This window comes from Neoarius graeffei, chromosome 13 (assembly GCF_027579695.1).
Source record: "Neoarius graeffei isolate fNeoGra1 chromosome 13, fNeoGra1.pri, whole genome shotgun sequence".
Taxonomy (NCBI): Eukaryota; Metazoa; Chordata; class Actinopteri; order Siluriformes; family Ariidae; genus Neoarius; species Neoarius graeffei.
Window position 1 is genome coordinate 43690638 of NC_083581.1, and position 144179 is coordinate 43834816.

Genomic DNA, 144179 nt, shown 5'->3' on the forward strand with positions numbered 1-144179 from the left:
CAGAATTATGGGTTATCTTGTGTTGGTTCATGAACTAAAGTCTTAATCAAGTATCTTCCAATTTCAGTACAAAATGTGGAAAAGTTCAAGGGAGTGAAAACTTATGCAACACACAGTACACAGAGACTTTACAAGTGTAAACATGTCTATATCAGGAATACCAGAAGTAACCTGGTAGGTACACCATTGTTATGTAAGGCTGTTTCTATTCAGCATGCGCATGCGCACGCACGTACACACACACACACACACACACGCACGCACGTACACACACACACACACGGTTCTCTTGAATGAAAGAAAATGTTCCAAAAATGATTTCATGGAGCATGAGCAAAAAAGAAAGAAAAAAGAAACAGAAACTGACCGTTATAATCATCTTCATTGGGTCCTTTATCATCAGGAGTACGTTCCCCGCGAAGGGCAGTGGTCTGGGTCCAGGAGGATTGTGGCTCCTTGAGGAACTCAATCTGAAGATCTCAAACAGAACCAGAGAGATGAGGCCAAGCAACACGGCCAGGGCTGCAGAACCCAGGTCCAAATATCTCAGTACAGACTGCATGCTGAAAGAGTGCAGAACGCCCACACAGAGGTCTCTTTATAGAGGAAAAACAGGAAAGGGAGGGAGAATGATAAAGCAGTACAGGAATGATGTAACATGAAGTTACAGTCTCACATTATACACTTCACCTCTGTACACAGATTAGTATATCAGATCTGAAAGGGACAGGGTGTGACAAGTGCAGTAAACCCAGGGTTTGAACCAACAGTAGACATTCAGAGCTATTAACTGTTTAAACGACCAATTTAACAGGACATCCCTTTTCGTCACATGTTCCAATATTTTTTTTCCCTTGAAAAATGAATGGCTTCAAACAAAAGGTGCCATGTTATTAAACACATCTATATGTAAATATCAAGAAATGAAGGTTGAAAGTATTATCCTCTCGTATTCATCTTTGATCTCAAATCCAAAGGTCCGTTTCAATTCCTCTACACATTTCAGAAGACTTCTACTGTAACAGGGATCATAATAAATAACATCTTATTGTATTTCTTTAATTAATTTATGCCTGATATATGAAATAGGCATCCTTTTGAATTCATTGTCGGGTCTATCGTAACAGCTTATTCACAGGGACTTGTACAGAGGACTTAACTTTAAAAGTTAAATGTGTTAGGGTTTTGCTGGGATTCGAACCTGGTTCACTGGTGTGATAATCCAGCAAACCCCCACTAGGCCACCAGGGGGATGACTCAAATGCAGAGGCGTGAGGCAGAAGTAGAAAAAGTATCAAAAGGTTTATTTACAATATTTACACTATTAACAATCCAAGGCAAAAACAAAAGTATAATCCAAACGCTCAGAAGATAACCAGGAAAAAAACAAAAGTTCAAAGAAACAAGGAGCCAAAAAACCAGAAAAGAAGAGGCAAAAATACAAACGCTCAGAGGATCCAAAATGGTAAACAAAAAGTCCAAAAGAAAGCAAAGTACAAAAACCACAAAGACACAGGCGAGGAAATCGGAACAGAGGTTACTGGAGCTAAACATAACAGCACAAAGACTCCGTGACAAGAGGACTGAACTCAGGGGTATAAATACACAAACTAATTAAGGACAGGGCAGGGCAGGAAACAGGCAATAAGACAAAAACAAAACACAGAACACAGTGGTGACCTCTAGAGGCCCAAAACAAACATGGCCAGAAAAGGAAATAACAGTGGCCTCTAGAGGCCAAAACAGTCCCAGTCCTAACAAAATGGTGGTGTAGTGGTTAGCGCTGTCGCCTTACAGCAAGAAGGTCCAGGTTTGAGCCCCATGGCCGGCGAGGGCCTTTCTGTGTGGAGTTTGCATGTTCTCCCCGTGTCCGTGTGGGTTTCCTCCGGGTGCTCCGGTTTCCCCCACAGTCCAAAGACATGCAGGTTAGGTTAACTGGTGACTCTAAATTGACCGTAGGTGTGAATGTGAGTGTGAATGGTTGTCTGTGTCTATGTGTCAGCCCTGTGATGACCTGGCGACTTGTCCAGGGTGTACCCCGCCTTTCGCCCGCAGTCAGCTGGGATAGGCTCCAGCTTGCCTGCGACCCTGTAGAACAGGATAAAGCGGCTACAGATAATGGATGGATGGAAGGAGTCTTCAGTGTCAGTGCATTGTAACAGTCAGAAGTAAAAGCTGTAACTCATGTTTTCTGAAATCATCAGAATAGAGGACTTTATGCTTTGTGGTCTATTTATAACATTACAAGCTTCATTATCTGCATTTCGTTGCCTTGTATCTGTGACGTGCAATGACAAAGTTTAATCTAATCTAATCTAATCTAGGTTTATGAGCTTAAAGAGAGAGTGGTGCGGAAACAACTATTTATAGCTGCTTTTATCGTCAGTGAGAACTGGAACTGCAAAGACATAAATAGTACAGTACATCATCATACATGTCAAGTTATATGGTTTCCCCATATTTTGTACCGGAAAATGCAATTTTTTGGCTAATACAGCGTACACTGATTTTCATATGGGAAAATTACATTTTGTATCAGAGATTTTTTCCGTGACTCTGAGAAAATTTTCTTAGCATCCACCGTTTGTTTTCAAACACGAATGCGCAATGAAACAGAACTATTTTCGATTTATGTGGTTTTATAGTTGCACGTGGTTTTCTCGGTCATTTAAGTCCATCAGTCGGACTGCCCAGACTTCTGTGACGGCTGCAGAAGTTATGTTCTGCCAATTTCTCGTGAAACACAACATCCCCCCAACTGTGGCAGACCATTTTTTGCAGCTAGTGAAAAAAAAAGTTTCCCGATTCAAAGACTGCACAGGTAAGCATTTTGATTTTTTTTTTAAGCTTTTACTGGGGTGGCATGGTGGTGTAGTGGTTAGTGCTGTTACCTCACAGCAAGAAGATCCAGGTTCAAGCCCCGTGGCTGGTGAAGGCCTTTCTGTGTGGAGTTTGCATGTTGTCTGTGTGGGTTTGCTCTGGTTTCCCCCAAAGACATGCAGGTTAGGTTAACTGGTGACTCTAAATTGACTGTAGGTGTGAATGGTTGTCTGTGTCTATGTGTCAGCCCTGTGATGACCTGGTGACTTGTCCAGGGTGTACCCTGCCTTTTGCCCGTAGTCAGCTGGGATAGGCTCCAGCTTGCCTGCGACCCTGTAGAACAGAATAAAGTGGCTACAGATAACGAGATTTATTAATATTTTCACTTATCCTTGTTTACATAATATACTTGATGTGGTTCAGTCATCTTTAGTTGGATCGAACACTGCTTGCGGTGTCAACACTTTTTTTTTCTCAAAAGGAACTTTTACTAACCTTCATTTACTGTGTGGGTGCATTTGGGTAATTGAGTGATCAATCTCATTAAATCAGTCTCATTTGAATCTGAAGGTTAATAATTAAATTAAATCAGTCTCATTATCATTACATCATTCATGGAATCAGTCTCATTTGAATCGTTTAAATTGAATCATTTAAAGTGAATCATTCAAGTGAATCATTCAAAGTGAATCACTTAAAGTGAATCATACCGTTAATTTTGGTGCTTAATAATAAATTACCAAACAGCCAAATTATGGTATATTCCAAATTATTATGATCACTTACCATATTACATAACTTATATGCACCTTTTTGAATTCTTTGGGAGATTGGGGACTTTGAGTATATTGTAACACAAATAAAACACACAGTTTCAATAATAAATAAATTTATTATAACAAAGATAAAAATGGATAATAGCAGATGGAATATATACAAACAGTGAGGTGTGTGTGTGTGTATGTGTGAGAGAGAGACCTTGTGTGGGTGTGGCCTGTGAAAGGCCCTATGGCCTAGCTAAGGAGGGTGTTTGTGTCCCCACGTGGTGTAGGCCTTGTGGCTTAAGCAAAGGTTAGCCTAGCTTGCTAACGAGACAAAGGAATTAGCCATGTGGCTAGCTAAAGCCCAAGGACCCTACCTCGTGGAGTTAAACAAAGGAAAGGTGTGTGAGAAGGACCGCCACGTGTTGGAGACAAAAGGCTAGCTCTGTGTAGCTAACCAAAGGTGTGTTTGTGCACGTGGTAAGGCCTAGATTAGCTTCGTGTGGCTAAGCTCAGACAAAAGGGAAGCTAGCTCATCACACTACTAAATCCCCTGAAATCTTGATGCGGTCAAGATGTATAATAAGAGAACTAAATATGTTAGTAGGAGTAAAGAGAAGCATGCACAGCCTATCTATTAAACAATTGAGAGAACATAGAACAAAATAAATCAACAAGCTGCATGTTTAACAGTGTAACAAATAAACCTGGGTTTAAATTCACACTATTTCAATAAAAGCAAATTCCTAAGACTAGCTATAATTATGCCCAAAAATGCCAGTCTTACTTAATATCCTGCTTCTACGCGAGATTATGAAGAGATTTTCGAGACTTTGGAGTTTTTCACCGTTGTGAAACACGTGAGTCACAGGGAAGTACTTGGAGAAGTTGAGTTTCACAGAGGCCCGTGGAGCACGTCTGTGGAAAGCAGAGAATTCTTGATCCGGCGCTTCGTGGCTCGTGGGAAGAAAAACTCTGATTAACAATGTGCACAGCGCTTCAATCAGGAGGAATTCTGGTCGTTCCTAATTAAAAATTAACTGCTTTGAGCTGCAGTCGTACGTACTTAATGAATGAAACCGGTTGTAACTCACTGAGTTTAAAATCGCGCGATCTTAGAGTCTACCGTGGCCAAAGGTAAACAAAGAAAAGCGCGAAACTCTGATTCTTGCAAGAAAGAAAAAAAAAAGAAAAGACGTCTTTATCTGGTTGGCTCGCGGAGCGAGCCTTCCTCTCTGTGTCCGTGTGGAATCACGGTGCCGAAAGAGAAAGATATGGCGGATTTCCAGGTCCTTTACGGAATCATGGAGGATGTGATGAAAGTGATCCCGCCCAGGCGTGACGTAGGTCAACGCGGAAGTTGGCTGATGGGAAATGTAGTTTCTTAAAAAGGGACTGTACCTACAACTGTTTGACATGATTTATATATAATTTATTACATGTAACCTACTATTTTAATTAACATACCTACTTAGTACTGCTGTTATATTTCAAGTAATTTTCTTTGGTGGAGTGTAATATTGTAGGTGATGTCAACACTTATCAAAGAGAACTTTGTGTAATTTTTATGAACTATTTAATATTAATACATTTTATTTGCAAAATTTACATCAATAATTCTGGTATTACTGATACAATGTATATTAAATAATTAAGTTTAGAGTTCAGTCATTCTCTTTAGTAGATAATTGTTTACTTGACTGTACATATAGTCCTTTTTAATTCAGTTGCTTTCTCCGGGATCTAAAATTTATTTTTATTCAGTCCATGCTTATTTGATCCCTTTAACTTGATGCAGTGTGATAAATATGCCTATTACAGTAGGAGTGTAGAATGTGGAATGAAACAATCGGTGCTTTGGATTATATATTGGAATTTTTTCTCGTGTATAAGGGCTCATGGGTGTACGTAAGGGAAAAGTACAGATTTTGTAAGGGCATGGGTAACTAAAGGTTGACATGTATGCATCATTCTTCATCAATAAACAATTACAATCATTGGGAGATGGGTATTCTGCCCATGGAAGTAACAATCACTTCAAATAACATATGCATCATTCGAGAAGAGAAATGTGGAAGCTACATGTTCTTCGCCATGAAATAAGGGTTGAAATGAGGAACGGCATGGCACAGAGAGAAAGAGAAAAAAGTTTCAATCATCTACATATTCATCTTCACAAACACCTCTACACAGTTACTACAGTAAAGAGTTAAGTGTCTGATGCAATGTCTTGTCACATGCTCGCGTTTCAGTGCTGTTGTGCCATGATATAATAAGGTGAACAGGATGTATAGATAAAAGCAGGACTTTGTCAGTCTGTTTATCCTTTCTTTAGTGTTTTATTCCTCTCATATCAGCAGTTAACCAATGACGTCAATATTTTATTTATTAAGAATAATGCACTGAACTAATTCTCTCTTTATAGTTAGATTTAATGTCAAAGAAACAAGTTCATTCCTCTTCTCACTTGCATTAAAAGCAGCTGTAAACAGTCATTCCTGCACCACTCTCTCTCTCAGTTAATAATGCTGTATTTAAGTGTGTGTGGGGGGTGTACCTCTAGTTCAGAAAAAAAATATATTCAAATAAAAGTTGTAACTGCAGAAGTATTCACTCCTTAAACTAGTTCAGATTCAACCAGTCACCATCGGAAGTCTCAGAATCACTAAGGAGTAAATCTCAGGTTTCCACATGATGCAATATAATTGTTATTTTCAGGCCCTGCGAGTTTGGCAACCTGCCCAGGGTCTACCCTGCCTCTTACATGAAGTCAGGTGGGATTAGATCCAATAACTCTAACGAATAAGCGGTATAGAAAATGAATGGATGGATGGATTTTATTTCCATGCTAACTATTAGGGGAGTAAACTTCAGGCTTCACAGATAATTTCAATGATCATTCTTAAGGCAGAGACTCGATATTTGACGTTATCATTAAATCTACATTACAATATGATTTGTATTTGTAACCAAGGATCAAAGTGTTACAAACTTTAAGAATACAGGGTAAGCTTACCATTAATTCACAAATGATGACATTGGTGAATACAGGGTGTTTTAAAAAATTTGATATTTCATAATCTCATAACTTTGCCAATTCTCATTCAGTTGACCTCAGATTTTAACAGCATGTGTGGAAACAGGTCAAATTTTTGTTTTTTTGTTAAATCTTTTTAGGTATAGAAATGCCATTCACTGGAAAAGAAAAGGCGTTTTGAGTGTTAGAGTACGCTCGAATGCAGTCGAACAACACTGTGCAGCGTACATTTATGAGAGAATTCTCTAAAAATGCACTGTTACCAGAAAAGACTGTTACCAAAGACATGCTGCAGCGTGTTTGGCAGGAACTGGACTACCAACTTGGCGTGTGTCTGTGTCTCAGGCGGCCCCATATTGAAAATTTATGAAATCGTTCATGGAATCCACATGCCTTTGAATTTCTCAAATTTTGGGGAATAAAGCTTATATTGCTCAACATTAAGCCTGTTCAGTTTCATTCACCTAGACTATGTACAATCCCAATTCCAAAAAAGTTGGGACAAAGTACAAATTGTAAATGAAAATGGAATGCAATGATGTGGAAGTTTCAAAATTCCATATTTTATTCAGAATAGAACATAGATGACATATCAAATGTTTAAACTGAGAAAATGTATAATTTAAAGAGAAAAATTAGGTGATTTTAAATTTCATGACAACACCACATCTCAAAAAAGTTGGGACAAGGCCATGTTTACCACTGTGAGACATCCCCTTTTCTCTTTACAACAGTCTGTAAACGCCTGGGGACTGAGGAGACAAGTTGCTCAAGTTTAGGGATAGGAATGTTAACCCATTCTTGTCTAATGTAGGATTCTAGTTGCTCAACTGTCTTAGGTCTTTTTTGTCGTCTCTTCCATTTTATGATGCGCCAAATGTTTTCTATGGGTGAAAGATCTGGACTGCAGGCTGGCCAGTTCAGTACCCGGACCCTTCTTCTACGCAGCCATGATGCTGTAATTGATGCAGTATGTGGTTTGGCATTGTCATGTTGGAAAATGCAAGGTCTTCCCTGAAAGAGACGTCGTCTGGATGGGAGCATATGTTGCTCTAGAACCTGGATATACCTTTCAGCATTGATGGTGTCTTTCCAGATGTGTAAGCTGCCCATGCCACACGCACTAATGCAATCCCATACCATCAGAGATGCAGGCTTCTGAACTGAGCGCTGATAACAACTTGGGTCATCCTTCTCCTCTTTAGTCCGAATGACACGGCATCCCTGATTTCCATAAAGAACTTCACATTTTGATTCGTCTGACCACAGAACAGTTTTCCACTTTGCCACAGTCCATTTTAAATGAGCCTTGGCCCAGAGAAGATGTCTGCGCTTCTGGATCATGTTTAGATACGGCTTCTTCTTTGAACTATAGAGTTTTAGCTGGCAACGGCGGATGGCACGGTGAATTGTGTTCACAGATAATGTTTTCTGGAAATATTCCTGAGCCCATTTTGTGATTTCCAATACAGAAGCATGCCTGTATGTGACGCAGTGCCGTCTAAGGGCCCGAAGATCACGGGCACCCAGTATGGTTTTCCGGCCTTGACCCTTACGCACAGAGATTCTTCCAGATTCTCTGAATCTTTTGATGATATTATGCACTGTAGATGATGATATGTTCAAACTCTTTGCAATTTTACACTGTCGAACTCCTTTCTGATATTGCTCCACTATTTGTTGGCGCAGAATTAGGGGGATTGGTGATCCTCTTCCCATCTTTACTTCTGAGAGCCGCTGCCACTCCAAGATGCTCTTTTTATACCCAGTCATGTTAATGACCTATTGCCAATTGACCTAATGAGTTGCAATTTGGTCCTCCAGCTGTTCCTTTTTTGTACCTTTAACTTTTCCAGCCTCTTATTGCCCCTGTCCCAACTTTTTTGAGATGTGTTGCTGTCATGAAATTTCAAATTAAATTTCAAAATGTCTCACTTTCGACATCTGATATGTTGTCCATGTTCTATTGTGAATACAATATCAGTTTTTGAGATTTGTAAATGATTGCATTCCGTTTTTATTTACAATTTGTACTTTGTCCCAACTTTTTTGGAATCAGGGTTGTAGTTTCTGGGATATTTACAACTCAATATCAAATTTTTTGAAAAGCCCTGTATTTTAAATGAATTAGACTTGGATAAATCACCATACCAGCCTGTTTACACATCAGCTTAAAATATATGAATCTTTTTTTTTTAATATAAACACCACCTGTCCTTTTTTGATAACTGATTTATAATTTAAAACCAGCACATTGATACCATTCAGAGTCATTTTTGGCTTGACTACAAGTTTAAAATTTGAAACCTGATTAGTTTCTCACAAGTCACTAACTTTCTCAGAAAGGTGTGTTTAATTTTATACCCAACAGACTGTTATAAAACCATAGTCTAAGAAAAACCACAATAAAGAACAACCACATCAGCATGTTGGTTTGCGTTGTTTCTTTATTTTTTTTTAATCCTTGGTCTTTTTTCTTGATTTTTTAAATACTTTATCTTTTTTGTTTACTGAAGAGACTGAGGAAAGAGATACTTTTTTTTTGTTTGTTTTTTGGCACTACATAGTTATCTTATGGAGCTGTATGCTGATTTTTCATAAAACAAAATCCTATCCAAAGCCTTTGTCCTTATGCAAGCAAAAATATGAATACACCAATAAAAATAAACAGGATTAACTTTAAATCCATACTTTACACAACAAATAAAAACGCTTCCTTTTTGGGACCCCTTTAAAAATAGGGGTATTAAAATATTTGACATTTCTTATCACAAATCAATGTGATGAGACAAAAAATTAATGTAAAAACTGTACAAAAAATGATAAAATTCATTTTAAAAAGTCTTGTGACCAAATGCCAAGTTAGACTTCTGTAATTGTTTTTTTTCCCCTCTTCATTGTTGGTTAATAAGGACCTTGGGCGTTGGTTTGAAATTAAAAGAATCCTCGCTTGTTATTTCTTCTGCTGGATGTAGCTGAGGTTGACGGGACGGCCGGACTGCAGCAAGGGGAAGTGCTGATTAGCCACTGCACCTGAGAACATCATCAAAATGTCCTGTTAAAAAAAAAACCTCAGCGATGGACCATTTATGATATAAAGATATAATACTAAATCTAACAGTTTGAGACCAGAAGTTTACAGACCTTGGCTAAAAGCATTCATTCAAACAACTTTTCACAACTCCACACATTTCCTGTATCAATTTTGTTATGGTGTTTACTTTTATATTCATAAGAGTTCATTTAAAAAAAAAAAAGCCCACCCCAGCAGCAAAGAGACAGATTTATTGCCAGCTTTTATTTCCTGCATCAGATTTTCAGTGGGTCAAAATTTATATACAATACCAGTCAAAAGTTTGGACACGCCTACTCAATCAGGTGTTTCTGTATTTTGACCATTTTCCACATTGTAGAACAATACTGAAGACATCAAAATTATGAAATAACATATGGAACATATAGATATTACACGGTGGCATGAAGATATGAAGTTTATGTTTGAGTGGTGAATACATTAATTCATAAGTGACCAAGGCAAACGAGTGAAAATGTTTTCAACACGAGAAGATAAACTTCATATCTTCATGCCACTGTGTAATTTCATCTCATTATCTGTAGCCGCTTTATCCTGTTCTACAGGGTCACAGGCAAGCTGGAGCCTATCCCAGCTGACTACGGGCGAAAGGCGGGGTACACCCTGGACAAGTCGCCAGGTCATCACAGGGCTGACACATAGACACAGACAACCATTCACACTCACACCTACGGTCAATTTAGAGTCACCAGTGAACCTAACCTGCATGTCTTTGGACTGTGGGGGAAACCGGAGCACCCGGAGGAAACCCACGCGGACACGGGGAGAACATGCAAACTCCACACAGAAAGGCCCTCGCCGGCCACGGGGCTCGAACCCAGGACCTTCTTGCTGTGAGGCGACAGCGCTAACCACTACACCACCATGCCGCCCTAATATTGGATCATTTTCCTCAATAAATAAATGACCAAGTATAGTATTTTTGTCTCATTTGTTTAACTGGGTTCTCTTTATCTACTTTTAGGACTTGTGTGAAAATCTAATGTTTTAGGTCATATTTATGCAGAAATATAGAAAATTCTAAAAAGGTTCACAAACTTTCAAGCACCACTGTATAATATTTGAAATGCTGATGTGTTTAGGTCTTCTCTGAAGGACTAGAAGGCCCTGACGGCTCCCCTCTGTTTACAAGAGAAAAACAGACCAACGGACATCGAAAAACTGGAAAAGAGGGTTTGTATGTATAATAATAATAATAATAATAGATTTTTTGTGGTATATCAGATATTCCATTCAGGTAGCATGATATTGAACTCGTCTTTGACTCATTCAATATCATGCTAGCTGAATGAAATATACCTGATATACCAGCCAATATTATTTAAATGTCACTCAGATGCACAATGTATTTGGTATGAAAAATACGGGTTTTTCAACACGAGAAGATGAACTTCAAGCCAAGGTGCAATTTTCTTTTTATTATATAGACACGTTCACAAACAAAATACTCAAATTTATCAAAACAATTCACTGATTTCCTCACGAGTGACATTTTGAGATTTGTGTCATGGTTTTGGTTCTCCATGTCCTGGATGTAGCTCGTATGAAAAATATGAGTGGCGTATTACCCAGTAAAACACTAGTGTCCATATATGGAATTATGTGGTAAACAAAAAAAGTTTCATATCTGAGATTCTTCAAAAGTAGCCTGTGTTTACCTTGATGATGCTTTGCACACTACTGGTAGGCATATCAAGTGAAAATTAAAATTCAGTCCAAGTTGCTTGAAACTGCTCTCATGGAATTCAGAATTGAACACTAAACAGCGTGCTTTTTACAGAATTAAAATGTTTATCTGTTCTTGAGATATTATAAATCAAAAGATTGAAAAAGCGGCTTAATTTTTAGAAAATTGCTGTAATATTATGTAGGAGGATAAATATGGTCCAAAATGGGCCTCATTAACGAATTCAATCAAATGTTTATTTTTCTTTATAACTTTATTTTTCAAGATATTTACATGGAAATTGATAGGCTGTATCCTGAATAAAGTTTGAAAAATTAGTAAAAAATTATGCAAATTAGTATTTAATTATTAGTTATGCTAATTAGGCAAAACATTAAATTGGTAAACTCAGTAAAAAAGTAAAAAAAAAAAAAGATTTCTAATACCCTCTTTGTGCTCTTGTAGGCCTTTGTATTTCTCAAAAGTAGGGCCTACTGGTGTTTATATTATAGAATATAAATGATAGTATTCACACCTTTCAAGGCGAACCTCGAAAAAAAGTGTGAGCCACATCCAATAAACAATTCCAATTAACTGAATTGAAATTGACACTCTCGTTTCTGACTTCCGTTTTTATCTCATGCTGACCACTAAGATCTCTCTATTTTTCATCAAAACTAGTTATATTCTAAAACATTTATTTATTTACATGAATCAGTTTGATTTGAAGAAAAAAAAAAAGTCGGTAAAGCTATGGCAACTCACTTTGAAATCTCCCGTGAAGCATAACATCAAAACTAGCAGATGAAAAATTTTGCTTTATACTTCATCAGAAACAGTGAGAGAACATCCCTGTAAAAGTTCTCTGATTGATATTCACGAGGAATCCAGTCGGAAACCAATCAGAAGCGAGAGAGCCTGCCTGCTTCCCCGTGACTCATAAAGCACCGGCAGTTTCCCGACGTCACACGAGCAGAGAGTGAACTCTGTTGCACCAACTTCAACCTGCTGTTATTGCCAAAGCACGAAACAGATCTTAACGAGATAAATTTCTTTGGAAAGCAGAGATAAGCTTTTTCACGGTAGTATTCATGACAGAAAATATTTAAGGAGTTAAGCAATGACAGGTTTATAAACTTAGATGAGCGTCTGCATGCACAATTTTCACACCATGGCCAGCGAGCGTCTGATATGCCTACGATTGGCATCATCTTAACCAACTTCATGAGGTAGTCACCTGGAATGCTTTTCTATTAACAGGTGTGTCTCGTCAAAGGTTAATTAGTGCACAATTTCTTGCCTGCTTAATGTGTTTGAGATCAAACAGTAAATAATACAAATGCAGTAAATAGCCCTATTCCACAACTGTAGTAATCCATATTATGTCAAGAACCGCTCAACTAAGTAAAGAGAAACGACATCCATCATTACTTTAAGACAGTGTTTCGCAAAGTGTGGTCCGCGAGAGACCTCAAGTAGTCCGCGAGGTGATCTACAAATGTAGTCAGCGTTTTCAAGATAAGCTAGCGTATGCTTTGTAACATTATTAGAAAGTTAAATTTATCCAATCTTGTTTTTAACGGCAATCAAACGGGCCGGTAATTTCATCATTATTATTTAAAAAGCGATCTGAATTTGCACCACATAAAACTTGTAGTGTGCACGTGCTCTTATTCCGCCTCTCATCTCTAGGCAACAGTCACCATACCTGTCAATCCTCCCCTTTTTCCCAGGAAATCCCTTATTTTGACTTATTTCCTGCTGTCTTCCCGTTTTTTTATTTTCCCGAAAATATCCCGTATTTTCACAATATAAAAAAGTCGGTAGGTCCAGAATTCATGACGCGCCTCTGACAGGAGTTTACAGCAGGAAGTCGGGCCATGAATTCACGTCCCCGCCCTCTCAGGCATCAGTAATTACAGAACTCCGTCCGGAGGCGAGGCTGAGCAAGTGATTAGGTCCAGTGTTGCCAGATTGGGCGGTTTCAAGTGCATTTTGGTGGGTTTTGAACATATTTTGGGCCGGAAAACGTCAGCAGTATCTGGCAACACTGATTAGGTCTGAGGTGAAGATGGCAATGCTAATAGCTAAGAAAAACATTAGCCTCTCTTTCTTTGATGATTTCAACAAGTGCGTGGCTGGAATGTTCCCAGACTCTTCCATCGCAAAGAAATTTTCCATGGGGAAAACGAAAGCCTCCCAAATAATCAAAAGGTAAGCTACACATGTTTACATTAAGTATGTCCTGGCTAAGACCTCATAAATAGCCTAGTGTAAACTAATTGGTGTATTAACTGTTTTATCCACTCATTGTCTATTTTATTTTCTATCCGAAACTTACCCATTTTAACTCACTCTTGGTTTAATATCTTATATTACTCTTTATCTATCTATCTATCTATCTATCTATCTATCTATCTATCTATCTATCTATCTATCTATCTATCTATCTATCTATCTATCTATCTATCTATCTATCTATCTATCTATCTATCTATCTAGTGTTCCAAGGCCATGACTATGGTAAAACCATAATAAATTGCAATGGAATTGAATTTATTGACTGGTTATATAATGACCTTTCTTATTTTAACATAAGATACGTATTTTAGCCCTTAATTTGGGAAATAACTGGCACCACTGAAAGCAAATAAAAATAAATGTATAGTTTATTCACAAATGCACTCTATAAACCATAAGCATATTGAGTTTGGGTCTTGGCTATCACCAACATGCACCAGAGTACAGGAAATCACAAATACTAGATAGAAAATTGCCCCCCATTCAACTACACACCCACTTTTGGTGAAGGGTACGACTTTCCGAAATTTTCCCTTATTTTGAGTTAAAAATCTGGGAAATATCCCTTTTTTTCAAACCTCAAAGTTGACAGGTATGACAGTCACCTCACAAATCTCTGCCTCACAGGCAAACAGGCAGGCAGACCTGAAAACAAGCAAACGAAAATTCTGAACATATAATAGGCTAATCCTAACTAGCTCGTGTTCGTGGCGATTTTTTTAATGTGCTGAAAGTGAAACAACAAGGATGGAGAAGTGGCTGACAGGTTCAGTTAAGAGGAAAAAACCTGACACTACCAACACAAGCATCAATAAGGAGAAAATGCATTAAAAACACTCCTGCCATTTTCATCCACATACAGATGCGAGGTTGGGTTTTCAGCACTGGTTGGGTTGAAAACTAAAAAGCGAAACCGAGTCAATGTGGCCCCCAATCTCAGATTAAAGCTGTCCAGCTTGGAACCAGATATTAAATCATTGATGCTTAGTATGCATCAGCACCACTCCTCCCATTAAGAAAAAAGAGTCAGTTTTGAGCAGAAGACAAGCAAATGTAATCTGTTAAATCTAAAATTTGTTTTGTTCATTTCAGTTCATTCAAGTTCCTCCTAATTTTGAACAATTTTGAACTATTGATATGAAATGTTCTGATTAACTGTTTGCTGAATTTTAAACCTCCATACTTTTGCCTTTAAAAACCACGGAGGATATGGAATGGATAGGCCTTCAATGTATTTAGTTAACCATAATTTTTTCAATTAAGAACACCTAATAGTACACATCTCTGTATGGTCTGTGTGTGTGTGTTGTGTGGGGCGGGGGGGGTGGACAGGTGGTCCCTGAATTTTTTTTTTGGGACAAAGTGGTCCTTGGTCTGAAAAAGTTTGAGAAACACTGCTTTAAAATATAACTATCTTAATTAATACAAGTAAAGAGAAACCATTGAATTAGGTACATTCGAACTTTGACCGGTTGTGTACATTTTGTTAGTATTTGGTGGTGGTAGAAGAATGGTGAAGAGGGTTTCATTAGAGCTTCATTATTTTAGACCTGGTATTATTAATCTACCTGATGGAAAAAGTGTTCCTGAACCAACAACTTGTGTTAAAACCAGAGTCCTAAGACAGGTATTTCCGAGCTCAGGTCACAGATAAGGGGTAAAACCTATAGCATAGAACAGACAGGTTGGTATGTGTTGTAAAACATGGTGTGTGTGTATGTATATATGTATGTGGTTGAGGCTTCAAAGGCACACGGTAATTATCCTTATCTTTGTTCCAACTTTGGAGTGAAGAACTTTAGTATAAAGGGTTTTGTACTTTTTGTGTGTGTTTGTTTTGTAAAAGTGCAGCCTGGAACTAGGGGGAGAGAGTATGAGCACTGAGAAGGGTATGACTGAGATCCAGTGAGTGAGTGCGTTTACATGCACATAGAGAAAATCGAATTTCTGCCGTTGCTCGACTGAAATCGAAGTTCTAAATGGCATGGAAACACCTTAGCTCGGCTGAAATCGAACCGAACTTGATTTCTCGTAATCGAGCTACGCGACCTAGATTATGCGATTTTTGCCGAGCTACTTAGTGCATGTAAACCCTATCGAGCTACGTAGTCGAGCTACTTACTTCAGCACTGCCCCTTCCGGGAGTGACGAGACCACAAGCGGGAAACATGACAGCCTCGGTCGGCACGACACTTCACCTTAGCCGCCCACTTTATTAGGAACACTTGTGTCTGGGCATGTACGCACCCATTTCCAATTAGTTGGTAAGTTATTAGCATGTTAGCAGGCTAACAGTTAATATGAAGTTGAAGTTCATGACGACAACCATTACAGATCAACTTCAACTTAGTGGCCATTTTATTAGGAACACTTCTGTTCGTACATACAAACTACAAACACTTCTTGTGAACACGGAACTGATAACTTTGTTTATACTCTTGAACAGTGTTGCCAGATTGGGCAGTTTCCTGCTCAGTTGGGCCTTTTCAAGTGTATTTTGGCAGGTTTTGAACATATTTTGGGCTGGAAAACGTCAGCAATGTCGAGCAACACTGCTCTTAAATAGCTCTTCTTCATGACGACAACCGGAAGTGTACCAACATGATGGGGCGTGTAGCGCCACCTGTGGCTCGGGTGCACAATGTACCTCACACAATAGCTCGATTTCCTTGTGTGCATGTAGGATTGGATTTCTCTGGCACCCCTGCTGGGACCCTTTGCTCGATTACCGACAGCAGCTCGATTTGGATGTGCATGTAAACGTACTGAGTGTTTTTCAACAGGAAAAAAAAGAAAGCGCTTGCATCACGGAGGTAAGATGTTAGTCAGTCTTCCTTATTTCCTGCTGTGTAAAATGTAATGCCTCAGGCCACACCAAAAGTAACCTGCGAAGTGAAGTAGGGCTAAATAAAGTGTGCAAGCAAATTTTGGGTGGATGTTATACTGCATGCATAAGAGGAAAATCTTAAGTTTAAGTGGGAACGCTTGCTCGTGAAGATTCTGTGTGAATCTGGATTCGGCAGTGTTGAATGTGCATGATTAAATGCTGAAGTGTTGTGTTTGGATGTGACACTGCAAAAGGCATATACTGGATTATATATGCATGAGCAGTTGAGTAATGATACTACTCTGAATGGAAGCCGGTGTGTGAAGAGCTCTGAAGCAAAGAAAAATGCCTTCACGTGAATTCCTGCAGAAGTATTTAAGCGTGTCGACACATGTTTTTGCCTGGTTTATGCCCTGTTCCGTTCTACTGTACGCTTCCTGTGTGTGAGTGAAGACGTCTAAAGTGCTTTGTGAATGGATTAAAAGAGCTATGGTGGAAGAAAGAGTTAATGTTGAGCTCAACAGCACAATCAACAAGGCTGATGTGTCAGATGAACTCTGACATTACTAAGAAAATCACAGGGTAAATTCAAGTGGAAGAGGAGTTAGCTCCTAAGTGCGGCAGAGCTCACAAATCATGCACGGAAGAAATTTTAAAAAAAGCCTATGGCAAAACACAAGCAACTCGTAACAAGCAGAATGAGCTTTGATGACTTCGACGCATATTCAAAGGTCCGAGGGTATTCAGATGAAATCTGAAACGGATAGAAAATTTAAAGACTACGAGAGCTGTTTGTCTGCTATAAATGAAGTTGCTCAGAGAGAGAAAGAAATGTAAGAGAGCATGAGGAGAACTATATCTGCAGAAGTTGAGCAGAATGCAAATTTCAAACAACAAACTGTTGGAGTCTAAAGCCAATTTAGAGCAGCTTGAAATGTAAAGCTGATTTGGAGCAAAATCTTTATTGGTCTAAAGTTAGAGTGGATGAGCTGGAATGGAAATTATCCCCCCCCAAAAAAAACCCCAAAGAAAAATCTAAGAAATGCTTCTGCCACTCCTTTGGGATGCCACCACTCCAACTCTGAATGTCCCTTCTCATGCACCACCCAGTGCACTACCTTACTCTGAGATGAACTCGGACCATAGTCTCCCCCTAGAGGTGAAAAAGCAAACTACAGTGGAGAAAAACAAACTGATGAATGAAATGAATGGAGTGAAATGGAGTGAAAACGTCAAATGTTTTTACAAGAAATTTTGGTACTCTGGCCCCCTTTTTTAAACCATTCGTACAAAATCTTGGGGTAACGTTTGACAGTGGGCTTAAATTTGATAAACAGATTAGTTCTGTTGTTACAACGAGTTTTTTTCAACTTCGTCTCTTGGCCAAAGCGAAGGCGTTTCTCAGTCGGCAGGATCTCGAGAAGGCAATTCATGCATTTATCAGTTCGAGACTGGACTACTGTAATGCCCTGTATGTTGGCCTCAGCCAATCTTCAATTTTACGTCTTCAACTTGTACAGAACGCTGCGGCCCAATTTTTAACAAGCACATCTAGACGTGAACACATTACTCCTGTGTTGTCGTCACTCCATTGGCTTCCAGTCCGTTTTAGAATTGATTTTAAACTTCTGTTTGTTTTTAACGCCATCAATGGCCTGGCTCCCTCTTACTTGTCTGAGATTTTAACTATTCGTGATCATGGTAGGGTCCTGCGTTCTTCGGGTCAGCTTCTGTTAGAAGTTCCAAGGTCGAGATATAAACAGTGGGGTGATTGTTCTTTTGCTGTCGCTGCTCCCAGACTGTGGAACAATCTGCCCCCCGACATTCGCACCACTATTGATCCCGGCCTTTTTAAATCAAAAGTTGAAGACCTACTTTTTTAAATTGCCGTTCAATCCTGACTATGGGAGTCTTGTTTTTGAGGGGTGCTTCGTTTCGTCTGTTTTATTTCATGTACTTCTGAAAGGCTTTTGGTAATCTGCAGCACGGTGGCACCTTCCGCAGTCAAAATCTGTGTTTTTATGTGTTTTGGTGTTCTGTTTTATGGCTTCGATGTAAAGCACTTTGGGTACCTTTTGGTTATTGTAAAGGGCTATATAAATAAAATTTGATTGATTGATTGATTGATTGAAAGCTCCAGTGATTCAGAAAGTGAAGAGATAACCCAGCTAAGACCATTAAAGAGAAGAGGAAGAGCTGGAGTATTGATTAATCAGCATTAGGGACATGCTCCCTGCGATATTGACAAATGGAGTAAAAATATGAAACATCCTAAAGAAGATGGGATGAAAACCTGGTATGAACTTTGTCACCTCAAAAGGTATTTATAACCTGCATCCATATGATGGAGTAATGATTTTGAATGCCTTACTGACTCCACGTGAGCAAGCCATACTCACAAGAGCCTTGGACGAAGCCATAGACAAAGACAAAAAAAATTGCACGTGTGTGCCTGAGGAAAAATCCTCAGCTGCATTCAAAGTGCATACCAACCATTTGCAATGTATGAAGCCCATTTCAGAGAGGCCTGGTGTAATTATTCCGGCAGTGATATCAGAAACGACAATATGGATAACAGCAATCATGGAGCATTGAAACAAGCTCTCTTGAATGGACCAACAACAGAATTATCAAATGCATACAAGCTCACAAATCCTGGAATGGGATACAGTGGGAACATCTAGTGACATGTCACTGGACTGGTTCACCTTGAGCAAGACTTGGAACCAGGGTCTAAGCCAAAGATGCGAGAAATTGAAATGACTGATTCTGATGTCACTCAATAAGTCACCATGAAGAAAAAGAAGGATTACAAGTGTTATCAGTGTAGAAAAATGAGCCACATTGCAAAATACTACAGATCAGGAAAGAAAGATTCCAGGAAGACTAAGAAAACAAGAGTGCTCTGAGAGCACAATATCCCCTGCTGGCAACTGTGCCATAACTCTGGTAAAATGCGACTGAATTGAATGAAATTGCAATATGTGTATTATCGACATATGACAAAGAATCCTGCCAAGTTTCATGAAATTTCTACAAAAATTGTGAGAGGAGTTGATTTCAGAAGGTGAGTACCCTTCCCGGGACGGACAGACATCGCCACGACATAATCCCCCTTCAGGCCTTTCGGCCAGTGGGGATAAAAATTGTGAGGGAAGTTGATTTCAGAAAGCAAGCACACCTTGATGAAACTGCCAAAGCTTGTTAATAATCAAGGGCATAACTCTGGTAAAATTTGGCCAAATTAAACGAAATTTCAATATGCGTATAACTGTCATATAACAAAGCCTCTTACCAAGTTTGGTGAAATTCCTCCACAAATTGTGAAAGGAGTTGATTTCAGAAGGAAAACACACACTCATGAAATTGTCAAAGTATAATTTTGTTAAATCAAGGGCTGTAACTCTGGTAAAATGTGACTGAATTTAATGAAATTACAATATGCGTACTACGGACATATAACAATGCCTCTTGTTAAGTTTCGTGAAATTCCTCCAAAAATTGTGAGAGGAATTGATTTCAGAAGGCGAGTACCCTTTCCTAGGACGGACGGACGGACAGACATCACCAAGACATAATCCCCCTTCGGGCCTTTTGGCCAGCGGGGGATAAAAACCTGAAGAGAACTCAAACTCTGAACACTGTGGATGTGAATGCCTTCATGCAGGCCATGAAACAACTGCATCAGTTGATAGGTATGTTACAGTATGTGTCACCAAGGAACACAGGAGATTTTTAGAGGCCCCTTCCCTCAGGCCCCTGCTAGCGCTAATTCAACATCAAGCAGATGGTCTGTGTGCACACGCGATATTCAGCGATGAATGGACAAAAAGAACTTTACTTTTTCTTGGACATGGGAGCAGAACTCGCATGTATTCCAGCCAGGTATGCAAAGAAATTTGGAATCTCCCTTACACCAAGAACAAAATAAGCTGCTAGGGCAGGAGGAGAAAACATCCTTTTACAAGAAAGTGGGCCAGTGAGCTTGTCATTTGGGCTAAAGTCTATTGATGCTCCATTTGGGTGGACAGTGTTACAGACCCACCTTTAGGTCTGGATATTCTGTTGGAGCCTGAAGAAAGCCTTAACCTCACAAATGGCAAAGTCATCTGGAAACACTGGAAAAACCTCAGTCAGAAAATCATCTGATTTGGTTTCTGGTCAGTGCCACTGGCTGAATGAGTTAGGCCATGGCTAGCATTCACAGTGAATGGAACATGGTACACCTGGACCAAATTACCTCAAGGTCTTCACAACAGCCCTACAGTGAAGACCAACCAGCATATAAATGGTACACTGCTCATGTGTGGTAGCCACAGCCATCATCTGCTACCCGCTAACTGGACAAGATCATGTTATGATGGCACTCTGCCATCAACTCAGAGAAGCTCCAGAAACAATCTCTCATCATTAATTATGTAGATGACGTATTGATTGCATCTAAAACAGAACACCACGAACAGGACATACATTTCTAGCGTGTTATAACCAAAGTTACTCTGAGGTGTACGATGAACACACTGAATTGGCCACAGACAATACCTTTCTGAGAGTCACACATGGCTTTGCACAAGCCCTGAACAAGGGCCAGTGCTGGATCTGTGGCCTTCTACCTAGAAGTGCAAAGATTTACCCACAGATAGTTGTCCCTTTCTCTTTAAGAGAGCATGTTACCATCCTACAGGGAAGAGCATGCTCATATTTCCAACTGGGTTTCATATTCCATCTCAAACCATTAACAGCTGATAGAGAACCCATTCCACTCTCCTATGTGCTCAAAGGCTTGCGTTGTTTTCAAAATACAGGTAATGGCCCACAGGCGGGTCACAATTACTGTTCTTACTATTTGGGTAATGGCATCGAACATGCTAAAATTCTTACAGAGGGACACGCGGACACCTTTACATTACCTGCATCCAAAGCCACCATATAACCAGCATATAATGGTACATTGCTCATGTGTGGTAGCCACAGTCATCATGTGCTACCCGCTAACTGGACAAGATCATGTTATGATGGTTATATAGCACTTTAAGACGTACCCTAGATCCCAAAAATTCTAGAAACATACATGACCCTGTTTGGTAATGCTGAAGTCACAGCCAGTCCAACTCAGCACTTCTTTCCGGTCTTAATCCCACAGTATGATACAACTGTAGCCCTAGATGAGATTAGTGTTATCGTACATACCATGGAACACACTGGTAATGACACGGCCAAGGCCCTTAACTCAAATATCTTCATAATTAGGAGCAGGCCGTAAAATGTCTCTCCAAAATCAAATGGCCTTAGATATTTTGTGAGCAGAAAAGGGGGTATCTGTGCAGTTACTGACAAGGAATGTTGTACATTCATTCCACAGACATTGGCAAGTGTGTCCTCCCTAGTCACAGATATTCACAAACTTCCCTGAAGAAAGGCGATTGGGCTTTGAATTCATGGCTGTCATCTTGGGGTGGACCATGGTTTTCCATGATAGTTCAAACTGCCATGCTAATTATTATTCTTTTGTTGTTTTTCACAGTTGCTGCTGCTTTCACAAAGACCTGCATCTCTGGCTGCTTCCAGACGGACAGAGCTCAGGCTCTTCTTTCATAAACAACCTCAATTCACAGTCAGACAGATCATTATTATGATTTGTAGACCCTAACATTCCTACACACAAGTTGAGTATTAAACTCAGCCTCACCATTCATCTCAGTAATTTTAGTTGCTTGTTGTTTTCACGTGTATCCATTTATTTTAGATTCATAATCCATCATTCATTATAAATATAAAAACCATTTATCTACTTGTTCTTTTGTTTTGATTATTCATAATTAATCAAAAAAGGTGGGAGAAAAGAATGGTTCAGAGGGTTTCATTAGATCGTCATTATTTTAGACCTGGTATAATTCTCTGCCTGATGGAAAAAGTGTGTTTTTGGACCAACGTTAAAACCACAGGACTCAAAACAGGCATTTATGAGCTCAGGACACAGATAAGGGGTAAAACCTATAGCATAGAACAGACAGGTTGGTATGTGTTGTAATAGAAGGTGTGTGTGCGTATATATGTGTTAGTTGAGACTTCAAAAGGGCCATAGTAACATCCTTATCTTTGTTCCAACTTTGGGGTGAAGAACTTTTGTATAAAGGGTTTTTTGTCCGTTTTTCATAAGTTTTTTGTAAGAAAGAAGCCTGGAAGTAGGGAGAGTGTGTGAGCACTGAACAAGTGCTCATAGGGGCAACACCTGGGTATGAACCTGAAGTTTCAATGAAACCTTCTCTTCTCCAGGTTTGTGCCTGCTTGCATCATTATGCAAAGGGAAAACAGAACATTTACTTCCCAATCCAACATGGGGTTGCTTTTTAATTGCTTGAACTTGAATCAAGCTCCAGCTGATGAACTTGAACCAAGCTGACTAATGTAACTCCGTCAGGTTTGTGAGCCGTTTCACTCCCGCAAGCTTTTTCAAATCATTCCACAAATTTTCTATCGTTTTCAGGTCACCGCTTTGTGATGGCCACTCCACAACTTTCACTTTCTTGCCTTTAAGCAATTTTCGTACAACTTTGGGGCTTAGGATCATTGCCCAGCTGTTACCACAAAGTTTTAACTTTCTGGCTGCTGTCTTGAGATGCTGCTTCAGTATTGCTAAATATATTCCTCCTTCCTCAAGATACTATCTTTAGTTTCTGAAGCGCTTCAGACCCTTTTCCAACACCCCCCCCCACACGCTTCACAGCTGGGATGGTGTTCTTCAGATTAAAAGCCTCATCTTTTTTCCTACATACATAGCGCTGATCTTAATGGTCAAACAGTTCAGCTTTATACAGCTGGTGTATGTGTTCACCTATGAGATTTCCACTTAGCTACAATTTGGTACTACTTTTACAGAAAAAGGCAGAATGGCTAACTGTTTTAAAACAAGAGTTTTAAACATCCTCATGTTTCAGGATAACAGCCTCATGTTTCAGGATGTTTCTCCTCACCACTGGCTTCCTTTGTGACAATGTCGACTGCTAAAAGCACTGTACAAAAAGGTTACACTTCACGTATAGAGAGGAAACACAAGACACTCGAGATTAGCGTTGCTTCCAAGCATTGCTCTCGTACCCTGGGAGATGAAGGGCTTGTTGGACTGCTGCATGTACGTCTGCGGCATACGGAAACCCCAGGAGGACGAGACAGATATCGAACCAGCACCGCTGTGGCCCAGCGAGCGAGAGACCTGACCTACAGAACCAAATGGAGCCTGGAAACTTGCTTCTGAGAGACAGACAGAGAGAAAACCAGAATAAATATAAACAAACAAATCTGGTACTCCACTGGTCTTCTCATCAATTTAGGAGGCAAAGCTGTTTAAACAACAGCATACGGCTGAAAATATATCAGATTATAAAGGAAGACAGAGAGGGAGGGAGGGTGTGAAATGAAAAGAAATAATATTCTCAACCAGCACACCAGTGTTACAAGGGTTTGTACAGCATTACTAAACTGAAAACTTTATCATTTCTATAGTAACAGCTCATTCACAGAGTGGTACAGTGAATGACGCTCCACATAACTTTTTTTTTTTTTTTTTAAATCGTCTAATTGTTGACAGGGTGATATTTTCTAAATGTACCATTTATGGAAGGTGGCTCCGGTGTAGCGGCAAAGCTGTAAATTTACCTTTTTATTTTAATGACATCTTCAGGCCAGAGGACATTATACTTTACCATTTCTCAGTAACATGACAAGCTGTCTTTTTTTGGGGGGGAGGGGCGCACACAACACGACACCCGTTTATAGCTGCTATATCAGAAGTGAGAACAGGAACCAAATTGTTTTCTGAACATTAAACATAATTCTAAACTGATACAATATATGAAGAAGTTCTCTAATAAAAGCTAGAGACTTGTGCAGGTCTGAGCTTAGCCTTTTAAGTTGTCGCCAGGATTCGAACCGACATTGCAACATCTCTTCCTTTCTTTGACAGCGCTCTAGACCGCTCGGCCACGGAGGATTACATCGTGAACTGGGGTTATGTAACGTGCCACTTAGATGGTCAGTATGCAGTGGCACCACACGGTGACTGTGGAATCGCTACCTGAGGCTGGGACGCCAATGACCCTAACCCATAACTACGTCTTCGCTTGTTTACCACAATGCATTATGGGTGATACTCGGGGTCAGCTCCGCTATATTGTTTACTTTCGCCTTTGTTAAACACGGCATTGTTCTGTCTAACCGGGTTTAACCATGCCTAAAGTGAATTGCTGTGTCTCCAAAATAGAGAGAACACCTAATTTGAGCTTTTATCAGCTGCCAGTTGAGGAGAAGAAAGAAATGAATAAATTTAATCCTCAACGTAAACCTTCGAACTGAATCGAAATGGACAAGTGTTTGTACAGTGGGGCAAAAAAGTATTTAGTCAGCCACCAATTGTGCAAGTTTTCCCACTTAAAAAGATGAGAGAAGCCTGTAATTTTCATCATAGGTACACTTCAACGATGAGAGACAGAATGGGGGGGGGGAAAGAATCCAGGAAATCACACTGTAGGATTTTTAATAAATTAATTGGTAAATTCCTCGGTAAAATAAGTATTTGGTCACCTACAAACAAGCAAGATTTCTGGCTCTCACAGACCTGTAACAACTTCTTTAAGAGGCTCCTCTGTCCTCCACTCGTTACCTGTATTAATGGCACCTGTTTGAACTCGTTATCAGTATAAAAGACACCTGTCCTCAACCTCAAACAGTCACACTCCAAACTCCACGATGGCCAAGACCAAAGAGCTGTCAAAGGACACCAGAAACAAAAATGTAGACCTGCACCAGGCTGGGAAGACTGAATCTGCAATAGGTAAGCAGCTTCGTGTGAAGAAATCAACTGTGGGAGCAATTATTAGAAAATGGAAGACATACAAGACCACTGATAATCTCCCTCGATCTGGGGCTCCACGCAAGATCTCACCCCGTGGGGTCAAAATGATCACAAGAACGGTGAGCAAAAATCCCAGAACCACACGGGGGGACCTAGTGAATGACCTGCAGAGAGCTGGGACCAAAGTAACACAGGCTACCATCAGTAACACACTACGCCGCCAGGGACTCAAATCCTGCAGTGCCAGACGTGTCCCCCTGCTTAAGCCAGTACATGTCCAGGCCCGTCTGAAGTTTGCTAGAGAGCATTTGGATGATCCAGAAGAGGATTGGGAGAATGTCATATGGTCAGATGAAACCAACTTTTTGGTAAAAACTCAACTTGTCGTGTTTGGAGGAGAAAGAATGCTGAGTTGCATCCAAAGAACACCATACCTACTGTGAAGCATGGGGGTGGAAACATCATGCTTTGGGGCTGTTTTTCTGCAAAGGGACCAGGACGACTGATCCGTGTAAAGGAAAGAATGAATGGGGCCATGTATCGTGAGATTTTGAGTGAAAACCTCCTTCCATCAGCAAGGGCATTGAAGATGAAACGTGGCTGGGTCTTTCAGCATGACAATCCCAAACACACTGCCCGGGCAACGAAGGAGTGGCTTCGTAAGAAGCATTTCAAGGTCCTGGAGTGGCCTAGCCAGTCTCCAGATCTCAACCCCATAGAAAATCTTTGGAGGGAGTTGAAAGTCCGTGTTGCCCAGCGACAGCCCCAAAACATCACTGCTCTAGAGGAGATCTGCATGGAGGAATGGGCCAAAATACCAGCAACAGTGTGTGAAAACCTTGTGAAGACTTACAGAAAACGTTTGACCCCTGTCATTGCCAACAAAGGGTATATAACAAAGTATTGAGATGAACTTTTGTTACTGACCAAATACTTATTTTCCACCATAATTTGCAAATAAATTCTTTAAAAATCAGACAATGTGATTTTCTGGATTTTTTTTCCTCCTCATTCTGTCTCTCATAGTTGAGGTATACCTATGATGAAAATTACAGGCCTCTCTCATCTTTTTAAGTGGGAGAACTTGCACAATTGGTGGCTGACTAAATACTTTTTTGCCCCACTGTAGCTTACATTTGTCTGGTGGGAAAAAGACGTACTTAAACTGTGAGCCAGCAATATTTCCATGGGCTGCGGAATGGCATTCGGTTATAGAAGATTATAACAATCAACACTGTTCATCGTCTGAAACCAGTGATATTCCAAAACCTGGTAAACGCAGAAGCATTCTTCAGCCTTTGCCTCTCAACGTGCCGAAGCACTCGGCAGCCAAACGAGCCTTTCAGACTGATAAAACTCTCAAACCATGAAGGGCTCTCTTTGGGGTATGTATAATGTTCGGTGTACCTCACTAGCAGCATTTATTGAAGAAAATGCATTTATACTGAACATCACACGGCAGATCAGCAGGTTTCCAAAGGTTTTTTTTTTTGGTTGTGTTTCCTGATATCAAGTTTTATTTAACTAAATCACTCATTTATAAATGTTTTGATGCTGTTCATCTGGGCCTGGGGTCATGAAGTAATATTGGACTTAAGTCAACAGTTGATTTTTCATAATAGTTTTCCTTACTGCATCTGTAACTTTCATTGTGCTGGATCAAGATTAAGTATAAGGCGAAGATTTCATTAGAACAAAGCTTCTTAGAAAATGGTAAGGAATAACTGAAGATTAAAAGAAACAAATTTAGACTTAAGTCTAAGATTGTTTCGTGATCCCGGGGCCTGTAGTCTGGGGGTACATTTAAAAAAAAAAATTTAACAAAAAAAAAAAACCTTCTTACCTTCTCACGAAGCTTGATTTGGATTCCGATTTTCCTGCTGTAAACCCTTGGCGTTATCCAACTCTAAATCAACAATTTCATTGTCTTCCACGACAGAGCACGGCAAAATCGCTCCTCTCACACCGCTCAAGTAAAATTAATCTGATATCCGCTATATCGCTCAACTACCGACCCCGGCTATCCCCCATAATGCACTGCGGTAAACAAATGATGACAGTTATGCTTGGAGGCTATTACATTCTTAAACACGCTTGAACTCGGCGCCTCTATAGGCTTCAGCCAAAGGCTGAATCAAAAAGAATTTTGCAGTTGGTGGTAAATTGTTGTATTATAAGAGGAATAAAACACTTGGTGACATGCTACTATAAGAAAACGATCAACTTTAGGGTGGTAACAGTAACTCTGCTTCATCACACCACACCGTCGTTGATTATTTTCCTAAACAGCACGACTCTGTACAAACCCTGTGTTTAAAACCCATGCTAAAGAGTGTGATGGGTGAAGGGAGGTGTTCGCCCAATTAATCACGTCATATCTGTGAGACTTACCTGAGCTCAATAGAGCACATCTGCGCGCGCGCACACACACACTACCCATAAGAATTTATTGAAAATTCATTAAAATATACTCATACTTTCTGCTCATGTCTCTACAGCTGTGTCGTCATCGTCTTCTTCTTTCGACTGTTCCTGTTAGGGGTCGCCATAGTGGAGAATGTCCCTCCAGCTCCTCCTGTCCTCTGTATCTTTTTCTGTAGCACCAACCGTCCTCATGCCCTCCTTCACCACATCCATAAATCTCATCTTTGCTCTTCCTCTTTTCCTTCTACCTGGCAACTCTATCTCCAGCATTCTTTTCCCAATATACCCTGGATCTCTCCTCTGTACGTGTCCAAACCATCTCGATCTCGCCTCTCTCACTTTGTCTCCAAGCCGTCCTACATGTGCTGTCCCTCTAATATTCTCATTTCTAATCCTGTCTAACTCTGTCACTCCCAGTGAGAATCTCAACATCTTCAGCTCCGCTACCTCCAGTTCGGCCTCCTGTCTTTTTGTCAGCGCCACCGTCTCCAAACCGCACATCGCCGCTGCTCTTACTACTGTCTTGTACACGTTCCCTTTTACTCTTGCTGGTAACCTTCTGTCACAAATCACTCCTGACCTTCTCCTCCATCCATTCCAACCTGCTTGCACTCTCTTCTTCACTTCTCTTCTTCACTCGCCATTACTTTGTACAGTTGACCCCAGATATTTGAGCTCCTCTGCTTTGACCACCTCTATTCCTTGTAGCTGTACCATTCCACTGTCCTCGACCTCATTCACGCACAAGTACTCCATCATTCTCCTACTGACTTTCATTCCCCTTCTCTCTAGTGCACACCTCCAGGTCTTCAAGTTTTCTTCCCTGTTCTCACTACAGATCACAATATCATCTGCAAACATCATAGTGTCCATGGGGCCTCTTGTCTGTCAACCTGTCCATTATCATTGCAAACAAGAAAGGGCTTAGGGCCGAGCCCTGGTGCAATTCAACATCCATCTTAAATGCCTCCGTCATTCCCACAGCCTTCACACTGTCCTCATACATATTCTGCACCAATTTCACTTACTTCTCCACCATTCCTGATTTCCTCATACAGTACCACAACTCCTTTTTCGGCATCTGAGGTATGAACTCCTCAAGTTCTTTATAACGCACACATGCTATATTAGACACACGCATACGCACACGGTCTTTCTCATCCACACCATTCGCACAGTGCTCACCCCCACCAGTGTGTGCACGAGTGTGTGTACCTGACTTCCCCACCGTGCCGTTGGCCACCATTGCCCCAGGGTTGTTCAGATGGTGATTGTGCCAGTGTGGCCCTCCGTCCCGCCCCGCTGGCTGGGCAAAGATGATGCTGGGGTCGTTGAGGTTAACGGGGGTGGGGTTTGGTGTGTGCCCCGCCCCTCCGTTCCCCTGCCCCTTCCTCAGAGGGTACTTTACCCCCGGGGAGGGCGGATGGGAGGGCCAGGTGCCTGGCGAGAGCATGCCCATGTACTGAGAGGGGGTGAAACCAAAGAGAGACAGATGAACCTGCTGTTGCTGAGGAGGAGTGGCAGGAGGAGGGAGAGAGGGATGATGGGAGGATTTGGACGGAGCAGAGGAGGATGAGGAGCCTGATGAAGGTTTGCCGCTCTGAGATGACTGAGGAGAGACGGAGGGCTGGATGAATGTCGATGGCTGGGGGGAGTACGGAGGAGTCTGACGTGTGTCTGACTGGAGAGACAGAAATAAAACCGGATACTATTAATGCATTATATATTAAATAACACAGGAGTGTCATAAATAAGACATGAAGAAAGAACACAGAAAAGGCAGACAGGTGGGCAATAACGAGACTGAATGATAGACAGAGACATTGAAGACAGACAAACAAAAGGAAGTGAACAGTCATACAGACAGAGAAAGAGAATAAAGACAAACAGACAAATCAAAAAGAAGAAGTAGACAGAAAACAAACAAACAAAAAACACCAGTCAGTTGTTTAGTTCTTACACATTCTGATGGCTGCCTGGTTCGGCCGGGTCGATCCTGGGACGTACCACTCTGAGGAATGGGGATGGCTGGAGAGCTCACCATCCCACGGACCATCTGAGGAACTGGGGGGGGGGGGGGGGGGGGGGGGGAGTGGGTTAGCTCACCTAAATGTCACTGAAACAAACAGTGTCCTACTGAACATGTAAACACACGTGTGTACCCTGTGTAGGTTGGGCGTGCGTGCGTGTGTGTGTGTACCCTGTGAAGGAGCTCCTCTCTGTCGGAGGTGTCTGTAATCAGGACATTCTCTCCGGACGTGTCCTACATATCCACACTGGAAACAGCGTCTCTCTCTCGGCTCTCTGTCCTCCTCACGCACCTCGTCATCCTTATCGCTCTCCTTCTTCTTCATCCTACACAAACACACACACACACACACTCTTAGCCACATGCTGAATACAAAGACACACACACACACACCAGGGTGCAAGTGTCTGACCTGCGCCTCTTCGGGCAGTCCTTCATGTAATGTCCGATTTTGCCGCAGACGCGACAGCAGCGGTCATTTGGAGCGAGCTCGCCGTCAGTCAACACCTTCGAGTCGAAGAAGTAATCCTGACACACACACACGCTTGGACTTTGATTTCAATGCATTTGTGTGTTTTATATGAAATGCTGCTCTCTCTCTGTGTGTGTGTGTGTGTGTGTGTGTGTGTGTCTCACCGCTTCCATCCCCTGCTTTGGATAAAACGGCGTTCCAAACAACTTCCTGCCATTAATAAATGCCTTCATGATGAAATTTGTCACTGAGCGAGAGAGAGAGAGAAAAAACGGTTGAATACAACATGAGAAACTTTGCTGAGACTCTTTTACAAGGCTAATGTTGCTAACAAGTAATGGAAGTCTATTGCCTCCAGTTTAGCATGGGGTGTGTGTGTGTGTGTGTGTGTGTGTGTGTGTGCGCGCGTGTGTGTCCCCTTACTTTTCCGTGAGACTCCAGCACCAAGATTGTGATTCAAGTCAAAAGGATCTATTAAAATTAAATAAAGACTGCATTACCCCAACGAAACTTTTGTTCCATCATCACTTAGCAAACACCTTTAACCTGATCATAATGTGTGTTTAAAACTGTTTAAATACAGGTTTAAATACTCTGGGATACAGGCTGTTCTAGGGTTCTTGGAGAACAAGAAGCAGAAGAACTTCAGAGTGATTACTTAACAACGGACAGATTATTTTGGAAATAAAAGATAATAGTAGGCAGCCTTGAGGAGTGGTAAAGATGCAGGTTGAGGCTTGTACCTTCGATGGCGATGCACTTGGATGTCCACTGTTTCTCGAAAGTGGTGAGGCGTTTACGCTGCCGGATGGAGATCACATGCTCTTTAAAGTCGAACTCCTCGGTATAGAAGCGCAGCAGGCCGAGCCACAGCTCCCCTACTGTCTCACGGTTCTGCTGGAACTCGGGCCAGCGCCACTGCTGAGGAACACACACACACACACACACACTTAGCTGGAAGATATCTATTGCAAACTCGTCTGCACATACAGTATACAGATGTTTCCAAAAACTCAATTTCCCTTGTTTTCACATGGATAGGAGAAAACATACTTTGTTTTGTGAATGGACAGAGATATTTTTGAAAACGTTGTTCATGTGGACAGAGATTTAAAAAAAAAAATAAATTCTGTTGATGTGGTTCATATCACAAACTCGCTCACCAGTTCGTCCAGATTGTCGAAGAAGAACGCGTTCCAGCCGTCCACCATCCTCTGAGGAACAGAGCTCCCATCATAGATCTGCACCACACACAGTTAACCTTTACATAACCTCCTGTTCTTTACTCCACTCCATTTCACTGTCTGTGTGTGCGTTTACCTCCTGAAGGACAGGGATGACGGGAGGCTGTCTCTGCTGCAGGAAGTAGAGCACCATGAGGATGTAGGCGTAAGATGAGAGACTTCCCCTCGACGCATCACCAATGTCACACCTCTGCAACACACATGCACATCAACACTTTACTCTTGTAAATACAAGACAGACACACACACAGCTTTCTGCCATTACCTTTGCAAACACTTTCATGGTATAGCCCAAATACTGCACACGTGGGTCCAGGGCTGCATACGTGGCCAACATACGTGTGTTGTGCTGAGCCTGGAGACAGAACAAAGAGGAAATTATCTCTCTCTTGCCCTCACACACACACACAATCCTGTTTTAAAGATGATGCACGGTGAGCAGGGTGTATGGTTTGGGACACGCCCACAGCAGATTGTGGATGGTGACATATGCGACCGCATCCAATCCCAAATCCTGTTCCCGACATTACTGCCCTTCAGTGTAGAAGATATGGAGTAGGGTGTAGGGACAGAGATCGGCAGAAGACGATGTGAGCTCACCAGGGTGTTATAAAGGCTGATGTCTCCTTCCAGACTGCTCTGCTTGTGTTCAAACTTGACAATAGGCACTTTGGCGGTTGTTATAGGCAAGATGTTCCTCAGGCCTGAAAAACACACACATACACACAAACTAAGACAGCATTCACAATGAATAGAGCTGGTGACTGGAAAGGAGTATGCAAATGGAAACAATCTAAGCACTTCAATAGCACAAAAATAAATGTACAAGTTATAAAATTAAAAATAAGTAAATAAAAACGTCCTTGCTCTGGTACACAAATTATATCAGAAAGTAGCTCATTCTTTCAAATATTTAAATGCAAATAAAGAAAGAAATTAAATAAAATCCCGACGTAAATGCAAACAAACAGGTGCCTAGTTCCATATTTTCTTAATTAAATTAAAATTTCAATTAGATCATAAATGATTTAACAATTATTTGCCGAAGGTGAAGTGAATATCGGTGAATAATAATGGAGACAAAGTCGAGCTGATTATTTATTGATACTCACTGAGCCTGAGGCAGATAATTGTTTTAGTATCAGTACACAGGTGATTATTTTAACAAAAGTGCTCTGAGAGCACAAGATCCCCTTCTGGCAACTGTGCCATAACTCTGGTAAAATGTGACCGAATTGAACGAAATTGCAACATGCGTATTACCAACATACACGGCGGCACGGTGGTGTAGTGGTTAGCGCTGTCGCCTCACAGCAAGAAGGTCCGGGTTCGAGCCCCGTGCCCGGCGAGGGCCTTTCTGTGCGGAGTTCTCCCCGTGTCCGCGTGGGTTTCCTCCGGGTGCTCCGGTTTCCCCCACAGTCCAAAGACATGCAGGTTAGGTTAACTGGTGACTCTAAATTGACCGTAGGTGTGAATGTGAGTGTGAATGGTTGTCTGTGTCTATGCGTCAGCCCTGTGATGACCTGGCGACTTGTCCAGGGTGTACCCCGCCTTTCGCCCGTAGTCAGCTGGGATAGGCTCCAGCTTGCCTGCGACCCTGTAGAACAGGATAAAGCGGCTAGAGATGATGAGGTGAGATGAGACCAACATACACCAAAAATAAATAAATAAGTTTGGTGAAATTCCTCCACAAATTGAGAGAGGAGTTGATTTCAGAACGTTCATCCTCATGAAATGGTCAAAGTTTAATCAAGGGTCAAAACTCTGGGAAAATTTTTACAAACAAAATTAAATTGCAATATGCATATTACCGTCATATAACAAGGCCTTTTACCAAGCTTCAAGAAATTTGTCCAAAATTTAAGAGAGGAGTTGATGTCAGAAGGCAAGCACACCTTCATGAAATTGTGAAAGTACAAGGTTAATCAAGGGCCACAACTCTGGTAAAATGTGACCGAATTGAACAAAATAAGATGTGTACTACTGACATATAAAGCCTTTTGCCAAGTTTGGTGAAATTCCTCCACAAATTGTGAGAGGAGTTAATTTCAGAAGGAAAAAACACACTCACGAAATTGTCAAAAATATAATTTTGTTAATCAAGGGCTGTAACTCTGGTAAAATGTGACCACATTTAACAAAATTACAATATGCATATGACCAACATATAAAAATGCCTCTTGTCAAGTTTGGTGAAATTCCTCCAAAAATTGTGAGAGGAGTTGATTTCAGAAGGTGAGCACCCTTCCCGGGATGGACAGACAGAAATCGCGATGACAATCCCGTCGGGCCTTTTGGCCAGCGGGGGATAAAAAATTATCTGAAAAATATATATATATTTCAAACTTATAAAGCTGCATGCAAATGTAATAAAGACGCGTGCAGACTCGTGTCACTGATCTATGCTGACTCCCATAAAATACTGTTTTGAAAAGGATAAAATAAATCACAACTCCACCTTACCTTTGGATAGTTTTAGACCAAACTTCATAGCATATTTAGTTCTTTCAGGAACAGCATTTTCTTTCCTAATTCTTTCATAACTCCTCACTTATGGTGACAAAGCGATTGGCCGCCATTTTGCAGAGTCACTCAAGGCGATTATCGAGAAACAGTCTGAATCGCTCAACAAATCAGCGCGTGATTTCCTATAATCAGGGCTGTCGACAGGGGGGGACAACCGGGTATTTTGTCCCGGGCCCAGGCATGAGGGGGGGCCCAGAACTGGTCCCTCATGAAGATGCCATTAATCATTCTGTTTCATTTCAAAATGTGTTGATTTGGGGGAGAAAAATGTGCTATATTTGCATTCAATGAATGACTTCTGGTTCTTTTGCCTTTATTGTCTTCGAAAATAGATTCAAGAACCCACCTACCACCCCTAATGCAGAAATGGTTTGGTCTTTGATTAAGGCGCCAAATAACACGGCACTATTCCATCATAACGCTTCGACAATAAGCGTGCGAGCCCATTTGCCAACATGCACAAGTCAGGAGCAAAGAAAAGAAAAGAAGAGATGAAGAAGCCAAGAGCCTCAGGGGCTCACTGCATAGTAGGGGTGTGCAAAAATATCGATACGGCGATATATCGCGATACTTTGTCTTCTGATTCAATATCGATACTCAAAATTTGAATATCGATATTTTTTCAAATAATAAATCATGTTTCAGACGGGTTGTAAATCCAGTACGACTTCCGCACCTCCGCTCCGCGAGGTGTCGCTGTGCCGCTCCCTCACTGCAAGGCACTCTTCGTCTTCTCTTTTTTCCCCGGCGGTTGCAGTGAGGAAAAAAAACAAGCAAGCATGGCTGTTAACGTAAACCTAGAGACGCCGCCGAACTTTAAGGCAGATGTTTGGAGGCACTTTGGATTCCAAAGGAAAGGAGAAAAAAACAGTGAGCCAGTGTTCTGTAAAGTTATCCTACCTCTTGGATTTGTCCTACCAAGCCTACTGCGCATGCGCGAAATCCAGGAGGGTAGGAAAATTCAACAGTAGTTTTGTCCTACCGATCAGCTAGGCTGATAGAAAATCGGTGAGTATTTCACGCATTTGCCGATTTTTATGTTTTGTGCATATTGGTCGAGTCTTTGGCCGAGTCAAATAATTTGTAATGCCTTGTTTTGAATAATAAACCGGTCTGTATGAGAACTTCCTAATTCATGTGTTCTGCGCATGCGCAGTAGGAGACTAAGCTGCACACTGCACTTTTCAATGTGTTTCAGACAGTGTGTTGTTCCTGCAAAATAAGCACAAGTTAAATGTTCTCCGGTACATGTTCTCAAGTTTACAAAGAACAAATTGATATTAGTGTGAGCTGCACTGAAATGTATGTGCAGTCTGCAGTACAAGTTTTAAGTTTTCATAAAACAATTTGATTCTGCTTGTTAAGCAGCACTGATGTGTCCATGCTTACAGAAAAGTTGATAATACTAGCACAGAAATGGGAATTTTCTGTATGTTGTAGTGAAGCAACTCTTGGTTTTGCCAGCAGTGGAATAGAGACAAATATATGTCTGGCAAGAGTGTGTAGTTATGTATGTGAAATGTAATTTTACAGTGGTCAATAAATTCTGATTTTCTTCAGTGACACAGATATCGTGATGTGGTTGAAATTTCTTGCAATATATCGATTATCGCAGAATCGCTGTACCGTGATATCATTATCGTGGGCAAAATATCGCCATAGTATTGTATCGTGAGGTATCTGGTGATACCCAGCCCTACTGCATAGATATTTTAGAAAAGATTCAGATGATGCAGCAGGTGGTGAAGGCAGTGGGGCAGCTGAGCCAGGTAAGACACATAACTTTTTTCCAGCCCCGTAATGTAACCGCAGCACGCGCGACGCGCCATTCATAATTATAAAGTAGGGGATAGCAGGGTACACTGAGTGAACACTGAAATGCACAGGGCATTGAATTATTTCATAAACATATCGGTTTAATAACACTGTGTTGCATATATCTCAATGAAGCAAAGAATAGCACATTGGCCCGCAATCATATCCAAATGTTTTAGGCACGCTTGCTGAGCTGCGCTGAGCTGGACTCCGGTTAGCTGAAAGCCCGTGGAACGCTGCCTCTTGTTAATTAAACCTTATTTTGTTGGAAATCATCCCGTGTAGATACGACGGCATGTGAAATTGCCAGCTAGATAGAGTTTAATGTAACGAATGGGCTATAAATGGGGTGTTTTGAGGTTAGTCTGTTGCAAAACATTAAACTTTTGCTTAGACTGGATACTCTTCAAACAATTCCCTTGCTCAAGTGAAAAATGATAGGCCTGTATGAAAAGCGCAATTAATGAAAGTAGCCTAATAAGCCCTAAATGAATAAAACAACCTCTGTTTTATTGTTGTTGCTTACACGTTAAGATTTTGAAATCTTCTCGGTCCAGTTCTATATCCAGGGAACGTTGTAATCCTTTTGGTTTATCCGTAATAAACGTGTCAGCCCCCAGGTCAGATAGGCTAATGTTACGTGGTTGGGAGGGTGTCAATTTTTTTTTAACATTCTAAATCGAGTACGGAAAGGACGTTTATGAAAAACAAGACAAAAAAATACACTGAAAAACTCACTGTACACATCACTAGTGGTGATGCTTCTATGTTCAGATTTTGGGAAAGCCATAACTCCGTTCTCATTGAGGCCCAGTTCCATCCCGTAAACAATCATTTTGGTTTATCAACTACCTGCATTCAAACATGTCACAGGAGAGGCTCAATGGGCTGGCTATGCTCTCTATAGAGCGCAAACTTGCAAAGAAGCTGGACTTCAATGACCTTATTGACGACTTTGCCACAGCAAAAGTCCGGCACATTGCATTTCGCACCTGAATAGTTGCAGACTAAGGAAATGTTCAAACTGTAAATATGTTGAAATAAAATGGTTGACTGTTATAATGGGCTTGGAATACCTGTTATTTAAGGGTTGGAGTGAATGGAGACTGTGAAAAGAGGGGTTGGGTGTGGGTGGTTGCTGTGTGGCGATGTGCGTGCGCGCGTATGTGTGTGTGTGTGTGGGGGGGGACTCAGATTATTTGGGGGGGGGGGCCCCACTCAGATTATTTTGTCCCGGGCCCAGCCAAAGCTGTCAACGGCCCTGCCTATAATCACTTGTGTATTTATACAAATAGAATTTATTAAAACTATATTTAAGTCTAGCTCCTTGATGCCTGAAGAGCAGTGTGTGTAAACACGTTACAGGTGTGTAAAGTGTGGCTGTATTTGGTAAAAGTAGAGGTGAACAGTTCACAGCGCTATAAAAGCCTTAAAGTGCATGTCCTAGACCAAATTTGTTTTTTTTTTTTTTTTTTATATGAAAGTATGTCCCTTTACACACTCATCCAGAAGGGTAATTTTGCACAAGGCCATCTGTCGACAGCAGAAAAAAATTAAACAAAACACGTCTGGAGCCAGATTCGTGACGTCTCGCAGCAGGCTGCGAGAGCTTGCACGGTTTCAGTGCACAGCCTGTGTAGACCACGTTTAGCAGCGAGCGATTTTGCATTGAAATATGCAGGGGTGATAGCGTTCCGGCGCCGCGCCGGATTTCCGGCGTACCGTGGCTGGGGGAAAAAAAAAAAAATGACGGCACTTTTTTCCCACTAGTTCCATATCATGCGAATTCCCTTTACTGTCTATCTGCGCATCTCAGAATGACACAGGACAATGGGCGAACTAGATTTTTTTTTTTTCCCCAGCCACGGTACGCCGGAAATCCGGCGCGGCGCCGGAATGCTATCACCCCTGAATATGGAATTGTCACCTGAGCGCAATGTTACTTCACCTTTGGATGAAGAATGTCATGTTGCTACGTCCTCCTACGATACATCTGTTAACCATTTTAATAATTACGCGATAACGTTGAAGAAATTTGCAGAAAACCACCAGGTCGTTTTCTCATAAACAAACCAGCGCTGACATAGGATTCAGAGGGAGGCGTCCCACACGCTATGTCACGAAAATCAATGTTTGCCGGGAGATCCAAATGCCAAGTTTTTTCAGAGGCGGACCAATTCGCCTCAAATGGCTTGATTTCAACTGAATTTTTCTGGTATTGTGCAAGGTAAAAAAAAAAAAAAAAAAAAAAATGCACAAAATGCAAAATGTGACAGATATTTGACCAAAGTTTAATATAAAATAGGAGAATTACATTGATCTTGCTCCTGAATTTACCCGTGATATGCACTTTAACCTGGAAATAGTGAAGTCAAGTAGTGTCTTCCCCTTACCTGTGTGTTTCTTCAACACCTTGGCTAATCCCTCAATGATCTCTTTACAGTTCAGTTTCTGAAGAGAGAGAAAGATAGTGTATGTGTGTGTGAGAGAGAGAGAGAGAGAGAGAGAGAGAGAGAGAGAGAGAGAAAGAGAGAGAGAAACATGGTTCATCTGCCTTGGGAGACTTACAGTAGCTGAATAAAAATCTATCACGCTTGTAGAAATAGAGAAGGTAACCCGTCGGCTAACGAAGTAGCCTCGCTCACTCGCTACATTACATTTAGTTTTAATCAGCAGTGCAGAGGAAATAAAGATTGGTGCTAAAAAAAAAAAAAAAGAGAATTTCTAAAAAACAAACAAACCACATTCTTAATTTAGTAGTTTTTGTTTGTTTGTTTTATAATTGTAACCTGATTGGTCAGAAGTAAAAATGTGCTTTTCTGAAAACTTGAGGGGGAGACGGACTACAGATGTCAGCATTTTTTAATACATGTCCACAGGAGTGCATGTAAAATGGCAGCTTCCTGTAGGGTTATGCATTGAATGGTGAATTTGTATACAACCACAAATCAGAAAAAGTTGGGACGGTATGGAAAACGCAAATTAAAAAAGAAAGCAGTGCCTTCTAAATTTACTTTGACCTGCATTTCATTGCAGACAGTATGAACCCAAGATACATTTTGTCCGGTCAACTTCATTTCATTTGTTTACATCCATGCCTGCATTTCAGGCCTGCAAAACATTCCAAAAAAATTGGGACAGGCGTTTTAGGGCTAGTAATGAGGTAAAACAATTAACTAATGATGCGATTTGAAACAGGTGATGTCAGCAGGTGATTGTAATCATGATTTGGTACAGAATCAGTATCCAGGAAAGGCCTAGTCTTTGAGGAGCAAAGACGGGCCGAGGATCTCCAGTTTATCAACAAATGCGTGAGAAAATTCTCGAAAATGTTTAAACACAATGTTAAACAAAGAAAGATCCAAAGGGATTTGGATATTTGATCCTCTACGGTGCAGATCATCATTAAATGATTCAAGGAATCTGGAGGAATTTTGGTGCGTAAAGGGCAAGGGCGCAAGCCTAAGCTGAACACCCGTGATCTCTGATCCCTCAGATGGTTCTTGATGCAGTGCCGTCATTCATCTATCGCTGATATAACCACATGGGCTCGGGATTACTTTGGCAAACCTTTGTCAAGCTACAATACAGAGTTACATCCACAAATACCAGTTAAAACTTTACTATGCAAAAAGGAAGCCTTATGTTAACTGTGTCCAGAAGCGCTGCTGACTCCTCTGGGCTCGGAGGCTTCTAAGATGGACCATCACACAGTGGAAATGTGCATTGTGGTCAGATTAATCTATGTTCCAGGTCTTTTTTGGAAGAAATGGACTCCATGTGCTCTGAGCCAAAGACAAAAAAAGACCATCTAGACATATCAGCAACAAGTCCAAAAGCCAGGGTCTGTCATGGTACGGGGTTGTGTCAGTTTTAGGGTTGATTCAGTCGCAACATTTTGGGTTTGGTATTGTACCTGGCATGGTAGAATAGTACGAGTTTGGTACCAATGCATGCATGCACGTACTAACCAACTAACTATTCATAGAAACTGATGAAATTAAAAAACAACATCAAACGTGCCTGTCCCCTCTGTCCCTAATAGAGAATGTGTGGTGAATTTTGGAACCAAAAAAAAAAAATTATATATGACGATGATGGCACGGTGGTGTAGCGGTTAGCGCTGTCGCCTCACAGCAAGAAGGTCTGGGTTCGAGCCCCGTGGCCGGCGAGGGCCTTTCTGTGTGGAGTTTGCATGTTCTCCCCGTGTCTGCGTGGGTTTCCTCCGGGTGCTCCGGTTTCCCCCACAGTCCAAAGACATGCAGGTTAGGTTCACTGGTGACTCTAAATTGACCGTAGGTGTGAATGTGAGTGTGAATGGTTGTCTGTGTCTGTGTCAGCCCTGTGATGACCTGGCGACTTGTCCAGGGTGTACCCCGCCTTTCGCCTGTAGTCAGCTGGGATAGGCTCCAGCTCGCCTGCGACCCTGTAGAAGGATAAAGCGGCTAGAGATAATGAGATGAGACAATGACGACTCTGTACTGTTGCAGACCTTAAGATCTGTTTGCAGGAAGAATGGGACAAAACACCCGAAACGCTTCATCACTTGGGTGTCTTCAGTCGCTAACCATCTTTTAAGTGTTGTGTGAAGGAATGGCAACAGGAGTGGTAAATGCTTTACTGTCCCAAATTTTTTGAAATGTGTGGCAAGGATCAAAATTGTAATATGTTTATTTTGAAGGGAAAAAAAAAAAAAAAAGATGAAATGTCAAATAATGTACTGATGTATTGTTTAGACTGCAATACAAGTCAAAGATTATTTACAAATCATTGTTTTCAGTTTTAATTTCAACATACTATGGCAACTTTTTTGATTTGGAGTTGTAGGATTACGATTAAAATGGCAGCTTGGTTTAGGACGACATGTAAAACAGCATCAGCGATTCTGTACCTCTGCTGTGTCGTGACCTTCTAGTGTCATACAGATGTCCAGATCGCTGTCACGGAAACCAAAACCGTTCTTGGAGGAACCAAACAGACACAGCTGGGCTTTATCTGTGTATAAAAACACACAGTTTACACCTTCAAGCCCATACATCACATCCTTATCATGCAATATTAAACTGATCACACATTAAATAAAAAGTGGAACTGCAAAGACAATTCCAGTAGCAATGCTCTGGAGCGTCATGTGGAACTGTTCAGAAGAGAAGCGTGACTGTGATTGAAGTGTGTGTGTGTGGGGTGAAATTTAGGCTGACACTAACACCTCGCAAGTTCTCTGTGTGTGTACCATTATACTCCTTCCGAATGAAGCGCTCCAGACTGGCGAGAATTGATTCCCTCCTCTGCTGCTCTCCCCCAGACGGCGACAGTTCATCTGCGCATGCATGCGCACACACACAGTTAGAGGGGAAAGCACATTTGTCCAACAAGGTTTTCGCTATTTGGCAAACAGACCTTTTTTCAGACCATTCGCCAGAATTCAGCCAAAGCAACTATTACACTTTCTATTCATTGTCAGCTATCTGGTTATTTATTTGGTAAAATTATAAACTCACACCACTATCTTGAAAAGCTCACTGAAAACGGTAGCTCTATATTCATTAACTGGCTACATAGCAGTGCCCCATTCTGCAGAACCAAAAGTCCACAGGGTGGAGTCTGGACCTCATCCTGTGCCTCCTAACTTGGCAGAGTCAAGCCAAAAGTCCAAGAAGTGGAGACAACCCAGTGTGTTTCAGGCTGGATGTGCGTGTTGTGGGTTAGGTCCAGCTCCTCCTCCTGGACTTCTAACGCTAGTTCTGCAGTGAGGACCGACATCACATTTCAAGGATTCCTCTAATTCCCCAGCATCTAAACTTTAACGTGATTAGCTTGCTGGCATGTTGTTAACGTCGCGATGTTTCAGTGCTCACCGTAACAGCGTTTGCACAAGTTGTCAAGGATTTCTCTGAAGCGCTCCATCATGGGAGGCAGAGGCGTCAGCTCCATCTTCTTAAAGTCTTCAGGACAGTCATCTTTCAGATGGCCGTCTCGCTTACAGATACTGCACACCACCGTTGGGGGCTGGACGGACGGACGGGGACAAACACACAGTTACTACGTGATTAAATCCTGGTCTTCGCAATTATAAATAATATACTCAAAGTGGACCTAGGAATTTGTCTGAAGTTGGAAGAGCATTATCGCCAGGCAGCTGTGAAAACACAGATGCCAAGCAAAAGCTAGCTAACAATTATGACTGATGATTTAGTTAGATATGGTGTGGCTTCACATACAGTGGTGCTTGAAAGTTTGTGAACCCTTTAGAATGTTCTATATTTCTGCATAAATATGACCTAAAACATCATCAGATTTTCACACAAGTCCTAAAAGTAGATAAAGAGAACCCAGTTAAACAAATGAGACAAAAATATTATACTTGGTCATTTATTTCTTGAGGAAAATGATCCAATATTACATATCTGTGAGTGGCAAAAGTATATGAACCTCTAGGATTAGCAGTTAATTTGAAGGTGAAATTAGAGTCGGGTGTTTTCAATCAGTGGGATGACAATCAGGTGTGAGTGGGCACCCTGTTTTATTTAAAGAACAGGGATCTATCAAAGTCTGATCTTCACAACACGTTTGTGGAAGTGCATCATGGCACGAACAAAGGAGATTTCTGAGGGCCTCAGAAAAAGCGTTGTTGATGCTCATTAGGCTGGAAAAGGTTACAAAACGATCTCTAAAGAGTTTGGACTCCACCAAGCCACAGTCAGACAGATTGTGTACAAATGGAGGAAATTCAGGAGTGGTCAACCAACAAAGATCACTCCAAGAGCAAGGCGTGTAATAGTCGGCGAGGTCACAAAGGACCCCAGGGTAACTTCTAAGCAACTGAAGGCCTCTCTCACATTGGCTAATGTTAATGTTCATGAGTCCACCATCAGGAGAACACTGAACAACAAATGGTGTGCATGGCAGGGTTGCAAGGAGAAAGCCACTGCTCTCCAAAAAGAACATTGCTGCTCATCTGCAGTTTGCTAAAGATCACGTGGACAAGCCAGGCGGCTATTGGAAAAATGTTTTGTGGATGGATGAGACTAAAACAGAACTTTTTGGTTTAAATGAGAAGCATTATGTTTGGAGAAAGGAAAACACTGCATTCCAGCATAAGAACTTTATCCCATCTGTGAAACATGGTATTGGTAGTATCATGGTTTGGGCCTGTTTTGCTGCATCTGGGCCAGGACGGCTTGCCATCATTGATGGAACAATGAATTCTGAATTATACCAGCGGATTCTAAAGGAAAACGTCAGGACATCTGTCCATGAACTGAATCTCAAGAGAAGGTGGGTCATGCAGCAAGACAACGACCCTAAGCACACAAGTGGTTCTACCAAAGAATGGTTAAAGAAGAATAAAGTGAATGTTTTGGAATGGCCAAGTCAAAGTGCTGACCTTAATCCAATCGAAATGTTGTGGAAGGACCTGAAGCGAGCAGTTCATGTGAGGAAACCCACCAACATCCCAGAGTTGAAGCTGTTCTGTATGGAGGAATGGGCTAAAATTCCTCCAAGCCGGTGTGCAGGACTGATCAACAGTTACCGGAAATGTTTAGTTGCAGTTATTGCTGCACAAGGGGGTCGCACCAGATACTGAAAGCAAAGGTTCACATACTTTTGCCAGTCACAGATATGTAGTAATGGATCATTTTCCTCAATAAATAAATGATATTTTGTCTAATTTGTTTAACTGGGTTCTCTTTACCTACTTTTAGGACTTGTGTGAAAATCTGATGATGTTTTAGTCATATTTATGCGGAAATATAGAAAATTCTAACGGGTTCACAGACTTTCAAACACCACTGCATCTGGACAAAGTAAGGGAACAGTGATGATGAAAATGCATCAAGTCTGTCTGGAATGTCAACATTTCCCTCAGATGTGTCGCTAGATTACTAAATTAGAAACCTGTGTAGGTCTGAGCTCAGCCTTTTATGTCGACGGCAGGATTCGAACTGACGTTGCAAAAATCTGTTCCTTTCCTGGACAGCGCTCTAGACCACTTGGCTATGGAGTACTACATCACGAACTGAGGTTATGTAACGTGGCACTTACATAGTCAGTACATGGTGGCACCACACTGCAACTGTGGAATCGCTACCTGAGGCTGGCACGCCAATTACATTCTGAAACACGCTCAAACTCAGTTCAACATACACATACAGACAGGCGCCTCAGTCAAAGGCTGAGCCAAAAAATGCTCAAGTTACAACTTAAATAAGGAAAAAAGTCAACATACCATAAGCTCACACCATCTGACCAATCAGAATTCAACACTGTTGTGGTATAAAAATCTTTAAAAACTATCAATAAAAATTACCCATAACAAAATAATTATTTCTGGTACCTTTCCTCCAGTGAAGATCATCCTGTCAAAAGTATAGTGCAGATCCTCCGGGGCAATGCTGTCCTGTTCCAGACCTTTCCGCCCCCCTCCACCCCGCTCATCTTCGTCACTGTCTGGGAACAGGCCGTTGGGAGAGGACAGGGTCGGGGAAGAGGAGTGATGTACACTGTCTTCGCCCTCATCCTCAACAAGTAGTCTGGCTAAGTCTCGGCTCACACACCGTTCTTCATCTCCAGCTTCATCTTCCTCATCGTCGTCCTCTTCTTCATCTTCATCATCGTCAGTGCTGTTTGCACCATCCTCTTCCTCTCCTCTCTTGGTTTCGATGGCGCGTGTTCTAGTTGACCGGCTTGTGCGCCGTCGTGGCTTGTCTCGTTCGGGGGCGTGTCTGTTACGGCTCTGAGGACAGGCAAAGTATCGGTACGCAGTGCGGAATCGCTCCTGGATGTACTCGAACACCATCTGACTATTCAGACTTCGTGCTACGTTCCTCTTCAGGGCAAATGGGTCTGAAAAACAAGACGACATGATCCATTTAAGTCGCAAATGTTAGCAAAAAGCAAACTGTATGGAAGCCGCGAGAGGCCCTTCATATCATCTTTTTTTATTCACCCTGTTATCCCGAGATAACGACATAATTAATTCAGGATGTCGAGAAAACAACACAACTAATTCGAGATCTCGAGAAAACAAAACAATTATTTCATGATCTCGAGAAAACAGCTGAGATTTCTAGCAGAGCTGCGCCCCCTGTGGGTCAGACAACGAAGACTTAGAAATTGGCGGACATGTAACAGAGCAGAAATGGCTTTTTACGATGCCTTGAGAGAGAGGGGGGGGCCAGTCTTCTGCGGAGGTGCAGCGGACTAATTTTGAAATTATCCCTTATTAAAAGACTTAAAGGAACAGTCCACCGTACTTCCATAATGAATATATGCTCTTATCTGAATTGAGACGAGCTGCTCCATACCTCTCCGAGCTTTGCGCGACCTCCCAGTCAGTCAGACGCGCTGTCACTCCTGTTAGCAATGTAGCTAGGCTCAGCATGGCCAATGGTATTTTTTGGGGCTGTAGTTAGATGCGACCAAACTCTTCCATGTTTTTCCTGTTTACATAGGTTTATATGACCAGTGATATGAAACAAGTTCGGTTACACAAATTGAAACGTGGCGATTTTCTATGCTGTGGAAAGTCCGCACTATAATGACAGGCGTACTAACACCTTCTGCGCGCTTCGGCAGCGCATTGATATCTGAGCTCCGTATCAATGCGCTGCCGAAGCGCGCAGAAGGTGTTAGTACGCCTGTCATTATAGTGCGGACTTTCCATAGCATAGAAAATCGATACGTTTCAATTTGTGTAACCGAACTTGTATTATATCACTGGTCATATAAACCTATGTAAACAGGAAAAACGCGGAAGTGTTTGGTCGCATCTAACTACAGCCCCAAAAGATACCATTGGCCATACTGAGCCTAGCTACATTGCTAACAGGAGTGACAGCGCGTCTGACTGCGTCTGACTGACTGGGAGGTCGCGCAAAGCTCGGATAGGTACGGAGCAGCTCGTCTCAATTCAGATAAGAGCATATTTCACTATGGAAGTACGGTGGACTGTTCCTTTAATGCAATCTCTCCCTGTGTCAACCCCTGATTAAAATATTGCCTTATTAGGTGATCGATTATTCCAGACATTCTAATGACCAAAGTTGCGTCTATACAGAATGAGAAATAGCCCCAAAGTCAGCATATCACAAGTCTCTTGGCGCACCTGAATGAACCATTTCTCAGCTGTTTATTCGAGATCATGAAATAATTGTTTTGTTTTCTCGAGATCTCGAATTAGTTGTGTTGTTTTCTCGAGATCCTGAATTAATTATGTCGTTATCTCGGGATAACAAGGTGAATAAAAAAAAAAGGATTATATGAAGGGCCTCTCGCGGCTTCCGTAGAATTGCTTGGAGTTTGTCGATATTTAGTGTGGCCTATCAAGAAACATTTGTAGCTAAAATGCAAACGCTTCTAAAGATAACTAGAAATGCAAACTAAATAACTTGCCAGTGTGAAAAATCAAATTAGTTGTTTGATTTACATGCTGCATGCTCGGCTTTGTACCAGCCTTGTTCTCATATTAGATTAGGAAAGTGAGCCAACTGTGCTAGCTACATCCACTCGGAGATACCAATCATCTTTTGCTACTTCCTTCTGAACTGTATTTTTGCATGACATGAAAAACTGTTTTATAAAATTTTATTCCACTTTTGTGCACCAAATTAATTGCAGGTAGGAAATAAAGTTGCAAGCGGAACCCACACACACCATAGGATAGGTCTGAGGAATCATTCGGGCCAATTGTTTAGATTAGTTGCTTCACCTAATTTGCACAGAATTGACAAAAATTTGGATTTGAATGTAGTTTGTCACTGAAAACACAGCTCCGGATATAGAAAATGAACCATTTTGCCTGTCTCGATGACAATTGCTCGTGTAAATATCGGGTTAGAGGTGGGCACACTGTTGCTAGGCAACTGGGAACTATGGGTGGCAAGGATATGTTAGCCATATGCAATAGCTAGCACTCAGACATTAAGTCTGATATGGATGATATGAAATGATTTATACACAACGTTACCCGTTTGTTAGTTACATTAGTGAGAAAATAAACGTGTGTTTGTCCGTGTGTGCCTCACCCTCGATGGCGAGGCGGCGGCGCGGCCAGTTCTTCACGTCTCTGGGTAGCAGCTCCTTCACCCGGATGCTGATGATGTAATCCTCTAGTGCAAACTCCAGTGTGTAGAAACGCAGCAGCTCCAACCACAGCTGGCCAAGAGAGACATTTTCCGTGTTCTCCAGCACCAGACGAGTCTATGAGCAAACACATACACACATGTATACACACATAACAGCATCTATCCATCCTTGTGCAATGAATTACGGAGTAAAGGAAGGAGAAAGATTTAAATGCCAGCAATTTCAGATATAAACAAGCTTCAAATTCCACATTTGAGTAGAGAAGCACTCTGTGTGTCTGTGTGTGTGTTTCACCTTGCCCTTCTGGTTCTCATTCTTTTTCTCAGCCAATTTTTGGGGGTCGTTTTTCGTCTTATCTCCGCGACCCTCATTAGCGCTGCCTGGTCTGTGCTCCCACCCTACAAAGTGTCCCAACTGAATGGCGGTCAGGTGATACTCATCCACACGCTTCACATCGAACCCTTCGATCTGCACACACACACAAAATCAAACACGGAAACGTCAACTACAGTCACGATTAAACATAGGTCAGCGACAATTAGAGAGTGAGCGTAAAAGCTCTGCTTTAGCCATCAATGTGGTAAAGCTGTATATTAACTGTATATTAAAGCTGTCTGTAAAGTAGAGATGATGGTTTTCCGCAACCAAAAAGTTTATTTGCACAAATTAAAACTAAACATTTTGTATCAAATAAGCCATTACGGTGTCGGACTGCGCCTTTAACTTCGTTGGGGGATTTCCGAGGCTCGCCCATAATATGCATAAATTGCATGTGCCTCCTGGCTGTTTGCCATCTGAGCTGGATGTCCTCGCCAATCGCTTGGCTGCTCTCATACAGAGACCAGAATTTATGTTGCCGTGCCGAAGCAAACAAAAATGGCAACTGGACCGAACCAGCCTTTAAACGCGTGAAACAGTCAGAGTCTGTACGGACAGTAAACGCAATATCAAGACTGAATCAATTTCCCGATTAACTATATGAAGACAACGGCATTTTATTTTGCAAATACAGTCAACATCCGATAGATTATGTGCTTTGACATGATAAAAGACCACTTGAAAAGTCAGAAACACTAACGATCCAAAGAATCCAAGTTCAAGACAAGGCCTAGCACTGGCAGTGGTACGGATGCTGGCGATCGGCCAAGACAGGTGACGCTTAAAACACTGTATGTTCGGGGAACTGAATCGAAAGACCTACGGGAACAATTTGTGCTCGATTTTGTAAAAATGTATATAGTCGTTGATATTCCTCTGCAGAAGCCCGATAAGCTGAAACCGTTTATTGTAAAAGACTGTAAACAAATGTAAGAATTTTGATCATTTTTATGAATTCAGCATTTATTAAACTTTACAAAATACACATCAAAATGTAATTTACAAGTGTATTTCTTTGTTTTAGATCTACCACACAAACAGTGTTTTAAAGCAGTCCTTAAAATGTGTGTCATACAGGAAAACCTGAAACCGGTGTTGACATGGAATTTAGTAAAACTGAAACGGAAAAGATCCTGAATTAGGTTAGGTTTCTTTATTAGTCTCCACCAAGGAGAAATTTGTCTTAGAGACAGGGTGGTTGCAGCACCATAAAAAGACCTCGTGGCCTGCTCAAAGAGCTCCTGTGGATTAAAGGGGGGGGCATCACCCCCATAATCCTGCCTGCAATTTTGATGAGGCAGAATTACGAAGTGGAAAATCATTGTCGTCTCGACTGTAAAGCTGTGTGTTAACCTGTAGTTTAGCTGGAAAGCTGTGTAAAACATGGATGCAAACGGGGCGCCTTTTGGCGGATGCCGCCTTTTTCACGGCTGTCTGGGGGACTTGTGTGAATTGTGCAGATCCGATGAGGTTTTTTTTTTTTTTTTTTTTTGGGGGGGGGGGGGGCGTTGGAGTGTCTGATAATAATTTCAAAGTAAATTCTGTATTAAAATTACTAAATAAGCAAATGCCGTTACAGTCCATGAAACATAGGAAGTATAAGTATGAGAAGAAAACAGTAAATCAGAAAGCTGCGCATGTAAAGCCAGTTGGCCTGTATGTGATACAGTGCCGTCTAAGGGCCTGAAGATCATGGGCACCCAGTATGGTTTTCCGGCCTTGACCCTTACGCACAGAGATTCTTCCAGATTCTCTGAATCTTTTGATGATATTATGCTCTGTAGATGATATGTTCAAACTCTCTGCAATTTTACACTGTCGAACTCCTTTCTGATATTGCTCCACTATTTGTCGGTGCAGAATTAGGGGGATTGGTGATCCTCTTCTCATCTTTACTTCTGAGAGCCGCTGCCACTCCAAGATGCTCTTTTTATACCCAGTCATGTTAATGACCTATTGCCAATTGACCTAATGAGTTGCAATTTGGTCCTCCAGCTGTTCCTTTTTTGTACCTTTAACTTTACCAGCCTCTTATTGCCCCTGTCCCAACTTTTTTGAGATGTGTTGCTGTCATGAAATTTCAAATGAGACAATATTTGGCATGAAATTTCAAAATGTCTCACTTTCGACATTTGATATGTTGTCTATGTTCTATTGTGAATACAATATCAGTTTTTGAGATCTGTAAATTATTGCATTCCGTTTTTATTTACAATTTGTACTTTGTCCCAACTTTTTTGGAATCGGGGTTGTAATCAAAAACACTCCAATGCCCCCCCCCCCCCCCAAAAAAAACAACTCATCGGATCTGCACGATTCACACAAGTCCCCCAGACAGCCATGAAAAAGGCGGCATCCGCCAAAAGGCGTGCTGTTTGCATCCATGGTAAAAAGTTGTATGTTCGCTGTAAATAAAGGTTAGTGTGTGTGTGTGGTCATACCCAGTAGCCTAGATATACAGGTAGAATGGGCTGCTTCCTTTGCTGCAGGAAAAAGATGACCATCAGAGAGAAGGAGTAGGAAGGAATCCCACCCTCGGCCTGGCAGTCCACATGACACAGCTGCGCACACACACAAACAGCATTATTAAGGTTTACAGATGTTCTAAAATTTGTGATGTGTGCATCTGGAATGAGTGAGTGAGAGAGAGAGAGAGAGAGAGAGAGAGAGAGAGAGAGAGAGAGAGAACGAACCTTGGCCCAGTAGCGGAACGCCAGCACCAGAGGAACCAGACGAGGCTCCAGCTCGGCCAATGCTGCTAGGTGATTGGTGGTGAGGCACGCAACATCATTTCCTGCACTCACTTTACACGGTAAACCACTACACAGACAGATATACAACACAACCCCTTCAGTAAAGCTCTTGATAGATTTCATGTGTGAAAAGCTCAGAGTGACAAAAGAAACTGCACTGACAAGGACACGTCACGGCAGAAGATGACGGGAACTTTAGCGTGGAAGTCCGATTCCACATCTGTGAATTCATCTGCATCAAAAACACACAACACAAGACGAATTAAACTTTCCCTTCGACCTCAGTCCTTTTACAAACGCACACACCAAGCTGTAGATTAGGTGTAAAGCTGAGTGTGTTATACGAAGTTGCAGGTGTAGCTATGTTTAAAAGTTGCGCATGTTGGCTGCAAAACTGCACGTTTGCCATCAATCTGAATTTAAAACGTGCGTTAGCGTCGACTCTGCCTCAGACATTGTTAGCCATAAAGGTATGTGTGATGCTAACCACTCTTCTTTAGGATGTCCAGCACTTGGATGAGAACATCGGGCTGCGTCATCTGAAACATAGAAAGCACGAACAAAAATGAAAATCATTTCACCACAAAACACCAAAAGCACGAGGGCACGAGACACTTTGTGCACTTACCCCGGATGGATAGAGCACGTCGATGTTGATATCACTGGACTTGAAGGCGAATCGCGTGAGACAGGAACCGTAGAGACGCAGAGAACATGCTGAGACACAGAGACAACACAATAACTAGTCAAGTCAATTTATCTGAATAGCGTTTTTAAACAAGACACTGTCGCAAAGCAGCTTCAGAAAAACAGATTTTATACATATAAACTAATATATTCCTAATGAGCAAGCCTGAGGCGACAGTGGCAAGGAAAAACTCCCTGAGACGACATGAAGAAACCTTGAGGGGAACCCATCCTCATTCGGGTGATGACAGACAGAGTCATAAATAACTCGCCTCTATAACTGTGTCCTATATGGTCAAAGTGCAATTGTGCAACCGGGAAATTCAGTATAAATTTTAATACAACCCCAATTCCAAAACAGTTAGTATGCTATGTAAACTGTAAATAAAAACTGAATATGATGATTTGCAAATCATGGAAACCCTATATTTCACTGAAAATAGTGCAAAGACAACAGATCAAATGTTGAAACTGAGAAATGTTATTGTTTTTTGAAAAATATATCCTCATTTTGAATTTGGTGTCAGCAACACATTTCAAAAAAGTTAGGACAGGGGCATGTTTACCACTGTGTTGCATCACCTCTACTTTTAACAACACTCTGTAAACGTTTGGGAACTGAGGAAACCAGTTGCTGTAGTTTTGAAAGAGAAATGTTGTTCCATTCTTGCCCGTTATACAGTTTCAGTTGCTCAACAGTTTGGGGTCTCCTTTGTCGTATTTTGCACTTCATAATGCACCAAATGTTTTAAATGCGAGAGAGGTCTGGACTGCAGGCAGGCCAGTTTAGCACCCGGACTCTTTTACTACAGAGCCATGCAATTTTAATATGTGCAGAAAGCGGTTTGGCATTGTCTTGCTGAAAGAAGGAGGGCCTTCCCTGAAAAAGATTTTGTCTGGATGGCAGCATATATACCATACACGTTTCAGAGCAATATCATTCAGCATTAATGATGCCTTCCCAGATGTACAAGCTGTCCATGTCATGTCATGCACCCTCATACCATCACAGATGCTGGCTTTTGAACTGTGCACTGATAACAAGCCGGATGGTCCCTCTCCTCTTTAGCCTGGAGGACGTGGTGTCTATGATTTCTAAAAAGAATTTCTACTTTTGATTCGTCAGACCTCGGGACAGTTTTCCATTTCGCCTCAGTCCATTGTAAAAGAGCTCGGGCCCAGAGAAGGTGGCGGTGTTTCTGGATATTGTGTATATCTGGTTTTAACTTGCATTTGTGGGTGCAGTAATGAACTGTTTTCGCAGACGATGGTTTTCTGAAGTGCTCCTGAGCCCATACAGTGATTTCCACTACAGACATGTGTCTGCTTTTAATGCAGTGTGTCTCCTGAGGGCCTGAAGATCACAGGCATCCAGTGTCAGTTTTCAGCCTTGTCTCTTGCATACAGAGATTTCTCCAGATTCTCTGAATCTTTTACTGATCTTATGTGCCATAGATGATGTGATCCCCAAATTCTTTACAGTTTTACATTGAGGAACGTTATTCTTAAATCATTGCACTGTTTGCCCACGCAGTCTTTCACAGAGCAGTGAACCTCGCTCCATCTTTACTTCTGAGAGACTCCGCCTCTCTGGGATGCTCTTTTTATACTCAATCATATTTCTGACCTGTTGCCAAATTAGTTTTTTTTAAGCATTACATAACTTTTTCAGTCTTTTGTTGCCCCGTCCCAACTTTTCTGAAACATGTTGCTGAAATCAAATTCAAAATGAGCATATATTTTTCAAAAAACAATAAAATTTCTCAGTTTCAACATTTGGCATGTTGTCTTTGCATTATTTTCAATGAAATATAGGGTTTCCATGATTTTGCAAATCTTCACATTCTGTTTTGATTTATGTTTTACACAGTGTGCCAACTTTTTTGGAATTGGGGTTGTATGAAGTCTATTCTTGACTTGCAAGTGACGTCAAAGCGAAATAGAAACCCGGATGTCGGCCATGTTGGTGGAGATACAAATGCGGGGCTAAGCGGCATTCCATACAAAACATAGTCACACGTGAGCAATTCTCTTTGTTTTTCTACTGCTTTAAGTGTTCTTTTAGCTCTGCCATATCTTTGTGCTGTATATGGTCGTGGTCACAACAGTACTCGTGACCGTGGCACGTTCCGATTTTTTAGAATTCTGTCCACGATTCGGAAAAAGGGCGAGGGAACTCTGAGGTTTAGTATGGAGAGGAGACGAGCACGGCTGAACAACATCGGCAGGACTGATCTAACAGAGGATAAAACCAAAACAGCTCGTGTTTGCAGTAAATATTTTATCTCAGGTGAGATTCAAAAGGTCTCTCGATAATATCATGGCAGAATTTTATTTCGTGTTGCTAGAATTTTGCTATAAAACGAGAATTCTGTTGTCGTGGTTCACTCGGTCGTTGGTATAATTTTAACGTGTGTATTACCATTTCGCTTCTAGGAGCGCCAGCAAAATTATATGACAAACAATCCAGACTGGGCTCCCAGTCAGAAAATGGGCTGTGTTTCGTCCAAGGTCGGACTCGATTCTTCGGCAGCCAAACGAGATAGAACGCGATATCTGGGTACTCGATGGTTGGTAGAAGCGTCTTATCTTTAGAAAAGTCTGACTTTTTTAAATAATATGGGTCAAAACTACACATATCTATCTTCTCTTTGTATCGAATCTTTGCTCGATCATTCAAATCGTGGTAATACTGAGAAAATTCAACACTGTTTACAGACACACTTTCAGTGGCTGCCATCCTCGTTGTTTTGTATATCCACCATCATGGCTGACGCTCATGACGGAACACATTTTGATCACATGGTTGCAAGTCATCGATTTTGTTGACGTTATCAGCTATTCACTGATGGACTTGAGTGTAAAACTGTTCATGGCAGCTGCAGTCTTAAAGTTATCATGGCGATTGTAGTCCTCAGCCATCTTCTAAGTGTATCTTTAGACTGTCCATATGGGACCATCCTCCACAGAGGCGAGGCAGTGAAAACCTCAGCCAGAAGTAGGACATCAGGATGGATCAGGCAGATAGTCCGTGTGTGTGTGTATACACACCAGGTAGGTGTGTCTGGATGATCAGCTCCATGCGCCGCAGCACTGTGTTTCTCTGCTGGAACTCCTGCTCTGAGATGCCTTGTTCCTGCGCTGCCTCCATCACGGCCGAGTTCAGTGCTTGCAGGTGAGCTGGAGACGGAGAGGGTAATGAACGCAACTCGTTCTCCTCTTGCTTCTCCTACACACACACACACACACACACACACACACACTAAAAGCTGTGAATATCAGATGACACAGTGTTGTTTAAAAAACAAAATTATTTATAATGCTAAATATAGCATAATCTAACCCTGCCTGTTATCTGCACCGCCCCATTGTTTGATTTACAGGCTGTAAATGGTAAACACTTTCTAACCGTTAAAAACACGGAAAATTCTAAACATTAGAAGGTTGGGCCACACTCAGGAAGCAGGTGTTCTCTTTTGTTGAAAATAAATATTTGAAAATAAATATTTTGATTCAAGTGATGGTGGGGGGAAAAACAGCTCAGATTCAGTTGGTGGGGGGGAACAGGTTCGGATTCGGTTGTTGGGGGAACAGGTTCGGATTCGGTTGTTGGGGGAACAGGTTCGGATTCGGTTGTTGGGGGAACAGGTTCGGATTCGGTTGTTGGGGGAACAGGTTCGGATTCGGTTGTTGGGGGAACAGGTTCGGATTCGGTTGTTGGGGGAACAGGTTCGGATTCGGTTGTTGGGGGAACAGGTTCGGATTCGGTTGTTGGGGGAACAGGTTCGGATTCGGTTGTTGGGGGAACGGTTCGGATTCGGTTGTTGGGGGAACGATTCGGTTGTTGGGGGAACGATTCGGTTGTTGGGGGAACGATTCGGTTGTTGGGGGAACGATTCGGTTGTTGGGGGAACGATTCGGTTGTTGGGGGAACGATTCGGATGTTGGGGGAACGATTCGGATGTTGGGGGAACGATTCGGATGTTGGGGGAACGATTCGGTTGTTGGGGGAACGATTCGGTTGTTGGGGGAACGATTCGGTTGTTGGGGGAACGATTCGGTTGTTGGGGGAACGATTCGGATTCGGTTGTTGGGGGAACGATTCGGATTCGGTTGTTGGGGGAACGATTCGGATTCGGTTGTTGGGGGAACGATTCGGATTCGGTTGTTGGGGGAACGATTCGGATTCGGTTGTTGGGGGAACGATTCGGATTCGGTTGTTGGGGGAACGATTCGGATTCGGTTGTTGGGGGAACGATTCGGATTCGGTTGTTGGGGGAACGATTCGGATTCGGTTGTTGGGGGAACGATTCGGATTCGGTTGTTGGGGGAAGATTCGGATTCAGTTGTTGGGGGAAAGATTCGGATTCGGTTGTTGAGGGGGAAGATTCGGATTCGGTTGTTGGGGGAAAGATTCAGATTCAGTTGTTGGGGGAAAAGATACGGATTCAGGTGGTGGGGGAAAGACTCGGATTCAGTTGTTGGGGGGAAAACGATTTGGATTCAGTTGGTGGGGGAAGATTAGGATTCAGTTGGTGGGGGGAAGATTTGGATTCAGTTGGTGGGGGGAAGATTTGGATTCAGTTGTTGGGGGAAAGATTTGGATTCAGTTGGTGGGGGGAAAGATTTGGATTCAGTTGGTGGGGGGAAAGATTTGGATTCAGTTGGTGGGGGGAAAGATTTGGATTCAGTTGGTGGGGGGAAAGATTTGGATTCAGTTGGTGGGGGGAAGATTTGGATTCAGTTGGTGGGGGGAAAGATTTGGATTCAGTTGGTGGGGGGAAAGATTTGGATTCAGTTGGTGGTGGGAAAGATTTGGATTCAGTTGGTGGTGGGAAAGATTTGGATTCAGTTGGTGGTGGGAAAGATTTGGATTCAGTTGGTGGTGGGAAAGATTTGGATTCAGTTGGTGGGGGGGAAAGATTTGGATTCAGTTGGTGGGGGGGAAAGATTTAGCTTCTTTTTTCTTGTGGAACAAATTACACAAAATTTCATGAGATTTTGTGACTGAATTTTTACAAACAACCCTGTGGTAATTTTTTCAGTAATTTTGAAATGTGTGTGTGGTGTGGTGTGTGTGTGCTCTACCATGATGTTCTTCTTATGCCGTTTCTCTTTGATGTGTTTGTGAGCACCCTGGATGTTATCCACGTGAACTGAGCACAGTTTGCATAGATACTGGAAATTCGGGTAATCAGGGGACTGCTGTAGAAATCACACACACACACACACACACACACACACACACACACACACACTTAACAAAAAGCCCAGACATGCAAACTTGAAACCATTAACAGCTCATTAACTCCCAGCACTCATCCGCCACGTCTGCATACAGAATACCTATAATGCACTGCTTGAAAATAACGTGGGGTGTACGTAGTGAACAGGGTGTGAGAGTTGGGACACACCCACTCGATGTGTTAAATAACTATTACGAGAAAATATGAAAATGCTAACAACTCTCTCATCACTAATTTTTTACAGCTTTGTTTTGACAAGAATTATTTATTACCAAGTCTCCACTTATTTATTTTTTTTTCATCTGATTGTTCATTTAACTACGTAGTTAGTTGTAACATTATATTTTTAGTGATTGTTTTAGGATACCACAGAAAAGTAGCACGGTCTATTTTTATTGCCATTCAATGAATTATTTACATTACAAGGACCTGAGGATGGCACCGTTAACACGTCATATTGTAATATTTCTAGTATGGAAGGTCACGTGAGATTTTAACTCCGATCACTGGCTCAGATAATGTTACAAGGATGTCATCCTTAAAAACACACTTTTCTTTTGTATAAAAATTAGGAGTTTTCCCAAAAATCTCTGTCCTGTTTCCAAGACATGAAAATAAAATACTTTCCTTTTCTGAGTTCGACCTTTCTTTACCTTCAGTTCTTTTTTTTTCTCCAAAATGTAGCTCTGGTTATTATTTGTTCCAGTTTACTAGCTAAATTAAATATGGTATTTTATTCAATCTATAAATGAATCCCATGTTTAGTGAGGGAGTGAAGCTCTCACCTTGGTCAGTCTGTGGATGTAGTCTCTCTGAAGTCTCTCCTCGGCCTGTTTCAGTCCCAGCTGCTGATCAGAGGTCAGGTTTGTCTCGTCTGTGGCGTCAGAAATGCACTCCACCGGGCGTCTCGCCGACACCTCACCTGACGCACACACAGAAGCGTTCAGATTGCCGTTAGTGCCCAATTAAACCACACCATCGAGGAGAAATACAAAAAAAAAAATTAGAACAGACGTGTGAAGTGTTTTCACTAGTTTAGTACCAGTAAATCTGAGAAGTAAATGACATTTCCACATGCTTATATGGTACCATCGTGGATTTCCTGTTTGCAGAAACATAGGAGTCTGCAGTGATCTTTAACAGCAAGCCAGAAGTTATTTTATTTAAAAAAAAAAAAAAGTCACAAGAATGTTCACATTCCATCACACTGGATACCTTTCTAATACCCTGTCCACACTAGGGATTTTGTACAGATACGAAACTACTTTCGTACCACAACACCTGTCCACACTAGCAACTATACCGGTACTGTAGCGGTATGAAACCCACAAATGTATGGGTTTCATACCGGTACAGTATCGGTACTGTAGCGCTTCGCTGTAGTGTGGACAGATGAAGCGGCTCTGTATCGATACAAATATAACGCGCATGCGCAAAGTCACACACCTCAATCGATGTCTTCGCTGAATAAAATAGTGAAGAATGGAGATTCGTTTGTTTCTTTCTCAACTGCCTCGCGCGTTTTATACAATTCGACTGAATAAATGACCACCAGAAATACAGACTGTACAGTGACAACAAAAAGCACACACATGTTGTTTCATCCGTACGGAAGCCGAGAGAGGCCCTTCATATAATCCTTTTTATTTATTCACCTTGTTATCCCGAGATAACGACATAATTAATTCAGGATCTTGAGAAAACAACACAACTAATTCGAGATCTCGAGAAAACAAAACAATTATTTCATGATCTCGAGTAAACAGCTGAGAAATGGTTCATTCAGGTGCGCCAAGAGACTTGTGATATGCTGACTTTGGGGCTATTTCTCATTCTGTACAGACGCAACTTTGGTCATTAGAATGTCTGGAATAATTGATCACCTAATAAGGTAATATTTTGATCAGGGGTTGACACAGGGAGAGATTGCATTAAGTCTTTTAATAAGGGATCATTTCAAAATTAGTCCGCGGCACCTCTGCAGAAGACTGGCCCGGCTTCGTCTCTACCGACGGAGATACAGTGATCCAGCTGAGATCATGAAATAATTTTGTTTTCTCGAGATCACAGAATAACGGTTTTGTTTTCTCGAGATCTCGAAATAATGGATGCCATATATTCTCAGAAGGAAGTTACTCGGTAACCACGGAAACATTTTGCGCACGCGCATTTCAACTACCGTGAAAGAAAACCGCAAACATTTCTCGCTAGTGTGGACAGATGCACTAAACTGTACCGGTATACTTTGTATCGATACAGTTATACCACTATCGTACCGGTATAAGTGTGAACACAGCATTATGTTAATGGCTGTGGTTAGAGGACGTCAGGAGGGATAGGTTTGGGCCGTCATTGCAGCACCCATTTCCTCTATTAAATAACCCTCGTGGGCGGCACGGTGGTGTAGTGGTTAGCGCTGTCGCCTCACAGCAAGAAGGTCCTGGGTTCGAGCCCCGGGGCCGGCGAGGGCCTTTCTGTGTGGAGTTTGCATGTTCTCCCCGTGTCCGCGTGGGTTTCCTCCGGGTGCTCCGGTTTCCCCCACAGTCCAAAGACATGCAGGTTAGGTTAACTGGTGACTCTAAATTGACCGTAGGTGTGAATGTGAGTGTGAATGGTTGTCTGTGTCTATGTGTCAGCCCTGTGATGACCTGGCGACTTGTCCAGGGTGTACCCCGCCTTTCGCCCATAGTCAGCTGGGATAGGCTCCAGCTTGCCTGCGACCCTGTAGAAGGATAAAGCGGCTAGAGATAATGAGATGAGATGAAATAACCCTCGTATCAGTGACGGCAGCTCGCTAGTTAATTAATATGCCTAATTTATATTGTTTTAGCAAACTTACATACAGGCCTCGACATTAACTTTTTAATCCACTCATCCAAGCAGCAAGATTGTTCACTTGCCCTGACCATAACCTTTTAATTACTACGTATTTCCTAGGTCAATGAAAGTAAAGTGGTAAACAAAGTTTATCAAAAAACAGGTACAGTTATGATCATCATTATGCTTTAATGATCTATAATTTTTCAATAAAATTCAAACTTTAACTGTAACAATAAACAAAACCTCTCCAATGCCTCATGATGGTGCGTGTGTCGTTAAACCCATTACTTGATCTGCAGTGTTGAGGGTTCGACTCACCCAAACTCAAAGCTTCCGAAGAAAAAGTTAAATCTTGAAGTATAAATTAATTAAAAAAAACAAGACAGTTTAGAAAACATTGTGGTCACCAGGTGAAAGGAGACTCCTTTTTGAGTCACTTTGGTAGAAACTCACATTTCTTTCATATGACTGGTGTCTGTTCATCCTTTTCTCTCTTTGGGACTGGTATCTTTTTTACTTTTTTTTTTGATGAAATGAAACCGAAAGGAAACAAGCTGGACATGATAAGGGGGACAGAATCATGTTGTAAATGAAAACAAGCCATGAGTGAGCTTGGCACTGTCGCAATCGTCCCGCAAAAAGCTTTATGATATTTGTGATGGCTAATGTGAACCATACAAAAGAAAAATACAATAAATATCTGAATGAAATGAAGAGTCGCCATAGATATTTACTTTATTGAGGTATTTGATGGCCGTTTCTCTGATTTCGATGAATTCAGAGTCTAATAATCTATAATTCGATATTACGACGTGGTCTTTCCTCCACCTTTTTTCTTCGATTAAAAATTGTAAGGTCCAACACCGTATCACAGTTAATTACATTTTAACTTAATTACATTAAGCATGGTTTGTAGATTGCTCATTTTAGCGAAGCTAAGTCTGGTGCGTGGTGGTAAGGTGTTAGCATTCTTAGCTGAACAAGTCCCTTTGCTACGTTCACACTTACAGCATAATGATCTTTTATTGGGTTAATAAACGATATGGACAAATTTCTAATTTGTGAAAAAAAGAGCTGGTCCCACTGATGCACCAGTTCCCAAAAAAACAAAACTCCGTAAATATGACAAAAGTTATTTACAATACGGTTTTTCCGTTACTGGCACACTGGAACCACGTCCGCAATGTGCCGTTTGTGTGGAGGTGCTTGCCAATGACAGCGTGAAACACCTGTCTGGGTTTAAGCAGCAGTTAGTTTCTTATTTCAAGGGGACCCATTTGTTTGCATCACAAATGATTTGTCACTGCAAATGCAAGAGCAGCTTACTGAGCTGAAGAGTGACAGCAGGCTGAAGCACCTTTTTAGCACCACCTCTCTTACATCCTTCTGGGTCACACTGATGCAGGAGGACCCCCAGCTCTGTGACGCTGCCTTAAAAATTCTCCTACCTTTCGCCTCAACATACTTGTGTGAGGTAGGGTTTTCAAAACTGACCGCACTCAAAACTAAGTACCGCAATCGCGCACAGATTGAGGATGACCTGAGGCTGTGTTAACTGAGCCGAGAATTCACGAACTCTGCCAAACAAAGCAGGCTCATGTGTCACACTGAGACAGTTGTCAACACAACCTCCGGTACTCCGGTAGAGTTTGTTTGTTCGTTCATGTGTTTGTTCATTAGCAATTTTGCAGAAAAAAAAAAATGTACAGATGGATTTATATGAAAATTTTACTAGATACATGTCTTGGCCCAATGAAGAACTTAAATTTTGGAGGTGATCCAGAACCATGTCTGGATCCAGAAATTTTTAAAAGGATATAGGGCAAAATTGAACATTTTCAGTCTTGGACTGTGTTGTCTAACATTGTAATAATATAATAATACACAACAATTAAAAAAAAAACCAGCCCAATAATAATAATAAAAATAATAATAATAATAATAATAATAATAATAATAATAAAACCCCGATTCCAAAAAAGTTGGGACAAAGTACAAATTGTAAATAAAAACGGAATGCAATAATTTACAAATCTCAAAAACTGATCTTGTATTCACAATAGAACATAGACAACATATCAAATGTCGAAAGTGAGACATTTTGAAATTTCATGCCAAATATTGGCTCATTTGAAATTTCATGACAGCAACACATCTCAAAAAAGTTGGGACAGGGGCAATAAGAGGCTGGAAAAGTTAAAGGTACAAAAAAGGAACAGCTGGAGGACCAAATTGCAACTCATTAGGTCAATTGGCAATAGGTCATTAACATGACTGGGTATAAAAAGAGCATCTTGGAGTGGCAGCGGCTCTCAGAAGTAAAGATGGGAAGAGGATCAGCAATCCCCCTAATTCTGCGCCAACAAATAGTGGAGCAATATCAGAAAGGAGTTCGACAGTGTAAAATTGCAAAGAGTTTGAACATATCATCATCTACAGTGCATAATATCATCAAAAGATTCAGAGAATCTGGAAGAATCTCTGTGCATAAGGGTCAAGGCTGGAAAACCATACTGGGTGCCCGTGATCTTCGGGCCCTTAGATGGCACTGTGTCACATACAGGCATGCTTCTGTATTGGAAATCACAAAATGGGCTCAGGAATATTTCCAGAGAACATTATCTGTGAACACAATTCACCGTGCCATCCGCCGTTGCCAGCTAAAACTCTATAGTTCAAAGAAGAAGCCGTATCTAAATCTGATCCAGAAGCGCAGACGTCTTCTCTGGGCCAAGGCTCATTTAAAATGGACTGCGGCAAAGTGGAAAACTGTTCTGTGGTCAGACGAATCAAAATGTGAAGTTCTTTATGGAAATCAGGGATGCCGTGTCATTCGGACTAAAGAGGAGAAGGACGACCCAAGTTGTTATCAGTGCTCAGTTCAGAAGCCTGCATCTCTGATGGTATGGGGTTGCATTAGTGCGTGTGGCATGGGCAGCTTACACATCTGGAAAGACACCATCAATGCTGAAAGGTATATCCAGGTTCTAGAGCAACATATGCTCCCATCCAGACGACGTCTCTTTCAGGGAAGACCTTGCATTTTCCAACATGACAATGCCAAACCACATACTGCATCAATTACAGCATCATGGCTGCGTAGAAGAAGGGTCCGGGTACTGAACTGGCCAGCCTGCAGTCCAGATCTTTCACCCATAGAAAACATTTGGCGCATCATAAAACGGAAGATACGACAAAAAAGACCTAAGACAGTTGAGCAACTAGAATCCTACATTAGACAAGAATGGGTTAACATTCCTATCCCTAAACTTGAGCAACTTGTCTCCTCAGTCCCCAGACGTTTACAGACTGTTGTAAAGAGAAAAGGGGATGTCTCACAGTGGGAAACATGGCCTTGTCCCAACTTTTTTGAGATTTGTTGTCATGAAATTTAAAAATCACCTAATTTTTCTCTTTAAATGATACATTTTCTCAGTTTAAACATTTGATATGTCATCTATGTTCTATTCTGAATAAAATATGGAATTTTGAAACTTCCACATCATTGCATTCCGTTTTTATTTACAATTTGTACTTTGTCCCAACTTTTTGGGAATCGGGGTTGTAATAATAATAATAATAATAATAATAATAATAATAATAGCTTATCCATGGTTTTCCCCAAAGCGTTTTAGCGTATCGGGCCCGATACGCTTGCTCTGCCTGCCGATACGCTTAGTCGCTTTAGTTAAAATCCAATGCACTTAGATTTATACCGATACGTTAAATTTCCTACCCACAAGTAACTAGACACATAGGAGAGCAAATAACAGATCCATTTACATATTGATTGATGTGTGTGTTAAACAAGCCGTCTTTTTTCTAATGTTTGTGTTGATTCTGTCAAAGTAATATATCCGCGCGGTATGATGTAAACAAACTAATCTGTTGGCTACGTCAAGATCACGTGCTCAAACCGTCCAATAAAAATATCGAAAGAAATCATCAGACATCCCAGAATTTTCCGATTCATTATAAGCGATCTCATTGGCTGCCGATGTTGTCCTCCACCAGACGGACAAAGTGACTGATTTTAATAAGCTAGGAGAAGACTCGCTGCACAATTTGATCCACATCAGCATGGATGACGGCGAGATGGACTATGAGAGGGTTGGCCAACATTGGGCCAAGCAAAAGCCAAGGAGAATTAATCTGCTTTAAAGGAGCAGAAAACGTAATTCATTAGTTTGGGTTTGCAGAAAGATTACGTACTTATAAACACTCTCACGAAGTAAAGTTGTCCAAATGTATCAAATATAGCATAATTTCAAATAATAATCGTAAGCATTTTTGGCAGTGTGATGTCACTGGGATCCATTTAACAAAAGGCGGCTCCGGATTATTCTTTTGTTAAAGGCTCACAGTGACATCACACTGACAAATATGCTTATCGTTATTGTTCAAAATTATGCTACATTTGACACTTAACACAATCTCTTCATGAATGTTTTTATAAGTACATAATCTTTCTGCAATCTTAAATGTATGAATTAAGTTTTCTTTCCCTTTAAATATGTTTTAATCTTAATCTAGTCCATTTAATAAAGTGCCAAAATTTAAACTTTATAATATGCAGTTGCCTTTCTTTTCTTTTCAGTGCATCTTAGTTCTACATATATTACGGTAATTGCATCAGAAACATTCTAAATCATTACAGTTATAGTAATACAGCAACTTATTTTAAGGTGGCAGGTCTTAGGCTCAGATCCCTTTGTGATCAACAGGAGGTCATGATGATCGATTCTCTTCATTGGATTGCGTAAGATGGAGCAAACCGCTGTTCATATTTTCATGCACATTTTTGTTACAGCACGACTTGAACATAGATCATTAAGGGATCCCTGTAGATTGAAAATCTATCGTAGACCTCAGTAATCTATAACAAAACAGTTTAACTTGCATGTTGAACTTTAAGGTGAAATTTCAAATGTGTACACATTAATACTGTTTAGGTCAGAAATCATTGAAACACTGGTAAAATCTATCCTATAATCATGGATCGAAAACCTCTCAGAGACCCTGAAAATGCAGCTGAGAGCATCTATTTTCAAAAAATTTTGCGGGGCGGGCATGCCCCCGGACCCCCCTAGTTTCGCTTTGCGCTGTTGGCACTCAATTGTCTGTGTTTTATCATGCCAGAATTTAGGGCTTTAATTTTTTTCTGGGGAAAACACTGCTTATCTATATTTTTTTTTTCGGGGGGGATCGCAAATGTTTGAGTACCACTGGTTTAGCCAAATAGCACTCCTTAGTGCTAATCCATTGTAAGACACAGAGACCATTTTATTCAACATCAAACCTGTTCCTAAATAAACATTCTGATAAGATTTTTCTGTCAGATTATAAACATGTAGCATCAGGTTGCTAAGCTAATCAGATCGTTCTTCTACAAAATGGTTGTGAGCGTGTCCATTTTTGTTTAGAAATACTAAATCTGAGTCCTATATGTGTAAAACATTACAAACAAACAAAAAAAATGCAAGATGTGAATAAGATACTGGTGAAATACAGCAATTAATGATCACACACACACACACACACACACACACACACACACCTGTGTGTCTGTCCTTCACTGCAGGCCTGGGGGTTTTACTTGATGATGCGCTGTTCTCCTTAGGGCTGAGTGGAGTGAGGTTTCCACCTCTGACCCCCTGCTGAGTCTGAGACCTGGCTTTGCCTCTCTCCCCTGAGCCCGTCCTCCCAGTCAGCCTGCGCGCTTTGCTTCTGCCCACCTCCTGAGGGCTTCCTGCTGGCCCTTTGCCCCCGGCATGCCCACCCTGCCCCTCCTCCTTCACTCTGGATGCTGCGGTGTTTTTATTGCGATTTGGTGTTTTGGCGTTCTCTCGTTCCTTCTGCGCTCTGGACGAAGCCTTGCTCCCACCCGAGCGAGACGGCTTGCCGGACTTCAGCGGGCTTTTGGTCTCATCCATAGTGCTCATGTTGTGCGTGTGTGAGAGTAACTAAAAAAATTTAAGAAGGAAATTAAAATAAAATAGGCCAGAGGCTCAAACCTGGAGGGAGAGAGACAAAGGTTTTGTTATTTTATTTCAGTCTTCAGGATTGAAAATGTAGAACTCTAGATCACAAATCAGACATCGTACTAACTTCATAGGAAATATTTTAACTATTTATATTCATGTTGACCTACTGTTGCCTTGTGGGCGTGGCCTAAATTAGTACAACCAGACATTTCATCAAAAGTTTCAAGTTATCATAATGGGAGCTTAACAGAGGAGGAATTTACTCAGTGATTTTTTTTTTTTTTCTTTGACCAATTTTTTTTTTCTTCAATGCTGCTGAGTTAAAGCTAGTCAGGGAAAAAAAAAAGCATCCCATAAACAGATCATCTCAAAATGTCCCACAGACACAGAGAGATGAAAATGAAAGGAAAACAGAGTTGTTGGGGTTTGGGCTTGTGTGATATGATCACAAAATATATCATCAAGACATGAAGGTCAGTCAGTCCAGAAAATTGCAAGAACTTTGAATGTATCTTCAAGTGCAGTTGCAAAATCCATCAAACGCTCTGCTGAAACTGGTCCTCACGAGGGCCGTCCCAGTAAAGGAAGACCAAGACTTAGGGCCTCTGCATGCTCTTGTGACAAGGCTTTCGCAGATAGCTTTTCGCAGACAGTTGTAATTTATCGTTGAGCGGGGAGTAATAGGCGTGTGCGATGTTATTCACCGCCACAACACAAGAGGGCGCGAAGTCGCGAAATTGCTAGGAGTAGTTGGTGGGTGTGGTTAGTGGAGTGTTTATCCTCCGGTTACTTATAATGACTAGAACTGGAGTCGTATAGATGTACGTACTTCCTCACTTCCTCGATCAACCGCTCTTCGTGCTGCTCCATCTTCGCTCGTGTTTTTAAAAATGGCGGTCGTGAAAACAAACCAAACCGGGAAAGTAGGGAAGCGGAAGTGCGTGTACAGCGGATGTAGAGTGGACCAATCAGAGCCCTCTTGTCTGTGACGCTGTCTGCGAGGCTTCTGCGATGGTCACAATTTTTGGGAGGTGCGCGCAGAGCGTCTACGAGGGGGGGGGGGGGGGGGGCACCTACGCAGACGCCATCTGCGAGGACTGCGTTGTCAGCATAAACTGGCCTTTAGTCTGCTGCAGAAGACCAAGTTCATTAGAGTCAGCAGCATCAGAAACCGGCAATTAACATAATCTCAGATTCGAGCCTACATGAATGCTTCACAGAGTTCAAGCAGCAGACACGTCAACATCAACTGTTCGGAGGAGACAGCGTGAATCAGGCCTTCATGGTCAAATTGCTGCAACAAAACCACTACTGAGGGGGGCCAATACGAAGAAGGAAATTGCTTGGGCCGTGAAACACAAGGAATGGCCATTAGACCAGTGGAAATCCGTACTTTAATCCCATGAGACCAAATTTGAGACTTTTGGTTCTTTGTGAGACACAGAAAAGGGGAACGGATGGTATCTGCATGTGTAGTTCCCACTGTTACGCATGGAGCAGGTGGTGTGATGGTGCTTTGTTGGTGATGCTGTTGGCAACTTATTCAAAATTGAAGTTTAACCAGCGTCACTATCACGAGCATTCTGCAGCAACATGCCAACCCACCTGTTTTACACGTTGTAGGACCATCATTTGTTTTTCAGCAGGACAATAACCCAAAACACACTTTCAAGTTACATAAGGACCATTTATATATAAAATTAATTTATATTCCATTCGCATAATGCGTACATACATCACCACGATCATCCAACAAGAACAGTCAGCTCATTTGCATCCACATCAATTAGCCTACAGAGCGAAGAGGTCCACAGATGCCACCATTGCCACAGCTCTTCACAATGCAGTGTCCCACCTTGAACACCAGGGGGAGCTATGTGAGGACCTTTATGCATTTGAGCACTGCATTGACCACAATCACCCCAGGCAGACTGGTCACTGACTTGGGACTCTCTCAACCCATCTGTCATTGGATCAAGGACTTCCTGACCAACCACCCTCAGTCTGTTAGAACAGGCCCACACCTCTCCCACTAGCGCTCCACAGGACTGTGTACTGAGTCCCCTTCTCTACACCCTCTACACACGACAGTACCCCCCCATCCACTCTGCCAACACCGTTATTAAATTCACGGATGACACCACCATGGTTGATCTCATCTCCGGAGGAGACGAAACAACTTACAGAGAACGAATCCAAAGACTAGCAGTGTGGTGTTCAGACAATAACCTCATCCTGAACATGTCTAAAACAAAGGAACTCGTTATTGATTTTCAGAAAAACAAGGCAGGCTCAGAACCATTCAATCAATGGGGAATGTGTGGAAAGGGTACCCAATTTCAAGTTCTTGGACACACACATCACTGAAGACCTCTCCTGGTCCACCAACACCACCGCAGTGGTCAAGAAGGACCAGCAGTGGCTCCTCAGGGCAAACAACCTGGAGCAGAAGCTGCTGGGATCCTTCCATCACTGCTGCATTGAGAGTGTGCTAGCTTACTGCATCTCCACATGGCATGCCAGCAGCGTTCCCCCTGGGTTCAGAAAAATATTCGCCACTTTTTTCCTTGAAAAATCAAGTCAAAGTAGTATTCTTCACTTTTTCTTCACTTAGTCTGTATTTTTTTCTTAGTTACTGACTTATCAAAGTGGACTTAATGCAGGTTTATACCAACCAAACTGGCACAACTCTAGTCTGGTTAACACCAGACCATATCACAAGTGAAATATGGTCTGGAATCCGCCTATTGAATTTCTCGTAGGGGAGGTGTGGTTTACGATTGTCAACGGCCGTTTATTGGACGTTGCGAATGTCTATCATTTGGCGTACCCGGTGACATAGTTAGAGCGACGAAGAAGACGAAGAGGCGAAGAAAGACTGTAACGCCAAACGCTGTTCTTTTTTTAAAACAAACTTTCGCTCTAAACTATTCAGAACAGTGTCTAAAGCTTGATCGAAAGTTTGGTTCGTATCGCTCGCCGCCATGTTAAATGTGATCCGTAAACAGTCCCAAATAAACTACAAGCTTCTGTTTGTCGAGTAGTACGCGTCACTGTCTTTCCACCCCTCCCCACTCTCTGATTGGCTCCCTAACACAGGCGAGCCTTTAGACCATAGTTTCCATGCTGTCTTTTCAGATCGGAATGATTGTGCAAAGCAGCATGGGATTTCCCAGGCTAGCACAACTCCAGGGCTCGACATTAACGCTTGTCCGCGACAAGTGATACTTCATGTCGGACAAGTTCATCGTCTCAGTTACTTGTCCGATCGGACAAGTGCCAAAATACACCGATATTCGGGTTACATATCAAATTTATCAGTTTATTCACATGATTTCCGAAGCATCTCACTCGACATATTGTTTTGATGAATCACCGGATGTTTCTATTCGGAAAGAGCGATGTGCGCATGCGCAATATTCCACTTGCAAAACCGGCCAATACCGCTTCGTGTATTTGAGCTGAAAAGTAAACGGTCGTTTATGATTGGTTTTAATCATGTCATACACGTGGATTTGTTGGCGGGATCATTATTCAACTGTATATTTACGTTGAGTATGTGGTAATTTCCAAATCTTTGAATTGGCCTGGCTTGGAATGTGCGCCTGCATGCGTGTGGATTGACGGGGAGTGAGGTAGGAGTGGGGAAAGTTATCTAGGACAGGGCTTTTCAAAGTGTGGGAGAGTCAGCCCCCCCCTCAGAGAGCAAATAAACAACAGCGCCCCCCCACAATTTTTGTTGTTGCTATACTTAATGCTCCATTCGTATTTTAAAAAATGGTTGTTGTACACATTTTAATTTTTTTCTTTTACACATTTTAAATATCTGTGCTTTTTTAAACATCTTTTTTACACATTTTAAACATCTGTGCTTTTTAAAACATCTTTTTTTACACATTTTAAATATCTGTGCTTTTTTAAAACCTGTTTTTTACACATTTTAAACATCTGTGCTTTTAAAAAAAAAACATCTTGTTTTACACATTTTAAACATCTCATAGCATCGTTAGCTGGCACCTCTTGGCAGACAACACACTCAGTGCGTTTACATGCACATCCAAATCGAGCTGCTGTCGGTAATCGAGCAAAGGGTCCCAGCAGGGGTGCCAGAGAAATCCAATCCTACATGCACACAAGGAAATCGAGCTATTGTGTGAGGTACATTGTGCACCCGAGCCACAGGTGGCGCTACACGCCCCATCGTGTTGGTACACTTCCGGTTGTTGTCATGAAGAAGAGCTATTCAAGAGTGTAAACAAAGTTATCAGTTCCGTGTTCACAAGAAATTTTACTGGTCTAAATCACTACAGATTGCTCTAATGACAGATTTGATGACATTTCCTGTACATTTTATCTTTTTATTACATCCACCTGCCAAGGGACTACAGGTGGAAATTAGCATGTATTGCTATAACCTGGTACAGACATCTGTCCTTACCACAAGGATAATGTTTAATTTGTACACTGTCCCTTTTAAAAATAAAATAAACTCTAAACTCTAAGAGGAGTGTTTGTAGTTTGTATGTACGAACAGCAGTGTTCCTAATAAAGTGGGCGGCTAAGGTGACGTGTCATGCCGACCGAGGCTGTTTTTTTTTTTCCGACCGAGGCTGTCGTGTTTCCCGCTTGTGGTCTCGTCACTCGTCACTCCCGGAAGGGGCAGTGCTGAAGTAAGTAGCTCGACTACGTAGCTCGATAGGGTTTACATGCACTAAGTAGCTCGGCAAAAATCGCATAATCTAGGTCGCGTAGCTCGATTACGAGAAATCAAGTTCGGTTCAATTTCAGCCGAGCTAAGGTGTTTCCATGCCATTTAGAACTTCGATTTCAGTCGAGCAACGGCAGAAATTCGATTTTCTCTATGTGCATGTAAACGCACTGACTGTGGCAGTGGAGCATCTTCAGATCCAGTCCATGAAAATCCAAACTTTAAATAATCGTGCTCATACTTCCTTCTTCTTTTGCTTGGCCCAGACTCTGTCTCCTCACTCACTGTAGCTTTAGGTACTAAAAATCGATCCATTTTGTCTCTGGCAAAGGCTAGCTGAAGTTCGCTAAATGTCCGCAATAGTAACTTATTCTGGTTTATTTTTCCTCACGTTGCGCCCCCCCTGAAGAACTCTGGCGCCCCCTAGGGGAGGCGCGCCCCACACTTTGAAAAGCCCTGATCTAGGAAATACCAAGCTGTCAAATGGCTGCTAATTAGGTTACCGGCTGTAGTAATTAACTAATTAGTAATGGGAGTTTAGGGATTTGAAACATAGGGCTCTATAATTTAGATATAATTATGGATTATTTGAAATTATCTTTTTTTACCATTAAATACCATACAGGAGCCACACTGAATAATTAGACAACAACAATTAATCAGTGGTAGTCTGGTTAACACCAGACCATATCACAAGTGAAATATGGTCTGGAATCCGCCTATTGAATTTCTCGTAGGGGAGGTGTGGTTTACGATTGTCAACAGCCGTTTATTGGACATTGCGAATGTCTATCATTTGGCGTATACGTAGCCCATGGCCAATCATGGCAGTTGTACCCGGTGACGTAGTTAGAGCGACGAAGAGGCGAAGAAGAGAAGGAAAGAGAAAGAGAAGGCAAAACAAAAATAGGAAAACAATGGCACCGAACGATTACTGCCGTTTGTGCAAGACAAATATGAGAGAAGCTGGACCCTCCGTCCAGCTTGATCGAAAGTTTGGTTCGTATCGCTCACCGCCATGTTAAATGTGATCCGTAAACAGGCCCAAATAAACTACAAGCTTCTGTTTGTCGAGTAGTACGCGTCACCGTCTTTCCACCCCTCCCCACTCTCTGATTGGCTCCCTAACTCAGGCGAGCCTTTAGACCATAGTTTCCATGCTGTCTTTTCAGATCGGAACGATTGTGCAAAGCAGCATGGGATTTCCCAGGCTAAATCAGTGGAGGATATATATTCAAAATTAATAATTTAAAAATGAAAATATATATAATTTTAATTTTCTGGTTTTCAATTTCTCATAATAACTGATGGAGTCCAACTGATGGAGCAGAACTCAAGGGTTGATAGATGAAGATGAATAGAAACTTTATTTGTATCCATTCATCTGAGAGTCAATAGAGGTGTGGAGGTTTTCATAAGATATATTATCTTGTCATTTGATAACTAGATTTCAGTGAATAATAATCAGTGATTTACAGTATTAATCAGTCAATTTTGTTATCAGTTGTTTTTATTTGTAGCATTGTTATTTGTTTCTCTTGTCCAAACTAGTGATATCTCAAGTCATAAATTTTATGATAATGTTAGTTTTTGTGATATTTGTTACTGAACTGCAGAGTACTGATCTGTGTATATATAACGGTTAGGGTTTCTGGATCTCATACTATAGTTATTTTGTTCTTAAAATTGTATGTTCATAATTTCTACTCTATTGGAATATATTGCTTCTGAACTTCGGCAGAATAATTGGTGAATTATGGTATCAATCAGTCTGTTTTACTATATTTTTGAACTTTTGCCTCAGTATATCAAGTATTGATTACTTTTGATTTATAGATATTATGCATATGCTGTGAATTCGGAAACAAATGCCATAAAGATTGTTGGGTTACAAATAGTTTTTGTGTTTTTCTCAAATATTTCTTCGGACAAGTCAACTTCACATTCAGACAAGTAAATTTCCTTTCAACTTGCCCGACAGGACAAGTGGTTTCAAAAGTTAATGTAGAGCCCTGAATTCAAATATTTGTACAGACACAGCAAGGCGTCTCCACGACATAAAACTAAGGCTCCACTCCAGCCTTAAAAAGAAAGATTTGATTTTGGGCCCCTGTGCACCATCAAGTTAAAATAAACCTCTTTAGTTTGGGCTTCCTGAAGGTTATTTTAGCAGGGAATTATTCAAAAGCAGTATTAGGACTCCCTTTAGCTTTTACTTCAACACAAAACTTGATTTACAATTGAACAGAGTCGTGAAGAGTCTTGGAACAACCAACAGTGAAGGAATCCAAATTTCCCGTCGATTTATGAACCGAACACAGAACGACACTGTGGTTTACATCATACGTTCGCCACGGGGACTCAACACGCCATGCCCCTCGAAACATAGCTCCCTTCAGTCGCTTGCCAACTGACGGCACTTTCACTTTGACGTTTTTTACTGACACTGCCCAGTGTGCTTGGGGACAGTCAAGGGTCTGAGTGCCTCCCCCGTGGCTGTTTTGGCCCTTAAATCTTCTTCAGTGCTTGAAGAAGCTTGCTCAAAAAACTTTGTCAGTTTAGACTGTGCCACTGTTTGATTCACACGGAGATAATTACACCACCACACCAGGTGAATTAAGACGTAGTCCGATTGGTCAAAAGCTTGGCGGTCGTTTGGTCATTATTTGTAGTCAGCTTTTATTGGTCACAAGCACGTGCTCATTGTTTACACTCTGGCTTTTCTCAAAATGAATTTCTATACAAGATGATTTATGATAACGATAAAGATGACAAATACATTTGTCACGATGACAACTGCTAGTAATTTTCTCTTCGTCACTAATGGATTATGTTCATCAGTGACGAGCGCCAGTGGGAACCCTGTATGCCAGTCGCTCAGCTGTGGACAGGAAGGCCCTTCAGAGGGTCATGAACAGCACAAAGATGATCACTGGCCGTGCACTGCCTTCCCTGGAGGACATTTTCTCTTCCCACTGTCAGGATAAGTGCTGATTGGTTACGAAGTTGCACTATTGTTCCATTCATTCTTACAACACGATGATACAGTGGCTTCACCACTCGTTCTTGTGTACCTTTGATAACGCGAGATCAACTGCTCGTATCGCGAGATCATGATTCGCCATTGTGGTGATTGGAATGCTTATGCGTATGCGCAGTGCGCTATTGTTCCACTCATTCTCACAACACGATGATACAGTAACTTCACCACTCGTTCTTGTTTACCTTTGATAACGCAAGATTAGTGCTGCATACCTAAACTCACATTCAGGTTCAGGTCCGGACTCAAGTCCAGAGGTTCAGGTTCAGGTCCGGACCTGAACCCATGGCTTGTGTGAGTAACTAAAGTGAACTTATTGTAAGCTAAGTAATTATCAATTGAAAATTTGAAATAAACTCATAATCAACTCAAATTCAAACTCGTCCGGTTTACTGTGTTCCAAGACTTCCAACTTGTGTCTACATTTCTCTACAAAGTACAAATGTAAAACAAAAAAAAAGTTACATACACTTTTTGCCACTTAGTCTACAAATGACTTATGACAGCAACTAGAGTGAACTACTACAAAGTACAAACATTTATTTCATTTACCAAACTAAAGTAACCAAACAGTCCCTGAGCTGACTGAGCCTAAATCCCTAAAACTTTGCTGAAAGGTAGAGTGTAGAGCAGACTATACGCATTACACTACTATACACAGGTTACACTTTGCAGTATCTAGTGGCAGTTTCGTCACATGCTCCCACACCTTACTGGATTTAAAGACCCGCGGCATTGTGTTTACATGACCCGTGACGCCGTAGACCAGACAAAGGAGTTAGCTACACTACCAAATATCCAATATGGCGACCACAGAAGCACACGCTGTCCACGCTGTGTCCAAGCCAATCACATCGCTAGCTTCCCTTGACGTCACACACATTTTGCGAGCAGTTGCGACATTTTGCGAGACTTCGTGAGTTCAGTAATGGCCGCCATATCAGAAGCTGACACAAGTTTTTCGTCTTTTCTCAGCGCAAATTTCTCGATCTATGGAAGGTTTTAGATGGTTTAGAACAAAAAGGAGAACATACGTAAGTGTTACTATTTTTGCAAGTCCAAGTACCAGTTCCCGACATTCCGGTTTTAACCGGACTTGAACCGAAACTTTTTACAAGTCCAGTACCAGTTCGGCGTACCGGTACGCAACACTACGCAAGATCAACTGTTCGTATCGCGAGATCACAATTCGCCGTTGTGGTGATTGGAATGCTTATACAAATGTGCAGTGCGTTATTGTTCCACTCATTCTTACAACATGATACAGTGGCTTCACCACTCGTTCTTGTTTACCTTTGATAACGCGAGATCAACTGTTCGTTTCGCGAGATCACGATTCGCCGTTGTGGTGATTGGAATGCTTATGCGTAGTGTGCTGTTATTCCATTCATTCTTACAACACGATGATACAGTGGCTTCACCACTTGTTCTCGTGTACCTTTGATAACGCGAGATCAACTGTTCGTATCGCGAGATCACGATTCGACGTTGTGGTGATTGGAATGCTTATGCGTGGTGTGCTGCTGTTCCACTCATTCTCACAACACGATGATACACTGGCTTCACCGCTACGAGGCAGTAGCCACAAAAAGCTAAAGAACTTAACATCAAGACTTTATTGCTGACGGTATTAACTTCAACATAAAATAGACATGCGTGTAAACAACAGAATTTTGCAGCAAATCACAAAAAAAAAAAAAAACTTTCACTTCTTCGACTTGTTATATTTTGGCTTTAAAGCTATTTGAAACAGAATTGAAAAATTCCTGGAATGCCTTCTAAAATCACTGGTGGTGTTTTCGCCCCAGGTGCAACATCACTCAGTGCGTTTACATGCACATCCAAATCGAGCTGCTGTCGGTAATCGAGCAAAGGGTCCCAGCAGGGGTGCCAGAGAAATCCAATCCTACATGCACACAAGGAAATCGAGCTATTGTGTGAGGTACATTGTGCACCCGAGCCACAGGTGGCGCTACACGCCCCATCGTGTTGGTACACTTCCGGTTGTCGTCATGAAGAAGAGCTATTCAAGAGTGTAAACAAAGTTATCAGTTCCGTGTTCTCCATTGCTTGTTTTTCTCCCGTCCATGAATTTTAATATATTCAACTCCTTAAGCTGAATGAGCATGAACTCTGTCTCCTCATTGCTCCAGAAGTGCACGTTTCTGCTCGCCATTTTCTCTTCTTCGTTTGTTCCTCCTGACCTTTTCTGCTGCTCGCTACTACTGTTGTCATGCCGACCGAGACTGTCGTGTTTCCCGCTTGTGGTCTCGTCACTCATCACTTCTGGAAGGGGCAGTGCTGAAGTAAGTAGCTCGACTACGTAGCTCGATAGGGTTTACATGCACTAATGGCCCTTTTCCAGCTCACTTCAGCCAGACACGGCTCGCGTTTCGACTACCTCAGTGCAGCATGACTCAGCTCGCTTCAGCCTTACTTAGCACCCAAAACTCGCGCGGTTTTGGAGTGGGGCTGAAGCGAGCCAAACCGAGCCGAGTGGGGCTAGGGGCGTGAGGAGACACTCCCCTGTGTACTGATTGGTGAGGAGGAGTGTCCTCGCATGCCCACACACGCCCCGCGAGCACGCTGGGATCTGTAAACACCGTAAACCCGGAAGGAGAAGAATTATGAATTACGAGAATTTCTGAAGCCTTATGCGCCTCGCCTCATCTATACGCTCTTGCCAGTATCTGTTGGCGTTGTCGGTGACAACAAGCCACAGCACCAAGACCAGCAACACTAACGACTCCATGTTTATTGTTTACTATCTGGGTCGTGAGACTACCGCTTAAAAGCTCACTGATGTCACTGTTTGCGCTGCCTAACGACATCACGTGACGTCCACCCACTTTCGCTAACTCCACCCAATGTGTCCACCCACTTCCAGCCAGCACGGTTCAGCGCGGTTGTAGTCGAAATGCAACTCCAACAGCCCCGCTCAGCTCGACTCAGCACGGCATGGCTCAGCACAGCTCAGCCGCGTTGGTAGTGGAAAAGCGGCATAAGTAGCTCAGCTAAAATCGCATAATCTAGGTCGTGTAGCTCGATTACGAGAAATCAAGTTCGGTTCGATTTCAGCCTAGCTAAGGTGTTTCCATGCCATTTACAACTTCGATTTCAGTCGAGCAACGGCAGAAATTCGATTTTTTCTATGTGCATGTAAACGCACTGACTGAAGATGGGGTGAGCACACCGGGGACTAAACCACCAGAAACCCTGTGTGGGTGTAGAAGTGTGTATGGAGATATATATACCTACTTATTTTGCTCTGGCTGCTTCTTGTTTTGTTGCGTCAGTGCAGCATTCGGACCGCAAAACACTTTCGTTCTACTCTGGGCAAAGTGCAGAAAGGAGTTCCGGTTCTGACTCTGACCATCAACCAATCAGAACACGCAGCTCATTTGCATATGGAAATGAGAGCACCGAGTGTGTGTGGATTACAAGCACAATTTCCGCGAAATAACCAGTCGGAAACGTAACGAAAATGAACTAGAGTGTAAGATCATAATAAAAACAAGAATATTAACACGTTATCATGATTAAAATTTTGATTAAAAAAAAAAGGTCATTTCAGGTGGGCCTGGATCAAAACAAAAACTAAAGCCATACTTGGGTACACACGAGCGCACAAACAATAAATCAATTCAACCTCCTTAATCCATACTATAATTAACACTTTTAATATCAAGCATTCGGGTACAGATCAAATGCATCACTAATAGTGCACTAATACTATTGGTTTATCGGAACAATGCTAAGCTAGCTAGATCACTAACACAACAAGGTGAGCTGTGAAGTTTTATAGCGCTGCGATTTCAGTCTCCTGTTCATTTAAACCTCAGTGGCTTTTCAACCTGACAAGAGTTCATATATTTATCTTTACAAGCTCCAAACTGTGCTTTTTGTTTATTTATTTATGTAAAACCGGAGCTGTGCTTGCCAATGCTACCCCGCTAGCTCAAGAACTGTGTACCTTTAAAGTTTAACACTCACCAAAATGCACAAATCCGAAATAAATTACCAGCACACACTCCATACAAGCATGATGAGCTTATTTTAAGATTCTCCTGTTTACTTTTAGTAAAACCTCTTTTTAATTACTAATTAAACGCGGCCCATTTCTCCGCTTATGTTTTTGTTTTGCTCATTCAAGGCCCCGGACGCCATGTTAACACCTCACCGAGGTGCATTATGGGTCATCCTGTCAGTGCTGAAGAGCCTGTGGGTCGTGTCTCAAATTACCTCAGGTTCACTGTATAGTGCACACTGTTTTTGTTAACCGAGTCTCAAATCTAGTACGCAGTTATAAAATTGTAGATCAAGTCGACAGCTAATACTAAAATTATGATTACATCCAAATTCTCTAGAGTAAATTTATGCAAATTAATATTTCAGTACAGTATATAGACACCCTTAGTAGTCCGGAACAGACTATTTGGACGTAATCGGATGTTATTATGGAAGGTGGTGTAGAGACGTCGCAATTAATCGGGTTTTAATCACGATTTTATGAATTAATTAATTAATTTATTTATTTTTACTAACTCACAGTTTAATGAATTTTTCTAGCAATTGTGTAATTTACACAATTTATGTGTGTAAATAACTATATATTTATTATCTATATATAATATAGATAATAACTATATATTTATCTACCATGCATATACAGTATGATATGATGAAAAACACGTTATAATAGTGTTTTTTAACACACACACACACACACACACACACACACACACACACACACACACACACACAGAGTATTCCATGGTGATGGTGCAAAGATATGAAGTTTATCCTTGAGTGGTGAACATGCGAACGAGTGAAAATATTTCAAAATAAGAAAATAAATTTCATATTTTCACGCCACCGTGTAATAGTCTTTATATTATATGGACACATCCAAAAAAAATATACGCAAGTTAATCAAAAGAATTTTAATTTTGAACCGGTTCGCCATTTTGACAACTCGCATCTCGTCAGTGGGAAAACACTGACATCATTGGAGTGAAACATCAGAAATTATTATACATACAGGACACTCTTTCGATGGAATAAAAACATGTATTCTATTCCCTGGAGGCACGGTGGTGTAGTGGTTAACGCTGTCGCCTCACAGCAAGAAGGTCCAGGTTCAAGCCCCGTGGCCGGCGAGGGCCTTTCTGTGCAGAGTTTGCATGTTCTCCTCGTGTCTGTGTGGGTTTCCTCTGGGTGCTCCGGTTTCCCCCATAGTCCAAAGACATGCAGGTTAGGTTAACTGGTGACTCTAAATTGACCGTAGGTGTGAATGGTTGTCTGTGTCTATGTGTCAGCCCTGTGATGACCTGGCGACTTGTCCAGGGTGTACCCTGCCTTTTGCCCGTAGTCAGCTGGGATAGGCTCCAGCTTGCCTGCGACCCTGTAAAACAGGATAAAGTGGCTACAGATAATGAGATGAGATTCTATTCCCTTCTAGTGGGTTTCATTCATTTGGTTTGATAGTATGCAATATTGTTAGCATATTGCTTATCCTACATGTATTACACCACTCTACCCAATGGAGAATGAGCATTCAGTATGGTTTACGATATTGCATGGTTGTCAAGACAACATGACATCACACGTTGGAGCTGATGTGAATATCCAATGGGAAACTTTTCTGCTGCGCATGCACAGAAGCATTTTTTGTCTGCCAGGAAAGAGAAAGACACGCTGAACACCTGTAAAGCTACCAAAACTTCATTAGATATTCTTCTCGCGTATTTACAAGAGAAAAACATACCAATGGATATCGAAAAACTGGAAAAGAGACATGTCAGAGATGTAAAACTTTTGCTCTAGTGAGCTACTGTGAGAAGTTGTTAATAAGCATGGCTGCCAGGTTTGCTTTGTTAAAAACAGAAGATTTTGAGAGAATTTTGGCTGCCAGCTAGCACAGTTGCGTGTAGTTGTTGATGTTGATTTTAAAAGTAACTAAATAAATTATATAGTGAAAGGAATACTTAAATATGAGTGAAGAATACTGTGGCAAACGTGCATGGAAGAAGAGTCTGGATACAGAAATCTTAGTTTCTCGGTTGTTAGCATGTGCGACATGCTCTCGCTAACAGTGGCTTGACTGATTTATTAGCATTCGCTAACACTACTGATGAATGCTACACCTGCTGGAAGGTGACTTCACTGCTGCGCTGACAGCACCAGCTCGCCTGTAAGCTAGCGTTGGCCTTTGAGAATGCTGATATGAAGAGAGTGTGTATGTATAATAATAATAATAATAATAATAATATTGGCTGGCTTGTTTTCATGGCATATCAGATATATTCCATTCAGCTAGCATGATACTGAACTCATCTTCGACTCGTTCAATATCATGCCAGCTGAATGGAATATATCTGATATACCACTCAATGCCAGCCAATATTATTTAAATGTTTCACTCAGATCTGCGATGTATTTCGCATGAAAAATATGAGTTTTTCAACATGAGAAGATAAACTTCATATTTTCAAGTCAACATGTGATATATGTAAATATATATAATAGAATGCCTTTATTGTCACTGCATAAATGTACAATGAAGTTTAGTTCATCATAAGAGAGCAAAGCTGCTGCGTACATGCGCACCGCCACTCTTGGGTACTTCAGCCCAAGGCCTGGAATGAGTTACCTAGTCACATTCAGTCTATCGAGTCTAAAGGTGTTTTCAAAAATAGGGTTAAAAGTTTTTTACTTGATCAACTTTATCAACAGTCACAAAATCATTGTATTATGTCTTAGTCTTATTTGTTTCTTTATCTACTGCAGGGCTGCCAACTTTTCAAAATTCCTTGGAGTGAGATTTTTTTTGGGGGGGGGGTCGACGGCAAAATTTTTCCGCACACCACTCAGTAAGTGGGAATTTTGTATTCAGTTTGATATTCACTTGTCCCCCTGCATTCTGGTGTTTTGTTTGTGGGTCGTCCAGCTGGAGATGGACAGTGGGGGGGGAGGGAGAGAGATTTTGGATTTAGTAGATGTTCCTGCATTCTGGTGGATTTTTGGAGTGGCCTGCTGTGCCATACCTACATTCTTACACACCCTGACTTGCCAGGCCTTCAGCTTGTGGCCAACAAAAGCACCAAGTTTTGGCTTAAAAGCCCCCACACTAGAAAACTACAGATGACTGCCAATGTTCCTGTAGCCCTATAGACCTGTGTTTCAGATTTAAAGGCAAGTTCATGTTTGAAAATATTTCATCAGCTAAGCCTAAACACCTTCTGAATTTAAACTAAATGTTAAGTTTTTAATAAATGTTGCACAATAAGATTGTCCCTCACTGACTATTCATTATGCATTTAAGGGCTTTCCCCACCACTGGGTTCAGCAGAAGATTGGCATGGGGAAAAATATCAACAGCAAAAGAACAAATAAAATGCTTAAACAGTAAGCAAAATGTGCATGTGCTACAAGAAACATTAAAATGATTAAGTTTGAACAGCATTGAAATATAAAAAGCTGAACCTTGGCCATAGGTGGGAATGTGCACACAAAGTTGGGCTTAAAAATTTTGGTCATACTTAAATAAGCTATATTAATATATTTCTTATTAATTTATTTCTTATCTTTGTGTCTTATTAGTAATAGAGCATTTGTCAGGGCCTGTTATCTGACAAATACTCTCTACCTGTCTTGCCCTCTTTGAAACCCTGTCTCCTCAGTATATTGTTCTCTGTCTTTTTTTTTTAATTATTCACAACAAGTTCAAGTTATTTGATATTACAGGTGACCATGCTTTATTTACTTTAACTGAGCAATTACATACATCATAAATAATTAAAATAAATACCCTGTAAATAAACAATAGGTATGGTGGCTAATGGCTCTTCTTGCATTTGTAATATTATCTCTTACTTGCTTTATTTTACAACATTTCCAGTATGGCTTCAAATAAAGTCATAAAGTATGATAACATACAGTAAATAAACTAAAAATGCGCCTTAATAAACATGTGCTAAGGAGGTGCTCTCCCGTGCTGCTTGTTGGGGAAGATAGAGGCTGTGGCATGGCAGGAGGCCTATAATGATTTAGCATGCCTAGTACACAGCTCTCGAAATGGCATTAAACATTCTCACAACACTTATAGGCTAAAATGATTAAGAAACTTTACACTGTGTGCACAATTATTAGGCAAGTGAGTACTCTGACCCTACCATTATTTCTATGCATGTTTTCCAACCGCAAGCTAGATACACTTGAATGCTAATTGGATTTAAGCATTCTCAGGTTGTATTTATTTGTGTAATGAGGGAGGGTGTGACCTAAAGTAATTAATACCCTATATTAAGGTGTGCATAATTATTAGGCAGCTTCTTTATCTCAGGCAAAATGGGCCAAAAAAGAGATTTAACAGACACTGAAAAGACAAAAATTGTAAAATGCCTATCAGAGGGATGCAGCACTCTTGAAATAGCTAAGCTATAGAAATGTGAGCACAGAACAATCAAACGTTTTGTTGCAAATAGTCAACAGGGTCACAAAAAATGTGTGGAGAAGAAAAGACACAAATTAACCGCAAAAGACTTGAGAAGGATTAAACATGAAGCTACCAGGAACCCATTATCCTCCAGTGCCACAATATTCTAGAACTGCAACCGACCTGGAGTGTCCAGAAGGACAAGGTGTTCGGTGCCCAGAGACATGGCCAAGGTAAGGAAGGCTGAGACACGACCACCACTAAACAAGACTCACAAGTTGAAATGTCAAGATTGGGCCAAGAAATATCTGAAGACAGATTTTCCAAAGGTTTTATGGACGGATGAAATGAGAGTGACTCTGGATAGACCAGATGGATGGGCCCATAGCTGGATAACTAATGGACACAGGGCACTTTGACTCAGACACCAGCAAGGTGGTGGAGGGGTAATGGCATGGGCTGCTATTATTAAGGATGAGCTAGTTTGACCATTTCAGGTTGAAGATGGACTTAACATCAACTTCCAAACCTACTGCCAGTTTCTAAAAGATACATTCTTCAAGCAGTGGTATGGGAAGAAGTCTGCATCATTCAAGAAGGCCATGATTGTTATGCAGAACAATGCACCATCACATGCACCCAAGTACTCCACTGCTTGGCGAGCCCACAAAGGCCTTAAAGATGACAAAGTAATGACATGGCCCCCTTCCTCACCTGACTTAAACCCTATTGAGTACTTGTGGCCCCTTCTTAAGCATGAGATTTACAGCGAGGGAAGACAATACACCACTCTGAATAGCATTTGGGAGGCCGTGGTTGCTCCTGCACAAAAAGTTGATCGTCAACAAATCAAAAAACTAACAGACTGGATGGAAGGCTCATGGCAGTTATTGAAAAGAAGGGTGGCTATATTGGTCACTGAATATTTTTGAAATGCTAGAAGTGTTTATTTGTTAATTCTGAGTTGTTTATTTGTTACACTGAAAATTAAAATAAACAAGTGAGATGGGAAACTTTAAGCTTTTCATTTAGTTGCATAATAATTCTGCACACTTATATATTCCCCTGAGAAGGCCTAAACTCCCCTTTCCTTTGTTAATCATTCTGGTTTTAGGTTTATTAACAATTTGGATTGACTGAGAGCACTGTATTTGTTCAACGATAAAATTAATCATCAGGAATACAACTTGCCTAATAATTGTGCACACAGTGTATATAAGTTCATAATTATGCCAGTAACCACACATCGGCGTACATATGTACAAACCTGTCTGAGACACCCGTCTTCAACTCGGATACCTTCTTCTCTCTCCTCTTCGTCTAAATTGACGGTAGGCAATTATCCAACTTCCGGCGAGTGCAGCATCATTAGATGCGCCACCTACCATAGGGGAGTGTGTACAGAAGGGAACACCTCTCTGCCTGTTTAGCCGTGCATAAGGCATAATTGATCGATCGCAAGTGGTTGGCGCGACGCAATGGGTAGCCTAGATCAGATAGATAAACTAGATTTTTTTCTAGCGTGAGAAATCGGAGGTATGGCGTGTGAGCGTGTGAAGATAGTCAAATGCGTGTGTCTCACACTCATTGCGTGAGAGTTGGCAGCCCAGTCTACTGTATTAATTTATTGTTGGTTTTTTTGGTCCATTTTGTGCTTATATTTATTGCACATCTTTGTTCAAATTTATTATCATTATTATTTTATTATTATTTTCTCGTCTCGTCTCGTCTCGTCTCGTCTTCTTCCGCTTTATCCGGGACCGGGTCGCGGAGGCAGCAGTCTAAGCAGGGAAGCCCAAACTTCCCTTTCCCCAGACACCTCGGCCAGCTCCTCGGGAAGAACACCGAGGCGTTCCCAGGCCAGCCGAGAGACATAGTCCCTCCAGCGTGTCCTGGGTCTTCCCCGGGGCCTCCTCCCGGGGGGACATGCCTGGAACACCTCCCCAGGTTATTATTTTCATAACTATTATTATTATTATTTCATTATTATTGTTACGATTATTCCATCCATCCATTATCTCTAGCCGCTTATCCTGTTCTACAGGGTCGCAGGCGAGCTGGAGCCTATCCCAAGGAATGTTTAGTGAGAGAGAGGGGGGATATAGTCTAAGGGGAGACCTAAATTTTAAAAAACCAAAGGTTAGAACAAATATGAAAAGCATGTGCGTATCGAGCTGTGGGGTAACTTTATGGAACAGACTGGAGACAGAAATAAAACAAAGTGCAAATATAAATCTGTTTAAAAAAAGGTACAAAAAATATTTTTAAACAAGTATATTGAAGAGGAAGTATGTTAATGGAGGATGATGAGGGATAAATAGAATAGGGCTGATTGTTATATTAGAACTAGCTTAGTATATGGTATATATTTATTTATGGGGATAGATATCTTCATATTTACAGGGATAGGTATGTAGTAGATATTTATTTTTGTAATTATATATTTATATAGATATTTATGAAGTGTATATATGGAATGAAGTATATATTTAATTTTGGAATAATATTTATATAGATATTTATGAAGTGTATGTGTTTGTATGTATATGTGTGTATGTGTATATATGTATGTATATATATATATGTGTGTGTTTATATATGTATGTATATATATATATGTATATATAATATGTGTGTGTATGTATATGTGTATATATATATATATATATATATATATATATATATATATATATATGGATATGGTATGTAGTATATATTTATTTTTGTAATTATATATTTATATGGATAATCATGAAGTGTATATATGGTATATATTTTTATAGGTGTATTAATGTAGTTTGGATTTCGGGATAGTTAAAAAGGGGTGGGAAATTAAAAAAAGTACTGTACTTCTTCCCACTCCTTTTTCGAACAATGTGCGGTGTATTGTAATGTATTAGCTCTTTATGTTATTTTATTTATTCTTTTTTGTCACTTTTTTCATTTTCTTTCTTTTGTATGTACAAATAGTTACATACATTTTTATACATCTCATCTCATTATCTCTAGCTGCTTTATCCTTCTACAGGGTCGCAGGCAAGCTGGAGCCTATCCCAGCTGACTACGGGTGAAAGGCGGGGTACACCCTGGACAAGTCGCCAGGTTATCACAGGGCTGACACATAGACACAGACAACCATTCACACTCACATTCACACCTACGGTCAATTTAGAGTCACCAGTTAACCTAACCTGCATGTCTTTGGACTGTGGGGGAAACCGGAGCACCCGGAGGAAACCCACGCGGACACGGGGAGAACATGCAAACTCCGCACAGAAAGGCCCTCGCCGGCCCCGGGGCTCAAACCCAGGACCTTCTTGCTGTGAGGCGACAGCGCTAACCACTACACCACCATGCCGCCCACATTTTTATGCATGTTTGAAATAAATAAATTCATTCATTCATTCATTCAATATATATCTGAGGACAGTTTTGTCAGACAGTTCACTATGTGTGTGTGTGTGAGTGTGTTTAGTCTATGTCTAGTTCTTATCTAGAGTGTTTATACTGTTTATACCATTTGAGTGTTTAGTCTATGTCTAGTTCTTAGCTAGTGGTTATAGTGTTTATATTGTCTGAGTGTTTAGTCTATGTCTAGTTCCTATCTAGAGTGTTTATACTGTTTATATTGTTTATTTTTTTCAATTATTCTATTTTTATTTATTGCATTGCCTGTTTGCACCGTGGGTCAGAGAGGACTGAAATGTCATCTGTGCTGTATGTCGAGCATGTATAGCATATTTGACAATAAAGTTGACTTGACTTGAGTTGAATTCCGTTACACAATGAGAATAAAGCAATCTTGAGTCTTGAACCTGTTCCAGTCTGAATCAAGTCAAGTTTGTTTTTATAGCTCTTTTAACAATAGACATTGTCCCAAAGCAGCTTTACAGAATCTGAATGACCCAAGACATGAGCCAATTTTATCCCTAATCTATCCCCAATAAGCAAGCCCGTGGCGACGGTGGCAAGGAAAAACTCCCCCCGATGACACAAGGAAGAAACCTTGAGAGGAACCAGACTCAAAAGGGAACCCATCCTCACCTGGACAACAACAGACAACATGACTATAACATTAACAGTTTTAAGATGAAGTCAGTTTCGTTGATGCTATAAACTCTTCGTTAATGGAAACTTGAGTGCAAAACTGTTCATGACAACTGCAGTCCCAAAGTTAGCAAGCCAGCTGTAGTCCTCAGCCATAAAAGCATTACTGTAAGAGTCCAGAGCGTCCTCCAAGTGTGACTTTCAACTGTCCTCATGGGGCCGTCCTCCACAGGAGAAACGTGATGAGACTCCAACCAGACACAGGGCACCAGGATGGATCAGGCAGGTCTGAGGAGCAGAAGAGGTCAGCATCTCGACCCCAGGATTGACATGTAACTCGGAGGGACAGATTTTTTTTTTTTTTTGGGGGGGGGGAGAAAACACAGGTTGTTAGGTATGCCCAATGTCGCCTGAATAAGTAGGTACAGTATACATTTTGCGCTGAGTACAAGCAGGGACTCTGGCAAAACTAACTATGACAGCATAACTAAAAGGGGAGAGCCAGAAGGTAACACAGGTATGAGGGAGCCCCGGGACATAAAGCAGCAGCCACTACACTGTCAACAAACTCGAGTGAGCAAGCGAGTGGGGGACTGACAGCATCCATACATCCCAGTTTACCAAAACACTATTAGTTACACTACAATGACCTGCATAGTGCTTGTATTGTTTCTGCCTACCGCTAACGGCCTGCAGTGGCTACTCATGAGTCGCATTTTGGTCTCTGCTTTCTACGTTATTGATTCCCGTGCAGATTTCCCCAGTACATAAATACTGATGACATAGTCAGCATTCTCAGTAACCTCGTGGTTCTTGAATTTTTGCGACGTGACACCAGGAAGTGGAAAAAAATTGTTTATGAAGTAGACCCTCATCTTCCGACTTCTGCTACCATCAATGGTGAGTAGGTTGTATTTTCTAAACAGATAGAAGTGATAGCTTAAGTATTTATCTTGATTACTGCCAAGTTTCATCGTAATCAGAAGACTAGCACATTGGTTTTGCTAACGTTAGAAAACTGTGTCCTAGTGCTGCCGGCGGACGGACAAAAAGTAGGACATTAAGCAAGTTATGGTCATTTACAGGTGGAAGTTATTGATATCGGTCACAGTTCTATTGCTTTAGTGTGTAATTAAGGGCTGAAAATCCCCTCGATTTTTCGAAATAAAAAAATTCATAACTTTCTTAATATTTGTCATAGATAGTTGGTTCATGCATCATTTTAAAGGTCTTTTCTAATGCTTTCTAGTGTAGTAGAAATATTCTTAATCTAATAACTTTGATTTTTATTGTCACATGCCTAACTCTATGTCTGAGGACTCTCCAGATCTACTCCTTTACCTCATAAACACCATTAACACAAGGCTTGACTAAACACATATGTTTTCAGCCTAGACTTAAATGCTGAGACTGTGTCTGATTCCCGAACACTACTTGGAAGGCTGTTCCATAACTGTGGGGCTTTGTAAGAAAAGGCTCTGCCCCCTGATGTAGCCTTCACTATGTGGGTAGTATCTCACTGGGCTGCGACAGCCTGCGACTAGTTGGAGACACAACAATTGCGATAAAATATGCGAAATTTCACTTGGAATCACACTGAATTGATATTTGCATATTTTACGGCAATTGTTGTGTTTCCACACAGCAAAATCCCCAGTGTTGAATTAACACCCAGGGTGTTGATTTAAAAATAACTCACAAGATTTACTTAAAAAATATATTATAAGTGTTTGCACGCAAATGATTTAAGTAAAATTTAATGCTGCAATATCAAGTAACACTCACTTGCCAGTATTAAGTAAATTTTACTTACCATAAAACATAACAGTTGTGAAGATATTAAGTAACATTTACTTAATTACATCTAAGTTTTCAGTTATATTTATTTAAACAAATTAAGTAAAGTCTACTTGTTTTTCATAGGCAGGAACATCATTTTACTCAAAATTTAAAGTAAATTTTATATAGCTGTAGTATTTGCTGTTATGAAGTAATTTAGTAGATTTTAATTATTTTCTTGTGCTTGACATTTTAATTTACTTGGTTGCATTACGTTACATTACTCATTATGTTACATTATGCATTACATTATATGCATATATATATATATATATATATATATATATATATATATATATATAAAATTTATGTATATATGTGTGTGTATATATACAGAGTCTACCTGTAATGTGCAATTTTTCCGAGCCCCTCAATAAAGCAATTTTTTTATACTTTTTCACAGTAGATAATGCAAATAGCCCTCTGTATTTAATCCTTCGTTTGTCTAATTTTTATTTCAGTTTTATTTGTTATCTTTGCTACTGTAACACGTGAATTTCCCCGATGTGGGATGAATAAAGTGAATCTAATCTAATACTCATTAAAATTAGGTAATCATTGTCATTATTCTTTTGATAAATGTTACCAAATAAATTTAACCAATACCCTATGCATTTAATATATCTTTATCACACATCACACAACTAAATTACAATGCAATTAAACTGTTTATTTTTCATTTTAAACAGTTTAACAAACAAGCACCGTCAAAGTAAATCCACTGCTATTGTGGATTGAATTGCCCAATCCTTTATGGGGCAGCCATAAATTTAACATTGGCATGACTGACATAAAAAGAACAAACAGACAGTATTACATAGTATACACTGCATCCAATATACACTATTGGGGCAAAATATTAGGAACACTGTCAATATAATGCACTATAATGGTAGACCAGCACCAGCCACCACAACTTCAGTAATAAACAAAGTCAAATTATCATCTTTCTGACAATGTAAATAAAAACTGAGCATGTACTGTAGAAGCTTAACAAAAGTAGAAGCTGGCAGAGCTGTTGTACTGGAAATAATTGCATTAGATTGTGCAGGTGTCCCAATACTTTTGTACATGCAGTACAGATCTATATAGTGCTTTTCAAATATGCAGTGAAAAACTTACAACCCTCTGAAACAGAGTTTCAACATTCATTACAGAAATATAATACTCAGATTTTCAAGAACGTTTAACACACACAAACATGCTCAAAACAACTTCTGGGAGAGGGTCAGGACAGAAACAGCCTCTTAAACTTTGAGCAGTGGTGTAAGGATTATGTATACCCCTATTTAAATGAACAAAAAAAAAATCTACAAGTACTGCATTAATAGTAAAAGTGCCTTATATTGTACTGCATTAGAATTTGTGGGGGCGTCGTGGCTCGGGTGGATAGGGCGCCGTGCCATGGGTCCGGGGACCCGGGTTCGATTCTGACCCAAGGTCATTTCCCGATCCCTCCCCATCTCTCTCTCCTGCTCGTTTCCTGTCTCTGCACTGTCCTGTCCAGTGAAGGTGAAAAAAGCCCAAAAAAAGTCTTAAAAAAGAATTTGTACTGTAGTCACAATCTTTAAAAACACAATTAACAGTTTTGTGCTTTTTCAGATGAGTCCCGAGGTGTTCAAAATATTGCTTCTCTGTGTTAAAACTACATGAATTACATATAAGACACGAAAATGAAACTATCCGCCCTGACTGTTGAGTCCGTGTATGATTTCTAGACAAATGTGCATGAAGTGCCCCCCAACTTTTAAATAAACAAGGACAATCTGAGTACAAGCAGGGTAGTGACCGGCCTTGACCAGTGTGTGGATGCTTCAACCTATAATCTTTTATGGGCTCTAAACCTTTTGATGACCTAAAATTGCATCTTTTGCACGACCATCTCATATCACAAGAGGCCTACTCTTTCTCCCTGATGAATTTCTCCTCGACCTCCTCTCCCTAGACCTCAACTCCAACTGTCCACAAAGCCCACTGGCTCCTCCAAAGGGCACCCTGAAAATGAAGAGACACAATTTGTGGTATTAAAACAATGGTCTAAAATATTCAGTCACAATTTTAATATTACGTTATGATGGATGAATAAGGGAAAATAACAAAACAATATTATATCATGCATACATTATTTTCTACTTGCCTGAATGATGAGAATAATGTTCTGTTCTGATTTGCTTCTTGTTGATAGATATTAAAATATTTTTCTAAGACTTAATAAGAAAGAAACTGTATCATGAACAAGCGTAAATGAACATTGTTTTGTATAGCTAAATAAAACAATTAACACATGACAGATTTATTTGTGAGTAGAACTTGTAATGAACAATCGATTCTTTCATTTAACTACAAAAACATGAACCCTGAGTAAAACAATACACCCCCCCCCACACACACACAACATCCCTGCAGTGAGCTGTGCTGTGTGCATGTGATTGAGGAATAACCTTTTTAAAAAGGTACAGTTGACATAAGTAGCAGATCACATGACAGTTATTAAAAAAAGATTATAAACTCTGTTCTGTAAATACTGTTGCAAGAACAGTACATTCCACTCATATGTTGGGATGTTTTAACATTAGTCAACAGAGAGTGATGCCATGCAGTGTGCAGTAGTGGCAGTCATTTGAATTCAGTCGCACGCGTGCACATGGACGGGCACATTTACAGTATACAACTTTAGTTGCCTCAGTTGCGGAAAATAGGTCCTATAACTAGTGAAATAACTGTCTACTGTGACGAAAAAAGTTGTTAACCCAAATTAGTGCAGACTGGTGAAAATATAGACAATTTATTATGAGTATCGATACTAAAACGGACACATTTGGTATCGAAAGTATCGGTCCGCACATCACGAAATTGCTGTGGGCTTCACACTGCACGGCACAGCCATGCTACTAGCCATGCTAACTAGCTTCTTGTCAAAAAAAGAAAAGAAAGAAAACTGCCAGCGACGTCTCTCTGTATTCGCAAGCTGGTGCTCTCAAAGACCTCTGGCGCTTCTGTCAGTAAACGTGTGTTTTAAAAACCTATTCTGGGGCGTTTCTCCCATTCATCAGCCTCTCCCCCTCATTCTCAACGCACAGCGTTCATTCACTAACGGAACGCTGGGCTGCCAACTCTCACGCAATGAGCGTGAGACACACGCATTTGATTGTTTTCACACGCTCACACGTCATACCTCCAATTTCTCACGCTAGAAAAAAATCTAGTTTATCTATCTGATCTAGGCTACCCATTGCGTCGCACCAACCACTTGCGATCGATCAATTACACCTTATGCACGGCTAAACAGGCAGAGAGGTGTTCCCTTCTGTACACACTCCCCTATGGTAGGTGGCGCATCTAATGATGCTGCACTCGCCGGAAGTTGGATAATTGCCTACCGTCAATTTAGAGGAAGAGGAGAGAGAAGAAGGTATCTGAGTTGAAGACGGGTGTCTCAGACAGGTTTGTGCATATGCACGCCAATGTGTGGTGTTACTGGCATAATTATGAACTTATATAAAGTTTCTTAATCATTTTAGCCTATAAGTGTTGTGAGAATGTTTAATGCCATTTCGAGAGCTGTGTACTAGGCATGCTAAATCATTATAGGCCTCCTGCCATGCCACAGCCTCTATCTTCCCCAACAAGCAGCACGGGAGAGCACCTCCTTAGCACACGTTTATTAAGGTGCATTTTTAGTTTATTTACTGTATGTTATCATACTTTATGACTTTATTTGAAGCCATACTGGAAATGTAGTAAAATAAAGCAAGTAAGAGATAATATTACAAATGCAAGAAGAGCCATTAGCCACCATACCTATTGTTTATTTACAGGGTATTTATTTTTAATTATTTATGATGTATGTAATTGCTCAGTTAAAGTAAATAAAGCATGGTCACCTGTAATATCAAATAACTTGAACTTGTTGTGAATAATTAAAAAAAAAGACAGAGAACAATATACTGAGGAGACAGGGTTTCAAAGAGGGCAAGACAGGTAGAGAATATTTGTCAGATAACAGGCCCTGACGAATGCTCTATTACTAATAAGAAACATAGATAAGAAATAAATTAATAAGAAATATATTAATATAGCTTATTTAAGTATGACCAAAATTTTTAAGCCCAACTTTGTGTGCACATTCCCACCTATGGCCAAGGTTCAGCTTTTTGTGTTTCAATACTGTTCAAACTTAATCATGTTAATGTTTCTTGTAGCACATGCACATTTTGCTTACTGTTTAAGCATTTTATTTGTTCTTTTGCTGTTGATATTTTTCCCCATGCCAATCTTCTGCTGAACCCAGTGGTGGGGAAAGCCCTTAAATGCATAATGAATAGTCAGTGAGGGACAATCTTATTTTTGCAACAGTTATTAAAAACTTAACATTTAGTTTAAATTCAGAAGGTGTTTAGGCTTAGCTGATGAAATATTTTCAAACATGAACTTGCCTTTAAATCTGAAACACAGGTCTATAGGGCTACAGGAACATTGGCAGTCATCTGTAGTTTTCTAGTATGGGGGCTTTTAAGCCAAAACTTGGTGCTTTTGTTGGCCACAAGCTGAAGGCCTGGCAAGTCAGGGTGTGTAAGAATGTAGGTATGGCACAGCAGGCCACTCCAAAAATCCACCAGAATGCAGGAACATCTACTAAATCCAAAATCCCCCCCCCCCCCCCCCCCCCCCCATTGTCCATCTCCAGCTGGACGACCCACAAACAAAACACCAGAATGCAGGGGGACAAGTGAATATCAAACTGAATACAAAATTCCCACTTACGTGCAGAAAAATTTTGCCGTCGACCTCCCCCCCCCCAAAAAAAAAATCTCACTCCAAGGAATTTTGAAAAGTTGGCAGCCCTGCGGAATGTTACTTCACTGTCGCCGCCAAAAGTTTTACAGAGAAAAAAAACATGTTCTTATGTTGACGTCAGTTGATAAATGTTATAGTACTGTTACGTTGGTGCTTTTTTAATATCCTAACTTTAGTTATTTTTATCGGGAAAAACCATAGACTGTACCGTATATAAAAGAGGGAAAAACTGCAGCCCCCCCCCCCCCCCCCCCCCCCACACACACACACTTACAGGCTAGCACGGACCAATGTGGCGTTATGCTAACTTTAAATTAACTTATGAACAGTGACATATCTTGCGTCAAACTACATGCAGACTTATATATTATCACAAATTTAAAACAGAACGGTAATAACTTGCCTGCGAAATGACTGCCGTATATGCTACACCTTGCTCTGTGATCCTGTAACGTCCGGAGCAGAGCCAGTCCTGTTGTACTGTGCGCATACATCGTGCATGCGTTTCAAAATCCTACACTTTCAGAGTAAAGTTTATGTAGTATTTCTAGGTTTATGTACATACAACTATTAAACATTTAAATAGTATGAGGAAACCTAAGTAGAACTTACTCTTCCCCCATAATTCATGTATTACATTAATAAAATGTTTAATTTTACTTAAGAAACTAGTTCTTACTGAATCTTAAAAATACAAGGTAGAAATAATGACAGTTACTCTAATAGAGTTTACTGCACCAAAAAGTCACTTTTTAGTCGCAGCCCAGTGAGATAAGCCAGTATCCCACTGGGCTGCGACAGCAACAGTGCTGGGCGATAATACACTTACTTCACATGTATCAAGGGATATGCGTGTCAGGGCTTGAGATCTTGGGACCTGTCAAACACATTAAATGTATGCCTGCTTAGGGGCGGCACGGTGGTGTAGTGGTTAGCGCTGTCGCCTCACAGCAAGAAGGTCTGGGTTCGAGCCCCGTGGCCGGCGAGGGCCTTTCTGTGTGGAGTTTGCATGTTCTCCCCGTGTCCGCATGGGTTTCCTCCGGGTGCTCCGGTTTCCCCCACAGTCCAAAGACATGCAGGTTAGGTTAACTGGTGACTCTAAATTGACCGTAGGTGTGAATGTGAGTGTGAATGGTTGTCTGTGTCTATGTGTCAGCCCTGTGATGACCTGGCGACTTGTCCAGGGTGTACCCCGCCTTTCGCCCGTAGTCAGCTGGGATAGGCTCCAGCTTGCCTGCGACCCTGTAGAACAGGATAAAGCGGCTACAGATGATGAAATGAGACAACCCTGCTTAGCTGATTCCATGTGTGTAGCTTATGAAATCTTTCTCCTACAGTAGCCAGTACTCTTCTAACTGAAGAAATATATGTAGAGCTCTTTTCCAAAATGCTATAAATCCATTTTGATTGTTTTCAGAAAAATGACATTCATTTACCCAGACCCATAAATTTTGCAAATATTTAATTTATCCTGTTATAATAGATGGTTGGTTCAGTCTGAACATTTTTAACAATAACTGACAAATCTAACAACAATGTTATTGATTATAAATCCAAAGTTTATTATATATATTTTTCAAAACATTATAAATCCACTCATTCATTTTTTCTGTCTTTCTGTTTTTAAAACAAGAGAACATGCTGTAGATATATAATATCAGGAACTTTCATAATACAATTTATAATAAAATCAAATAAATTATATAAACACTTAAATAACATTCATTCATTTATGTTTAATCTTACGTTTTAAGACTGTCCACCACAGAAAACAACTAACTAAATAACAAATGGCCAGTTAGTTCAATTCTTCAGAACCATCAAAAGTATTCACAACCACCATTTGCAAAAGTTATTTGTGCTCAAGAAGCTACACAAGCAAACAAAACTCCTCGCTTCAGGGCACCGCCATGTGGGATAGTGTAGAACGCTGACCAAACTCTGATTGGTCTAGAGGAAATGTCGCACTCAGCCAAAAAACAGGTGTAGTGCCTATTGCGTTTTGAAGAGAAACTACAATTTGCAGCACATATAAACAAGGAAATATAGCGATTTGGCATGAAACATTAATGGAGCAGTGAATAGGCTCAGTACACAGCAGAATAGCGCGATGAACTCATCTCATCTCATTATCTGTAGCCACTTTACCCTGTTCTACAGGGTCGCAGGCAAGCTGGAGCCTATCCCAGCTGACTACGGGCGAAAGGCGGGGTACACCCTGGACAAGTCGCCAGGTCATCACAGGGCTGACACATAGACACAGACAACCATTCACACTCACACCTACGGTCAATTTAGAGCCACCAGTTAACCTAACCTGCATGTCTTTGGACTGTTGGGGAAACCCATGCAGACACAGGGAGAACATGCAAACTCCGCACAGAAAGGCCCTCGCCGGGCACGGGGCTCGAACCCGGACCTTCTTGCTGTGAGGCAACAGCGCTAACCACTACACCACCGTGCCGCCTAGAAAAAATATGATTTATGTAACAATAGATAGATAAGCATTGATACATGAATCCATGGGTTTAGAAGCTCAGGCGACAATTCCATATTTCACTGCAAAATCGCTCGCTGCTAAACTTGGTCTACACAGACTGTGCACTGAAACCGTGCAAGCCTGGAACTAGTGGAACTATGTCAATGGTGATCTATGTGTCTAGTTCCAGGAAGTGGCCGTAGAACACAGAAAGTGCGGTAAAGGTAAATGTAATTCGTTTCTACTTAATCTTTGCTTGTTATGTAGTGGTTCTGTGTTAGTCTCTAGCAAACAGAAAGCCGCTGCCTAGAAGTATTTGAATCTACGTGAATCACATCACCAACCGACTTCCTGTACCCCGGTTGTCACAACTCTGAATTCCATGGCTCTGGTCTCAGCCATTCATGTCTACCGGCCGCGAGTGAGTGTCACTTCCATAAGGAAGCCTGCCTTCTACAGATTTCTGACTTTTTTTTTCTCAAAAATTTCGACTTTTTTTTCTCTAAAATTTTGACTTTTTTCTCGAAATTTTTGACTTTTTTTCTCAAAAGTTTTGAGATTGTTTCTCGAAATTGTTTACTTTTTTCTCGAAATTTCTGACTTTAATCTCGAAAATTCTGAGTTTTTTTCTCAGAAGTTTCCAAATAAAATATAAAACCCTGGCCCTATTGCTCTGCCGTAGAAATGACATGCCCCTCGCACTGCCGTGTTAGCGCTTTCGGTTTAAATCACAAAAAAACAACTTTCTCAAAACACAACCGATTGACGTGATTGTGCTACCGACTCAACGTATGCACTCCCAATCATGCGAAAATAGCCCTGAAAAGCATTTCACTCCGGAGTATTCCTTTAAGCTGCGCTTTTATTTATTTATGTATTATTTTTAAACCTGCTGCGTATTTGGAGCGCAGTGCTGATCCGCAGCAGCAGCCCGCGGCGCAGCCGGCGGTGGGGAGGAGCTGCAGTGAGCAGCGGCAGGTCAGTGAGGGAAGATGAAGATGATCCTCCGAGTTCTGGCTTTAGCCCTCTTGTCGTGTTTAATGGAGGCGAAGCAGAAAGACTTTTACACGTTTAAGGTGGTGAACAGCAGAGGGAAATTAGTTTCTCTGGAGAAATATCGCGGCTCGGTGAGTCTCGCTCTCTTCTGCACGGATTCCTTCACTAACAGCCGCGCATGCGGGGAAAATAATCAACAACAACAGCACAGCTTTACTTTCCACTGATTCATTTACTTCAGACAGCACTTTCCTGTTCTCCTCCAGCATGCACACGGCTGAGTTTCTGATATTCTGTGCATTAATAAAGTACTAACACAACACTTCTGTGCGGGTCTGTTTCTGGCTCTGTTCCTGCCGACGTGGCAGATGTGAGTGAAAAATCTCCAAATCCTCTCCATCACTGCCTCCATCCGCACTCACACTTTATCCCAGGGGAACTCGGGGAGATTCTTGTTTGCACTTTTTTGTCATTAAAATATCACTTAAATAACTTACTTCCTTTTGAATTAATTTAGCATTTAAATTGACCAAATGAAGCATCTCCATATACTTTAAGCCAGGGCTTTTCAAAGTGTGGGGTGCGCCTCCCCTAGGGGGCGCCAGAGTTCTTCAGGGGGGGCGCAACGTGAGGAAAAATAAACCAGAATAAGTTACTATTGCGGATAGGGTTGTCACCCGTCCCGTAAAATACAGAATCGGCCTTTATTTGGCAATTAAATCTTGTGTCCCGTATTGAACCGATATGGGACGCGATTTGTTCCGTATTTTCATAAATGTCCAATACGCATGTCTGTCTCACACATATCAACACTAAATCTAGCAATAATGAACAAAATAAAACAGGAAATACTACGTTGCGGGATCTACCCAGGACACAAACCCTTCCCCTCTGTGTCATGCTTTGTGCTAGAAGTCTGCGCGGGACAGAATTTTAAGTCCCGCTCGCTCCCGCATTGTGCAGTCCCGCTCCCGCAAAGAATTATGATTTTCAGTCCCGCCCGCGCCTGCCATATTTTGTCCCACTCCCGCCCGCAAATCCCGCATGATGTAGACGTTCGCGTTATTTCTCACGAAAGTTCTTGTCATTGGCTTGGGGAATTAAACATGCTGAGCTTAGCTGAGCTCTCCACTGACCGAGCCTTCATTTATTGTAAGCTTATTGTTTAGACTCTGACATTCTGCTGCCACATTCCAAGTTGAGCGCTGCATGCGCTCATGATTGACAGCTCTCGCTTTGCGCACTCGCACTCCCTCTTCCGAGTCTGTGGCGTTATGATTCCAACCGCGATTTCATTCTCCTCTCATATGAAGTGCTGCGCAACCACAACCAGCTCCTCAGATTATACACTGTCTATTTCTAGCTTTAAACTGAACAATCTGTGCGATACACCGTCCTTTTTAATACTAGTTAATACTTTTTTTAATACTTTTTTAAAATACTTTTTAATACTTAGGACTAATACTCTTGACTTTTTAACGGTAAATGTACCTCTTTTTAAAGCAGCACTTACTTCTGAAGCACTGTGAGCTTCACTAGAGGAGCTCTGCTCTTCTGCCATGATCGGAGATCTCAAACACGGAAGAGCGGAAAGGAATCGAAAACGTACGCGAGATTAGACCATAGGCATCTTAAAATGTTTTCATTAATGCCAAATAAAATATCCAGCACAAATTATATACGATAGACATAAACTAATAATTTATAAATTTTATTTTAAACACGTTTTTAGTTAGCGGGACTGCAGCTTATCACCTTTCCCGCCCGCGCCCGCAATGAGCTTTCAAAATTTGTCCCGCGCCGCACTGCTTTGCGGCGGGTCCCGCGGGACTCCCGCGGGAGTGCAGGGCTCTACTCTGTGCATCTGTGCCTGGCTGCCTGCGTCACTGTGTGTGGCGCTGTCACGGTTGCCTAGAGACAGACAACACACACCGGTGCTGCTCAAAAAACCCGGGCCTTTTAAAAATGTCTGCTGCACCCGGCACTCCACCACATCCTCAAAAGCGTAAACGCTTACAAAAATACAGACGTGAGTGGGATGAGGCACATCCTTGGCTGGACAGCGTGAGTGGAGACGACTACAGAGCAAACTGTAAAGTCTGTCGGCGAGTGTGTTCAGTGGCGGACGGTGGGCTGTCTGACATTAGACAGCATTCGTCAGGAGAGCAACACTGCAGATATGTAAGAACACAGAAGACACAAGCATCAGTGTCACAGTTCTATATTTAGATTATATTTTAAAAGTTCATTGCTGCCCACTTGTACATTATACATTTCTACAGCATTGGCAATAAAGCATTTCAAGCTTAAAGTATGAGTAATTGCTTTCTTGATCACCCCTTTACTAAAAACACCTACAAAATAAAACATACCACTGCTGCGGGCACCCCACCCCATGGGAGTCGTACCCGTGGTGGTCATGGCCTCAAGGAGCCGTGGTGGGCGTCCCTTATTTTCATTTCTGAATAGTGGCAACCCTAATTGCGGACATTTAGCGAACTTCAGCTAGCCTTTGCCAGAGACAAAATGGATCGATTTTTAGTACCTAAAGCTACAGTGAGTGAGGAGACAGAGTCTGGGCCAAGCAAAAAAAGAAGGAAGTATGACCACGATTATTTAAAGTTTGGATTTTCATGGACTGGATCTGAAGATGCTCCACTGCCACAGTGTGCTGTCTGCCAAGAGGTGCTAGCTAACGATGCTATGAGATGTTTAAAATGTGTAAAACAAGATGTTTGAAAAAAAGCACAGATGTTTAAAATGTGTAAAAAAAAAAAAGAGGTTTTAAAAAAGCACAGATGTTTAAAATGTGTAAAAGAAAAAATAAAAATGTATACAACAACCATTTTTTTTTAAAATGCGAATGGAACATTAAGTATAGCAACAACAAAAATTGTAAGGGGAGCGCTGTTGTTTATTTGCTCTCTGAGGGGGGGGGCTGACTCTCCCACACTTTGAAAACCCCTGCTTTAAGCTCATTGTAGCTGTCTCTGAACATTTTCAGCTGTTTATTAGAATGAATGACTGACTGAGATGGCCCTTTCCTGCACACCAGGGGCATCAGAAGCATTTTTATTCAGTCCCCCCAGGATTTTGCGGGCCTTTTTTGTGATTGTTGCGGGCTAAAATGTCTGATGTTGCGGGGGGTTTTCCAAAAAATTGTGATGAAAGTTGCGTTGTTTTTTAGGTTTTTGTTGCGATTACATTGCGGGAGGAAGTGAAAGTTGCGAGAAATTGTTGCGATTTTCTCTTTTTGTGATTAAAATTGAGTGATATGTTAAATATTAAGTTATTACTGAAAAACTATTGATTAAAAAAACAAAGACACTGAGAAATGGTCCTATAAACATCTTTACCAATATAAAAGATTACCAGGACTACAAAAATGCAGAAAAATAGGCTTTACTTATCCAAATGCACCTGTTGGTTCAAAAGTTAAAGTGCATAGAACCTCACAGCACAACATGAAGTTACCTTAAAATATAATATAAATGCCTCAGCTTTCATGTAAGAAAAAAAAACTATTAATACTAGTACTGTGTGCAGGCAGTCTCTCCTGAAGACTAAATTAAACAATAATTATAAACTAATAAAATAAATGGCTCAGGCTTCATAGAAGAAAAAAAACAATTTGAACAGAATCTCACAGTATGATGCTGAAGCTGCCTAAACAATGGAAAATAAAATACCATTTTGGCAAAAATGTTGGCATCCATTAATTTCTTGTAGTAAATAAAAAAAAATGTAAAGTGCACACAGTCCTTCACTGTAAACACACACTTTCAGTAACAGAATTTAAGCCGATATAAACACTGACTCGCACATGCTGCTTCTCTTGAACGTATACACGGAAGTAAGGCGGAAGGTAGTTTGTTGACGTCACCTCAAGACGACGCCAACGATTGGTCAAATTTGCGGGAAAGTTGCGGTGATTGGATATAATTGCAACACCGCCCTGAATTTGCGGGGATTGGTTGAATTTGCGTTGAAGTTGCAAATCGCAACATCGCAAAATCCTGGAGGGTCTGTTTAATGTGTGTGCGTGTGTGTGTGTGGGGGGGGGGGGACACTGGTGGGGGTCTGGGGGTTCTCCCCCAGAAAATTTTTAATTAATTAGATGCCATTTCCTGCATTCTGGTGTATTTTTTAACAGGTTGTTAAACACCTAATTTTACCTACAAAAGTCACTTAATTCAATGACTATTGTAGAGACTCAACAATAAGTCCTCATTCAACTAGTCCATATATTCATCAGCCTGTTTTTAAACCCACTGCTCTGCCTAAGATAATAAGATGAATGTGACACAATTTATCACCAACAATGACTTTATGGGTGCATTTTACTTTTTGTGTTTCCTTTTTTATTTAGTTTTAGATGTAACACAACATGCCACTGGGCCAAGCAATAGTGACACTCAACTGTCTGTTTAAAAATAAGAATATTCATAATTTCACACAATGAACAGGCATGACATGGCATCATGCAAACTTCATAACACAAAATCACACTGGGTCAAGCAACGGTGACACATAAAAAATAACGTCACACAATGAACAGGTGCAATTTTGTTCACCACCAACAGTGACTTTAGTGGGTGTGTTTTACTTTTTTCCGATTTAGTGATACTCATAACAAAAATGGCATGGCATCATGCAGTCTTCATAACACAAAATTACACTGTGTCAAGCAACGACATATAAAAGATAACTTCACACAATGAACAAGTGCAGTTTTGTTAACCTACATGCAATGGTGGTACTACAGTAACATTTACAGATTAGTATAACAAATAGATTTATAGATATAACTCCTTACATTGGTGTCACCACAATTTCTACCACTTCATAACTTTTATCCCCCTTTCCTTCACAATCCACCTGGAATAACATCCATCTCTCTCCATTGCTTTCCTTTCTACTATTCCTTCCCCATACACTGATTTCCCATCTTACTTTCCAGAAAACTGGCAAAGACCAGACAAAACAAGTTCTTCAAATCACAACAGGGAATCAATAAATATCATCAGAGCAGACTTGACCTCATGCTTGGCATTACAGTAAAGTAGGCCTACTGGGTTTGAATTAAATGATAGCTACAGTGGGGCAAAAAAGTATTTAGTCAGTCACCAATTGTGCAAGTTCTCCCACTTAAAAAGATGAGAGAGGCCTGTAATTTTCATCATAGGTACACTTCAACTATGAGGGACAGAATGGGGGGAAAGAATCCAGGAAATCACATTGTCTGTCTGATTTTTAAAGAATTTATTTGCAAATTATGGTGGAAAATAAGTATTTGGTCAATAACAAAAGTTCATCTCAATACTTTGTTATATACTCTTTGTTGGCAATGACAGAGGTCAAATGTTTTCTGTAAGTCTTCACAAGGTTTTCACACACTGTTGCTGGTATTTTGGCCCATTCCTCCATGCAGATCTCCTCTAGAGCAGTGATGTTTTGGGGCTGTCGCTGGGCAACACGGACTTTCAACTCCCTCCAAAGATTTTCTATGGGGTTGAGATCTGGAGACTGGCTAGGCCACTCCAGGACCTTAAAATGCTTTTTACGAAGCCACTCCTTCGTTGCCCGGGCGGTGTGTTTGGGATCATTGTCATGCTGAAAGACCCAGCCACGTTTCATCTTCAATGCCCTTGCTGATGGAAGGAGGTTTTCACTTAAAATCTCACGATACATGGCCCCATTCATTCTTTCCTTTACACGGATCAGTCGTCCTGGTCCCTTTGCAGAAAAACAGCCCCAAAGCATGATGTTTCCACCCCCATGCTTCACAGTAGGTATGGTGTTCTTTGGATGCAACTCAGCATTCTTTCTCCTCCAAACACGACAAGTTGAGTTTTTACTAAAAAGTTCTATTTTGGTTTCATCTGACCATATGACATTCTCCCAGTCCTCTTCTGGATCATCCAAATGCTCTCTAGCAAACTTCAGACGGGCCTGGACATGTACTGGCTTAAGCAGGGGGACACGTCTGGCACTGCAGGATTTGAGTCCCTGGCGGCGTAGTGTGTTACTGATGGTAGCCTTTGTTACTTTGGTCCCAGCTCTCTGCAGGTCATTCGCTAGGTCCCCCCGTGTGGTTCTGGGATTTTTGCTCACCGTTCTTGTGATCATTTTGACCCCACGGGGTGAGATCTTGCGTGGAGCCCCAGATCGAGGGAGATTATCAGTGGTCTTGTATGTCTTCCATTTTCTAATAATTGCTCCCACAGTTGATTTCTTCACACCAAGCTGCTTACCTATTGCAGATTCAGTCTTCCCAGCCTGGTGCAGGTCTACAATTTTGTTTCTGGTGTCCTTTGACAGCTCTTTGGTCTTGGCCATAGTGGAGTTTGGAGTGTGACTGTTTGAGGTTGTGGACAGGTGTCTTTTATACTGATAACGAGTTCAAACAGGTGCCATTAATACAGGTAACGAGTGGAGGACAGAGGAGCCTCTTAAAGAAGAAGTTACAGGTCTGTGAGAGCCAGAAATCTTGCTTGTTTGTAGGTGACCAAATACTTATTTTATCAAGGAATTTACCAATTAATTCATTAAAAATCCTACAATGTGATTTCCTGGATTCTTTCCCCCCATTCTGTCTCTCATAGTTGAAGTGTACCTATGATGAAAATCACAGGCCTCTCTCATCTTTTTAAGTGGGAGAACTTGCACAATTGGTGGCTGACTAAATATTTTTTTGCCCCACTGTAACATTAAGCTAGCTGATACATCTAACATTGACTAGCCAGCTAACTGCACTAACATTTCCATTGTGACAAAAAACCCTGTCCTGTGGGGAAATTTTGACTATTTTCCGCTTCTTTGTAAAGAATGTCCGTATGTCCATTGTGTCTGGGGAGGGAGCAAATACTGCAAACAATTCATTATCAACCAAGAATACCCCATTAGGCTAAGCTTATTTCATTGTTTAGTTGAACATTAATTTAACGTGGCCTAGGGTTAATTTTGAGGGCATATAACAAAAGAATAAGGTTTCAGCAAAAGCTAGACATTGTGAGGTGGCAATGGGGATGACGTCACCTCCTCCACTTTCAAGCAGCTGCACCAAAATGTCTCTGCTCGCGCTGAGATTCACTTCACTCGCATGCGGTGAGTTGTTGTAGGTAACGCCCGGAAAACCCGGAGTGAATTTTCAGTGGGATGTGTATTCTCTTATCGATCAAGTGCAATGGATTCTTTCACAAAGCAATAGAAACAGCGCTGGGTGAACTAATATTTTATGTTAAACGTGGAGGGGTCCAAACGAAGAATTATGAAATGTGAGGGGGACACGTCCCCTTCACATTCAATGGTGGCGACGACCATGCTGCACACTCATGCAGAGTCAATTATCCATCCATCCATCCATCCATCCATCCATCCATCCATTATCTGTAGCCGCTTACCCTGTGCAGAGTTGCAGGCAAGCTGGAGCCTATCCCAGCTGACTACGGGCGAAAGGCGGGGTACACCCTGGACAAGTCGCCAGGTCATCACAGGGCTGACACAGAGACAAACAACCATTCACACTCACATTCACACCTACGGTCAATTTAGAGCCACCAATTAACCTAACCTGCATGTCTTTGGACTGTTGGGGAAACCCACGCAGACATGAGGAGAACATGCAAACTCTGCACAGAAAGGCCCTCACCGTCTGCTGGGCTCGAACCCAGGACCTTCTTGCTGTGAGGTGACAGTGCTAACCACTACACCACCATGCCGCCCCCAGAGAAATCATCCAGCCATTATCTGTAGCCGCTTATCCTGTGCAGGGTTGCAGGCAAGCTGGAGCCTATCCCAGCTGACTACGGGCGAAAGGCGGGGTACACCCTGGACAAGTCACCAGGTCATCACAGGGCTGACACATAGAGACAAACAACCATTCACACTCACATTCACACCTACGGTCAATTTAGAGCCACCAATTAGCCTAACCTGCATGTCTTTAGACTGTGGGGGAAACCGGAGCACCCGGGGGAAACCCACGCAGACACGGGGAGAACAAGTCAAGTCAAGTTTATTTGTATAGCACTTTTAACAATAAACATTGTCACAAAGCAGCTTTACAGAATTTGAACGACTTAAAATATGAGCTAATTTTATCCTCAATCTATCCCCAATGAGCAAGCCTGTGGCGATAGTGGCAAGGAAAAACTCCCTCAGATGACATGAGGAAGAAACCTCGAGAGGAACCAGACTCAAAAGGGAACCCATCCCCATCCGGGCAACAACAGACAACATGACTATAACATTAACAGTCCTAACATAAAGTCCTAACATGCAAACTCCACACAGAAAGGCCCTCACCATCCGCTGGGCTCGAATCCAGGACCTTCTTGCTGTGAGGTGACAGTGCTAACCACTACACCACCATGCCGCCCCTAGAGAAATCATCCATCCATTATCTGTAGCTGCTTATCCTGTTCTACAGGGTCGCAGGCAAGCTGGAGCCTATCCTAGCTGACTACGGGCGAAAGGTGGGGTACACCCTGGACAAGTCACCAGGTCATCACAGGGCTGACACATAGAGACAAACAACCATTCACACTCACATTCACACCTACGGTCAATTTAGAGCCACCAGTTAACCTAACCTGCATGTCTTTGGACTGTGGGGGAAACTGGAGCATCCGGAAGAAACCCACGCAGACACGGGGAGAACATGCAAACTCCACACAGAAAGGCCCTCGCCATCCACTGGGCTTGAACCCGGGCCTTCTTGCTGTGAGGCAACAGTGCTATTGCCAAATGACTCTAGAGTATACCTGTAATGTGACATTATTAAATAAATGATTTCTCTCGGGGCGGCACGGTGATGTAGTGGTTAGCACTGTCACCTCACAGCAAGAAGGTTCTGGGTTTGAGCCCAGCAGCCAGCGAGGGCCTTTCTGTGTGGAGTTTGCATGTTCTCCCTGTGTCCGCGTGGGTTTCCTCCAGGTGCTCCGGTTTCCCCCACAGTCCAAAGACATGCAGGTTAGGTTAACTGGTGACTCTAAGGCTACATCCACACGACAACGGCAATGAGATTTTTTTTTTTAAATATCGCGTCCACATGGGCAACGGATCAGTAAAATATCAGGTTCATATGGCAACGCAACGCTTGCTGAAAATGATGCAATACACATGCCACACCACTACGTGCGCTGTAAGACGGTCCCATCGGAGACACCAGAACAATAGAAGTAGACGCGTGCGCATAACTGCGCATGCGCACAGTGACTATCCCTGTCACTCACACACACTTTCTCACTCCCTATCCTATGGATATAGTCCCTTTAAATCACATGCTCGTTTTTTGAATGGAGACGCAGAAAGAGGAATGAACGGGGGTAGATGGAAGCCGGTACGCCAACATTCTGATATCCTCCAGAATTCTTTAATGGTCCGGAATAAACATCTGAAGAGGTGAGATCGCAACTTTTTTTTCCCCTATTTTTGCTGGCGGGATTGACTCTGCCCTAAGGGCTATTCTCTCACTCTCTCTCTCTCTCTCTCTCTCTCTCTCACTTTGCACCATTACACAATAAATATTCACAGTGAAAATATTTTGTAAGTGCGTTTCATGAACCAAGTTATAGGATTTGTTGACAACTCGCATCGAGTTCGTTACACTTCTACCCAGCGTGAAGCACATGTGGTTGTGATGTCATCGTAAACAAATCCGTTCTACTCATCCAGACGACTTCGCAACGGCTCCGTTGCCAGATTTTTTCACTCTGGAACCCGTTCTCAAAAGATTTCGTTTTGGGGCACCCAAAACGCCGGTGCCGTGTGGACGCCAGGCCGAAACGATAAACAATTTTATCAGATTCACCTGAATCCGTTGCCGTGTGGACAGGGCCTAAATTGACCGTAGGTGTGAATGTGAGTGTGAATGGTTGTCTTTCGATGTGTCAGCCCTGCGATGACCTGGTGACTTGCTCAGGGTGTACCCCGCCTTTCGCCCGTAGTCAGCTGGGATAGGCTCCAGCTTGCCTGCGACTCTGCACAGGATAAGTGGTTACAGATAATGGATGGATGAATGGATGATTTCTCTGGTTTCTCTCTACACTCAGCTCTCAGTGTGTCTCATAAATCTGCACCAAATCACATTTTTATTAATCATGGCAGGATCACACACTTTCTCTTCAGATAGTGATCCTAAAATCTTGAGTATGAGCTGATACTGATACACATCCCATATTTCTTTTTTTTCATGACTAAGCTTTCAAATGACTAAAAAAATAAAGTTTAAATAGATTAAATAATTAAATACACAGCTAAAACATAACAAAAATCACTACATATAAAGTATTTTCTGTTTTATCTATTTTTATTGTTCTTTTATATTTACATACATTTTATAATCTTTTTATTCGTATATTTATTAACTTTTTTAAGAACACTTTTTTTCATTTTAATTGAAGATAGTTTTAAAAAATCCAAAATCAGCTGCATCATCATGATAATTCTAAACTGCACTAATTTTATACGTCTCAAAAATATTTTGTGTATAAAAATCACTTTTTCTGTCATTTTGTCAACATTAAAAATGTTAACAAAAACAATATTACAGATTAAAAATATTTCAGGGGTAATATTTTGTCAATTTTTTTCAACTCGTGATATTAATACGCTGGGACAATATGTTGCCTTTTTTAACAGAATAGATACTGTATTTAGAAAAAAGGATAATTCATGTGCAATTTTAAATAGAGAATCTGGACATGTCTTCCAATAATTTGTACATGAACAAGTTCAGTTTAAATATTAATAAAGCTCAAAATGTATATATTTCTTTTTTTAATGAATCCTGCTTTGAGATATAGTATCTGCAATTAAAATATACAAAAATATGTAAAAATTTAAAGAGTGAATGAGATGAAGCACAGCCCTGTGATGACCTGGCGACTTGTCCAGGGTGTACCCCGCCTCTTGCCTATAGTCAGCTGGGATAGGCTCCAGCTTGCCTGCGACCCTGTAGAAGGATAAAGCGGCTAGAGATGATGAGATGAGATGAGATGAGATGAGATGAGATGAGATAATGGATGGACAGACGGATGAGATGAAGCACTAGATGGCACTCTTACACAATTGATCCCTATATTAAAGCTGAATTTATTATTAAAATTCAGAGTTTATTACATGTTTATACATGGTGCAGTGTTCGGGTTCTGAAGCCTTGACCAGATGAAGAATAAATGAGTATGACTGTTTTACTGCATTATTTATTCACAGCATGTGCACTTTTAAGATCGTTACATCACTCTTATGCCTTTTAAAGGTGACATATTATACCTCTTTTCCACAAGTTGACACAGTTCCCTGAGGTCTTACTGAGGTCTCTGACATGCTTTGGTCAAAATACCACAAAGATAAAACACCACAGCTCCCTTCTCACCCTGTCTAAACAACCCTGTTCAAAACAGTCAGTTTAGGTGCCTGTTCCTTTAAATGATAATGAGCCACTGTTCACTGCCACGCCGGCCAATCAGGTAGCACTTCCCTTATGAATATTCGTTCACAAATGCAGTTCTCAAGCCATGAGTGGAGATAGTCAGATGAGGGAGTGGCATCATTTTAATGAGCTTGTGACATAGAAAGGGGAGACAAAACCGAATGGCTTGTAAAAGCTCATGTTTTCTGAAATAGGCAGAACAAAAGAAACTGACTGGGTGTCTTATTTCAGAGTTTGTGGCCTGGGAGGCTCCAGATATCCAAATTTTTGTGCACAAGCACTGAAAAAGCCAGTTTTTTTTTTATGTCACCTTAAAAACCCCCACACAATTACACAAAATCTACATTTGAACACAGCTCTCTCTCTCTCTCTCTCTCTTTAGCATGGCGTTCACTTCTGGGATAAAGCCCACACCTACACTGGTTTCAAAATTCAGACACATAAAACACACTCAGAAAATGTTCCAGCTAAAACTTTAAATAAGCAACTGTAGCATTACTGTTACCACCCTGAAGCTTTTCTTACTTCCTTATTCCATAATCGCAATTGTTAATATATAACAGTAATTAACTTTCAGTCATATACCTCACTATTATATACAAACTTTAGTCTCATCTCATCTCATTATCTCTAGCCGCTTTATCCTTCTACAGGGTCGCAGGCAAGCTGGAGCCTATCCCAGCTGACTATGGGCGAAAGGCGGGGTACACCCTGGACAAGTCGCCAGGTCATCACAGGGCTGACACATAGACACAGACAACCATTCACACTCACATTCACACCTACGGTCAATTTAGAGTCACCAGTTAACCTAACCTGCATGTCTTTGGACTGTGGGGGAAACCAGAGCACCCGGAGGAAACCCACGCGGACACGGGGAGAACATGCAAACTCCACACAGAAAGGCCCTCGCCGGCCCCGGGGCTCGAACCCAGGACCTTCTTGCTGTGAGGCGACAGCGCTAGCCACTACACCACCGTGCCGCCCACAAACTTTAGTAATGACCTTAATTATTACACAATATTGCATGAATAAGAATGCTGTTCTATTCAATATCAGCACAATACTACAGGTAATAAGAAGTAATCCACAGCTAATTACAGGTAATCTCAGGTAGTCACAGGTAGTCACAGGTGATCCATAGGTAATCCACAGGTCATCTCAGGTAGTCACAGGTAATCCACAGCTAATCAAAGGGAATCCACAGGTAATCTCAGGTAATCATAGCTATGCGAGTACAGCAGCATGACTCCAAGTGTAATGTTACTTGCATACAACAGTTATAGAAACAAGAAATTAATAAAGTATCTGACATTTCAAACATATATAATTTTTACTTTGTTAATGGAAATAGTTCCGACAGAATGCACAGACTGCCTGTAGCAAGTGTAGTCATGGTTTCATTGTAACATGCAGAGTGATGCACTAACTACTGTATAATAAAAAATATTAATGCACTGTTTATGTACTATGTAAATAAAGATTATTAATATATTACTCTATAAGCTTTAAGTAGTGCACCCTGTTTATACAGTGGTGCTTGAAAGTTTGTGAACCCTTTAGAATTTTCTATATTTCTGCATAAATATGACCTAAAACATCATCAGATTTTCACACAAGTCCTAAAAGTTGACAAAGAGAACCCAGTTAAACAAATGAGACAAAAATATTATACTTGGTCATTTATTTATTGAGGAAAATTATCCAATATTACACATCTGTGAGTGGCAAAAGTATGTGAACCTTTGCTTTCAGTATCTGGTGTGACCCCCTTGTGCAGCAATAACTGCAACTAAACGTTTGCGGTATCTGTTGATCAGTCCTGCACACTGGCTTGGAGGAATTTTAGCCCATTCCTCCATACAGAACAGCTTCAACTCTGGGATGTTGGTGGGTTTCCTCACATGAACTGCTCGCTTCAGGTCCTTCCACAACATTTCCATTGGATTAAGCTCAGGACTTTGACTTGGCCATTCCAAAACATTAACTTTATCCCTCTTTAACCATTCTTTGGTAGAACGACTTGTGTGCTTAGGGTTGCTGTCTTGCTGCATGATCCACCTTCTCTTGGGATTCACTTCATGGACAGATGTCATGACATTTTCCTTTAGAATTCGCTGGTATAATTCAGAACTCATTGTTCCATCAATGATGGCAAGCCGTCCTGGCCCAGATGCAGTAAAACAGGCCCAAACCATGATATTGCCACCACCATGTTTCACAGATGGATAAGGTTCTGATGCTGGAATGCAGTGCTTCCCTTTCTCCAAACATAACGCTTCTCATTTAAACCAAAAAGTTCTATTTTGGTCTCATCCGTCCACAAAACATTTTTCCAATAACCTTCTGGCTTGTCCACGTGATCTTTTGCAAACTGCAGATGAGCAGCAATGTTCTTTTTGGAGAGCAGTGGCTTTCCCCTTGCAACCCTGCCATGCACACCATTGTTGTTCAGTGTTCTCCTGATGGTGGACTCATGAACCTTAACATTAGCCAATGTGAGAGAGGCCTTCAGTTGCTTAGAAGTTACCCTGGGGTCTTTTGTGACCTCAATGACTATTACACACCTTGCTCTGGGAGTGATCTTTGCTGGTCGACCACTCCTGGGGAGGGTAACAATGGTCTTGTATTTCCTCCATTTGTACACAATCTGTCTGACTGTGGATTGGTGGAGTCCAAACTCTTTAGAGATGGTTCTGTAACCTTTTCCAGCCTGATGTGCATCAACAACGCTTTTTCTGAGGTCCTCAGAAATCTCCTTTGTTCGTGCCATGATACACTTCCACAAACATGTGTTGTGAAGATCAGACTTTGATAGATCCCTGTTCTTTAAATAAAACAGGGTGCCCACTCACACCTGATTGTCATCCCATTGATTGAAAACACCTGACTCTAATTTCACCTTTAAATTTACTGCTAATCCTAGAGGTTCACATACTTTTGCCACTCACAGATATGTAATATTGGATCATTTTCCTCAATAAATAAATGACCAAGTAGAATATTTTTGTCTCATTTCTTTAACTGGGTTCTCTTTATCTACTTTTAGGACTTTTGTGAAAATCTGATGTTGTTTTAGGTCATATTTATGCAGAAATATAGAAAATTCTAAAGGGTTCACAAACTTTCAAGCACCACTGTATATTCGGTTATTCAGCTGTAATAATCAGTTTTACTTTACACAAACACTTCCAATAAATATTACTAATATTTTACTGTAAGTAAAAAGTGGCATTAACACACACACACACACACACACACACACACACACACACACATCATTTCCATTTCTTTCTTTTACATCACCACTGTGCAGATCAGCACGACTACAAATACTGGAATACAATTGCAGTCAGAAATTTACATACACTCATCATGTCATGGCAATATTGGACTTTCAATAATTTATTTGAACTGTTCTTTTTCTGTGGCAGAATGATTGTACAACATACATCATTAAATGGAAAAAAATAATTTGGTGCACAAGTTTTAATTCATTTTGGGTTTTATTAAAACAATACAGGATCAAAATGATACATACAGTATCAAAAATATACATACACCCACTTAGATTGTTAATTCAGTGGTGCTGAAAGTTCCAAAATGTCTTTTAACTTGCCAAGGCCGAGGTCTCTTAACTTCCTGTTAATGATCATGATTGAGTACAGCTGGTAGCTTCTCTGTGCCAACATAAAAAAGGGTTTGTTTAATATTGGACCAACACAGTACAATGGGAAAGTCCATGGAGCTCAGTGCAGATCTGAGAAAGAGGATAACAGAATTACACAAGTCAGGAATGTCTCCTGGAGTCATTTCTAAACAACTTCAGATTTGAAGATTACCAGTTCAAACAATTGTTGGGAGCTGTAGCCACTGTGCCAAGCCACTTTGCTGGAAGAAGACTCAAACTATCACTCTCAGCTGTGAGGAAACTGGTTGGGATGGTCAGGAACAACCCAGAAACCAAGGCACAGGCCTGCCATGAACTGGAAGCTGTTGGAACACTACTGTTACTGTCTATAATCAAGCAAGTTTTACCATCCAAGAAGGAAGCCAATGCTCCAAAACTGACACATTCAGGTTCAACTAAAGTTTGCAGCTGACCTAATGAACCAAGAAAAAGCCTTCTGGAGGGAAGATTTATGGTCAGATGAGACAATGATTGAGTAGTTTGGCCACAATGACCATAGATACAGAGGAACGCCATACCAACTGTTAAGCATGGTGATGATAGCATCATGCTCTGGAGCTGTATGACTGGTACATTGCACAAAATAGATGGAATAATGAAGGAGAACTACTGAAGAATTCTTCAGTATAACCTGAAACCATCAGAAACCTGGACACAATTGGGTGTTTCAACAGGACAGTGACCCCAAACACACATAGTTGGTTGTAGAATGGACAAAGCAGGCTAACATTAAAACTTGCTAAGGGAAATGCAGCCAAATATTAGGTGTGCAGTATGTATATTTTTGACCCATGCATCCATCATCTGTAGCCGCTTACCCTGTTCTGCAGGGTTGCAGACAAGCTGGAGCCTGTCCCAGCTGACTATGGACGAGAGGCAGGGTACACCCTGGACAAGTTGCGAGGTCATCGCAGGGCTGACACATAGACACAGACAACCATTCACATTCACACCTACAGTCAATTTAGAGCCACCAATTAACCTAACCCGCATGTCTTTGGACTGCAGGGGAAACCGGAGCACCCGGAGGAAACCCACACAGACACGGGGAGAACATGCAAACTCTGCACAGAAAGGCCCTTGCTGGCTGCTGGGCTTGAACCCGGACCTTCTTGCTGTGAGGCAACAGTGCTAACCACTGTGCCGCCTATTTTTGACCCTGTACGTATAATTTTGATTCTATGTTGATTTCAGAAAACCCAAACTAAATTAAATCTTGTCCACCAAATTCTTGTACTAACCCCATTTACAGAAAAGTTGGGATATTTTTCACAATGCAATAAAAACAAAAATCTGTGATTTGTTAATTCATGTGAACTTTTATTTCACTGACAAAAGTACAAAGAAAATAATTTTATTAGTTTCACTGACCAACTAAATTCTATTTTCTAAATATAAATGAAGTTCAAATTTGATGCCTGTAACACATTCAAAAAAAAAAGTTAGGACAGAGACAAAAGACTGAAAAGTTTATAGAATATTCAAGTAACACCATTTTGGAAGATTCCACAATAAGCAGGATAATTGGTATCATGATTGGGTATAAAAGAGCAGCACCAAAGGCTCAGTCTTTGCAAGCAGGGATGGGCCGTGGCTCACTCATTTGTGCCAAAATCTGGGAGAGAATTGTTAATCAGTTCAAAAAGAACATTTCTCAATGTAAGATTTTAGGTCTTTCAAAATCTACAGTGCATAATATTGTGAAAAGATTCAGGGAATTCAGAGACATCTTGGTGCATAAAGCGCAAGCTTGGAAATTATTTTTGAATGTGTGTGGGCTTTGAGCCCTCAGGCGGCACTGTCTGGGAAGTCGTCACGCTAATGTGACAAATATAGCCACATGAGTGTAGCGCGGATGATGTGTGGGTGGAGCACAGAGGACGGCAGGACAACGTTTGGAGGTAGAGGAAGCGTATTTATTAAATAACTTTTCAGTTTAAACTACGGCGTAAGCACACACGCACACAGACACACACACGGGTCGCGCTCCCTCTGCTCTCTCTCAGCCTCCTTAAATAGGGAGCGGTTTACTGGGAAAACACACACAAAACACAGGTTAATTACCGTCAGGTGAAGCGATTCTGCCACTCACCTTCCCTGGCTCCCCCCTCCTGTCACAGACCGGCGCTTGATCACGCCCCCGCTGCCACATACCCCCACCGCCCGACTCAGGCTGGGCGCCCGTCCGGCCCGCAGCCGACTCCCCCCCCCCCCCCTTGACGGGAGAGGAAGTCCGCCACGACCATCTGCGCCCCCGGCCTGTGGACCACCTTGAAGTTGAAGGGTTGGAGTGCCAGATACCAACGGGTGATCCGCGTGTTGGCATCCTTCATGCGGTGGAGCCACTGGAGGGGCGCGTGGTCCGAACAGAGGGTGAAAGAGCGCCCCAGCAGGTAGTAACGGAGGGCAAGGACCGCCCACTTGATTGCCAGGCACTCTTTCTCAATTGTGCTGTAGCGCCCCTCATGCACTGACAGCTTCCGGTTGATGTATAGGACTGGGCGATCCTCCCCCTCCACCTGCTGGGACAAAACGGCCCCCAGCCCTCTGTCCGACGCATCCTTCTAACAAAAAAGGGAGAGAGAAGTCAGGGGAGTGTAAAAGTGGCCCCCCACACAGTGCAGCCTTTACCTCAGAGAAAGCCCGCTGGCACTGCTCCATCCACTGGACCGGATCTGGCGCCCCCTTTTTAGTGAGGTCAGTCAGCGGGCTGGTGACGTCCGAATAATTAGGTATAAACCTACGATAGTAGCCAGCCAGCCCCAGGAACTGTCTCACCCCCTTTTTGGTCTTGGGCCTCGGGCAGGCCGCAATCGCTGCTGTCTTATTAATTTGGGGACGCACCTGCCCGTTACCCAAGTGGAAGCCCAGATACCGTACTTCCACCCACCCAATCGCACACTTCTTCGGGTTGGCAGTGAGCCCCGCCCGCCTCAGCGACCTAAGGACGGCCCTCAGGTGTTGCAGGTGCCGCTGCCAGTCATTACTATAAATGATGATGTCGTCCAGGTAAGTGGCCGCATAGGTGGCGTGGGGCCGGAGGACCCGGTCCATCAGCCGCTGAAACGTAGCGGGCGCTCCAAACAGCCCAAACGGAAGTGTGACGAACTGGTGTAAGCCAAACGGTGTGGAAAAGGCCGTTTTTTCCCGGGATAATGGAGTCAAGGGGATCTGCCAATATCCCTTCGTCAAATCCAGTGTCGAGTAAAAACGAGCCGTGCCTAGTCGATCGAGCAGCTCATCAATACGAGGCATTGGGTACGCGTCGAATTTAGACACCGCGTTGACTTTTCTATAGTCCACACAGAACCGGACCGAGCCGTCGGCCTTGGGAACCAAGACCACCGGGCTGCTCCAGTCACTGTGGGACTCCTTGACGATGCCCATTTCGAGCATGGCCTGAAGTTCTTCCCGAACCACCTTTTTTTGTGTTCGGGTAATCTATAAGGACGGCTACGCACTACCACTCCCGGGGGCATCTCTATGTGGTGTTCTATGAGGTTGGTGCGACCGGGCAGGGGCGAGAACACATCCGAAAACTCGGCCTGCAACTGGGCGACCTCCGTGAGTTGGGTCGGGGAGAGGTGGTCTCCACAGGGGACCGAAGAGGTACATGATGCCAATGTGCCTTTTTGGACCTCCGGCCCCAGCTCCGCCTTCTCCGGAACTACCGACACCAACACCACGGGGACCTCCTCGCTCCAGAGTTTCAGCAGATTGAGGTGGTAGATCTGTAGTGCCCCCTCCCTGTCCGTTCGCCTAACCTCATAGTCGATGTCCCCGACTCGCCGTGTGACCTCAAAGGGTCCTTGCCACTTGGCGATTAATTTGGAGCTCGACGTGGGCAACAGGACGAGTACCTTATCTCCCGGAGTGAACTCTCTAAGGCGCGTGCCCTTGTTGTACAGGCGGGCTTGTCGTTCCTGGGCCTGCCGCAAATTCTCCTGAGTTAGGTGGGTGAACGTGTGGAGTTTTGCGCGCAGGTCCATAACGTACTGAATTTCGTTTTTACTTTGTGAAGGTCCCTCCTCCCAATTTTCCCGCAGTACATCTAAGATGCCGCGCGGCTTACGCCCATATAATAATTAAAACGGGGAGAACCCCGTGGAGGCTTGGGGGACCTCTCACACTGCAAACAACAAGGGTTTGAGCCACTTATCCCAGTTACGTGCGTCCTCACTTACGAACTTCTTGATAATATTCTTGAGGGTGCGATTGAACCATTCAACTAAACCGTCCATCTGTGGGTGATAAACGCTGGTGCGGATTGGCTTAATACCCAGTAGCCCATACAGTTCGCTCAGTGTTCGCTCAGTTGGTCAGTCAGAATCTCTTTCGGGATTCCAACCCGGGAGATTACGTGGAAGAGGGCCTCTGCAATACTGCGTGCTGAGATATTGCGAAGAGGCACCGCTTCCGGGTATCGCGTTGCATAGTCCACCAGAACCAATATAAAGCGGTACCCTCGTGTTGACCGATCTAATGGCCCGACGAGATCCATCCCAATTCTTTCGAACAGGGTCTCAATTAATGGTAGGGGGCGCAAGGGCGCTTTTGGAATGGCCGCTGGATTTACTAACTGGCATTCGCGGCACGCCGTACACCACTTACGGACATCACCGCGAATCCCCGGCCAATAGAATCGGGCCATTATCCGGGCGAGTGTCTTATCCTGCCCGAGGTGTCCAGCCATGGGATTAAAGTGAGCCGCCTGGAATACCAATTCCCGGCGGCTCTTTGGAATTAACAACTGGGTGACTCGCTCTTTCGTCTGAGTGTCCTGCGTCACTCGGTATAACCTATCCTTCAAAATGGAAAAATAGGGGAAGGACGGGGTGGCGTTCGGCTGGAGCGTTTGACCATCGATTACTCTCACTTGGTCAAACGCGTGTCGCAGAGTCTCGTCTCACGATTGTTCCAGTGGGAAATCCGCGAGGGATTCCCCAATAGAAAGAGGAGGGGCCGGCGGCTCCTCACTCTGTCATGGAGATGACGTAGACGGCTCTGCGACCGCAGCTCCAGCCAAAGCGACACCGGGACCTTCCCCTGTCAACCGGCAGGACCCACTCTTTACTAGGCGTGCCATTAAACCCTGAAATCCCGGCCAATCAGTCCCCAAGATCAAAGAGTGGGTAAGGCGAGGATTAACCGCCGCCTTCACTATCGATTTTTCCCCTCTGAAATGTATGTGGACCGACACCAACGGGTAGCTGTGAATATCCCCGTGCACACACAACACCTTCACCCCTTGTGCTCCCCCCAATGCCTCGTCTTGCACCAGGCTTTGGCGGATCGAGGTCTGATTGCAACCCGAATCCACCAACGCCTGATATGTAGCCCCTTGTACACTTACCGGTATGTGATACGCTCCGGCCCGATCGAGGGCAGCCTCTGGCGCGTCGGGGATCCGCACCACCGCCCCCACCTCCATCGCTACACACTGTTGCTGCAGGTGGCCCGGTTCCCCGCAGCGCCAGCAAACCGGCCCGGGCCTTCCCTCTGCAGCTGTGTTCTGGGGCTCACTCACCTGAGGGGGGGGAGAGACAGACACAGAAGGGAGAAACGGGAGGGCACCACGGGTGCGGTGGGCCGGCTGGGGTGGAGCCGGCCCCTGCCTCCGTGGTGGGGGAATGGGGCGAGGACGGGACACGGGAGTAGGGGGGGGAGAAAGAGAGAGAGAAGAGGAGAGAGAAGACGACGTCGTCTGTTGTCCTGCCGCCGGAACAGCCGCCAGATGATCCTCTGCCAGTCCTACGGCCTGATCCAGCGACGCCGGGCGGTGGCACTGGACCCACTCCGCGGTTCCGGCTGGTAAGCGGGCGATGAACTGTTCCAGCGCCACCTGGTCGATGATTCCCTCGGCGTCGCGATCTTCGGCCCTCAGCCACCGCCAGCAGGCGTCCCGGAGCTGCTGGCCGAACGCGAACGGGCTGCCGACTTCCTCCATCCACAGCGCACGGAAGCGCTGGCGCTGCTGCTCCGGCGTGCGCCCCACGCGCTGGAGGACGGCCCGGCGAAGGTCGGCGTAGGCCAGCCGGCGGTCGGCGGGGAGCTGTAGCGCGGCCAGCTGCGCCTCTCCCGTCAGGAGGGGGAGGAGGCGCGCCGCGCGCTGCTCCATCGGCCACCCCGAGGCTTCGGCGACCTGCTCGAACAAAGTGATGAAAGCCTCGGGGTCGTCCTGCGGGCCCATCTTGGTCACGGTGAGGGGAGACGGGCCCGCGGCCGGGGCGCTGGTGGACCCCGCCGACGTGAGGAGCCGCCGGAACGCCTCTCGATCTTCCTGCTGGGCCAGCACCAGGGCTTCAAAGCGGCGCTCCTGCTCCTTTCAGAGCGTGACGAGTGCCTGGTGCTGGCTCTGCTGAGCCGTGGCGAGGGCGTGGACCAAGTCCGCGAACGGGGAGGATTCCATGGAGCTGCAGGACTGATGCTCCACCTTTCCTGGGTTTCGGCACCACTGTAGCGCGGATGATGTCTGGTTGGAGCACAGAGGACGGCAGGACAACGTTTGGAGGTAGAGGAAGCGTATTTATTAAATAACTTTTCAGTTTAAACTACGGCGTAAGCACACACGCACACAGACACACACACGCAGCCTCCAATCCCGGGTCGCGCTCCCTCTGCTCTCTCTCAGCCTCCTTAAATAGGGAGCGGTTTACTGGGAAAACACACACAAAACACAGGTTAATTACCGTCAGGTGAAGCGATTCTGCCACTCACCTTCCCTGGCTCCCCCCTCCTGTCACAGACCGGCGCTTGACCACGCCCCCGCTGCCACAATGAGCTTGGGAGTACTTCGGAAAACTATTGTCACTTAACACAGTCCGTTACTGCATCAGAAAGGCAACCTGAAACTGTATTCCGGAAGGAGGAAGCCATTCATCAATTCTATACAGAAACGCTACTGATTTCTCTGGGCCTGAACTCTTCTCAGATGGACGGAAAGACAGTGGAAACATGTGCTGTGGTCAGATGAGTCCACATTTTAGCTTGTTTTCAGGAAAACTGGACATCAAGTTCTCAGTGAGGTGGCACGGTGGTGTAGTGGTTAGCACTGTCGCCTCACAGCAAGAAGGTTCTGGGTTTGAGCCCAGTGGCCGACGGGGACCTTTCTGTGTGGAGTTTGCATGTTCTCCCCGTGTCTGCGTGGGTTTCCTCCAGGTGCTCCGGTTTCCCCCACAGTCCAAAGACATGCGGGTTAGGCTAACTGGTGGCTCTAAATTGACCATAAGTGTGAATGGTTGTTTGTCTCTATGTGTCAGCCCTACGATGACCTGGTGACTTGTCCAGGGTGTACCCCGCCTCTCAGGATAAGAACAGGATAAGAACAGGATAACAGGCTACAGATAATGGATGGATGGTTGGATGGATGGATGATTTCTCTGGGGGCATCACGGTGGTGTAGTGGTTAGCATTGTCACCTCACAGCAAGAAGGTTTTGTGTTTGAGCCCAGCAGCCAATGAACGACCCTGTACAAGATAAGTGGTTACAGATAATGGATGGATGGAGTTCTCAGTGCTAAAGGTGAACACGACAATCCAGTTTGTTATCAGAGAAAGGTGCAAAAGCCAGCATCTGTGATGGTATGGGGGGCATCAGTGCCCACAGCATGCATGAGTTGCATGTGTGTGAAGGTATTGATATGTTGGGGCATATACTGGGATTTTAGAGAGACATATTCATCAAGGCAACATCTCTTCCTGGGATGTCCATGCTTAATTCAGCAGGACAATGCCAGACCTCATGGTGTACGGGCTACAACAGTGTGGCTTCGTAGACATAGAGTGTGTGTGCTTGACTGGCCTGCTGCCAGTCCAGATCTCTCTCCTACTGCGAATGTATGGCGCATCATGACGAGGAGAATCAGACAACGGCGACCATGGACTGTTCAGCAGCTGAAGTTTTGTATCAAGCAAGAATGGACAAAAATTCCAACTGCACAACTGCAACAATCAGTGTCCTCAGATCCCATACAATTAAAACATGTTATTAAAGGAAAGGTGATGTAATACAATGGCAATCATGCCTCTGTCCCAACTTGTTTTGTTTCAAATTCTACCTTTGTTTATATTTACAAAATACAATTAAGTTGGTCAGTAAAACTATTGAAAATCTTTTCTTTGTACTTTTGTCAGTTAAATAAAGGTTCACACAAATTAACAAATCACAGATTTTTTTTAAAATTGCATTTTGGAAAATATCCCAACTTTTCTGGAAATGGTGTTTTGTATTTTTTTTAATTAAAGATGTGTGTTGTACAATCATTCTGCTATCGAAAAAGAACAGTTCAAAGAAATCAGTGAAAGCCCAATATTGCCATGACGTTCATGTCCATGATGAGTGTACGTACACTTTTGACCACAGCTGTATGTCTGAAATATGTGTGGGATATGTCTGGGATATATGTGGGTTATGTCTGAGAAATGTCTTAAATATGTGTGAGACAAGTGTGGGATAAGTGTGTGATTACTCTCATTAAATAATGGATTAATAAATAAATAAATAAATAAATAAATGTGGTATAAGTGTGGGATGTGTTAATCCTGCAGCAATGCACTGTAAGAGGTGTATAAAGTGTAAATGCTGAATATTTATCACAGCAAGCACAGCAGTGTTTAATGAGCTCAGTAAATATTCACTCAGCAAATTAATCTCTCTCACACACACACACACACACACACACACACACACACACACACACACACAGCTGTACCAGTCTGCCAGAATATATATATATATATATATATATATATATATATATATATATATATATATATATATATATATATATATATTAGAAGTTTCTGGTGCACAAGATAAACTACATAAGAGAAGCCAGAACTCCATAAGTATGTGGAAGCATTCCTGACAGGAGAATGAACATATAGCGGGACGAGGTGCACACCAGATACTTTCTCCTGTGCAACAGATATGTTTTCATGCACACCAGATAATTTCTCGTGTGCACCAGAAACGGTCTGTCCCTCTTTTTGTCTTTCTCCCTATCTGTGTATACTCAAACAAAGCTCTCTGTGTCTGCCTCGTACTTTATTGAGATTCATTTTCATTTGTCTATCATTCTGTGTGTGTGTGTGTGTACCAGGTCTCCTTGGTGGTAAATGTAGCGAGTGAGTGTGGCTTCACTGAGGAGCACTATACGGATCTGCAGCAGCTTCAGAGGAATTTTGGACCGTACCATTTCAACGTGCTGGGATTCCCATGTAATCAGTTCGGCCAGCAGGAACCCGGCAGCGATAAAGAGATCGACAGCTTTGTGAGGCGAGTTTATGGAGTCTCGTTTCCACTCTTCAGCAAAATTGCTGTGGTGGGGACCGGGGCCAACAATGCCTTTAAATACCTCACAGGTAACACACACATACATTTTTGTACTTCTTTCTTTGTGGAGACACTCATTGACATAATGCATTCCCTTGCTTCTTACCCTAACCTTAACCATCATAACTAAATGCCTAACCTCAACCCTTACTCTCACCCTAACCTAAACCTAGTTCTAACCTGAACCCTAAAACTAAATTTTAACCTTCAGACAGTCCTTTGAAGAAGTGAGGACCAGCCAAAATCTCTGAACTCTGTTGATAAAAATGAAAAATGTATTCAGGTCCTCAATATGTTGCAAGTACACACACACACACACACCAATTCAAGTTCAAAGTCCCTTCCCATGCCAGGACCTGATCTTCCCAGGCAGTCTAACCAGTACTAACTAGGCCCTTGAGGCACATCGGGCAGCCCCAATCTCCGTTTCAGTAGCCCTCAGCCTCTCACCAATTATATAGTTGGGGTTACAGTGGGGGGCCAGTCCTCTGGTAACTGCAAGAGTTTGACTCCCTACTCACATCTGTATTGCGGCATGCCTCACCAGATGACAGTAGGTACCATTTTGATAATGGTCTTTGGTATGACATGACCGCGAGTAGAACTTGTGATCTCTCGTTCGAGAGGTTTACACGCTAACTGCTAGGTTTGTTCGTAGGGCCATTCGTAAAATCAGAGGAGAAACGTGCAAAAGATTAAAGTATGCAGCTATGTCATCTCTTCATGAGTACAATATTATGCATGTAATGAAACAGACGAGTATAACACTTACGTTTTTTTATCCAATGTTGTTATGTAGCCTGCTATGCGATTACACAGAGTGACAATATTCTATTTTCTGTCCAACTAGCTTACATAACATTGGATATAACTACACAAAGTTTCATCTTGATAATGTGTGGTAGCCTGCAGCAAAATGGTTACAACCTAACTAGCACATTATTATTATTATTATTATTATTATTATTATTATTATTATTAATTTCACTGAGGTGACATCATAAAAGTTTTCTGTGATTTTATTGGCTCTATTGTAATTGTAGGTCCTGAGCTCAGTAAGGGTAATTTCCAGTGCTGTATGCTAACTTAAAAGACTTGTGCTAACTATATTATGCTGATATTTTGTATCTTTTGTAATATATTGAGTCTTTTGCCGAGAATTAGCTAAGGAGGGTGTATGGTTCATTTGGTTCCTATTCTGAAAGTTTGATCAGTTGTGTATAATGACGTGTATTCTTGTGCAACATTCATCAGCACGCTATGAGTCTTATTTGTCTATCTATCTATCTATCTATCTATCTATCTATCTATCTATCTATCTATCTATCTATCTATCTATCTATCTATCTATCAGTGGCGGCTGGTAGTCTTTCAAACAGGGGAGGCTGGTCGGTTATGATATTTCCAGATTTTAAAAGAAAAAAGAAAAAACATCAGTTTTGCCCATACTCTTGCCTCTGATCTGGCTGATTGTTGGCAGGGTCACAAACTGTGAAATAACAGGTTCTTTTGGCCCATTAGCCTACTGTCCAATATACATGATGGTGGTGTTGGGGGTATTTTAACATTTTATATTTTAAAATTGTGGCATGTTGTTTAAAAAGTGATCATTATTGAAAGCAGCTTTTTGTCAGGAACCTCAGCATTCAATGACACTTTCCCTATATTTTACTTATTTTGACTGAGAAATGTTTTATTGACAATTTTGATAACCCTTCACTTTTAATCCAGGTCTGTAGTGTGAAATGTTCTCGGCTGTGTTTTTGTTTAAAAATGTTTTCCAAATTGTAGCTGTGTTTTAATTCATATCCAGAGAAATATATATTCCAATATAATATACTCAGCATAAACATTTTAAATAGATTCTATATTTTTGGTCCATCCATGACATATTACTAAAGTAGCCTATTTACTGTTGTTGATGTGGGTCACTTGCTGTTAGCCAATTCACTTTCTCGTACCAGGAGAGCTGAAAGGAACGAGTATTATTCCCTACCTTTTTCACCAAGTCAATTTGAGGCGTTGGTCTACCCTGCTCTTTAATTTTAATTTTTTCCTCGAAAGGAAGACTGACAAATGGCTTCGCCAAAATTAAATCAGCAATGCTTGGCATCCGTGTGCAGCTTTCTTGCTAGCTGACTAGCCCCCTCAAGTTCAAGTTCAGTCACTCAAATAAACGAAATTTCTGGAACTAAGATAGCAAACTTGACAACACTATATTTACACTTTATTTACAATGAAAATATATACAAACTAAAAAAGCTGGTAGAAACCGTATATAATGAATGAAATCGAAATGTAAGCTGATCTCTTACAATACACTACAGCACTTCCGATTCCGCATGGGACTGAACTGAAATTCACCGCTGCCTGTCTATATTTGAAACGAGCTGTCAATCAAAGAAAATATCCGGCCGCTTTCACCAATCACCAGTCTCCTCGCGGAAACTGCCATGTCCCTCCCATGTGAGGCTCGGAGTCCGTAGGCGGGCATTTTCGCAGTATTTGTCCAATAACCGTCTTGCATTTTGAGATTGAAAAGCGCATCGCTCCCAAATGCCGTTGAAGTCCACTGAGGCTGGGAGTCCGTGAGACTCCGTGGGCGGGCATTTTAGCAGTATTTGTCCAATAACCGTCTTGCTTTTTGAGATTGAAAGCGCAGAGCTCCCAATGCCATTGAAGTCCACTGAGGCTGGGCTGCATCGCGCTGTCACGAGGGGGAAAAACTCACGCACACATTAGGCGAACTGGGGAAAGTTATAACGGAATGATTTCGCACTGTAGTTGGGTTGAGCACATATATTTCTATGATTCAATGTTCGTCATTTTTAGAGGAGGCTGAGCCTCCCTCGTTGTCTTAGAGCAATCGCCCATGCTATCTATCTATCTATCTATCTATCTATCTATCTATCTATCTATCTATCTATCTATCTATCTATCTATCTGTCTGTCTGTCTGTCTGTCTGTCTGTCTGTCTGTCCGTCTGTATTTGTGTGTGTGTGTGTGTGTGTGTGTGATTCCACCAGATTTTCATACCAGATGCTCAGATTATGGATTTTGAGTTATACCTGCTGCATTACACTACCAAGCCTCTGTATGCAGGAAATACAAACCGAAGTGAAACTGGACCAAGGGAAGTTACTGTAAATCTGACGTGAAATCATGTGCACGCAACCCAAAATGGTCCATTTTCCAGGCAGAAAGCCTTCAAAATGTCCATGATGTTTCAGCTAGGTCTAAAGTCTATTTTTGGACCAGAATGACACTACATTTACTGTGGATTTGCAAAACAGCTATCGGTAATTTAATTTGATGCCTCATTGATTGGTTGGCACCATGCCAAATTCATTTTTGCCACTGTGCCAATTATGTGAGAATATTAGTCGCCGATACTCTGTTTCTAACATGGGACCAACTTTAACCTGTATACAGTGTTACCATCAAAGCTAGAACTGTTACTGATACAAGATAGTCAGTCATAAAATGTGTTTTGATTCCTTTTAACCTCTGAACAAGCAGGGTTGAAAACATGGAGACCAGGACTCCGAATCAGTCAGTACTAGGGGTGTGCAAAAATATCGATACGGCGATATATCGCGATACTTTGTCTTCTGATTCAATATCGATACTCAAAATTTGAATATCGATATTTTTTCAAATAATAAATCATGTTTCAGACGGGTTGTAAATCCAGTACGACTTCCGCACCTCTGCTCCGCGAGGTGTCGCTGTGCCGCTCCCTCACTGCAAGGCACTCTTCGTCTTCTCTTTTTTCCCCGGCGGTTGCAGTGAGGAAAAAAAACAAGCAAGCATGGCTGTTAACGTAAACCTAGAGACGCCGCCGAACTTTAAGGCAGATGTTTGGAGGCACTTTGGATTCCAAAGGAAAGGAGAAAAAAACAGTGAGCCGGTGTTCTGTAAAGTTATCCTACCTCTTTAATTTGTCCTACCAAGCCTACTGCGCATGCGCGAAATCCAGGAGGGTAGGAAAATTCAACAGTACTTTTGTCCTACCGATCAGCTGGGCTGATAGAAAATCGGTGAGTATTTCAGGCATTTGCCGATTTTTATGTTTTGTGCGTATTGGTCGAGTCTTTGGCCGAGTCAAATAATTTGTAATGCCTTGTTTTGAATAATAAACCGGTCTGTATGAGAACTTGCTAATTCATGTGTTTTGCGCATGCGCAGTAGGCTTCGCGGATGCGCAGTAGGAGACTAATGCCGCTTTTCCACTACAAACGCGGCTGAGCCGTGCCGTGCCGAGTCGAGCTGAGTCGGGCTGAGCGGGGCTGTCGGAGTTGCATTTCGACTACAACCGCGCTGAACCGTGCTGGCTGGAAGTGGGTGGACACATTGGGTGGAGTTAGCAAAAGTGGGTGGACGTCACGTGATGTCGTTAAGCAGCGCAAACAGTGACATCAGTGACAGTGGCGGAACAAGTCAGAGCCGGGCCGGGGGCGGGGCAAATGACCGGGCCCTTTATTAAAGCTTATCATAACATCATTTTAGGCTACAAAATGTCCGCAACTGCGGTGTTTACCAATTTCAACACTACCGGGTGCAACTATGTTATTTAGTACATCAAATCCTTCAAACGAACATGTAACTCAGAAACAAAAAACATTAGGATACTGTACATGGCTCATAATAAAACATCAATAGCCTATACTGCGCACATTATTTGAAGGGCATACGAATGAGCGCTCAGAGGTTGCAACGGTGACAGGAAGAGTCAGAAATAAAAGGAGGGCGGTGCAAACCTCACTGAATGCACTGTGTTTACCAATTTCAACACTACGGGGTGCAACTATGTTATTTTGTACATTAAGTCCTTCAAACGAACATGTAACTCAGAAACAAAAAAACATTAGGTGACATACTGTACATGGCTCATAATAAAACATCAATAGCCTACTGCGCGCATTATTTGAAGGGCATACGACGAGCCTTGCGCTCCGCGAACTCGTCCACGATGCTCTGTATGTCACTGATTCAGTGAGCTTTTAAGTGGTAGTCTCACGACCCGAATAGTAAACAATAAACATGTGGCCCTTTTCCACTACCCTTTTTCAGCTCACTTCAGCTCGCTTCAGCTCACTTCAGCCCGACACGGCTCGCGTTTCGACTACCAAAAACCAGCACGACTCAGCTCGTTTCAGCCCTGCTTAGCCCCTAAAACTCGCACCGTTTTGGAGTAGGGCTGAAGCGAGCCAAGCCGTGCCGAGTGAGGTTGGGGGCGTGAGCAGACACTCCCCTGTGCACTGATTGGTGAGGAGGAGTGTCCTCACATGCCCACACACGCCCCGCGAGTGCGCTGGGATCTGTAAACACCGCAAACCCGGAAGGAGAAGAATTACGAATTACGAGAATTTCTGAAGCCTTATGCGCCTCGCCTCATCTATACGCTCTTGCCAGTATCTGTCCGCGTTGTAGGTGACAACAAGCCACAGCACCAAGACCAGCAACACTAACGACTCCATGTCCTCCATGTTTATTGTTTACTATTCGGGTCGTGAGACTACCGCTTAAAAGATCACTGAATCAGTGACATACAGAGCATCGTGGACGAGTTCGCGGAGCGCAAGGCTCGCCGTATGCCCTTCAAATAATGCGCGCAGTAGGCTATTGATGTTTTATTATGAGCCATGTACAGTATGTCGCCTAATGTTTTTTTGTTTCTGAGTTACATGTTCGTTTGAAGGACTTAATGTACAAAATAACATAGTTGCACCCCGTAGTGTTGAAATTGGTAAACACAGTGCATTCAGTGAGGTTTGCACCGCCCTCCTTTTATTTCTGACTCTTCCTGTCACCGTTGCAACCTCTGAGCGCTCATTCGTATGCCCTTCAAATAATGTGCGCAGTATAGGCTATTGATGTTTTATTATGAGCCATGTACAGTATCCTAATGTTTTTTGTTTCTGAGTTACATGTTCGTTTGAAGGACTTGATGTACTAAATAACATAGTTGCACCCGGTAGTGTTGAAATTGGTAAACACCGCAGCTGCGGACATTTTGTAGCCTAAAATGATGTTATGATAAGCTTTAATAAAGGGCCCGGTCATTTGCCCCGCCCCCGGCCCGGCTCTGACTTGTTCCGCCACTGTCACTGATGTCACTGTTTGCGCTGCTTAACGACATCACCTGACGTCCACCCACTTTCGCTAACTCCACCCAATGTGTCCACCCACTTCCAGCCAGCACGGTTCAGCGCGGTTGTAGTCGAAATGCAACTCCAACAGCCCCGCTCAGCTCGACTCGGCACGGCACGGCTCAGCCGCGTTTGTAGTGGAAAAGCGGCAATGGAGGACATGGAGTCGTTAGTGTTGCTGGTCTTGGTGCTGTGGCTTGTTGTCACCGACAACGCCAACAGATACTGGCAAGAGCGTATAGATGAGGCGAGGCGCATAAGGCTTCAGAAATTCTCGTAATTCGTAATTCTTCTTCTTCCGGGTTTGCGGTGTTTACAGATCCCAGCGCGCTCGCGGGGCGTGTGTGGGCATGTGAGGACACTCCTCCTCACCAATCAGTGCACAGGGGAGTGTCTCCTCACGCCCCCAACCTCACTCGGCACGGCTTGGCTCGCTTCAGCCCCACTCCAAAACGGTGCGAGTTTTAGGGGCTAAGCAGGGCTGAAACGAGCTGAGTCGTGCTGGTTTTTGGTAGTCGAAACGCGAGCCGTGTCGGGCTGAAGTGAGCTGAAGCGAGCTGAAGTGAGCTGAAAAAGGGTAGTGGAAAAGGGCCAAAAGATGCACACTGCACTTTTCAATGTTTCAGTGTGTTGTTCCTGCAAAATAAGCACAAGTTAAATGTTCTCAGGTATATGTTCTCAAGTTTACAAAGAACAAATTGATATTAGTGTTAGCACTGAAATGTATGTGCAGTCTGCAGTGCAAGTTTTAATAAAACAATTTGATTCTGCTTGTTAAGCAGCACTGATGTGTCCATGCTTACAGAAAAGTTGATAATACTAGCACAGAAATGGGAATTTTCTGTATGTTGTAGTGAAGCAACTCTTGGTTTTGCCAGCAGTGGAATAGAGACAAATATATGTCTGGCTAGAGTGTGTAGTTATGTATGTGAAATTTAATTTTACAGTGGTCAATAAATTCTGATTTTCTTCAGTGACACATATCGTGATGTGGTTGAAATTTCTTGCAATATATCGATTATCGCAGAATCGCTGTATCGTGATATTATCGTTATCGTGGGCAAAATATCGCCATAGTATCGTATCGTGAGGTATCTGGTGATACCCAGCCCTAGTCAGTACATGTGACACTGAATGGACGCTGTCGAGTGTTGACTTGTTCCCGGTTCTGGACAGTATCTACACGGTAGTCATTTAAAACCAGTTCCTGTCTCAAGTCCTCTAGGACCAGCCTCAGTCTAACACAGTCGTGGATGATGTTAAAAGTGGTAAATGTGTCCCATAGGGGCGCTATTGAGGTGATTATTCATTGATAGTTACTGAATCAGCCAGCGAAAACAGTACAAAATACTGCGCGCTTTTCAATGCTGTTTCTATGCATTCTGTGAACAGAGCATCTGGTACAAAAATCCCATGGCATGACGCATATACATACATACATGAAGAGTTTGGTTCTAAAACATGATAAATCCACAGTGATTAAAAAAAGGTATTTTCTTTACCAAAAAATTGGTAGCATTAAAATCACTATTTTCTATTTGAAGCTTTAATATAACACCATTAAGTTATAATAACAATGAAAATGCAAATCTAGATTTTGATTTTTTTTTATTTTATTTTTTTAAAAACTGATTTTTCCCCAAAATGCGAGATATCCATGACAGGTTTTTTTTCCCTAAAATGCAATAAATCCATCATCCATTACATCAATAAATTATTTTATTTATTTATTTATTGTGTGTGTGTGTGTGTGTGTGTGTGTGTGTGTGTGTGTGTGTGTGTGTGTGAGAGAAATATAACTAGAAGCAAAGAGTAAAGTTGATCTACACATATAACAGTCTCTGAACATGGACCATCTCTGATATTGGACCACAGATTTTCTCACATTACATTCATCTTGTCGTCTACAAGCAACAATCTATTTTACACAGAAAGCTCTGAGGAATGTTAATAGACCCAGTCAGATGTTTACATTGATTTTTTTTTTGTTAAAAAAAAGGACAAACATTTTATTCTGAACAATAAATGTAGAAGTTTGGACACTTTGTACAGCACATACAGTTAAATTCATAGCAGAGCTCCATACTGAAGAGAATATGGTTAAGCATCGAACTGACTGTTGATGGCTTTGCGACCACCGGGAACCCTGTAAGTGCAAGGCAACATATCTCAGAAACACATGACCACCAGACAACAAACTTCAGATCTTTATTTTAAGATAGATAGGTTTTATCACTTTTAGCTCTTTTTAAATTTGTTTAAAAAAAAAACCCCATGGGATTATTTACTAACACATTTTACACTCGTCAGGAACTCCATTTTTAGGCAGTGCCTAAATACAGATATTAAGTGGCATATCTCGATCCCAGGAGGAATCAAGTGCGCGCGAAGTGGAAAATAACATCGGACCACATTCTCATCTCATCTCATTATCTCTAGCCACTTTATCCTGTTCTACAGGGTCGCAGGCAAGCTGGAGCCTATCCCAGCTGACTACGGGCGAAAGGCGGGGTACACCCTGGACAAGTCGCCAGGTCATCACAGGGCTGACACATAGACACAGACAACCATTCACACTCACATTCACACCTGCGGTCAATTTAGAGTCACCAGTTAACCTAACCTGCATGTCTTTGGACTGTGGGGGAAACCGGAGCACCCAGAGGAAACCCACGCGGACACGGGGAGAACATGCAAACTCCGCACAGAAAGGCCCTCGTCGGCCACGGGGCTCGAACCCAGACCTTCTTGCTGTGAGGCGACAGCGCTAACCACTACACCACCGTGCCGCCCACCTGGAATAATAATATAAAACATTAAGAAATGTTTGATTTCATCAAAGTTGTTCATTTATTTCATTCAAAATCTCACTAAAAGATTCTCTGTGATGTTGATGGTCAGTGGGAGCTGCCATTACTGTTTACGTATTTGAATGGTGCACTGTGATTGGTCAAGCAGAGATATCATGTTTTATGGAAAATCAGTAGTGGCGTTTGTTACGTTTTGGAAAGAAAGGGGATATACAATGCTGAGAAACATAGCGGATATCTCTTTTTTTTTTTTTTTTGCATAAAATTGATTTTAGATCTTTGAATAGTGGTCAAATGCCAAACTTCTTTTGGCAGGAACTTGAGGTTTTTTTTTTTTTTAAATGGCGTTTATTGCATTTTGGAACAAAACTCTTCATATAGTTTTAAATGCTCTGCAGTGGGTTTCCCAAAAGCCTCCTAACACTAAGAGCGTCTTAACTAGGAGAGTGTGTTCATTGTGCTGCTCACTCTTTGTGCTGCGATGCTTTTGGGAAACCCACCACTGATTATTTGTGATTTGTGTTGTTCCAAAGCTTTAAATCACTGAACAAAAATTATAGTTTGTGCCAAATGGTGTGCGCTATTTTTAGGGGTGGGGTGAGGTGGGGTGCTGAGGGGGGTGTTTCCACCCAGGGTGCCATAGCTAGAACCTCCGCTGCTTAAAGCTAAATATGAGTGAATGCTACTCTAGTGGGTTATTAATAATAATAATAATAATAATAATAATAATAATAATAAACTGTTGAGTGAAATTTAAACTAATAAGTTAATTTATTCCTCTCTCTCTCTCTCTCTCTCTCTCTCTCTCTCTCTCTCTCTCTCTCTCAGAGGTGACAGGGAAGGAGCCTGACTGGAATTTCTGGAAATATCTGATTGATGTGGATGGTAAAGTCATCGGCTCGTGGGGTCCTCAAGTGTCTGTGAAGGAAATTCGACCAAAGATTGCAGAGATGGTGCGCAAACTCATCATCAAACGCAAGGAGGAGCTGTAGAGATGCGCGCGCGCGCACACACACACACACACACACACACACACACACACACACACACATCTATCTACATAAATTTATTCAACAGAATGTAAATTGTGATACTAAATCAGTATTACTACTATGAAACACACACACACACACACACACACACACACACACACACACACACACACACACACACACACACACAGAGTTTCCCACAAGCAAGTAGGTCCATAGAACATATCATATTTTCCAGACTAGAAGACACTCTATAACAGATATTATGTTTTACACCACAGCACTGCTGAATTCTGGATTGTGATTGTGATAAGAGGTGTTGAATTTTCTGTAACAGCAGGTCGAACAGTGGTGCAGCTGTAAATCATAGGTTTTATTAATGAGCTCATTCTAATGTTTCATATATCATTTCTGTAGTAATAGCTCATTCACAGAGACTGACTAATAAATTGCAGTCTTCAGAGTTGAAAAATAGCACCACTAACAGGAGAAAAACTAAACTAGTCAACACCAGTAGGGGGCACTGTTGAAAATTCTCACTACCTGAGAGGGTCGCGGGCAAGCTGGAGCCTATCCCAGCTGACTTTTGGGTGAGAGACGGGGTACACCCTGGACAAGTCGCCAGGTCATCACAGGGCTGACACAGAGAGACACACAACCATTCACACTCACACCTACGGTCAATATAGAGTCACCAGTTAACCTAACCTGCATGTCTTTGGACTGTGGGGGAAACCGGAGCACCCGGAGGAAACCCACGCGGACACAGGGAGAACATGCAAACTCCATACAGAAAGGCCCTCGCTGGCCGCAAACCCAGAACCTTCTTGGTGTGAGGCGACAGTGCTAACCACTACACCACTGTGCCGCCCCTGAATGCAATCTGTCCAACAAAGCTATTAATAAACAGTTGTTTATTGTTTTTAATGCAAATTATAGTCCGGAAAATTTGGTTCAGGGAACATACTCCCTTAAATCCCTCACCCTGCCCCTCACCTAGACCTCAACAATTTAGAACTTCACACACACATATACACGCACACAGAAAGACACACACACACCTATACTAACACACACACAAGCCGCTGTCACACAGAAGAATGTCCAGCATACAGTGGTGCTTGAAAGTTTGTGAACCCTTTAGAATTTTCTACATTTCTGCATAAATTTGATTGAAAACATCATCAGATTTTCACACAAGTCCTAAAAGTAGATAAAAAGAACCCAGTTAAACAAATGAGACAAAAATATTATACTTGGTCATTTATTTATTGAGGAAAATGATCCAATATTACATACACTATATTGCCAAAAGTATTCGCTCACCTGCCTTGACTCACATATGAGCTTAAGTGACATCTCATTCCTAATCCATAGGGTTCAATATGATGTCGGTCCACCCTTTGCAGCTAGAACAGCTTCACCTCTTCTGGAAAGGCTGTCCACAAGGTTTAGGAGTGTGTTTATGGGAATTTTTGACCATCCTTCCAGAAGCGCATTTGTGAGGTCACACACTGATGTTGGATGAGAAGGCCTGGCTCTCAGTCTCCGCTCTAATTCATCCCAAAGGTGTTCTATTGGGTTGAGGTCAGGACTCTGTGCAGGCCAGTCAAGTTCATCCACACCAGACTCTGTCATCCATGTCTTTATGGACCTTGCTTTGTGCACTGGTGCACAGTCATGTTGGAAGAGGAAGGGTCCAGCTCCAAACTGTAAAAACAGTCTGCATGCCTAGGTGCTTGATTTTATACACCTGTGGCCATGGAAGTGATTGGAACACCTGATTCCGATAATTTGGATGGGTGAGCAAATACTTTTGGCAATATAGTGTATCTGTAAGTGGCAAAAGTATGTGAACCTCTAGGATTAGCAGTTAATTTGATGGTGAAATTAGAGTCATGTGTTTTCAATCAATGGGATGACAATCAGGTGTGAGTGGGCACCCTGTTTTATTTAAAGAACAGGGATCTATCAAAGTCTGATCTTCACAACACATGTTTGTGGAAGTGTATCGTGGCATGAACAAAGGAGATTTCTGAGGAACTCGGAAAAAGCGTTGTTGATGCTCATCAGGCTGGAAAAGGTTACAAAGCCATCTCTAAAGAGTTTGGACTCCACCAATCCACAGTCAGACAGATTTTGTACAAATGGAGAAAATTCAAGACCATTGTTACCCTCCCCAGGAGTGGTCGACCAACAAAGATCACTCCAAGAGCAAGGCGTGTAATAGTCGGCGAGGTCACAAAGGACCCCAGGGTAACTTCTAAGCAACTGAAGGCCTCTCTCACATTGGCTAATGTTAATGTTCATGAGTCCACCATCAGGAGAACACTGAACAACAATGGTGTGCATGGCAGGGTTGCAAGGAAGAAGCCACTGCTCTCCAAAAAGAACATTGCTGCTCGTCTGCAGTTTGCTAAAGATCATGTGGACAAGCCAGAAGGCTATTGGAAAAATGTTTTGTGGATGGATGAGGCCAAAATAGAACTTTTTGGTTTACATGAGAAGCGTTATGTTTGGAGAAAGGAAAACACTGCATTCCAGCATAAGAACCTTATCCCATCTGTGAAACATGGTGGTGGTACTTTCATGGTTTGGGCCTGTTTTGCTGCATCTGGGCCAGGATGGCATGCCATCATTGATGGAACAATTAATTCTAACCCTTACGAAAATTAACCATGGTTTTACCATGGTTTATAGTTATTCATGGTTTTCATGGTTTTTTTGGGTAACCATGAAAACCATGGTTCATGACTATGGTTTAACCATGATTTACCCATGGTTTCACTATGGTATAATCTTTGCCATAAACCATGTTTTTTTTTTTTTTTTTTCAACCAAACCATGCTTTTTAAACCATGGTTTTCTTATTCACGTTTCAAAAGTCTCATCTCATCTCATTATCTCTAGCCGCTTTATCCTTCTACAGGGTCGCAGGCAAGCTGGAGCCTATCCCAGCTGACTACGGGCGAAAGGCGGGGTACACCCTGGACAAGTCGCCAGGTCATCACAGGGCTGACACATAGACACAGACAACCATTCACACTCACACCTACAGTCAACTTAGAGTCACCAGTTAACCTAACCTGCATGCCTTTGGACTGTGGGGGAAACTGGAGCACCCGGAGGAAACCTACGCGGACACGGGGAGAATATGCAAACTCTGCACAGAAAGGCCCTCGCCGGCCACGGGGCTCGAACCCGGACCTTCTTGCTGTGAGGCGACAGTGCTAACCACTACACCACCGTTAGGCTACAATAATTCACACAGCAAACAAGAAGGTGACCTAGTGTTGAGTTCGTGCAATATTAGCCCAGTGGTTGGGTTAAAGTTGAGTTATTTTTGACCCAGTATTTTTAGAGTGTATTATTATTGTTGTTGTTGTTGTTTAGGATGTACTATATGCATTTTACCTCAATGTTCACTTAAATTTTTAGGTTCTAAGTAAATGTTAATGTATCTGGGCTGTTAATCGAGATCCTTCTCTACAGCATTGACTGTTGGACGAAAGCATGGTAATACTACAGTTAGTGCATCCTTTTAAAAACCATACTATCCCTTTTTAAACTAATTTCATAGTTACTATGACCTATTACACATACAACTATGATGCTACCACAGCTACTGCAGTACTATGGATAAACCACAGTAATGCTATGATTGGTTCATAGTACTTAGAATCACCATGAAATACCATAGTAGAACCATGGTTACTACCATGGATGAACCATAGTAATACTATGGTTGGTTCATAATACTTAGAATAACCATGAGATACCATGGTAGAATCATGGTTCCTACATAAAAACCATAGTATAACCATGGTTACTACATAAAAACCATTTTCGTAAGGGAAATTATACCACCAAATTCTAAAGGAAAATGTCAGGACATCTGTCCATGAACTGAATCTCAAGAGAAGGTGGATCATGCAGCAAGACAACGATCCTAAGCACACAAGTCATTCTACCAAAGAATGGTTAAAGAAGAATAAAGTTAATGTTTTGGAATGGCCAAGTCAAAGTCCTGACCTTAATCCAATCGAAATGTTGTGGAAGGACCTGAAGCGAGCAGTTCATGTGAGGAAACCCACCAACATCCCAGAGTTGAAGCTGTTCTGTACGGAGGAATGGGCTAAAATTCCTCCAAGCCGGTGTGCAGGACTGATCAACAGTTACAGGAAACGTTTAGTTGCAGTTATTGTTGCACAAGGGGTGGTCACATTTCACCTTCAAATTAACTGCTAATCCTAGAGGTTCACATACTTTTGCCACTCACAGATTTGTAATATTGGATCATTTTCTTCAATAAATAAATGACCAAGTATAATATTTTTGTCTCATTTGTTTAACTGGGTTCTCCTTATCTACTTTTAGGACTTGTGTGAAAATCTGATGATGTTTTAGGTCATATTTATGCAGAAATATAGAAAATTCTAAAGGGTTCACAAACTTTCAAGCACCACTGTACAAGAGGTGGACTGTGGACATGACATAACATGACATGACCTACTACATTGTGGTTTTGTAGCACTCCTGATTGGAGTTTTCACATTTCAGGAAGTAGGAGGAGCTCATTATACTTATCTGAAGATGTTTGAGATAATATGAGACATGTAAGGTGGGTGGGGTTTTGATAAGAGAGAGAGGTGGGGGGAGGGGTCAGTTGTTAAATGAACAGTTCAGCAAAAAAAAAAATTAAGCCGATTAGCCGAGACACGTTTGCTAATATAATTTAGTGCTGAAGCTATGATGCTAATGTAGCTAATTAGAACTGATGATGTATAATCATGAACAAAACATTGTGTAGTCAAACACTGACTCTTGTGATGGCGGCCATCTTGGATAACCGGGATCACTTTTTCCATGCTACAGTTTGGAAAGACTCCGCCTTCAAAATTAGGCCTTGCTTTCAGGTTTAAAGTTGATGTTTAAAGTCTGAAAGTCATCGAAATGTTGATTAAATCTACTTTTGATTTATATTTTGTAAATAAAGGTGGCTATTTTAGTCATCAGATTATAGATCATTGAAGGATGGATGAAAACATAAATAAAATAAAGAAGCAAATGTCAGATAATAAACATGTCTCGGCTGATTAATTACATTTGGATGCATGTTATTTTTGTAGAATTGTTCCCTTTATATATAAAATGAGTCAAACATTTGCTCATGTTAGTTTGATTTTTTTTTTCATTTTAAAAGACATTTTGATAAAAGCAGATGTTCAAATAAATTTCTAAGACACACAAACAAACAAATCAACAAATAAATGAAACAAATAAAAATGAATAAATAAATCAGTGCCCATGTATTAATTTATTTCTGAGTTAACATTTATTTTTTCATATATTTTTTGTGTGTATTTTAATTTTTACATGAAATTAAATTGTTTTCCCCGAAACAAACAGCTACATGCACATAAGGCTGGGCAATATGACAATATAATATTGATGTCATGATACATTTTCATGATACACTTTTCTGAGATGTTGGTATTGTGATTTTTTTTTAAAAGCTAGACTGCCTTTCAGATTTTTCAAGTATTGGTCATAAAATTAATTTTTCCTGACATCCAGTTATTTTTGTTTAGTGGACTGAAAGCTACTGAATTCGAATCGCAGACTTCCATTTTTTTTTAAATAGAACAATTAATGAATTTAGGGCCACATGGCCCTAAATTCTCCGCTATTTTTTCCTGCTTCACCATGACCCAATTCAAGATACTACGTCATGCATCACATGGTGGGCTTTCCCTGTTTGTGCAAGGCATTGTGGGATACAAATTTGAAACAGGAGAGAAAAATGGAGGACGTGAGTGTGTGAATGAAACGTGAAAGACCGACTACAGTAACAGAAAGTGAGAAGAAAAGACGTTATGTTGCGAAGGAAAGGAAACACAGGACCAAACTAATAAATATCGGCGGTCAGCGAGCACCTCGGTGTGATCAGCTGTTTGTTTAGCGACAGAATGATGGAACTGTCAGTGCACAGTCAAGGTAAACCTGCAGATGGCAGTAATGCAACACTGGATGCCAGCTGCCATAAAACCCAAAAGAAGAAGGTGATGAGGTGCTATGATGAGGATTTAGACCTCATCATAGCACAGAGACAGCTCTGGTTAAAGTAGTAAACGACCTACTGTTGGCGTCTGATCAGGGCTGTGTCTCGCTACTTGTGTTGCTTGACCTTAGTGCAGCATTTGATACCATTGATCATTCCATTCTTCTGGATAGACTAGAAAATGTTGTGGGAGTTAAGGGAATGGCCCTCTCCTGGCTCAGGTCTTATCTAACTGATCGTTATCAGTATGTTGATATAAATGGTGATATTTCTAGACGTACCAAGGTAAAGTTTGGTGTTCCACAAGGTTCTGTCTTGGGTCCACTGCTTTTTTCTCTATATATGTTACCTCTGGGCAATATTATTCGTAAACATTGTATTAGTTTCCACTGTTATGCTGATGACACACAGTTGTATGTCTCTGCAAAACCTGATGAGAGACACCAGCTTAATAGAATTGAGGAATGTGTGAAGGACATTAGACACTGGATGCTTATTAATTTCCTTCTACTTAACTCTGACAAGACTGAAGTACTTGTGCTAGGACCACATGCAGCTAGAAGTAAGTTTTCTGATTACACAGTAACTCTGGATGGCCTTTCTGTTTCTTCACGTGCAGCAGTAAAAGACCTCGGAGTGATTATTGACCCCAGTCTTTCATTCGAAACTCACATTGATAACATCACCCGGATAGCTTTCTTTCATCTCAGAAATATTGCAAAGATAAGAAATTTAATGTCATTGCATGATGCAGAAAAACTAGTCCATGCTTTCGTTACCTCCAGGTTGGATTATTGTAATGCCTTACTGTCTGGATGTTCCAATAAGTGCATAAACAAGCTCCAGTTAGTTCAAAATGCAGCAGCAAGAGTCCTTACTAGAACTAGAAAATATGACCACATCACGCCTGTCTTATCCACACTGCATTGGCTCCCAATCAAATTTCGTATTGATTATAAAATACTACTATTGACCTTTAAAGCACTAAATGGTCTCACACCACAGTACCTGAGTGAACTTCTGCTCCTCTATGACCCGCCACGCCTACTTAGATCAAAAGGTGCAGGCTGTCTGCTGGTACCTCGTATAGTGAAGGCTACATCAGGGGGCAGAGCCTTTTCTTACAAAGCCCCACAGTTATGGAACAGCCTTCCAAGTAATGTTCGGGAATCAGACACAGTCTCAGCATTTAAGTCTAGGCTGAAAACATATCTGTTTAGTCAAGCCTTTTGTTAATGGTGTTTATGAGGTAAAGGAGTAGATCTGGAGGGTCCTCAGACATAGAGTGTTTTGGTAAACTGGGATGTATGGATGCTGTCAGTCCCCACTCGCTTGCTCACTCGAGTTTGTTGACAGGTGTAGTGGCTGGCTGCTTTATGTCCCAGGGCTCCCTCATGTCTGTGTTACCTTCTGGCTCTCTCCTTTTAGTTATGCTGTCATAGTTAGTTGCCGGAGTCCCTGCTTGTACTCGGTGCAATATGTATACTGTTCCTACTTATTCAGGTGACATTGGGCATACCTAACCACCTGTGTTTTCTTTCCCTCCCCCCCACCCCAAATCTGTCCCTCTGAGTTACATGGAGTCAACAGGAAATCTTTTGGTGGAGACGGTGGAGACCTTGACTGGCTATCGTAGCCTACAGGGAATCGGCTGTCAGACATTCTGTCGCATGTCCCAGACCCGGTGAAATGTAACTGAATTGTCTTGGCCAGCCCTAAGGGTCCCATCTGCATCTCATCATTGCTGAGGAGTGTGCTCCCATCACCCAATCAAGCATCCAGCCAGAGCAGGTCATGATATATTTTACCATATTAACATGCCATTGTGTGTTATGCCTGATGTAAAGACTCTCGTCTCTGCGAGCCTACCACACAGATTTAATACTTGTCATTTTTAGGGCATACCTAACAACGTGTTTTCTTTCTCTCTCTCTCTCCCCCCCCACCCCCCCCATCTGTCCCTCTGGGTTGCATGTTGGTCCTGGGATTGAGATGCTGGCCTCTTCTGCCCCTCGGACCTGCTTGGTCCATCCTGGTGCCCTGTGTCTGGTCGGGGTTTTGTCGCCCCACTCCTGTGAAGGACAGCCCCATGAGGACAGTTGAGGGTTATACCTGTTAAAACTGTTAATATTATAGTCAGGCTGTCTGTTGTTGCCCAAATGAGGATGGGTTCCCTTTTGAGTCTGGTTCCTCTCGAGGTTTCTTCCTCATGTCGTCTTAGGGAGTTTTTCCTTGCCACTGTCGCCACAGGCTTGCTCATTGGGGATAGATTAGGGATAAAATTAGCTCATGTTTTAAATCGCTCAAATTCTGTAAAGCTGCTTTGCGACAATGTTTATTGTTAAAAGTGCTGTACAAATAAACTTGATTTGATTTGAAACTTGAAGAAGAAGTAGAAGAAGAAGAAGGGATGCACACATGCCCTGTGTCTGAAATCACTCCCTATTCACTATATAGAGCACTATATAGTGAGGACGCCATTTTGTAGTGCTGTCTAAAACGATAGTGAGGATTATTACACCCTATATAGTGCACTCAAAGTATCCCACAATGCATCATGAAAAGTAGTGTACAACCAATGGTCACTAACCAAAGCAATATATCCCATCATGCATTGCGGTCACGCTGAAAGAAATCAAATTAAAAGTCTCAAATTTGATTGACTAAAAGGCAGCAGCAAAGAAGAAAGTATTCAGCCTTGATTTAAAAAAAAACTGAAAGATGCAGGTACTTTCTATTGATTAATGTGGGAAATGTGCTCAGTATAATATGTATTTATCACAAAAACACATGCATGTATTTATTATTTTGAAAATCCACCAGCTGACTGATCTGGCACATTTTAATTGTGCGACAGTAATGATGTAAATACCAGCGCGACGGACTAGTGTCCGAAAACGTTTTTTCATTTTACCAATGAGCTCACTATATAGTCCTCTATATAGTAATTCCCTATATAGGGAGTAGGGAGTAGTGAACGAGTGAGCGATTTCAGACACAGGGATGGACTTCCTCTGTCTGCTTGACTACACGAAGTGAGCGATTTCATGCACATTATTTGTGAGGGAATCCCCTCGAATTAAATAACTTTCCAGTCACAGAATGACCTGGATTTTTTTGGGGGAGATATTATAGAAATAAACATATATCACAATGACCACATTTCAGAGGGAACCAAATTTCACTGATTTTATGTCTAGCTTTAATTATGTTTTTAATAATAAGAAATTAAAGGCAGCTGAATGGAAGCAGCTGATTTAATATTCATTCATTCATTCATTCATTATCTCTAGCCGCTTTATCCTTCTACAGGGTCGCAGGCAAGCTGGAGCCTATCCCAGCTGACTACGGGCGAAAGGCGGGGTACACCCTGGACAAGTCGCCAGGTCATCACAGGGCTGACACATAGACACAGACAACCATTCACACTCACATTCACACCTACGGTCAATTTAGAGTCACCAGTTAACCTAACCTGCATGTCTTTGGACTGTGGGGGAAACCGGAGCACCTGGAGGAAACCCACGCGGACACGGGGAGAACATGCAAACTCCACACAGAAAGGCCCTCGCCGGCCCCGGGGCTCGAACCCAGGACCTTCTTGCTGTGAGGCGACAGCGCTAACCACTACACCACCGTGTCGCCTGATTTAATATTTTTAAAAGAAATCTTTATTTTTGCAGATTTATTTTTTTGATGTTTCCATGTTACATTACACCTTTTGCAGCAATTAAATAAAATGATCAACCAAGTCAGTTTATAAGTTTGTAACTGTAATAGTTTTTAGTGCAGCAGTCCTGTTCAGCTGACAGTTTGTTATCTACATTATACTGGACACTATATTGTGATATCGTGCATCACAGAAGTGGACGCTACGCACTGTGCACCACTAAAGTCAAAATTTTGGACGTCCTCGTATGCATAAATTTCCCTTTTTTATAGTTTTAAAAACATTTTGAGAAAAACATATGGTTAAAATGATAAAATAATCAAATAAGTAAATGCACATGTATAAACATACTACTTATTAAGTTTTTGCTTAAACCTGAATGATGGTCCTAATGAAGCTGATTGAGTTTCCGAAAGTTTCTTCAAGAACACTGAAACTACAATATAAAATCATTTTGATTGAACACTTTTCCTGCTTCTTTCAAAGTGCTCATCATTAATTTAAAAATATCTAAAATAGTTTTTTTAAAGGTGTACAAATTGAGTGGTGCTGTAGAATTAGTCAGTGTGTTTACATGCACATCCAAATCGAGCTGCTGTCGGTAATCGAGCAAAGGGTCCCAGCAGGGGTGCCAGAGAAATCCAATCCTACATGCACACAAGGAAATCGAGCTATTGTGTGAGGTACATTGTGCACCCGAGCCACAGGTGGCGCTACACGCCCCATCGTGTTGGTACACTTCCGGTTGTCATCATGAAGAAGAGCTATTCAAGAGTATAAACAAAGTTATCCGTGTTCACAAGTTCCGTGCTCAAGCTGTTAGGCTTGCTCTAACAGACTGTATGGCTACAAACTGTCCTGCGCAGACCACTGTTTTGTAAGACAACTTATTTTGCGCAATTGTATATTTTTCTAAAGTCCATTTTTTGCTTACAAAAATTTTTTTTTTGCTTACAAAAAATATTTTTCTAAAGTCCATTTTTTGCTTACAATTTAACTTATGTCTTAATAAACACACAAAAAGTTCAATTGTTTTGTTTTTATTGACATTCTTCAGATGTTGGACATATATATATATATATATATATATATATATATATATATATATATATATATATATATACACACACACACAAATACAATGACTTATTTATGTACACAATTCACAGCTATGCAACAGCCGTACAGATGTATTTGGTGATACAGTAAGTGAGCTAAATTTTAACAGTGCAAACAATGCCACAAAAAGAAAAGATTCATGCCATTGTCATGATTCGTTGTCATGCCGACCGACGCTGTTGTGTTTCCCGCTTGTGGTCTCGTCACTCGTCACTTCCGGAAGGGGCAGTGCTGAAGTAAGTAGCTGCACGGGCGCAGATAGAGGGGGGGACGGGGGGGATTCGTCCCACCCAGATTTAAATTCACCTCGTTCGGTCCCCCCCACTTATAGGGAGGAAAAAACATCTATGCTGTCTTTCTTTGCATACAAATCAAAAGACTAATTATCATTCGGTTTATTGAGGTGCACAGCAGTATATACAGTTGCAACTGCGCAGACTGCACAGGTTGCGAGCTCGAGCTTGGTTGCTATGGTTACCCACAAGTTTGACAGGCATATTGGGGACAGCTCCTAGTTCAGGACCCCAACACGGCATGATGAAGGGTGCCAAAAGGCAGAAAACGATTGCATCGTTTTTTCAAAAAAAAAAAAACGACTGTAAGTAAACTGTGCCTTACTTTATCATATCACCTTGCAATTTTTTGATAGTCTGTTCAAATTAATGTCGTAGTGAAAGTAAAATCGTACGGAGTAGAGATGCCTTTCTGGTAGCCTCCTTCTTTCGGTGGCAGCCTGTAGATACAGTGCTCAGAAGGCAGTTTTAATGTTTAATCTGGCGTTCCCTGCCATAATTTCAGCGAGCATATTGTTTCATAAGGAAACTTTGCGAAGAGTTGTTGACTGACTGCCGCTCACACAACACACAGGCATAGTTAGAAAGTCAGGATGCACTGGTTTACACTTTACACACACACACGTAGCCCAGCCTCTCGCTATGGTTAACAGTTGGAATTTAGCGGTTTTAAAACTAGTTTTGCAGTTTTGCAATTTCTGTGCGTGATGATAATGTGTAAACTTTGGATTTCCATAGGCTATGTTAAAATGTTATCATTGTCCTGGCCTGCAGGTAGTTCCTGGTGATGGCAGTGAGGGAGGTGAAATAACATGTATACACACTACCGTTCAAAAGTTTGGGGTCACCCAGACAATTTTGTGTTTTCCATGAAAAGTCACACTTTTATTTACCACCATAAGTTGTAAAAATATAGTCAAGACATTTTTCTGGCCATTTTGAGCATTTAATCAACCCCACAAATGTGATGCTCCAGAAACTCAATCTGCTCAAAGGAAGGTCAGTTTTATAGCTTCTCTAATGCCGCTTTTCCACTACAAACGCGGCTGAGCCGTGCCGTGCCGACTCGAGCTGAGCGGGGCTGTTGGAGTTGCATTTCGACTACAACCGCGCTGAACCGTGCTGGATGGAAGTGGGTGGACACATTGGGTGGACGTCAGGTGATGTCGTTAAGCAGCGCAAACAGTGACATCAGTGACAGTGGCGGAACAAGTCAGAGCCGGGCCGGGGGCGGGGCAAATGACCGGGCCCTTTATTAAAGCTTATCATAACATCATTTTAGGCTACAAAATGTCCGCAACTGCGGTGTTTACCAATTTCAACACTACCGGGTGCAACTATATGTTATTTAGTACATCAAGTCCTTCAAACGAACATGTAACTCAGAAACAAAAAACATTAGGATACTGTACATGGCTCATAATAAAACATCAATAGCCTATACTGCGCACATTATTTGAAGGGCATACGAATGAGCGCTCAGAGGTTGCAACAGTGACAGGAAGAGTCAGAAATAAAAGGAGGGCGGTGCAAACCTCACTGAATGCACTGTGTTTACCAATTTCAACACTACGGGGTGCAACTATGTTATTTTGTACATTAAGTCCTTCAAACGAACATGTAACTCAGAAACAAAAAAACATTAGGCGACATACTGTACATGGCTCATAATAAAACATCAATAGCCTACTGCGCGCATTATTTGAAGGGCATACGACGAGCCTTGCGCTCCGTGAACTCGTCCATGATGCTCTGTATGTCACTGATTCAGTGAGCTTTTAAGCGGTAGTCTCACGACCCGGATAGTAAACAATAAACATGGAGGACATGGAGTCGTTAGTGTTGCTGGTCTTGGTGCTGTGGCTTGTTGTCACCGACAACGCGGACAGATACTGGCAAGAGCGTATAGATGAGCCGAGGCACATAAGGCTTCAGAAATTCTCGTAATTCGTAATTATTCTTTTTCCGGGTTTGTGGTGTTTACAGATCCCAGCGCGCTCGCGGGGCATGTGTGGGCATGTGAGGACACTCCTCCTCACCAATCAGTGCACAGGGGAGTGTCTGCTCACGCCCCCAGCCTCACTCGGCACAGTTTGGCTCGCTTCAGCCCCACTCCAAAACGGTGCGAGTTTTAGGGGCTAAGCAGGGCTGAAACGAGCTGAGTCGTGCTGGTTTTTGGTAGTCGAAACGCGAGCCGTGTCGGGCTGAAGTGAGCTGAAGTGAGCTGAAGCGAGCTGAAGTGAGCTGAAAAAGGGTAGTGGAAAAGGGCCATATAGAGCTCAACTGTTTTCAGCTGTGCTAACATGATTGTACAAGGGTTTTCTAATCATCCATTAGCCGTCTGAGGCAATGAGCAAACACACTGTACCATTAGAACACTGGAGTGATAGTTGCTGGAAATGGGCCTCTATACACCTATGGAGATATTGCACCAAAAACCAGACATTTGCAGCTAGAATAGTCATTTACCACATTAGCAATGTATAGAGTGTATTTCTGATTAGTTTAAAGTGATCTTCATTGAAAAGAACAGTGCTTTTCTTTCAAAAATAAGGACATTTCAAAGTGACCCCAAACTTTTGAATGGTAGTGTGTGTGTGTGTGTGTGTGTGTGTGTGTGTGTGTATATATATATATATATATATATATACACACACACACACACACACACACACACACAAAATATATATATATATATATATATATATATATATATATATATATATACACACACAAAATGTAATCATTTGCTGACAGCTCAGTCCCCCCCAGTTCAAAAATCCTATCTGCGCTCCTGAGTAGCTGGACTACGTAGCTCGATTGGGTTTACATGCACTAAGTAGCTCGGCTACAATCGCATAATCTAGGTCGTGTATCTCGATTACGAGAAATCAAGTTCGGTTCAATTTCAGCCGAGCTAAGGTGTTTCCATGGCATTTAGAACTTCGATTTCAGTCGAGCAACGGCAGAAATTCGATTTTCTCTATGTGCATGTAAACGCACTGAGTGAGAACAAATCAGGATTTTTGGTGGATTTATGAATTATTAATAAAGTCTGGAGAGCAATGCCACATCGCCTCATTGTGTTTCATTCTGATTCTTTACAGAAGAGAGATAGAAAGAAAATGTTCTGTCATCATAAAGACGTCATAATAAGTTAGATTTTAGATGAAAAGGAGTCGAAAAAAATTAGCATTTAGTAGCTCACCATATACAATTCAGTATTAATTTTCACACAAATCCAAGTTACTTTCTCTCAATACATTCCAGATTCTTCAAGGTTGCGTTTTCTTTTGATACCATTGAAACTCTGAAATGTTTAATTCACATGGAAGGATGGAGCACAAATATGATCCAGTTCAACGACATGTGTTTGACAAAAAAATGAGTTGAAGGTTAAACACACACAAGAATCTCGGTGTAATGAGTAATGTAAGATACAAATAAGTGTTGA

At 41.9% G+C, this 144179-nt stretch overlaps 3 protein-coding genes across 10 annotated transcripts in view; 1 reads left to right on the plus strand and 2 right to left on the minus strand.

Moving 5' to 3' along the window:
- Nucleotides 1-596, minus strand: part of LOC132896741 (cytochrome P450 2B4-like) — a 12348-nt gene extending 11752 nt beyond the window's left edge. Inside the window, exon 1 of the mRNA XM_060937776.1 lies at nt 368-596. Within this exon, the coding sequence (XP_060793759.1) occupies nt 368-562 (195 nt within the window). The 5' untranslated portion in view covers nt 563-596. The remainder of the gene's footprint in view (nt 1-367) is intronic.
- A 7853-nt stretch (nt 597-8449) lies between these two features.
- tut4 (terminal uridylyl transferase 4) lies at nt 8450-76747 on the minus strand. 8 transcript variants are annotated; one of them, XM_060937782.1, is made up of 30 exons: nt 76565-76747; nt 64397-64802; nt 56805-56941; nt 55862-55978; nt 53825-54002; nt 50715-50803; nt 50574-50625; nt 50249-50318; nt 50027-50153; nt 49775-49894; nt 47250-47423; nt 46895-47069; nt 44206-44714; nt 41726-41876; nt 41101-41187; nt 40759-40862; nt 38261-38318; nt 32127-32230; nt 31792-31881; nt 31603-31716; nt 31446-31523; nt 31026-31203; nt 30706-30753; nt 30447-30529; nt 30223-30338; nt 29982-30136; nt 29742-29845; nt 28997-29462; nt 23605-23757; nt 8450-9651 (listed from the first exon to the last, which is right to left on the minus strand). In XM_060937782.1, the coding sequence occupies exons 2-30, from the start codon at nt 64779-64781 to the stop codon at nt 9572-9574; spliced, it is 4302 nt and encodes a 1433-aa protein (XP_060793765.1). In that variant the 5' UTR covers nt 64782-64802; nt 76565-76747; the 3' UTR covers nt 8450-9571. The 8 variants fall into 8 exon arrangements, 7 of the variants coding, with proteins under 7 accessions (XP_060793765.1, XP_060793762.1, XP_060793761.1 ...); XM_060937779.1 differs by having other exon boundaries at nt 64397-64853; XM_060937778.1 differs by having other exon boundaries at nt 64397-64853; nt 75830-76747.
- An 18391-nt stretch (nt 76748-95138) lies between these two features.
- gpx7 (glutathione peroxidase 7) lies at nt 95139-130728 on the plus strand. The gene is made up of 3 exons (XM_060936834.1): nt 95139-95297; nt 119396-119657; nt 129419-130728. Exons 1-3 carry the CDS (start codon nt 95163-95165, stop codon nt 129580-129582), a joined length of 561 nt encoding a protein of 186 aa, XP_060792817.1. The 5' UTR covers nt 95139-95162; the 3' UTR covers nt 129583-130728.
- The last annotated feature ends 13451 nt before the right edge of the window (nt 130729-144179 follow it).

Excerpts from the sequence above, each read along its gene's own strand:
- tut4 (XM_060937782.1), bottom strand. The coding sequence starts at position 64,781 with ATGAGCACTATGGATGAGACCAAAAGCCCGCTGAAGTCCGGCAAGCCG. Across the intron at positions 54,003-55,861 it reads GGCATAAGAAGAACATCATG|GAGAAGCAAGAGGAGAACGA; the intron begins GTAGAGCACACA and ends GTGTGTGTGTAG. Across the intron at positions 50,626-50,714 it reads ACGTGCTCTATCCATCCGGG|ATGACGCAGCCCGATGTTCT; the intron begins GTAAGTGCACAA and ends TCTATGTTTCAG.
- gpx7 (XM_060936834.1), top strand. The coding sequence starts at position 95,163 with ATGAAGATGATCCTCCGAGTTCTGGCTTTAGCCCTCTTGTCGTGTTTA. Across the intron at positions 95,298-119,395 it reads TGGAGAAATATCGCGGCTCG|GTCTCCTTGGTGGTAAATGT; the intron begins GTGAGTCTCGCT and ends TGTGTGTACCAG. Across the intron at positions 119,658-129,418 it reads TGCCTTTAAATACCTCACAG|AGGTGACAGGGAAGGAGCCT; the intron begins GTAACACACACA and ends TCTCTCTCTCAG.